At 38.3% G+C, this 122,849-nt stretch overlaps 5 protein-coding genes across 5 annotated transcripts; 1 reads left to right on the forward strand and 4 right to left on the reverse strand.

The window, feature by feature from the left end:
- Nucleotides 1-9,190: 9,190 nt before the first annotated feature.
- On the reverse strand, nucleotides 9,191-14,028 carry foxa3 (forkhead box A3). Its single transcript, XM_048982299.1, has 2 exons — nucleotides 13,548-14,028; nucleotides 9,191-12,485 (listed from the first exon to the last, which is right to left on the reverse strand). The coding sequence occupies exons 1-2, from the start codon at nucleotides 13,617-13,619 to the stop codon at nucleotides 11,247-11,249; spliced, it is 1,311 nt and encodes a 436-aa protein (XP_048838256.1). The 5' UTR covers nucleotides 13,620-14,028; the 3' UTR covers nucleotides 9,191-11,246.
- Nucleotides 14,029-19,495: 5,467 nt separating this feature from the next.
- irf2bp1 (interferon regulatory factor 2 binding protein 1) lies at nucleotides 19,496-25,268 on the reverse strand. The gene is made up of 2 exons (XM_048980995.1): nucleotides 22,647-25,268; nucleotides 19,496-21,878 (listed from the first exon to the last, which is right to left on the reverse strand). Exon 1 carries the CDS (start codon nucleotides 24,544-24,546, stop codon nucleotides 22,654-22,656), a length of 1,893 nt encoding a protein of 630 aa, XP_048836952.1. The 5' UTR covers nucleotides 24,547-25,268; the 3' UTR covers nucleotides 19,496-21,878; nucleotides 22,647-22,653.
- An 8,066-nt stretch (nucleotides 25,269-33,334) lies between these two features.
- On the forward strand, nucleotides 33,335-83,571 carry nova2 (NOVA alternative splicing regulator 2). Its single transcript, XM_048980769.1, has 4 exons — nucleotides 33,335-34,218; nucleotides 42,678-42,821; nucleotides 55,830-55,996; nucleotides 68,714-83,571. The coding sequence occupies exons 1-4, from the start codon at nucleotides 34,056-34,058 to the stop codon at nucleotides 69,734-69,736; spliced, it is 1,497 nt and encodes a 498-aa protein (XP_048836726.1). The 5' UTR covers nucleotides 33,335-34,055; the 3' UTR covers nucleotides 69,737-83,571.
- A 4,818-nt stretch (nucleotides 83,572-88,389) lies between these two features.
- Nucleotides 88,390-90,693, reverse strand: polr1g (RNA polymerase I subunit G). The gene is made up of 3 exons (XM_048981992.1): nucleotides 90,403-90,693; nucleotides 90,066-90,201; nucleotides 88,390-89,096 (listed from the first exon to the last, which is right to left on the reverse strand). The coding sequence occupies exons 1-3, from the start codon at nucleotides 90,482-90,484 to the stop codon at nucleotides 88,499-88,501; spliced, it is 816 nt and encodes a 271-aa protein (XP_048837949.1). The 5' UTR covers nucleotides 90,485-90,693; the 3' UTR covers nucleotides 88,390-88,498.
- A 3,616-nt stretch (nucleotides 90,694-94,309) lies between these two features.
- Nucleotides 94,310-112,898, reverse strand: gpr4 (G protein-coupled receptor 4). The gene is made up of 3 exons (XM_048982448.1): nucleotides 112,884-112,898; nucleotides 111,886-111,966; nucleotides 94,310-96,082 (listed from the first exon to the last, which is right to left on the reverse strand). Exon 3 carries the CDS (start codon nucleotides 95,556-95,558, stop codon nucleotides 94,467-94,469), a length of 1,092 nt encoding a protein of 363 aa, XP_048838405.1. The 5' UTR covers nucleotides 95,559-96,082; nucleotides 111,886-111,966; nucleotides 112,884-112,898; the 3' UTR covers nucleotides 94,310-94,466.
- Between the last annotated feature and the right edge of the window lie 9,951 nt (nucleotides 112,899-122,849).

A 122,849-nucleotide genomic window follows, 5' to 3' on the forward strand; every position in this document is an offset into this window, starting at 1 on the left:
AAGTTACCGGCTTTTGCGGCTAAACTATAGTGTTGCACAAACTGTTTTGAGAAATGCTAGTCTTGGGAATGTTAAGTATGTTTTATGAAACGTGCCAAAGCAACTGAGAAAAACTGTAATGTCTAAAGACATGGGAAAAGAGAGTTTGAGGCCTGCTTCATGCTAAGGGCCAAAGAATTTCAGCCAAGCTGCTCTGTGATGGAGTAAAAGCTATAGTTTCATTTCCTTTTTAAAAATCTTGGTATGCTATGCTATGCTATTAGCACTACTGCTAAGTGTGTATCTCCGCAAGCATTCCTGTCGCTAACACATTAGCCCGTATATAATTAAAAGACAAATAAATCCAGCTTCATTTGCTCTCGCGCTACTTCATTCTTTCTTGACACAGCTATAGCAGAACAGCAATGGAGATCTTATCTGGACAAAAAAAAAAAACTGCAAACTCGCAAAGTCACAATACTGGCATGTCCAACATATTTACTTCATCGTTTCATACCTCTTACCTTAAGAAGAAGAAATGTGTGCGTGAACATATAATAAAAATATACATTATGCCTTTGCTTATGGTTATACACTTACTTCCTGGTTACAATACCTTTAAATGTTTTATTTGATTTCCTACGACACAGTGCCGTTTGCATATATGAGAAACATATATAGAGAGAAAACATACAATTAAAAAAATTTATATGAAATTTGTGTGTTGTGTGTTCCTTCTGACAAATAGTTTTGAATCTGTAGTACACACCCGCTTACACCTTATTCAATAGATAGCTAGTTTTATTTATGGATTTGCCTCTTCTCAGGAATTGCCGTTCAGGTTGCTCAAAGTGCCCGCCCTTTGGTGACTCACATCAAGATCAGAAACCTCTTGACTCGACCCCCTTCCAAATCCCCTCGGTACTGTTACCTACCCACATTTAGCAAACAGGGCAAGCAAACAACTGGAAGTGCCTCAGATAAGCCCTTTTTTGGAGCGCTCCATTCGCCCAGCCCCTTTAGCTCCACTCTGCGACCCGGCTGTGAGCAAACACACCACACGCTGAACAAAGGAGATGAGTAATTGGACGGAAATGTCAGCTTTTCATCATGGCTGCCTAGGCACAGCGTTATCCATTAACCAGAAGAGTCACTGGCTGCGTCAACGAGGTTGCCGCTGTAGCCATAGGAAACATTTCGCAAAGAATTATGAATTTCAAAATCAAAAGTTGTGTATTATTTGATATTGCTATTCTGTAATACCCCTGATTGCAAAGGGGACATTTACACTTATATGTATAGGTATAGTATATAAGCAGTATAAGGAGAATATATATATATATATATATATAATGTGTGAGTGTGCAAATGAAACAAAGAGCAAAGTGTTCGCTGTGTTATTTCTAAAGGCAAGCAAGATAAACACCACACAGTATTGAATTAATAAAGGCCAAAAGGGGGGGTGAAAATTATGTAGCGTGGCTTAGAGCAGAGGTGGAGCCCTGTGAATAAGCTATCTAATTTACACACTGGATGTTTTGATGGAAACTGTCCTCAGATGTTGCTGCTCGACCTGCGCTGTGAATGTTTTCCTTTTGCCTGGCACATACTTTGACGACCTACCCTGTACTTTAAAGAAGCCGGCGATGCTTTTATCAAACGTATTTGATCACTAATAAAAATAGCTATTTTTTTTCCCCATTGAGAGTTTTCTGAGGCTTTGCACTGAAGTTGCTCTTGCAGATGTTAGTTTTACTGTAGTATAATGACAATGCACATTGTTCATTTATGGATCGTAAGGATAGTTACATTTTATTCAGCTTGATGGGGATTCAAGGCTTAGTATGTTCTGTCTTGTCTATCCAGGTCTAACACTGGTTTCATTTTCCATGATGTCATTATTTTTACTTAATTACATTTATTGAATGCAAACCTATAAAAAGGTTCAAAAACGTCAGACATCTCCGATGGTGTGCAGCCCAATTGTTGAGTTACTGGCCTCATCGATCATCAGCAGAAATTAAAGTTAAATATATGTCCTGCCTGTCGTCCTTCTTAAATGACGTTTTCACGTCCCCTGTGTTCACACTAACCCACTGTCTGTTCCAGCTGGGGTCTAAACTCATTCCTCCCCCACTGTGGTTGCTGAGAAGAACGAGGGTAAAAGTGTACCTACACACACGCAGCACCGCTCTGATATTCTCAGAGATTACTCTGCGTGTGTTTGTACTTTCTTGCGGTCCCTCACAATTCATGACAAATGTCTGAACAGGGCAGTGCTATCCTGGCAAACTTCACCGTATTTCAGTTAAACTGAGCTCTCAGAAGGCTGCATAAGCTTTTCAAGGTTAAAACTATTTATTTAAATTATTATTAATAAGTTAATAGTTATGAAAAGTTTCTCAGGGGTACTGATACACTGATTTCTTTTATTACGTAAAGCTGTGTGAGAGCAACCAAGAAAAATATGGTGTTTGGAAAAATAAAAGTCTGAGCTAATATTAAAAGAAATATAAGAAAATATAATATATATATTCAGCTATTTGTACAGGAATTAATGATCATTTTTACATTAGCTACTTGGAATAAACACATATAAAATAATTTGGAAAAAGGGACATTATTTTTACTTATTAAATTTGAACTTTAAGTTATTAACTGTTGGGATTTTTAAACCTTTTTCTATTATTTTGAAAAGATAGGAAAAGAAGTTGTTAGTCAGCAGAGACTGAAAATCCTCACAGGTTTATGGAAAAAGACATCTTACTTGTCTCCAGGATACCAGTCAGCAAACAGTTATACAAACAGATCTAGGTCTCCTACCATTTCTATGGGAGCTTTTTATGAAAACAATATTAGACTGTTTATTATATAAGACTGTATTTATTAATATTTTATGGTAGATGAAAAATTCAAATGAAACAACCTCTCAGTAAAGTGTAATTTTACTTGAATTTAAACAATATCTGTGTCTTTCATTAAAAGCAAAAATAAATCTTTAGCATTTTACCCTTGACAAGTTTTGTACGTTTGCCAAACTTTCTTTGACACTAAACCCATGTGATTTGAATAAATGCTAATTTGTTTACACAAAGTAATCAAGGCCCCGTCATAACCTATCTATCTATCTATCTATCTATCTATCTATCTATCTATCTATCTATCTATCTATCTATCTAATTTTACCATGACAGCCCCACCACCTATGAAATGTTCAGCATTGAAAGGAAGGTGTTCTAAATTTATACCAGTAAAAGCTGGCTTTGTACATGAATGGCTTGAGAGAGAGTAAATGTGAGAGGCAGACAAGCTCTCCCTGCGGCCTAGCAGCTAGGAAGGAGCCAGGGGCCGGATTTTTGCTGGTATGAAAGGACTGATTGTCTGGGGTCCTGTGGAACTAGGAAAGTTACCCTAGTGCTGGTTTTACCCTATCTGCCAGGAACGTACATAGTGAACCAAGAAGGAAAAAGTAAAACCTTACCTTGTTATGACAGATAGCTTTCAAAAATGACTTTTAGGTGTGTATAAATACCTGTAGTAAAACATGCAGATGTGGACTGGAAATGACTGTATTCATACCAATATTAAAACTCTCAGACTGTTTATTTGGTTTTCTGAAGCAGCGAGTCAGAGGAAGAAAGAGAGAGAAGGTATTTTAGGACCAGACATTCCTCCGCATTAAAAATAAGGCTCCATTGAGGTTGTCCTTAAAGATGCATAGAATGGTTACCATGTTCACCGCCACTAAATAGCTCTGCAAAGGTAAATAATAACACCTGAAAAAGGAAGTGGATGAATTTCTGTGCTCCTCTAGCTGCAGGCTTAAAGCAAATCAAGAAATCAAATGAAGGATGCAGGATACAGGTTTGCCGCATAGCTATACTGTCAACAAATTTGATATCCCTGGAAATAGTTGTTTTTAAATGTACAGGCAAAAAAGAAGGAGAATTAACAAACAAATTATTTTAGTTGGGCATGTCTTAGCATTAAAAAAAAACTTGCAACGTACTTTTATCTTTACATGCTTTGTGTTTACATATTGTCTGTGACGTTTGTTTTCTGCCAGACTTCATTAAGATGTCAAAGTCAGTCACACCCATATAAAAGTACAATGAAGATCCCAGTTGGAGACATATTTTTTATGGACTTTGTTCTGACACAAAGAAGGATTGAGAGGGGACTGGTACAACTGCAGCCCTTGAGTACTGAAAACGGATAAAATATGTGAAAATCATGTCTGGGTAGAACGAATTAGAGAGCAATCTATTCTCCAGCCTTGTTGGGGTGTGAGAAAGCATTGTCTGGCTAAAACAAAACGAGCAGCGAACAATAAAGCCAAAGATAATGCTGTGCATTGGCAACACGTGTGTAAATGAAAGTCAAGGATCCGCAAGGCGTTCGATTCTCTCAGTAGTGCGACTGCTCTATGCTCTTTCCTTCTTTCTCGCACATGGGTGTTGCGTTAAATTCCAGTAACCGGATGAACGCCGCATGTTCTGCCAGCAGTCCCATCTGGGTAGCCGCCACTGTTAATTGACATTAACGAGAAGGACTCGTAATTGCAGGGGCATAAAAATGAAATCGGGTATGAACCGCTTCTTGGCTGTGGCCCCTGAGCGTGGTAGAGGGCCTAAGACCATGGGGAATGCAGAGCCATGTCACAAAAAAACGTAAAGCTTATGAATAATAAGGCATAAATTAAGTAAGGAATAATTGACGACGGGCCGTTGAATTATTAGAAAATAATGCACACCCGAGGTGGTAATGCGGCCACGACGCGAAGCGGAGTGGCCGTTACACCTCGGGTGTGCATTATTTTCTAATAATTCAACGGTCCGGAGTCAATTATTCCGCTTATACTACGGTTGCCACACCTCAAGACATCGATCAGATTATATATTTCAAGGGATTCGTCCGGTTTTTCTACTTAAATCGCTATTGTGAGTAGGATTATTTCTTCCGCATCTCATCCAACGACACTTTTGCTAGTTCCAAAACGTCATTTTAAAGCTGGCAATGGAGGCTTGAGCCGTTGATAGCAGACTAATGCAGTTAATAATGAAGTTATTAGAAAGAGAGCGAGAGAGACACACAGGGAAAGAGAAACAGGGAGAGAGAGCTTTTATGAATTAGGCTACCTCTGTGTGTCCCTCAACAGTGTTCTGAAGCACCGTCTCTAGACTGTAAGTCTGCTTTAAGATGCAGCGCTGTTATTACCTCGCTAGTGAGAAATGTCATGTGTAGCCTTTAAGTTGGTACACTAGGCTAACTAATACTGCTGCAGCCCAGTTTCATATTCACCGTAAATATTAAAATTTACTTTCGGAAAATCGTCTGTCATGTTGTTGTTATTGTTAGTCCTGTGTGCTGTATAGGTACTGTATGCTAATTTCCGTTATTACAGTTAACTATGCGAAGTGATATGGAACTGTAATGCGGTCAAGAGAGCTGCCCGGAACTACGTTCGCCGTGCGGTTATCTGAAAATAATTGCACACCTCAGAACGTTCGTCAGCCAATCAGATTCAAGCATTCAACGGTCCCGTAGTATAAGCATGAATTAAAAGTAATGTTACAGTAAAAGTGTAATCTATTTTTATACTTTCACACATTGCTTTGTATTCCAGATACACTTTAAGATGCGTGACATAACTGTTTTATGTATGAGTTGATGTCATAGCTGTGTGAGGGCTGTTATTGGTTAACATTTAATTACACTTGGCTTCTATTTAAATTTGCTTAGCTAGAAATTGATTGAAAAAATTAATCATTTTTTCCATTTCGGTTTTTCAGTATCCTATCTAGGACAAGACGAGAGTTCATCTGATGGAAATTCTATGTGGTGATGTAATGCACTTACAGGTAGGAAGTAATTTATGTTCTTGACACTAAAACCCAGATATATAGGTGATAAGTTTCCGTGAAATTTAAATGGGTGTGGAATAGTCCCAAAGTCCAACCTTGTATGTAATGGGACTTGACAGATGAGCTGTTACTTAAGTTAAATTACCAAGTAATTATTTAACGACATAAAAAGGAGCAGAAGTAATTCTTGGACAAAATCGAAGACCCTCTCAGAGGCACTACGGTTTTTCTCGATTGCTTTGGAGCGTTTCTCAAATGACAATATTTGTAAAACAACAAGTGTAATCCCCATATCATAATGTCACTTCTGCAGAGCAGAACATCATTTCTCATTGCTTCACACAAATTTCCAAATGTTTTAGTTCATGTACGCACGTGGTTTTGTATAATTGTCATCATTTGACACAGTTTTCAGTTGATTTACTGTAGTTGGACAAAAGAGATTGTGTAGTTTCCCACTGTAATAATATATCAGCCAAAACCATGAATATAAGTGATTATTATACAAGTCACTGCAGAACAGCTCACTAAATTTTCTAAATGTTTCAAAAATGTATTCCATAATTTGCAGGAATAGAGCACTGTTGTGTTTTTTGTTCCCACAGTACATGTTTTTGTTGCCATTTTGCTGTTTTTGTGTTGTGTTGTTACCATGTAACATTTTAGAAAGTGTCATTCAGACTGGTTCAGCTCAGGAGCAGACGTACACTGACATTTTGACAATATATTTAAGCATTTTGATTCTCATGGTTACAGTTTCTCTCGATTTAATGAAACATACTTAACAGTCTCATGACTCTAAGGGCATGTCTCAAAGCACTTTATGCATATAGCACAACGCTATCATACAACTGCAAAAGGCCGACACTCACCCAAAACAATTTTTGTGTCATAAGCAAATAATTCTATCAATGAATTAGTCAGTGCCACCAAAATGATGGGTAGCTTTGACACATTTCATGAAATATATTTAATATTCTCACAATGGCAACAAAAGAACAGCAAATTGGCAACAAAATTATGTGCTGTGGGAAAACACAACAATGCCGTATCGCAATTAATGAAAGATACTTTTGAGTCGTTTTCAAAGTTTAGCGACCCGTTTTGCATGTGGCGGCTTACACGATGATTACTTAAATATATAGTTTTGGTTGTACTGTATAACTCTACAATGGGAAGCTACATAATTCATTTTGACCTAAAGCAACCGAAAATTGTGCCAAATTATGACAATTGTGCAAGAACATTTGCATTCATGTACTAAAACATTTGGAAATTTGCGTAAAACAATGACGAATGACATTCTGCTGTGCACAACTGACATTATGGTGCAAAAACTTGTTTTGCAGATGTTAGTTGTCATTTGAGAAAGGCTCCAAAGCAATTAAGTAAACTGTAGGACATGTCTTTGGTAACCATATTAATATATGAAGATACAATGTTCAGCCTCAGCTAAATTTGCCTCGATTATAAATAATTTCCTGGGTTATTCCTTTGCCATTTATCATATTCCTACCTCATTTATTCTGTTTTATTTGGATGTTTTACGAGTTTACCAGAAAATGTTTTCCTTTTGAATGTGTAGTTCAAATGTTCTGTCCACTGCTTTTGATTTTGAGCTCCTAAACATTTTACAGCAGCCACTACATTCAATATACCACCAGTATGGGGACATTGTATGGGGGATTGTTGATACTATCGCCTCTGTAACTTGTACGTTTGCTAACACACCAATTAAAGTCAGATACATCAATGGTGTTTCACTAGAAAATTTAATCGTCTTCATTCTTTTCTGTGTTTCTTTTCAGTTCAATTTTATCAGGAGTCACCAAACAACACCCACAGCCCAAAGAGCAAAGTCCAAAATGTTATCTGTCTAACAGTCTCATATGTTCGGCAGACTTTTACGCTGCACGGCTTGTTAATCATTGTTTACGCCAGCATAAAAAAACTAAAACAGGCAAATATAAAACGTAACACTGAATTTATTTAATAGAACCGGCTTATTTACTTTTCTCAATTTACAGGGCATTTAAATTTATATGTTATAAATGAGCACCATCAATAGAGTATTAGTTAAATATCATAGATATAAATACAATCTATTTATTTATCCAAACAGTGAAATTACACCTTATAAAATTGGTTCAGCTCATTTTTCTATTGCTCAGTTTGTGTTAATGCCTTTCCTATGTTGACAAATAAATGAACGATACAATATTATAAGAATAGGACTTCCATATCTCAGTTACATTGTAACACAGGCAATGGTCAATTTTTTATTTAATTTTACACTATTATTTTGTTCAACTTTTCAAGACTTGAACAGCAGGTCCATAAGATATATAGGGTCAGCTTTTAAAATTCTTTAAAACAGTTAAACACTCTTAAACTCGTTATATTTCATTTTAAATACCATAGATAAACATAACTTCCCGTTTTTTTCTATTTATTTGCCAATGACAATTTAAAGTAAAGAGATGGAGAACTGTTGCATTATACATTTAAGTTAGGGGCTAGAGACATGCTGTGGTTATCCCACTAACCAGCTAGATATCCCAAACTAAACTGTTTCTCTTCTCAGTTTGATAGACAACTATATGTTGAGGTGTCTTTTGAGTATAGCAGATTAAAAGTCTGTTTTCACAAAGCTGGATGAACACACCAAGATAACATTCACTATTCATTTTCTGATTCGATTCAATAATTATCTAAATTAATATTTACAATCTGAGATTTCAGCTATTTTTGGCTCATTCTTTGTGGGATCAAAAAAACAACAATGAACAAATTGCATAAACTGTAACAATTTTCTGGGAAAATATGTCTTTTTTAGGCTTTTTTTGGGTAAGTAGGGCCATGTATGCCATTGTGAAGCTATGTGAAGATATGGCCGATCTTATCAGCTTAAATGTATTAACTTCCAGCTTACATTTCTTAAGTCTAACTCAAAGGTGTCATTTCTTTGGCTTCCTGGGGTCTGAGTAACCATTGTTTCACTAGTGAAAAGAAACTATACATTTTCTGTAAAGCCAAAATTATTCAATGCGATTTATATCATTCATGTAGATGGATCTGACATGGTGGCTCAGTGGGACATGCTGTTGACTCAAACCTCAGGTATCATAGGTACGATCTCCCACTGAGCTGCATGTGTGTGGAGTTTGCATGCCCCCCCCCCCCCACCCCCCAAAAAATGCGATTAGATGAACTGGTGCCTCTGAATTGTCTATACTATGTAAATTTGTACCCTGCCATGAACTAGCACCAATCAAGTACCAATATTAAAATGAGCACAATTAGAATTTCATTATTCTCAGCTCTTTTTAAAGACAGGCAAGAAGATGTTTTTCAATTTAAATTATTTAATGAATTTAGCGCAACAATTTTAAAAACCACAAAACACAAAACAGAAATGGTCTAGAAGAAACTGTTTAAAACATTAAACCTCATTTTAACATATATGTACATCGAAAATGCTTTTTCAAATCTTAGTATACTTTAATTCAGTCCCAGAAAATGTAATGTGTACATTTGGCGTTTTAACATGTTTTTTTTTTCCCCACACATGCTCAAATTAAGGTTCTTTACTTTTTATTGTCTTCATAAGGTAAAAGAGTCAAAAGAAAACCTTCGAGAGAATTCTAGGTATCTGTGAGCCCAGCTCATATGACACGGGTCATATAAACCAAGCACACATCACACAGCCGCCGTGACGTAGCCCGTGAAATTGCGCAATAGCAAATGTATGAATAGCATGTGATTTCACACCAAGTGTTTAGCTGTCAAGATACACTTTCTATCTGATTAAGCATTCCCACATCTAATTAAGCATTCTCACATCACACCAGTGCTAGACAAAGTTAGCATGGGATATGGTGTCCTTTGCAAGTTTATGAAAGGAAGACAAGATGACTTTTGTTAGAAAACTGTTTATCAGCCAGTAATTCAAAACCCAGCCTCACCGATACCATTAAAAATTCTAAAACAACAGTATATCCAACAATTTTTTAAAATCTATTTTCTTCGCAGAATAAGATCAAACTAAAAATAGTGTGGAAATACGGATAATAAAACACTTCTAAGTTCAGAAAATATGGTACATACACATTATTTTAATCCATTTGAATAAACATATAGGAATAATAATAGTGATAAATAATAACAACCGTAAAAATGACCTGAATTTGTATTGTTTTTATTACTAATATGATTCATTTATATTTATTTTTATGTTCATGTTTATGATAAATTATTTAACATCTATCAGTCTGTTTTCATGGCAACTATGGAAATCAAGTCATACATATAAGGGACATACAAGTTACGGTTGAGTTTTTCTTTTCATGGTGGGGTAATTGGAATGTTAATTGATGATTATATCCATCAAAACTCAGAAACTTGTCTTATGGTCTTTGTTAATATATAAAGATCCGGAACATGAACAAAGGAACAAACCTGAAACAAGATTTGCTACAGTAGTGTCGTTACATTTTAAATAAATTGTTTCATTGTTACACGCATTTCCTCAAAAGTCCATGATTTTGTCTTTGATCATAAAAGAGAAAATTCCCTATAAAAAAATAATAAAAGAAAAACAGCAATTGCTAGAAGCAAAGGTAAAAACAGCACTAAAAAAATAAAAACATTTTATACCATAAAGCCAGTGAAAAGTACACAGTGAAAACAACATGCTATTGAAACTGGAATGGAGCATTACACTGTAACACACTGCAGGGATCTTATTCAGCTACAGTTGAAAAAAGCAGTAACATGAATCTCATGAGTTTTCCACAACCTCAGAAATTATTTTATTCCATTTTTATGATTAAATGCAGCTCTGTACAAGATATATTAATTTCTTCTTCTTAAATAAATGCAGCTCTTTAAATCTACTGACAATATTTACAGTTCTGTGTGCATGAGCCTAAGAAGAGCTTTTTATGTTCTTTTGTTCTTTATTCTGTAAAATAACTCCCAGGTAACAGTTAAGTAACAAAGGTGCATATTTACTATGATAACCCTGCACGCACTTTTAAAAACCTACCTCTTTGGTAATCTAGAGCAGTGTTTCCCAATCTGGTCCTCGGGGGTCCAGGGTGATCCATGTTTTTGCTCCCTCCGAGCTACCTGCCGGGCAGTGCGCATTTTTGCTCCCTCCCAGCTTCCCAGAGCAAAAACGTAGCACCGTCTGACATGACTGTGTTCCCGAGGACCGGATTGGGAAACATTCATCTTGGGCTCATTTTATATCCATTATCTTTAACCTGGCTTTTAACTATCCAGTGGAGGTTACCAATCTTGTTTGTATCTCCAACTTTGCATGTTTTATATAGGCTGAATAGTGTGACCCAATAGCGTAACTGTTAGAGTATTAGAAGGGTGAGTTCAAAGGGCGACATTCTATGAAGCATTTAAAACTGACCTGCTATACAAAGTTTGATAGTAGGTTCCTGAGTCAATGGCAGAGGGCCCATTGCTGTCATAGATCTGCTTAGCAGCCACTGGTGAGGATGTGCTGTAGGCATTGTAAGTCATCATTTGGTCTTGGTAGGACTTCATGTCCATCTTCTGCTCATTGGACATTAAGTTGGTGATTGAAAAAGGGTGGTTAAAGTTATAGTGTGGGTCCATGGACTTTAGGGGGTCATTTTGGGGGTCCATATGTTGCATGACACTTGAGAGGAGGGGGCTACCACTTACAGTCTGGGAGTGGAGGTGGGTTGTAGTGGACACCGAGGACAGGGTTGAAGAGATATTAGGTGTTCCCTGAACGAGAGACTGGGCACACTCCAACTGCACTAATCCTTGAGGTTGCTGCTCTTCAGAAGATGATCCCGGATGGGAGCTGTTTGAATGGCCAGAGTCTGCCCCTTCTGGGCCTGGGGCAAGATTAGATTCATTCTGGAGGTTTTCTTTATGCCCTGCTTTGCTTCCCTCTTGGGATTTCCCAGAACACTTTTTTCCAGCCTTGTCTTCAATCTTGAAACGCTTCTGGCGCCGCAGGTAACATCCGTTTTCAAACATGTTGCCTGAGTTCGGGTGCAGAGCCCAGTATGACCCCTTGCCAGGCTTATCGGGGGAGCGAGCCACTTTGACAAAGCAGTCATTGAAGGACAGCGAGTGGCGAATTGAGTTCTGCCATCTCTGCTGGTTCTCTCGGTAATAGGGGAACAGATCCATTATCCACTGATAGATCTCATTGAGGGTGAGCATCTTGCTGTTGGACTGCTGTATGGCCATGGTGATGAGTGAGATGTAGGAATAAGGTGGTTTGGCATGTGTTAGCGAACGGCGGTAAGTCTTTGGCATTTCCTTAGCCCTGTTTAATGTAGCTGGTGAAGTATAGTTCAGCTGTCCCATGGATTGGCCGATGTTTTGGTAAGTGGAAAGGGAACTGAGGGCTGGTGCAGGAGAGTTCATCTGTGTAAGGGTGCCAGAGCTGAGGGAAGAGGAGGCTGGGGGCAAGTTCATGTGGCTGCTGCCTGCACCAATGGGGGCAAGGGGGCTGGTGGAGAAGCTACCTGTGGCATAACCTATATTCATGGCAGCAGGGGACCCAGCGGAATTTAGATTAATGTAACTATTGATGGCGTTCATAGTCCCCAGACTGGAATTCATTGTACTAGGTGAAGGGTACATCTGAGGAGATAAATGGAAAAACAACTTTAATTTTTTTTTGCCCCACTTTTTCACAACTATATAAACCTTCAGCTGTATTGCAAAATAAATACAGTGACAAGTCTAACCAGAAACCCTACTTAAACACCGGGAGTTGTAACTGAAATACGAGTTTTTTTTTGTTTTTTTTTTTACATTAAATCGCACTTTAAAAACTGAAAAATGTACAGAACAACAAGGAGTATACTAGCATTAATAACACGACTCAAGCGAAATAAAAACAATAAATTAACAAAACGCGTTCAAAATTGAAGTAGAAATAATTAATATGTAACTGATTTATGAATGCATACATTGTTCAACAAATCAACAAGTCCTGGCTGTTTTCAAAGGTAAAATGTTTCTCTGTCGAATTCTGTGAAAGGGCCACTCATAAGATGTGTGAAGCAAATCAGTGTCTTAATTTTTCATTATTCGGCTCCTATAGGCCTAATAAATAAACGGGTATTTCAAATTTGAAACATAGAATTAACAGAATTTAAAGCGACAGCCAGCTTGAACATTTTATATCAGAGGATTTGAGATAACAGTCGGGTTAGTTGTGAAGCAGTAAAATTAACTTCTGTTTATTTAACTACGTACTTCCAAAATAGTTCCATTGAAATTATATAATACGATTATAGACCGATAATACAAAATGCCATTGCTTATTTCTCTTAACCTCCCATTCTTTAATTTTATTATATGTAACATTGTAAATCAGATTTAAACTGGGTTCTGTATGGTAAAATCAATATGGCACGAACATTCACCTTCGTTTACAGTCATTATTAAAAAACAACGTTTCGATTAAATGTGCCGATATCTGAAAATAAACTTAACAAAATGACTACATTTTCCACAAAACAAACTACAAGACGTGTACTTGTAAAAGGTAATTAAGTTTGAAACAAAATCGTATTTTTTTTCATGTATCAACTGCGATTCGAAATAAAAAAGAAAAAAAATCATGTTTAACTATCCAAGTAATTGAAGTATTACCCTAATATTGATACAAAAGTCATTTATACAATTACGACTCACCTCGTTCGCCTCGCTGTAGAAGGAATTCCAATCTGGTATTTCATGAGACTCCATCTTCACTGAACTCAACATCCCAAAAAGAGCGTCCTTTTGGGGTGTGCGGGTGGGAGTTACACAGATTTAATAGAATTATGTCTCAAAGTCGCTTAATTTATTTGAACGCTCAGTAACCGTGGTAAAACAAGATTCCATTAACCGTGCATTTCAGGAAGATCCGGGTCTCAGGAGAGTGGTCAATATCCACAGCTAGAAAAAAGTTGTGTAGGCGCAAAATTTAAGTTTCAGTAGACGTGTCTGTAAAATTCGATTTGCTCACTTTCGATAATAAGAGAAAAAACATTTGTTCCTTGAAAATTCAGTAACTATGGCAGAATACTGAAGGATAATACTTTTCTATCAAATTAAATCCTCAAATGGTCATGTATATCCTGCAGTTGGGTTACAGCCCCGAATCCGGTGTCATTCACTCAGTCACTTAGCCAAGTATAATAAAGGTCTGACGTCCAATCTTTAAACGCAGGTAAAGGGCCCGCCCCGATGTGCTATTTGAATATCCCGGGACAAGAAAAAAAAAAGTTTATTACTCTCTTGATTATTTTGCCACCTGGTGTTCTGTAGGCCTAAATATACATAGTAGCCTGCATATTTAATTTGTCTCTTATTTTTTATAATTTCTATTTCGCGTATTTCTCTTACGTGTAGCAATTATTATTTACTATTTAAAAACAGACACCATTTTACCATATCGCAGCCAAAAAAAACACAATACCTTAGATAGAACTTGTCTAGCATATATCTACGGTAAGGCGAAATCATTTGGCAAAAATTAATGTAGGTTAATCCGACTTGTATCGCACGAATTTTTATTGTTTTTTCTTTATTCCGCAAAATATCCCTCACATTTATTTTGATTGTAAAAAAATAAACACACAGCCGACTATGCCATATATTTTAAGGCAAGTGTCTGGGATGAAATCAAATGCAGGTATAAGATGAAATGAAACTTCGATTCAGGCGATGTGATCCCGTTTATAAACGCACTGGCACCTTCTGCTCGAATGAAGCCATTTCTTTGCCGGGAGTATCTTACACTTCATACCAGCGGGTTGTCTGATGGGTGCATTGAGGTGTCATGAAGTAAACTTGTTAATTCCCGCAGGCTATCACTTTGCTCGATGTACAAAGAGAACAACGATCAATTTCCACAATACAGTCAAGAGCTTCTCCACGTTAATGCTATTATGTACACCCTATTTTCCCTGCAGAAGGTGAAATTATGATAAATTAGATCTTTAAAAGTATTCAAATAACATATATTAAATCATTTATTTTTGTTGTCTAGACCTTTATAGTTGTTTTGTTCTATAGGCCTAGATATAGTCAACAAAATATTCACAATTTAGCCCTACATAAAAACTTAATTGCAGCCTATCACAAGTATAGCAATTGTATGGAAAGAGCTCATGTTCTCGTTTTTATTAGTAAAACACGCTGTTTTTGTGTTTAGTTTAATAGTCACTTCCTGCGTGCAATATGGAATTCTGTTTAATCGAGAACACGGTGCATATAGAGCGTGGATTGTTGTTGACTAAAATCGATACAGAATAATAAAAACACTAAAGAGTCGTTTCATTCCAGTAATTTTGTTTTATTCTTAGGTCTGCATGTGGAAGGACAGGAAACTAATTGAAAAACCCACTTCCCATAGCTAACTTGCATGGAAGTGCCATTTCTTTTTAGAATATACATCAGTTCATCCACGGTAGACAGTGAAATCTGAATGTCAATGCATTTCCTAATTGCCATTGAAAAGAGATGTAATAGATAGGCATGCAGATGGTCAATGGGATTAGCTGGAAACAGCTGACGACATTATGTTTTAACGTTAAAATCGCGTTCGTTTAAATATAAAAGTAATGAAAAGGGGAGTTCGAGTTAAAGGGTTGAACGATAATAAACAGGCATAGCATTTAAAAGTAAATTCGTTTTGTAATGTATTTCCGATGTTAAATGAAAATATAAAAGTTTGATTCTTTTGTGACGAATACACAGAATAGGTCCGAGACGTAGGCTATGTTATCAACGCTGACTATTAGTATTATAATGGTTACAACTTATATTGTATGTTTGGCCGTTAAAATGCAAATTGGCGTCTGAGATGCTTAAGATAGGGCAACTCAGATAGTTCATTAACACCTCAATAATTAGTTAACAATAGATTTAATGAGCTAACAGAACTAAGGAGGAAGCCAGAGATTTGAATCTATTATAACTTGATTAACTTAGGAAATAACTTGCAACTCGTAAACTTCGTTGCCATTGTTAATTTTAATGTAATCTGCAAAGTAAAATACATTTTAATATATTCCACATTTCAATTTCCTCACGGAAGTAAATGGCTACAGATCCTTAAATACAACTACTCCATCTACTGGTCAATGTAAGCACTGCACACTGGGAAGGTGTTCGGCGAGAGTCAACGAAAACACTTTAAAAATAGATTTTCGGCAGTTAATATAGTCAGATGAGTCACATGACACATTCCTATACATTGCTTGTATCATTGGCTATCGACTATGGGGCGACGGTGGGGAGGGCCGGGTACCCTCCAATATTTAATCATTCACTCCCTCACCCCCAGTAAACAGACCTTAGTATTTAAATTTAAATTAAATTAGCTGTGTCTCATCCCCCAATTATCAAACTCTATCTTATAAATTACCTCAGTATTTCTGTCTTTCCAGTGTTTCCACTGGTTTTAATCCATTAATTGACAGTTGAATTCAATGCAGGGAAGGGCTGGGGAGGACCCTGGCCAGGCTGAAAACGCCAGTTTGCCTCCTGGCTTGTTTTTGGACTGTAGGAGGAAACGCGTACATTATGGGGAGAACATGCAAACCCCACCCATGAATGGTAAGCACGATGCAAACCCCCGGCACTACGCGTGTGAGGTGACTGGGCTACAGTAAGCCACCATTAGGATCTTGAATAAAGCACAATGAATTTTACTTAGCATAACGGATAGTTCAATATTATACGATGACGGCATACAAACTAGAATTATATTCTTATATATAGGTATTTTATCTGGATACAGCGAATAAATTTGCAGACATTAGTATTAAACGTAACATAATTAATCAATTCAGATGAACAAAAATGGGCTTGTGATTGAATCATTACCCCATTTACAAAATTGAGTCATTCGGGATTTTAAATTTTATAATTAAGGTTTTAATTTGTAAATGCTTTTACAATTTTATAAACTGCATTTGCTCATCCTAAAGTGTTCTCAGAAGTTGATGTGTACTGCATCCTTTAGTGCACAACCTCAAAATCTTAGTAACAGCTGCATTTTCTCAACAGATCAAAAGTCACTTTCTCATCAAAGTTCATTTTCACTTGTGCATAAATACCTGACTAACACTATTGATCTCAGTATTTTAAAAATCCTGGCTACGGCTGTTTCAATTGTACCCCCAACACCAACAATTACATACAGGCCTGTGGCCACAATAACCCATAACCTACAAAGAATGACATCAAAAATGATTAACAGTCACTGTGAAGTTGAATGCATGCAAGGTCACCAGCATTAGGGACATCTGCACCCACGCAGCATTCTGTCGAGATGGAAAAAAGGGAATGATCCCACTCGATGGGCAGATTGTACATGCAGTACTGCAAAGGTGACACTGCAGTTACTCGCTCTTTATGGAGTAGTTATCTGGGCAAAGGTGAGGCATGCAAAAGGGCTTTTCAGTACAGCTGTAAGTGAAAGTGAACTGTCAGAAAGCTAATGTTCCAATTTATTGTATCTTAATGTAGGAGAAAATTATACAGTCCTTTGATGGGTTAATTTTATGACATTTGATACACGCTATGACTATTTTTGAGGTACCTGGATGAGCAAAGAAGAAATTTCCATCCATCCATCCAGTTTCCAAGCTGCTTATCCTAATGGGTCGCGGGGGGTCCGGAGCCTATCCCGGAAGCAATGAGTACGAGGCAGGGAACAACCCAGGATGGGGGGCCAGCCCATCGCAGGGCACACTCACACACCATTCACTCACACATGCACTCCTATGGGCAATTTAGTGACTTCAATTAGTCTCAGCATGTTTTTGGACTGTGGGGGGAAACCGGAGTACCTGGAGGAAACCCCACGACGACATGGGGAGAACATGCAAACTCCGCACACTTGTGACCCAGGCCGAGACTTGAACCCGGGTCCCAGAGGTGTGAGGCAACAGTGCTAACCACTGCACCACCATGCCACCCCCGAAGAAGAAATTTATAAATTAATAAAATATATCTTTATCTTGCTTCTGTTTCAGATACATTTTCGTAACTTGATAGTGAAACCGGTAACTGCAGTTTAAAGTCATGCTTCTTTTGACAGAGCATTCAGGTTTAACTTAACATGCAGCTGCATGTTCGACCTCAGAATAAACTGTTTAAACTTGTTTTAAACTGGGCTAAACTAACTGAGCGATTGTCTCAGTGTGTACAGGCGAGGAGCTGCAGATAACCTTAGTCTGAAAAAAGCTGTTTCGTGCAAATTGCTGAACTATAAAATTAAAGAAAAGGGCACTTGATGAATGAGGGATAGACGTCAGCGCAGCTTGGCAGCGTCAGGGAGTGTGTTTGTGCAGACCATGACGGCAATGCAGTCTGGATGATAATGCAATTTACAGTAATGCAAGCTGATGCATTTTGCATTGGCAATTCACGTTACGGTGTACAACAGCTATAAATAAGATAACAGAAGAACAGATTGTCCCAAAGAATGTTATATTAATTGCTTCAGTCACTATGATTTTTTATATCATGTGTTGGGTGTACTTAAGTGTGTTTTAGGATTTTTAGGAACACATTGTTTACAAGCATCTGATCTTTCTTCTGCGCTTGCATAGTATGTTTTTGTGTTGAGTCTTTATCGACGTTTGTTCCCAACAATGGGTTGGCAACCTGGCCTTGGTTATTCCCTGCCTTGCTCCTGTAGCTTGTAGGGTTAGCTTTGGACTTCCGTGATCCTGAATAGGATCAAAATTTCAGTTGATTCATTCAAAAATCTTAAAATTGTAAGTTGTTAGTTGCACAAGTCTGGAATTTATGGCTGGTCTGTTGGAAAAGACTTGTAGCGAAGTACGACACACAAAGACTGTAAGGAGCGCAAAACCTGGACCCATGAAAACAATGGGAAGAGTATTATGATTTGATGAGTCTTCCTTCACACTTCTATATCTTGATGGGTATAGACTGGGCTGGCACACCCTACAGGCAACAGGCAATCGTCTAGGTTGCCATTGGATTAGGGGGCGCAAAAGAGCAAAAAACAAATCAGAAGAAATACCTCCGCTTGCATTCCATGAGATTAGTTATTTGCACTAGTTTTAATATTTCACAACTTTCCTTTACGCAACAAACCTGCAGTAGCTAGTTAACAGTCAGATACCCTGTGCTAATTAAATGTTTTTAACATAAACGAATTGACAAAATTTGTTCTCTGCTGCTCTGGGGTGGTGGATTCATTATAATGTTGCCCAGGGCCCCACAACATCCAGGGTCCAATCAGCAGAATCAAATATTAATGAATTAGTATGGGATCTTCTGGATTAAGTCCTTTACGTAGGTTAGGAGTTTCCATTATTTTTATCCACTTGTGAGTATTTATGCATGTATATATGTTGTATGTATGCATATCATTCAGGGGTGGGCAGTCCACAAAGGGCCGGTGTGTATGCAGATTTCTGGGATAACCATTAGGTCAGCTGTTCAAACCCAGGTGTGAGGACTCTTCAGCCAATCAGTACCATAATTAGTAATCTAATTAGGGAATTGCAGGGAAAAACAGCACACACAGCAGCCCTTCTGGATAAGATTGCCCACCCCTGATTGTGCTTAAGGCAACTGTATTACATAATTAAAAGCCATATAAACTTCAATTGTACTTGGAAAAAAATTTATGTGCAGGAATATATAAGAATCCCCAAAAGTTTTGACAATTACATGTATAAATACACTGTATGACTTACACTTATATACTGTAATACAGGCTATTGCTGCTGTCTAACCAAAATATCCACGAGCTTCCAAACAGCTCTAAACTGAAATTAAGAATACCATAAGAAAATCTTTGTAACATATAGTATCTAACTTTTGAGTATTTTTCACATTCCAAAGTAAATGATACTAAGCCTGATGATGCACATTTACAATAATCTTGCTTCTTGCAAATAAGTCGGACCGATTGTAAAGACATTCAGTATTTGCTTACAAAGGATATGACCAGACAACAGCTTTAAGAGCCATAATAACCTTGACTACGTTAGAGATTAAAGCAACAAGCGCCTATGCCCGTTTCCCAGAATTGAATCACATCAGAAACATGATTGCTTGAACAAATGGATACTTTTTAAGTAGTAATATTCAAACAAAGTCATTTGAGTAATTCAGGCACAGGCATGATTAGATTAACACAACAGACAACCAACATAAACGAAAATGGCCCTGTCGTTTGTCTTGCATACATAAAATGGCATAACTGTTGGCAAGTTTTTTCATGTATCCCTAGATTCTGCTCACAGTATGAAAATTTAAAGAAATGCTATAATACAGTAGCAACCACAATAAAACCACTTGCTTTGCCTAATTATCTCAGCAATGATTAATCTGTGATTGGTATGGTACTTTCAGTAAGGGCACATTATTGGAATATATGAGAAACAATCAAACATTTTACTTTGCATCAATGGGAAATCTTGCTGATAACCAGGCTCTCCATAATAATAAGATCTTGTTTATATTTTATATATCTATTTTTGAGGAAAAAAAATTTCTTGTTGAATACAAAATATTGCAAAAGCAGACAACCAACTACATTTAAATGCAATGTGTTCTAGTAAAAACTCATTTCAAACAGGAAACTCTTATGCTTTTATACAAGTTAAAAACAGAAGAGTCATAAAGGTCTAACTACAGAGTTAAGCTACAGAAAATATTTTGACAGCTTTATCTCCAAGTCGGCGCCAATAAAACCAAACAGCTTCTGATTTATAATTACTGATCTAGAGATTTTTTGCATGACTTTTAAAAAATGTTTTCACCCTGATTGGTAAATCAACCAGTGCCATAGTATTTCCCATGGAGAAAAAGACACGTTTTTCTCCTACAAATCGTTGTCCTACAAACAAAATCACTCATTTTCATAAAGATCTACTGTTTATCTGGATATTTTCATCATGTACCTTATAAGTTTTAAGGACCTAATGCATTTTAGATGTTATGCATTTTTTAAAAACAAGCAGTAACAGATGAGGAAAACAGGCAGAACGAAAAGAAATCTTCATTTTAACTGTTATTGTGATTCAAAAATTCTTACAATCCATGCACAAATCATTTGCCTCTTCCCCCCCCACCAATAAAACGAGCCATACTCTGTGGTTATGAATAAAGCAAAACACCGCATGTAACTATACCAGAATATTTTTCAGTGACATTTATAATGCCAAGGTTAAGTAATAAAGCTTCTTATATTTCTGTCTTGTTCAGGATACAAACTTTACTGGCATATTAACTTCCCCGTTATTCTCAAAATACAAAACGCCACATGCCACGAAATACAGAATACAGTATTACAAAGCCTGCACTTTTCTGCATGAAGCCATCTTTGGTTTTCTATACTCGTTTACTTTGTGGTACATGAAGTATCGTACATATATATATAAAAAAAAAACTAGAAATTGCACATATATATTACATTTTAAAGAGAATTTATACATGTATGTGCATAGTAAAAATACAGATGTATATTACACATGCTAGATAAGAATCACTGTTTGGAAAACTAAATTATTAAGAGTACTGACTTTTTTCCAGGACTATCAAAATAATGAATGTTGGCGGTTTCTTTAATTACAAAGAAAGACTGATAACATACACTATGAACAATGGTAGAGTGAAAATGAAACACAGGCTATTTTCAAGGGGATCGTTAACAATTATTTTCTTTCTTTTATACTTTTAATGGTTCTGAAAAACACACTCAAAATTCAGCCATAAAATAACTGGGAAGGGCTACAGCTTGAAAGAAGAAAATGGGGCAAAGAGGGGGGGCCTAGGAAAATATGGAAGGAGGGTGTCTGTCTGTGACCATCGACCTCCGACACTTATATGATGGTTCTGGTGGTTTCAGGCCGTGAAACCCAAGCTGAGAAGGTGGTGGAATAATGGCTGTGGAGAAATGGATTTGCATCTCTGAAGTATCGTGTCGGTGTCTCTGCCAGCGGGAGAACGAGGAGAGCAATAATTTCCCAAGGTCGGTATCTCCTGTTCAAGGAATATATAGAAAGATTAATTTTAACTATTACAGAAATTACATCCACTTGACTTCTACAATGTTTTAGTACCATATAAATTTGAGAATATCTTAATACTTTACATTCAATCATCCACTCGTCCATCAACTAACAAATCCTTTATCTAGGGTTAGGGTTACAAGGGGGCCTAGAACCTACATCAGGCATCACAGGGCACAAGGTAGGGGAAGATCTCTCTCTGTCTCTCACACACACACACACAAAGAAAAAAATTAGATGCCAATTTGCCTAACTGTATGTCTTTAGGTTACAGATGAAATCCAGGCTACCTCGAAAAAATAAAAAACTGTGCTACAGGCACGCGTCACTCACAACAAACAGGGGTGGGATCTTAACACCCAACCCAAGGGGTAAAATCCTTCACAAAATAAATCTGAATGTGTCTGCCACTTTTTGTGTACATGAAGTGCAGGTGTGGATAATCCAGGTCAAGAAAGTGAAAGTCCAGACCACGATTTTGTTTCAACCAACCAGCTGGGTATAAAGAGTCACAGTCACAGTGTGCTCAGCTGGTTTGGTTGAAACAATCTTGGTCTGGACTTTCACTTTCTTGACCTGAAGAATCCACCTGATTAAATGCATAAAATACAAGCATCAGCACTAAACTTGAAAAAACAAAAAGTATAACGGTGTCCCATCCCAAAAATAGGTGCAGTTTATACTATTAGTCCTACTAATACTCGATATTTTAACATGTTTCAACTTTTAAGAGTCTTACCGATCAGTTAGGTGTCACGTTCCTTTTTCACTTTCACATCACCTGCCAGGATGGTGGAGATCTCAGCCTGCATAAAGGCCCAAGGCACATTGGAGCCCACAAGTGGGCACTTCTCTCCACTGGGGCAGTAAACCTCACTTCCGGCACTTTGACTACGTATGAAGTTCCGCGTACACGGGAAGCAGAACTTGTGATTCGTCACAGAGGGACACTGGACAAAATGGGTGTCTTCCAGCCGCTCGTGACAAATGGTGCAGCACAGCAAGGTGCTTGTGACGCCCACAGATGACTCGGCAGTAAGGGTGCCAGGCTCGGTTCCAGAGGCAAGGGATAAGGCCACACCAGTGCTTGATGAAGTTCCACTGCCGTGAGGTTCTCCATTCCGAGTAGCAAGTCGGCGTTGCTGCCCAGCAGATATAGCTGTGGATGGACTGCCACTATTATGCTGAGCCCCTACAGAGTGGGCCAAACTGCCAACGCTGCTACTCCCTGGCCCATCTTTGGGCGAAAGGCCGGCTGTGCCCAGATTATCAGCCACACTCATGAGTGCAGAGATTGGAGAAGGATCACTGTGGGGAGCTGAACTGTCCTGAAGGGACGGAAGCCCGGCAACAATCATACTGGTTCCAGGTAAATGCGTAGCCATGCCTGGGTAAATTCCTCCAACTGATGTTCCAGGTGGCCACTGCTGTCGCATATGCTCCTCACTCACTCCTCCCTTTTCACCGCCACCTTCCGGTTCAGGAGATGCCTTTCGCCGGCGCACACGGGATGGGGCTGAGCGACCCATGTTACATAGAGCAGTGGGAAGCATGGAGTGGTTGGCATCCAGGTAGGGCTGAGGGAGTGTGTCAGACCCAGGGGCATCCTTGAAAGCCCGTATTCCATCTGGTAGCAGTTCAGATAGAAGACGCCAATCGCCAGTACCATGCCGCTTCTCATATTCCACATACTTGTACCCCGAGTTGATTACTTTGTTTCCGCTGTCTTTCTGGCTGTCATAAAACATCTGTTTGACAAGACTGAGCAAGCTGGAGAAAACATTGCCCGAACCACAAGGGTACTCGATAAAGACTTTCAACTCAAACTCCAGATTCAGCTTGGCATCAAAGGCAAAGATCCGCCCAGTGAGGCTGTGGTCTTTCTTAAAGCGCACATTAAAAGGAGAGCAGCTGGTGAGAGCCATCAGGGAGTCTCGCACAGCTTTCGGACGCCCTGCCCAGTCATCAGCTCGGTTACGTACACTTTCGGAAAGCTCAGCGAGCGCCTCGGCATTTCTTTGCTTCTCTTTCAGTTCCTTCTCGAAATCGGGACTTATAAAGGAGGCCATACTCATTCCCACACTCACAGCCTGACGCTTGCTTATATCATGCAGGATAGGAGAAGCAATACCAAGAGTCCCTCCAGGTCGAGGGTTAAGAGCTGATGCAGCTGCCAAGAAAGCATGAGGCGTCCCCACTATGCCCTGTGCCATTAAATTAGGAGGTACGGTTCCCACCATAGCCCTCCTGGCATTAGGACTTTGCCTGCTTACTTCAGGAGGGCCGACATCCTCAGGCCTGGAAAGACCATTTGGGAGTCTTGGGGGGACCCCGTACTCTCCTCTTCCTCTCTCAAAGCGCTCACTAGACTGCCTGCCACCCTCCATAGGTCCATCTTTCCCAGCTGCACTGTGTTTGCTCGGCTGAGGGCCCGGAGACCTGCATTCCTGCATTGCATGTGTTCTTTTCAGCTGCCTAGCAGTTTCAATGAGAAATTCAATTCTATCTGCCCCTTCATAATTTACACATCCTCGGCACACAGTCTCACTGAAGTCCCATATCATGGCCCAGGGCATCTTTGGCAGATCACAAAGGTAACACCATTGCCGCCTGGATGATGCCTGTGAAGCTGATGACATTATTAGGGCCTCCCTCTCGTTTTCTTTGAATTACTTCTGTTTTCCGGGTTCCCTGTCCTGTACTGTCTCCGTTAATTACCGTATTTCCAGCGTCTCCTTCGTCTTCCTCGCTGAATAGATCCCTGTAGTTTCTGAAGTACCTTCTTTACTTGAAGTTTTTCACCCTGTTGTCGCTCGTGTCTTCGGGTAAGTGGAAGCACTTCTCCTGGAAGACGCTGGAAACTTACACAACTCTGCGCTATTGCTTCCTGGGAGATGTAGTTCTACGTATTACGCAGTGTTCGAAACCAAAGACGAGAAGGGATTGTTCTAAAGTTTAATCGTTAATGCCGTTATATTTTATCATTTAACTGCTGTTAAATGCTGTTTTACTGTGTACTCGCACTCATGAAGACAAGGACTACTGCTTTTAAAATGTATTTATGGTTTTTAAAATTTACTGTTCAGAATCGAAAATAGTAACAGGCGTATTTACTTGCTCATATTTCCGACATCCACCTTATTTGCCAGTAATAATGTTGAAATTAACAAAAGGAATTCTTATAAAGCTAGATAATTAACTCACCACGCTACAGCTTATTGTCACGAATCAGACCAGTAATAAGCTGAGTTATCTGACAACTTCAGTTTTTATTAAAGTTTAATGACGATGTCAGTTTTAACGTTATTACTACAATTTTGTTGAATGATTTCAGCACTGTTTTTTCGGTCCTTACCTTCATGTTTGGGGAAAGTTAACTTCAACTCCCATAGTTCACCGGGAAAAAAACATCTCACGCCACTGCTTCTCCCGCCTCGTTATTCGGTTGCGCAAAGTCTAGGAACATTCTTCGCTACAATTCGGCACAGTTACGCGTAATTCGTGGGTCCCCAGCAGAATTAAACCGACATTTGAATTCAAAGTCTGATTCACATTTTCTTATTTTTGCAAATATTGAACACTGTAGTGTCCTGAATATGCCGGTGACTAAATGAATGTATTTTACATTTACTTGTATAGGAGGCATTTGTCAAAAGCGAGGACAGGTGAAGATCAAAGAGCAGAGTCAGCCAGAGGTCCTGGAGTAACTGAAGAGTAAATTTCCAAAACTTGCAGCGTGCATTTTTGATGTGTTTGAGATCGCCAATGACCTAAAGCCATATGCTTCCTCATCATATATGTTACAGTACTGGGAACTGAAACTCACTCAGTCCTCATGAAATCCAGCTTAATACTTTAATTTCCAAAAAAAGTACACAGAAATGGTATTTACTTACGATATAATAACTGCACAAAATTAGTTAAAAAAAAAGATGGCGGATGAAGAATGTGTTGAATTTAGTGAAAATGTTTCTGAGTCAAGAAAAAGGAAAAGACAACCAGAGAAATGGAAAAAGAATATAAATAAAAGTGCAAAATATAAAAAAGAAGGGAAGCAGCCTAAAATTTCATGTGAACACACTGGAGTCAGATTTGCAAAAGGACAAAAGATTGTTTGTCAGGCCAGCCAGCTAACAACAAAAGATGTCCAGCGTAAGTATATATTAAGGTCTAACATTTTGTCGACGTACTCTCCTGTCAAGCCTGACATATATAACGCTGATGCGAAAGATACTTACATTTTTGTTGGTTTGGAAAGAACATTAAATATCCTTATTATCGGTACTTTTCTTTGATTCCACTGTTTTATGTCCAGTAAGGACAGGTCGTCTGTATACCGATGTGCTGAATGACAGTACTAATATGGTATAAAATTTCACATATTTTAGTAGGAATGAATGCTTTTGCATTAACCATTTAAGTCGGTTTTTTTTTAATCTTATTACTGCTTTAATATTGCTTTTTAAAATAGTTTAGACACTTTCATATATATTGTAACTTTCATATATATTGTAACTTGTAGAGTTCTTCAATCAACTTTATGAAAGTGGTAAAGCTGATCAAGATGCATTCTTGCTTCTGCATCTGTCATCAAGCGTCCCGAAACGTCAAAGAACACGTGCCGACTGTGGCAGAAAAAGACCAATACAGACGAAGTATTTTATTAGAAAAGCAGACAGTGGTTCACCAATACGTGTATGTTCTGCTGCATTCTTATCAATAGCATGTGTTTCACGATTTCGACTGAACAGACTTGCCAAACATGCTATCAGTCATGGAGGAGCTCCTAAAGAGAAACGTGGAGGAAAGAAAATCAATGAAACTGATGAAACAGGAGTTCTACCAACAATCAACGAAGTTAAAGCTGCGAAAAAGAAAGATGTTGAAAAGCTGATGTCTTACTTTGCCGTCTCCAAAAAAGCCAAACATTCCTACAAGGATGGTTTGTCAGCAAACAGCAATAGTTCCGATGACTTGGAAGCAGACATCAATGATGATAAAGAAACATTTTTCTAGTTTGATATAATATTGCAGCCATTTCAATCAATACCTCTTTTTTCAAGCATTTATACTTTGTCATATTTTACCATCCTGCAAATGCCAGAGACATTGATATTTAATGAGTAAATGATAAAAAGTTCAGATGACTTAAGCAGTTACACACACACACATCGTTACTGTTTTTTTTCTGCCCACCACCACCACCCCCACCACCCCCACCCCCCTCTTCGGAGGACAACTTTATTTTAAATTAAAGTGTAAAGACATTCAATTCCAGGGTGGCCACTCCGAACTCACCCACCCTACTACTGTGATTATGCAAAAAATAAATATAAATATATAAAATATAGATAAATAATAAAAAGAACACCAATCATGTATGTGTGTAACTCTGCTTAAGTCATCGTTACATCATTACTGTGAGTTTTGGAAATTTGCTGTTCAGTTGAAGTTAAGGGTCTTGCTGAAAAGCCTGACTGGCATCACTCGACCAGCCCGTGGGAATTGAGCTTGTGGGCAGAGAGGCACAGAGCCACACACACTTGACATAGGCATTCTCCTGAGATTTTCACATACTACAGTGTGGGGTTCACAGGGAATGGTGGGAAGATAAAAAAATTACAATCCAAAAAAGGGCCACCATGTTAAGTCAGATGAAAACGGCCAAACTTGTATGACGTGTCCACTTTCCAGTGGTTCTGGAGAAGAAAATGGTCTGTCTCCACACTTTCCGACTATAGTATTGTCTTAATAAATTCCACCATTACATACATATGGTACATACTTAATGTATTTATGTAGCGGTTTTTGTTTTTAGTATACGGAATCAACCGTTTCAAAATCAATCTTAAGAGTAATGTTACAAGATTTACCACCAGATGGCGATAATTCACATTCATGAACACTTCTGGGTGTTCATATTACCTTCCCCAGCCAGTTTTGCTTTAGGAATTCTCAACGACAAATGTTACCGTACAGTGCACTATAAAATACCCATAATGCACAGTGTACAGACGACGTACCCTAGGATACTCCTATATACCACAATGCAATGCTAACATGACGTCTACTGTCAACTGACCTCTCGCAATGCAAACAAGATGGCGCGAGAGGGTAGCTATGAAAATGTGAACACATTTTTTGAAATCTTAAAATGGGACTGGTAATACCGATCTCTGCAAAGACTGAACGACAATAATTAATAGTAATACAATAATCCATTTAGCTTCATAACGCCGCGGGTAAAATTTTATAATAATTTAAAATTAATTATAGACTTACACATCCATCTCCTTTATTCCGTTTATGTTATCGATATATTTTATTTGCAAATGTCAGCTTTCAGAGGTTGCTAGGAGACCAACACAGATCGTCTTGGAATTTAGTCTCTGAAAATGTCGACTTGTTTCACTTATTCCCTGCATCGTTACCTGTAGACTTTTAGTAAGTGAATAAACCATTTCGAATACATCCTTGGGTTATATGGCAAGTAAAGAGCAGACGCAATTCACACAGTGTATCCAACAGCAGACCCCTGCACAGACATTTTGGGGGCAGTAACTCACGCCAAAATGCCAACCCCCTCCTCCCTGGTGCTAAATAGCTGCCCCAAGCTCTAGGCCTATTACAAAGTATCTTTTTGTTAATCAAATTTCACACGTATTATTGCTGTTTCCATGCAGTGAAAGGGCGAAAATAATGTTGCTGTCTGCAAACTGGATGCAAAGCATCAGTTATGTTAGCCCTAGGTTCTGTTTTTGAAGAGACATATGGATTTTGATTGTAATTGAAAGCTTTCAGATTCAAATTAAAATTGTCATTGTCAGACACCACCAACACATAATGGTTTGGTTTCAGGTTATACGGTGTGGTTTTATGAATGGACGAGAGAAATTAAAAAACGTTAATGACAAATCAGTTGACATTTGTCTAAGGTACAGAAATTGGTGGTAATCATATGGGTAACAAAAAATGTATTGTGCTTTTGAAAAATTCAATTTCGTTCAGTAGTATCAGGGAAGGCAAATGCAAAACACTATTATTTTGGATTTCTTAGAAGCATAGAATATAAACACTATATTTGTATTATTTCTATTTTTGTGCAAGAAAATGAAGAAAACAAAAGAAGCATATTCAGAGATGAAATTGGTGAAACTTACTCAAATAATATGGGACAAAGCTTCCTTTTTTATTTTATCCCAGAAAGTTCTATATAATTTTATTCAGTCTTTGACTCTGCTATTTATTCAATCATTTAAAATCAATATCAGACCATACATATGGATGAGTAAAATGCACCAGATGTTCCACAATCTGTGAAGTTTCTTCTGTCCAGTTTATTAGCAGCATGACCAACGATCCTCCTGAAAATAGAGGGGGCAGCTGGAGGTGCCGAGTAACAATGTAAAATTTAAAAAAGTGCATAATTACTTGCAAATAGGGATCATCTAGTCTCCATATATATTATTCTTGTTTTTGGTTTCACTTGGGTCAAAGTATTTAATAAATACATATTTTGTAAGCAGCATTTATATGTAGAAAATAAAAATAACAATTCCCGTGAGTCTTTTTTTTTGCAAGTCACACCTGACACTTCAGAAACGGTCCCCTTCTCTTGTGTAGATCGTGACCCTGCTTCCCTTCCCCCGCTGTCTCATTACCCAGCAGAGATGCAGTAATGTGGACACAAAGGCTGTTGTTTGTGCGGGATACATACACTGGGCCTGTCTACTATAACATTCCCAACCCCTTAAACATTTTCAGCGCAATTCAATACGTTTCCTAATAGAAGTTCCGCAATGGAGGTTAAGTACATGATGATTTAATTTTATTAATTGTGAGAAGCGGGATATTTTGTTTTACAGCTTCCCCTAAAAAAGAAATATACACATTTTTTTCTCTTTTCTTGTCAGGAGGCGATCGCTTGAATAGAAGACAAACATTGTTGTGGATGGCTTCTGTTGTGTTAATTTTATGTTGTGTTGGGCTATGTAGTCTGTATATCTTCCATGACCACTGTCAATTTTGCATCCTTAAAGCACAGCACACCATTGAACATGGATACATGCCACAAAAAAACCAAGATGCACCTACGTCAGACACTATGTCTTGCTTTGATTGCCCTCTTATCCCATTACCTTTCTTCTCATCTGCTTCCCTACTCTATTCTCCCTCCTGTTTTGTCTTGTTTACTGGCCCGTCACTTTTAAGCAAGGGCTGGTGCTGGGTCTTATCTCCTTTGGTAATGTCTGCCCAACTGGAGGGTGACACAGTGCATTTGAGCAAAGCCAGTGTCTGAAAGGGTGGTACAGAAACTGTGAGGTGGGTCGTTCTTGGAGAGTTTGCGCTTTTATTGGGATACCTGGCGCTAAATCTTGAATGTTCTGCGGCCCTGATTCTGAAGATTGCGATTTGGCTTTGGTTGCCTTCAGTTGTGTTCCAGTTTGGAATACATGCATTTTGTAAATAGTACCTTGGCGTATCTGGTTTTCTTTCCAGCTCAGGTTACACCGACGGTGATATTCAAGATATTTATTTAAACAAATGATACTTGCTGGTTTCCTTAGATATCAGCTCGATCAGAGGATATAACAATTAATTCATTTAAACTGCATTATATTTGGCTGGGTGGAAACCTACATGTGTAAATGGGGTGGAAATTGAACACACAACTCTGGAGACACGGGTCTTCCATGCCGTCTTTCAGTTCACGCCTGTCAGTACACTCCTTTTATCTTGTAAGTTCATTGCTTATTGTGAGGGGGTTACCCATATTTCGGAAAGTCTTTTGTAAGACAGTTTCTTCATCATGTTGTGGTTGGATCCATGTGATCTAACAGATGATTGTATATTAAATTCCTCATTTACCCAGCCATGATTTTTTTTTTCTTGGAATTCCAGGACCTCGTCCTTATCGTTTTCTATTCCTGACACCTGACAAATGATCCTATTTATTATGGAACTGAAATTCATCACTCACATCGAGGCGTAAATGTTTTACTAATCCATGTCTGTGTTTGAAACAGTAATACAGTAAAGAGACACATACGCAGCACCATCTGGTCCAGTCACCTTCTTCACGTCTCCAGTATGAAGGGATGCTGAAGCAGGTCCCAGGCAGCAAAGGGCATAGCGGAGGGGAACACTACCGTACCGACGGGGTGGCAGAATATCACAGCAAACTTCATTATTGTACTTACCAGGGGTGTAACGGTACACAAAAGTGACGGTTCAGTACGTTTTTGGTGTAGCGGGTGTAAAAGAAACAAAACATAAATTGCTTCTTTTTTCCTTTATTAAACAGTGATTTACTGAACAAAGTATCACTGTCTTTCATAAATAGAAAGTCATACTACTGCAGCATACATATGAAAATTAACATTTACTTAAATGTAAATCAAAATATTCTCGCAAGTAAATAAAAATCAATATCCAATAAGGTGCCCATTTAAAAAAAAAAAAATACTGTACCTGATCTGCACTGTATTCAAATTAGCATATTTTTGGTTTGTTTCAGAGAACCCTGGTTCCGTATTTGGGCTTTGCATGTTCTCCCTGTGTCGCTATGGGGTTCCTCCTGATACTCCAGTTTCCCCCCCACAGCCCAAAAACAGGTTTCATGTGTAAGTGACTGGTGTAGGAGAGTGCCCGGTGATGGGTTGATACCCCATGCTGGTTTATTCCCAGCTTCGCGCCTGCAGCTTCCTGGATCTCAATGGCCCTGAGTAGGACAAGCAGTTTAGAAAATGGAAAGATGGATGAATGTTACACGGGTTTTAAAAGCATTTTGTCGGGCCTCATAGCTCCATATTCTCTATTCAACTGGAAGAAGATAACTGTGGACTCAGGATTGGTATCATAAACATCAACAACCTTCAATATGCTGATGACACGACACTTACAGTGGAAAAGTAAAAAGATCTTAAGACCCTTAAATAACTGCTAAAGAACAGAGTGAAACAATTGGACTAAGTTCAGATGTGAAAACAGAAGCTTAATTATAAAGAAAAAATGGATAACAGTGGCTGATGCTGCCTGCCTATGACCATGGCAACGGATGCTAACCATACTGTTGACAGTGAAGAAATAGAGACACAACGATTAACAACAAATAATCCAGCAATCAAGATCTAAATCAGAAACTGGTATTTGGCATGAAGACCAAGACAGAAGGCAGAACATTCTGGAGAAATGCAGTCTATATGGTTGCCAGGAGTAAGTTTTAATTTAATAATAATTTAATATTTAATATTCAGGAAATAAGTTATTCTATAATTATTGTTACATCTGGCCCGGTATCCAATTCGCTATTTACCTGCCACAGGCATGCTCTCCCCTCCCAGCCAAATGACTTCAACACATAATCATCCACACCTGCTCTCAATATATTTAACTTATGCCTGATGAATGTCTTGTTGCTGAGTTTTGAGATTTAGTATCTGTTCTCTAGTTCTATGGTATAACTCATTGTCTTGCATCATGGTTCCTAATTGCCCAACCTTGTTTAGTACCTCAAGCTTTAAATACCGATCGTAACACGAGTTACTTTCAGCCGCTACGAACCTCGCAGAGAGCAACCCAAGTCAGCACTGAGTAGGCTATGTGGAGGCGCGGACCGGTCGACAGAAAACCGGGTGTATGCAGTTTAGGGAGTCCTGCCTGGGACACATACTGAATCCAAAGTTAAAACGTTGTTTTTTTTTTTTATACCGGCGTATTGTGTCACACAGACAAAGAACTATACATATGTATATGCTAACGTAAGTAGAATTCCAAAAATCCCCATGAAAAACCATGAAAATTAAAGAGTGTGATCAGCATCAAATTTCTGATTGTGGGATATATGCGTGGTGTATGTTTGGCCTTCCCATATATTACGTGGATAATACTGCACAAGTATCTGGCATAGAACTCCAGTATTTGGTTTAAGTATGTTAAGACTTACATAATTTTATAATAGGGCACTGGGGTGTAACAGGGTGCCCAGCTCACGTGTTTAACGTCAGCTCCATTTGGCAGATCATAAGTAAAATGCGTACAGCGGTAATAAAATAGCCGTTTATACATTCAGACAAGCAATACGAACGGTGCCATCTGAACATCTACATCGCCCGTGTATGAAAATCGTTTTCCTGGAAGCTTTTCTTCTCACAGCCCCAGCCACCGGAAATCTATGGGATGAGGCAGCACGTTAGTCAGGGGCAGATGTACGGAAAGTTAGTGTTACGTACTAAGAGACGTTCCGCAGCGACCAGTGATTGAGTCAGTCATCCTCCTCTTATGTCACGTGAAAATCGAAATTTATACATGCCTTGTTGAAAAAATAGCAAACGTTACCCAATAGATTTCGGGCAGGGGCGGCTCGGGTTTCGACACTGACAAGGATGTGTTCCGATGCCATGACGTCACTAATGCCCTGCGCTGACAGTCAGTCAGTCCAGAGATGCTCTGAGCACAAGACTGCGGCATCTTTCACTGAACGGTTCTCCGGCATATAGCATCTCTTTATTGATATTTCATCCATCCTCTGCATTAACCCCCCATCTAAAACCCTTTCTCTTCAACCCAATAAGTATCTTGATGCGAGAACCGAAGACCGGCTAGAGAATACTTTTTTGATTTTTCTCATCAATTTCTTTTCATTTCCCAGGGTTCTTTGTTTTCCTCACATCTGACATATTGCCTTTTTTGTTTTCCATTTTTGTAGCATTTCTTTCTACGAGAAGACCGTGAACGTTCACAGAGCTTGAAACGGATACGTGAGATAAAATTACCAAGAAAAACTACAGAACGTAACGACATAGGTATTATTAATATTATCATCATCATTATTATTATTATTAGTTCTACTTGGAACTGCACATTAACTGAGTGGAGAGCAAGAGGGAAGGCATTCGTTGGATTTTTTTAATACAGACGTGACGTTTTTTTTTTCCTACCCAGCATCAAGCTTTCCTTGAATAAGGCATCAACAAACACACAACGTATAATTCTGCTGTTTGGCAAGAGGGGATAAAGCGTGCGAAGCCCTTCATTGAACACAACGTCAACTTCGAATTGCTACGCCATTCTAATTGTTTAACAGTTTGCTTTTTCGCGTTCGCCTTCGAATCACTTCAACGAATAACCCAGTTTGATTGAAGATATTATGAAAATGATGGCAGGTGGGGCAGTTCAACAGAACGGGATTTTCTCGAATCCTCACCATCACAATCAACAGCCGCACATGGAGTCCGATCCCCCAGATTCGCGCAAAAGACCGCTGGAGACCCCGACAGAAGCCAGCAGCACAAAACGCACAAACACCGGAGGTAAGAAGGAAACTGGAGGCTTAGAGGTCAGTTATAAGGGACCAGTAAGAAAGTGAGCAAAGCTGCATTGTTACAACTGAACGAAAATCAATATATATTCCTGTATATTTTGCGCTGTCTTTAATTGTCTTTTGTCTTTCTTGCGTGATTGCTGATATTAGTGGCGGCATGTCTGCACTCTCGTTCTTTGACTGACGATATTTCATGGTAATGTCATGTACTGTCGTTTATATGGTACATTTAATGAAAACACAGAATTAATCCACAGACAACAATGTGATACATGCAATTTTACCTTGCTGGAGCATTTTACGTGATAAAACTGAATTATGCTAATAAAAACTAAAAAAAAGGTGAGCTAGGTAGCTGGGATTTGCAACACTTATATCAACAATGGTAACCATGCCTTTCTAGACCCTTTGTCGTAACGCTTCAGTAATCACTCGGTCCTAAACAAATATTCATATAAATGTATCATTTTATTTTTCACACCTAGTGTGTAACGTGCTTGAATATTGCAGAAATTAATGAACCTTGTTTATATAATATTAATTCAAACTATATAGAAAATGGCATTCCGGTTTATATTGTTTTTGTAAAAGAATCTGATAATGTATACTTCTGAAAATTATTATTTTAAGTGCAACAAACAATTAGCCAATAGACTATAAAACAACTGAGTCTGTCATTCATGGTAGGGGACAGTGTACATGCAAACTGAAAGTATACGCGTCTGCACTTTATTTCTGATATATAAAAATAAAAATGGAAAGTTACATATTTCTATTCCATCCCATAAAGCCTCCAGGCCTTTTAATTGTTGCCCAACAAAGGGTGTTAACACATGATTCGGAATGATACTGATACTTTAAAAAACTTAACACATAGAAATAAGGGAAAAAGAAAATAACTTCAAATTTAATAAATCACTTTAAAACTCTCCTTTTGAAATATCAGAGGTACAAATTCTAAAAAAAACAGCAGGCTGTCTAATTTTTTTTTGTAGTGAAAATCCTTTCACCAAAATAACGTGCTTGTAATACTTATTTTACATAATTCCGTAAATTTCAAAATGTAATTATACAGAACACAACTCCAATTCTAATGATATACTTTATTGTGAAATTAGTAGGCAGAAATCTGAATTAGTTAAGTATGAAATTCAATAAAGACCATTTTAGAACATGGGTGGCATTGTTTTTCCAAGGGAAGTTTGACTGTTGCTATTGCAGTTATAATAATTTGGAACGTAAAATGGTTCCCTATAGTAAACATTACTTTTAGGTCCATAGAAGCATACTCACTCCTTACACTCACCAAATCTGATAACGGGAAAATGAGGCTCTAATTTCTATAAATTGTTATGGGGTTCTATGTCAATGGGATGCATTTATTCCATTTTCATCATTTTGTTCACTAAATCCAATTTCCCTTTTGATAAAGGAGTCGGTAATCCCAGATGAGTGATTCCGCTTATTTTGAAGTTCTAGTCGATCATGACAGCTCCTGCAATAGAGACCCACCGAAGCTCCTCTTAAATGAACAATTCCATTATAGTTACTGATATATATATATAAAACAGCTTTTCTGTGTTATAACAGCATTCTTATTTGAATAGCCCCCACCCTGCCTCGACTATGCTTATAGTGTTGTCTTGGAATCTCTAGGTGTACTTTGCTAATTTTGATAATGGAAGAACTGGCATGCATGTGCTTAGCTTCTGGAAGATGATGAGAAAGGGAGGTAGATGCCCTTGCTGAATGACGTGAGGGGACTGTGAAAATGCCAGGTGACTATAAACTGGAATGATACAGACAAGTGCATATTGGTTTCTGCTATAGAGGGGTTGTGTTTATCTCGTCCACTTGTACCTTATGTTGCGACAGAATTTTGATCACACGACCAATAATATTATTGCACATTTTACTACTACATCGCTTTCCTTCACAAATACGCTGTATTTGCATAAGAACTTTCGTCAGATTTTCAGGCAATAAAAAAGCTATGAATGTGGAATATTGTCTACATACAGACAGAAATATATCCACCTATAGTCCTAAATATATTTTCTTCCAGAACCTCTAAAATTAGCTCAAAGCGAGATGATACCCTTTTCGCTGCCACCCTCACTCCCTCAGCCCTCACAGTTTGACATGTCTTCACTGTTATTTAAATCTCCTTCTGCATTCTTTGACTTAAAAATGCTTTTTTTCCGGCTCCATTGTTTATACGTACTTTTTGTTCGCCACTAACCACCATATCTCCACCTCCCCGTCCATCATCCGCCGCCATTGATGAGTACAGAAGCCGCATTCGCCGCATCCCATCGATCCGCGATGCTCGCTTGAACATAAAGGGGGCGCTGCTTCGGGTTTTTTTTTCTTTTCCTTTTTTTTTTTTTAAACACTGCGTCAAATAAAAAAAAAATGTATTGTTTGGTGTGAGAGGCGGGGTAAGATGGCAGAAGGGAGAGGTTTTATTGGATATCCGAGGTGTCTGTCCTCACATTGCGGTAGATTGGAAGAGAACGTTCGATGAATATGCATGAGAGCATTGAAAAGAGCATTGCAGTAAGGTACGTTACACTGCGAACGGTCACGATTCCAACAATACATGCCACCATTTCGAAAACTCGTATGTTCGACATTTAGGGAACATTCAGCTCCGGCAAAACACAACCAGATTACGGCTTGCTGTAAGGTGAATAATGGGTGTCTTTATGGCCTGTCATGTCGGATTCATTTTTTTTCCCTTCAGATTTGTCCCTCATTTTTTCTTATTTTCTTTTGACACAATCAGGGACACTTTTACATGCGAAAAGATATTATTTGAAAGCTGGGGCCAAAGGAGGGCAAACACATAGACAACTGTAACTTCAGCTTTTATAACCTAGATTAGCTCAAGTTCTCTAGATTTTCTGCCACCAGCAAGGCAGTTAAAGCCAGCACCAGATATTTATTCCAGAAACTGAGACCCAACGTGAGCTACAATTCCAGGCTATGGCAGTGGTTACCTCAGTGTTACACATAATAAATCACTATTATTACAGTCATTTTTAATCTGTGAACAACAAAGACACAAACAGCTGCCAGGTCATTCTACTCCTAAGAATAAAAACATGTTCAACAGTGTATAGCATTATGCTACAAGAACTTTTTTGTCGTTATAATTTTTTCTTCCTAAACAAAACCTGTCCTATATTTTTCTTTTTTTGGCTAACTGGTATAAAACATTGAATTGGTGATAACTTAAGAAAGATAACAAAATGATTACAAGAAATGGGATAATAATAAACAAGAAAATATTGCAATATATAAATTATCAAGATATTTTTAACTATGCTTATTAATGTATCATTTTATTGTATTCCTTTAGTTTTCTGATTTTCCCATTATTGGTCAGGGAAAATTAAACGGAGGGATGCTAATGGAGGGTAAATGAGTAGGCACAATGCAATAATTGATCTTATGTTCAGACATCCCTACAATTGAAATGCAATTGATTAGCGGTGGATTTCACAGAATTGATTAAATTTTGACATCCGCGTGCAGATTTACGAGGGCCATGTGAAAAGCAGAAAAACTTAAATTAGCCCCAGAGTCTTCCAGACAGTTATTTTAAAGGAACTTTGAAGTGTGTCATTGTCTACTCTCGGTTACCATAAGCATGGCCACTTTAACAATGAATAAGTAATCAACGTCTGAGAATCGTAAGAAAAACAAACAACATAGCTATTTCTTATATGGTAGGTGGACAAAAATAAAAAAAATAATGTTTTTTAAAAAAAAGAACAAGGAGAAGAAAAATTGGAAATATAGCATGTTTGGGCTGTTTATTAAAATTAATAAGGATTTTATAAGAAAAGATAAGTAAAGGTAAATAGGCACTCATTAGCTTTGTTTCACACTGGTGGTTTTGGGGGCAGCCAAGAAGCATGTTTTTTCAATAACCACTTAGTCACCATGTTACGTAGAGCAAGGGACCCCCAGCAGCTGGTCATGATTAAAGGGGGGCACCTTAGTTACATAAAATGTCACTCACTGGGTAAATAAGCACTCTCCTGAATTAACTAAGACTGGACGTTAACTCCCACAATATTTGTTTTGATTTTTAAGGAACTGGCATCATTTTTATTTCATGAAAAATTTACAAATGACAATAAATATATTAATTGTGTTATTAATATATTTACAGTATAACATAAAATATATAGTTTTTTTTTCAAATATTATAAATATTATGTGAACAATTAGTACAAATGATCTTCGTAAAAAAACACCTGTGTTTCACCAGAACTATTGCTTCTTATTCATCAGTCTGAAATAATGATGAGAAAAATGATAAATGCATAAAGGAAGATATTTGATGTCATTTCAGTGCAGATTCAAACCACAAGGTTCAACCTACAGGTTCCAAAGACAAGAGCTTAGCCACTGAACCAGCCCAAACCTTAATGTATAAATGTGGTTTTGAGCTTTTTCTATCATAATTGTATATTACACAATATTTTTCATGTTGCCAAATTTGTTGCACACAGTGAAAATTAATGCATAATGGTGGTATTTTGCCCTCAAAGGTTTTGGGAATCACTTTCACTCCTTTGAATAGTAAGAGGGAAATGCAATGTTAACATGTTGTAGACTTTTGTGCTATGAGTGGGTTAGGCTTGCTAATAACCCAGCATCATTTAAGACCCAGTAACTTGGCTAAGCAATATGTAGAAGATAAGGAAGCTAACATAGACACAAAGCTTCCAATTGAAATGCATTTCATCGTAGTTTTTTCTTTGACACTTGGTTCATTGGTTTTGCTTATATTTTTCTATTTATTTGTTATTTTGGACAAAGAAAATAGCCAAACTTGTGTTGACTTGTCAGTTTCTTCCTTTTGAAGTGAGAATTGTCCAGGAAAGTGATCTTGATTATTGTCATCCTGATTTTCGATTGTTTTTTATATATGTAGTGCAATTGACTCGACTCTTTGCATTTTATTATGCTAGGCTAGACTTGATTTAGCTCTGGAATACTCTAAACAGAATTATAACCAGTATCATTATCTTTATAGTACTCTCAAGTATGGAGAGATTTCTGACTTTGGATATGCAGTTGAGGTTTTGTGCCATGGATTTCCAGCATTTGTTTACAATTCAAGCATTCCCATTGCCATTGGAGTACGTTTCTGTATTGCAAATTGCGTGCTTACATAAATGGAGCGTCCCATTCTTGAAAATTATATTTAACTGACCTGGTAGGGCTGTTTTCTGAAGACAGGCCATTTTTAATATTTTATTTGCCTAAGGAATGGTAAACGAAAGTATTATATATATTTACTTGAACTCGAACAAAGATTCATCATTTGTCAAACTTATGGGAGAAATATATGTAACATGCTTAGCTTTGTGATGTCAAAGAAAAACGAGATTCTGATCCACAACTGTATATGTACAGTAGAAGAAATTTGATGTAGTTCTATTTTGTAAGCATTGTTGACTTTTGGCTCCAAAATTAATAATTTGGAAACTTTAAATGTTATACACTGAACCTTTGTTACAGAATAGGAGCCAAAAAGATACCCACATATCTGCATTGTTCATATAGTCTTAGTATATGTGGACAAGATGGCCTGCTATGGAATGCAAATACAAGAACAGGAACAGTGGGATATCTCATCTGCCACGTTTCTAGGCTGTCAGTGACCTGTATGCAGTTGTTAAATAGAGCAGCCAGGACATTTTTGCACCAATGGCTCTGCTACTTAATCATCTGGTGTTTCTATGAGCATCCAGGGACATGTCCAGTGCAGGCACTGAGTACAGTGATTCCTTTTACTAATCTTGAAATCTTACGCTTTCATTGTTCTGTGAAAACAATGCAAAATTTTAATATTTTAAAGGTATTCTAGTACAGCGTGATTGAGAGTACGGGTTGAATATCTTTAATAAAAATGACTATCCTTAATAACAAAGCCAAATTTACACTCCTTATAAGTGTGTCACACATAGATTACTCTACATTATTGCCTGCATGGTATTATTAATCAACACATCTTATTTTAGGTTAACTTTGCAAGGAATGTGAAGGTTATGGCTCCATTTCTAATACTTTATCATGAGTGACACATGTTTGACGTGGCATGTTGGCACAAATGAACTACAAATTATTTGAGGGAAAATATTTTTGAACAATTATGACAAAGACATGCCTATGGTTGCCATTGTAGGCGTGCATTATTATATTACAATTGCAAGTTTTGAAAGAAATATCTGTCAGGTTTATGTTATTGTGCTCTGGGACATATTGCTGCTCTCAGAAATTGGTAGTTTAAAGACGGTAGTTTGTCCTTGGTGTGTTATTGCATTAGAGATTGTGCTCCCTTGTGTACGCACATTCAGCTATATGCTTCCTAGAATGGGCTATGGATCATGGCAACTGTAATTGGATGTGGTGTTACTGAAAATTGATGGAAATTGATATATCAGAATATTTGTGAATACATCGTGTAATGGGAACAGATAAAATTAACTCCATCCAAACTAAAATGAGGCCAGTCTTGCCTTTATTTAGAATCTAGGTCACTGCAAAACAGATTCTGGTTCAAGGGTGAACTGGAATACTCTGAAGAATTGGTTACAAGATCGATTTGAACGTTCTCGAATGTTTTTCATAATTAAAAGATCCAAAAATGATAAGTTGGTTTTGTAGATTTGCGCGCAAATTTTTTATGCAGTTTTCTGTGTATCTAAATGAAATAATTTCACATATGACTTAAATAGTGAGCTGGACTTTTAAATAAATATTGCTATATATTTACATTAAAAGTAACAGCTCTACACTTTAATTGTTTCTAATCTTTAGCTACCCCTCAATCCTTGGTAATATGGAAAAATAAATGATCTGAAGTTGGGGCCCCGAACTATTTTCCATCATCAACGGAAATCCAGTGTCCACTAAATCATGGTATAAATTAATAATGTGGTATTATATAATTCACAGTTAAAGGCCTTAATTCACATTCCAGAAACAAAACCTGCAAATGTCTGTTGCTAACATTCATTGCAATAGTAAAGTACCAATCATATGTCTTGGTCCCGCCTCCTCTAGTTGCTTAGATCCACCTCCTGTACAATCTGATTGGTTAGCTCCCAGAGCCAATCATAGTTCCTTCTGCCCTCATAACGTTTTTATGTAAGTAAAACTCCCACAAGCTAACTCAAAAGGTTGTTCCAAGCTGTACACAACACAGTCAGAGGCCATAAACTCATCCTGTTACCATGCACAGCCCAGTTTGAAGCCACCACGCATCCAGATGGCTACGAAAGGACCCAGTTGGATAGTGCAGGCGACCCAGGGGATATCAGAGATACGTCCAATGCATAACAGAGCTTGTCCAAAAGTCATCTACAATAACGTGAAAGACTAAAAACAGCAAGAGAGATGAGAAAGAGAGAGAGATTTGTATGGATTTAGACCGGTTTTATGTGTTGTTTACATACGTTTATAGTGATTCATAGTGATCTGAGTAGCCTATATTTATTATTAGCAATTTGAAAAGTAATTCTAATTTGGACCAACAGTTATTTTAGTGCTGATTCATGAAACTTGCAAAATAGTGAATCTTCTTATTTTATCTGCATTTCAAAATCTCCATTTTTAGGTGCCTGATATACAAATTAATCAGGACATGTCTGGATGTATTTCAGTGCTTTACTTGCACTGACATAGTAACTCATTTGGAACAATCTTTTGAATTATTTAACCTTCCATATGCTGTAGCATGGAAACACAACAACTCAAATGCAGTGGCAAATGAGAGAGTTTATATTATAAAATTTCAAAGAAACTAAAGTAGCTGCAATGATGTCTCGTTAAAAGGACACTAACAGCAGCAAAAAGTGACAATAGGCAAGTTAAAAACACCAAAAAGTGAAAGCTACTAAAATTGTCACCAATGTCCACTGTTAGCAATATCTTTTTGTCGTTAATTTTTAATAATATTTTTTACCAAAAGTTTTGATAAAAGATTTATCTTTCAGTTAATTGCATTAACCCGATACAATGTAAAACATAACTGACATGTAGGTAATATACATAGATAACCGAGGTATACAGTGTTGGGGAGTCATCACAGAAACTATGTTCTGTTTGCCTTGTTAAGTAGAAGTTACAAATTAAGCTGGAGTTCAAGTTGCTTTTGTTTCTCAGTTCTAGAAACACTTTTATATTTTGTATTACATTTTCATATGAAAATATAATGCGAAGAAAATATTGAAAAGACAAAAACAAGCACAATTATTAATTTCCAAGGGAATTTTCACCAGCAGAAACAGATTCTCCAGGACTGAATTTGGACCTGCCTGATTTATAAGTAGTCTAGCCCTGAAAGAACCCATCCAGGAAGATGCTCTCTGTTGGTGTGTGTAGAGTGTGCCTCTGTTTATGTTCTTCACTTTTGTCTTACAGAGGAAGGCGAGTACTTCTTGAAAGTGTTGATCCCAAGCTACGCGGCAGGCTCCATCATTGGCAAAGGGGGTCAGACCATTGTCCAGCTGCAGAAAGAGACAGGGGCCACTATCAAACTGTCCAAATCCAAAGATTTCTACCCAGGTAAGCACCTCATGCAGAATTGCTTTGCATCTGGGGAGTCACATGTTACATTCTCAGTATCTAGTTAAGATTCCACTCTGGAATACAGGCAGTTCCCAGGTTACGAATAAGATACGTTCCCTCAGTCTGTCTTTAAGTTGAGTTTGTTGGCAAGTCAAAAAATAATAATACAATAATAATAAAAGTAACTACATACTGTTCTGTACCTTGAGTCGACGAACCACTGAAGCCACAAAATGTTTTCATGAGCGTCACAAAGTAGCTATTATGAACCATTGTATTTAACCCAAGTTTTTAATATAATAGGCTTTATGACTGGCCGATCGTAAGTACGAGTTTTCTGTAAAAGTGAGATGTTCTTAACCCGGGGACTGCTAGTAGATGAAAAAAGGTCTTGATTCTAACTTGACTTTTTTTTTTGGCTTAGTTAATATTTCTGTGTGAAATGCATGTTGGGAGATTTAAACATTACCATGGAATACTATAATTGCACACTACTATACGTACAATAATACCGTTTACTTGCCGCCCTGACTAGCAGCTCTCTGTTCAGATGTTGCTCTTAAACCGTTGTATTGCTTTTAGCTCTGCCGCATTCAGTGCATGTCACGGTTGGATAGAAGGGATTCCAATACAGGCTAATGCTCTTTCTCTGTTTCCTTAACACCCCGTCTCCCTATTGGGAAGCCAAGGCCTTAGCTATAGCAGATGCCAGATGCGGGGCTGTCCCTCTTTCATCAAAGCTGGCAGCCGCGAGCAGCTGGTGCTGAGAAGCAGCTAGTTGATATGCAAAGAGGAAAAGAAAGGGGGTGATGGCTATGGGGAAACTTTTGTTCTATGTGAGAAAAGAGGGGCGGGGGGGGGGGGGGGGGGGGTGCTGTTTGCATGGGGGTGGGGGGATGCGGACTGCTTCCTTCTGAGAGTAGAAATGCTAATAAGAGCTGGTTCTTCCGGGGTGTCAAGTCAAAGAGTGCACCTGCTGAATACCCCGGGAAAGGAGCGCGGGGGTGTCGATTGTTAGGCGGCCAAAGGGGATTTGGGGATGGGCTGTTGGGAAATGTGCATCGCGAAGGCAGAAATGGCGCAGGGATTATGCTTATTCATAGAATACCAGCATTAAAGTCTGACATAATCTAACTGATGATTAAGTGTTAGTGAAGGATAAACAAATATAAACAATATTAAGACTTTTATCCAAGTGTTGTCAAGTTCTGATATTTTAGATCAGTCTGTTTTCCCTTTGCCATGGAAAAAAAGAGAAAACAATGCTGATATTTGCTTTCTACAAAGTCTGCTTTTTGTGTTTTACTTGCTCAGGTTCTCGCGGCATACATTCCATTTGAAATACTGTTCTTCACACAAAGAAGAGAACCCTGAGTTTTGCACTTCATTTATTCTGACTGTCATGCTCCTGCACCCCACAGTTTCCTGACCCTTTGACTAAAGCGTAGCAGAATATTAAAGCTTTATTTTAATCCTCTGCCTTTTGATTGCTTTTTCATTATGTAATACCCTGCCAGCTCCCTTGCATTATAGACATCACCTATTTTCTCTGTGTTTAAGCCTCTTATCGCATAAGCCTTTTTACTGAAAGATAAAAAACCTGCATGCTACATATAGCCCAAACTGGTGTTCTGTTTGTCATATACCTTAAGAGATGTCCCCGCTTATATGCGAAATGGTTATCTGTGGATTGGTGGTTTATTGTTTTCCTTAAGAGAAGTGGAAATTAAGTACTTAACTATTACTGGTAATTATATAAGTGGTATGTTCAAAATACCGTGAGTGTTTTTTAAATGGGAGTTATCTAACAAAGTACAGGTCTGTTTCACATTTTCAGGTTTATGTATGTAACATTATTACTAGAATCTAGTCAGCGACCTATTGGATTTGCCCCAGCAGTTGTTATGGATGCTGTTAGAGCCATGAAGAGAAAATGAAGGGTGAACAAGCGCATCATTGTGCATAAGACCAGTAATGTTGTGTTTATTGATTTTAAGTCCCGGCATTAAGTCTAAACTCTGGAACAAGAATATGGAGAAAATCCAGCTGACAGACAATATTGCAAATAATTGCTGTGATATTGCTCATTTTTATGTGCACTGCTAGTGATGAGCATGAGTTACTGGAATAGCTTAATTAGGTAAAATATATTGAACAGGATTTTTAGTTTACAGCTCAATGTTCCATTTGGACCATAGGCGTTAGCAAAATGTTGCTAAGGCATCATGTATTGCTTTAGTTGACAACAACACACATTAGATCATACCTTCATACTGTTTGCATGTACAATACCACTTGGGTCAGTTAATAACCCTTATACCTTATACCTTGGCTTCACTTGCAGTTCTGAATGGTAACATGTTTCTTCTGGCAGTACATCGTCTCATTAGCTAGAGCCTCACACCTCCAGAGCTGGGGGTTTCAGGTCCAGCCCTGGCTCTCTGTGTGTAGGGATCTCATTAGGGAGGTTCCCCCTGAGTTTGCATGGATTTCCCTCCCACAGTCCAAAAATATGCACTTATATGGTGGAGTGGCAGACATTACAGGATGTCCCCCTGCTTCATTTCCTGTTTTCTGGGATTGGCTCGAGTTTTGCCACAACCCTGTACTTGGTAAGTGGTTTCTAAGGAAAGAACAAATTCTGCATGGGGACAAACTTCCCCTTTTGGCCACTGCAAAAGTACATTTTAAAAATCTCCTGAAAACTAGAAAAAGGAGAAAGGGACTAAGAAACTAAATGATGGTGCATAGGTATTATTATAATAAATCACCTATATTTTCTTAAAATAACAAATCTCAAATTTTTTCAGTATTCTGAGGCATTGATGATGACACCATTCTCTAGGATTAGATAGGGAATGGAAATAAAAAGAGGTTCCCTTGATCCCAGTAGCTTTTGTTCTGTTTTCATATGTGACGTCAGTATAAACAAACAGCTGCCCCAACAGCCACTGGCTCATGTCTTCAGATGGTTGAATAATTCCTCTCCCTGTGTGCCAGTCAGTGCCTGTGCAATCCCATTGTGCCGAAGCCAATGCATACAGGCAGTACTGTTATAATCACTCAAAGATAGTAGTTACAAGGATGATTTTATTATCCTGCCTTATAATCCACCAGCACTAGAGGATCCCCTCAGTCGATCGGTTATAATAGTTGAAAAGGTCCAGTGATTCAGTCTGTAATTATTATCAGCCATCTGAAAACTGGAGTCTCCCTCCATATAGCAATGCACTGTAACCCACGTCGTTTTTATTAATTGGTTTTTGTGTATTTCCATAATTATGTATGGCCCTTTAAATGAATGAACACTGAACGTGAACAGCGTAAATGACAAATTTTCTTTCTATTGCAGCACATGCTTTTTATAACGGTAACTTATAGGGTTCATTTTTTCGTGCTTCATTTTGTTATTCTAGTCGCTTACGGTTAGATACGAGTTTTTTCTCGATTTCTTTGGATACAAAGCAACGTTATCGAGAGAATGGTGGGATTTTCTTGATGCTGCCGTGCATCACTTTATAGCTCTCTAGTATCTGCTGAATCGGAGGAGTGAGAAAGGGGAGTGCATAAGGTAATAGGTGAGATTACAGAGACAAAGGCAAACTATGTCTTACTGTCAGCGTCAGATATATGACGCATAGATCCATGCACTGAAGTGAAATGTCCCTCTCATTGGTCATAGTACGGTATGAGAAGTAATGGGATATGAATACTGGCATATAATATAGATACGACATTTAAAACTTGGACATATAGACAGAAAAAGAGATACAGCTAATCACCTGATTGCATTATAATTATACAATGTCATTGTTAAGAGAATATTGGGACATTTTAAAAGAATTTTTCTTTTTCAGTACAGCTACCAGTGACTATATATACCATTTTTGCAGCCCATAACCCAGTATTTTTCCTGTGGGAATATTTGTGCACATATTCACGATGTGAGTGACTTCACAAGTCCACGTTTATCCACTTCCAAGATTAGGTGATACTATTATAGGCTAAGCCTGCACTGTAGAATTGAGGTTTTATTCAGTGAAAAATGCAATGAATTGCCTATAGTCTTTAGACTGTTCTAAAAGTAGGTTATAAATAACTTTTTATAGGGCATATTTTAAATATTCAGTCAAGTAAATGGATATTGATTGGAGGAACGAGCCAGTGGTGCATCACATGATGGAAAAAAGTAATTTTCCATTAATTAATTATAAATTAATTATAATATCGTACCGTATACCTTGGGTGTTTGTATTGTGTTTGTGTCTGTAAGTATGTGAGTGTCTGTCTGTGTTTACAGTTCTCAAGTTATTCATTATTGTTTTCCTGTGTTTTTTTGAGCCCTAAACTCGCCTAAATTCTCGACTTTGATTTTATCCTTGTCATATATGTAAGGAATTCGTTTTCTCCCTGTGATTGTGTGATTTTATTTCGGGGACTCTTGGTTGCTTCATCCACAGAAATGCTGTTGACGTGTAACAGTTACCCCTTGAGAAGCAGCTATGAAGGGGAATTAATCTATGAGCCTTTTCGTGGGCTGACATAGTGAGTAGGGGTTTAATTCTTGTGGGTCAGTATTCCATAAGATTCTGATGGTGTTAGGATCAAATATTGGTAGAAAATGCTAACATTTGGCTGTAAGATGTCATTATTTTACAGATAACTAAGTAATTCATATAAAAAAAGATTTAATAAGCAAAAATATTTGTCAAGTGGCTGTTCTGTTTACATGACTTTGCTTGCTTATTTGTTTTAGTCAGCAGAGCGAAAAATTCCTTTATTGCTGTGGACCTTTGTTGTCCAAACAGTTTATGAGACAGAACAATTTATATTTTAATACATTTCAGTGTCATTCCTTGACTCATCATTGACCTGTTTTAAGCATTTTTTTTAAAAAAACAATTTCAATTCTAGTAATCAAAAGATGCCATTGTCAACGCAGATTGTTCATCCCCTGCATGGCCTGAGGCCACAGCCAAAGTCCAGGCAAATATCTTAGGTGAAAAAGAAAACAATGTTATCTCAGAATCCTCCATTCTGTATTATAGAAGGGAAAATGAATTAATTAAATGACTCGGGGGCTGCAGTGAAAAGGAAAACTTAGGGTTTTATGCGCAGTGCTGCCTTTTAACAAGCAGTCTGGGGGTGTGTGTCCATTAAAAATGATTCCATTCAGCACCTGTGATTTGTGGTTTGACTGGCACTCTTACCTTCTGGGTCCCATCTGAACCATTCCTCAAGTAGACCGTGCACCTGCCCCCAACCCCTATGACCCCCTTTTCGCTCCATTATCTCTAATCGCCGCTGAAAAGCCCTCCTGCTCTGATGATTCATTTCAGTGACAGCCCACAAAGACATCAGCTTCCCAAATGGCTATTTCCATACAGGACTGTGCTCTTGGTTTAATTGCACCAGATTGGGGGTCTCTAATTATATGTGTCCAGGCCAATAGGTGATTGGAGAGGGGCAAACAAAGCAACAGAGTAAAATCAGGGAAAAGTCCAGCCAGAGATTCCTTTTTTGTCTATTTTTTTGTAGATATAAATGACTGGGTGAGACCAGTTCTATGGATAGTATTGGAACCCTAATGTCTTGCGGTAATATGTCTGGCATTCTATTAAAAACTACGCGGTGTTTATTTGTATTTATTGTGTTTTTTATGTATGAATCTTCTTACATATTTCACTATTCACATTGTTCAAATGCTTTCTCGGTAAGGTATAGAAGAATGGCAAAGCCTTTCCGCTGTTACACACAATGGAGATAATTAATGTTTTCTGTCTCAGCCTCTGCAGCTGCATTAAACAGCCCTCACATGCCCAGCATGATCAGTGAAAATGGGAGATTATCCCCTTTAGAGTCGGGAAGGTTTCTTCCTTCGGTCTAGAGGCACCACTGACAGGACTCCTGCTTCTCCATCCTGTCTTTATCTCAAGCTACAATGAAACTTTAGAAGCTGGGGGTCAGCGGAGGCTTTCCAAGCTCCTTCGCCACAATTGGGGCTTTCATGCCCAACCCCCACTTCAAGCAGGTGCAGGGGGCTAATGTGGAACCCCAAGGTTCTCAGTAGCATTTCACATTGCCACCCTGGCTGACGGGCTCACAGAACTGACTGCCAAATCGGCTGAAAGCTGAATTTTGCCCTGAAAACAAGACTATCTTGGAAGATCTTGGCCTAAAAGCTAAGCATTGCATTATGTGCATAATTAATTTGCTCAAGGGACGTCTTTATCTAGGGCAGCTTACATTTTAATGTACAAACTGTCTCACTTCTCCAGGTGTGGTTTTACTGGACCAATAAAAACAGACAACAGACTTCTGTATCAAGATCAAAGACTCAACAGCAGATCTGAACCCATGGGCACACATAAGTTACTATAGATGCTGAATATCTCTGAAAGGCTTGTATTCCTTATGACTCTGATTATTACTGTAGTAATTCACATGGATTGAACAGTTCTTCATTGTCATACAAGTGGAGTTAGTCTCTGCCGCTAGGAGAGCTTACCATTCAGCATCGCTGAAAATCATGGCCCCCTATTACACGGTTATTTCTAATCAAAATCATGTGGTGAGAAATATGGATATCGGTACGGCATGGGCAAGATAGTTGATATTGTATGAATCCCCCAGGTTGAATGTTTTGAAACTCATTAAGGGGCATCAGTCATCTCTTGCCAGATGAACTTTAGGCAGTTTAGCGATACCTGACATCACACATGGTCTGCAAGGACAGCAAGCAGCAGATGTCTCATCCAGTTAACAAAAGCAGTTGGCTCTCATGGATTCTGACCTAACAGCTGGCCTGGTGCTGCTGCACCTAAGTGGTTTAAAATCCATGGCTATGAAAAAAAATAAAAATCACTGCCATTTCAGAGCAATGATTGCATATATGTTATGTTTAACGGGTGCAGGCAGGGTAACACTTGACCCCAACAAAATTAACCTCTCAACCCTCAAACTTTAAAAAATGAAATACCGGTATAGGATCAAAGAGAGCCAAGTTAGTCTTCCTATCTAAATGGGGACCATCCATTCATTTCTATGGACAAAACCCTAATCCCAATCACAACACCCTTAACCTCTACCCAGACCTAACCTTAACCATAAGTAACCACAGGTCATTAACCATGTGTCTTCTTATCTGACCAGGAAATTCAGCAGTATCTACTGCTTGCTACCCTTATACCACAATGATCTAGGGCATCACTAAATCACTAAACTGCCTTATATGCATCTGTGAAAAAGTTTGATGTACCTTAAAGTATTTTTTTTGTTCAAACTTTTCACACTGGGAGGTTTTACATAATATCAGCTACAATCCCCATTTGTTGACACTCAATAAAAGAAAAATGTCCAATATCTTAAATGCTGCTTGACATAAACTTTTGTTATGAAACCAATAAATCTGCAACATTTTTACTGCATTTAACAAGTGTCACATGACTTTCTGCGAGTTCTTTATATACAGAGGGCTGTTCAACATCACCATTAAGAAACAGTATCAGCTTCTACTTATCCAGTCTTCTTCCATTATATTTATGGTCCTCATGCTCAGAATATGAACGCTGAGTTGGAATGATTAGCCCCAACTAACAGAGGTGGACATTTCAGGTCCAGAAAGTAAAAATCCAAACCAGGATTTTGTTTCAACCAACCAATTGAGTATCTGTGACTGTTATGCTTCATGCCCAACTGGTTGGTTGAAACAAAATCCTGGTTTGGATTTTTATTTTCTGGACCTGAAATGTCTGCCTCTGCCTACCAGTTTCAAAGGTAGCTTATTGGATTCACAAACCTCTATTTGCATTTTATCAGACAATTCAGTTTCTTGGCTTCTTTCTTCATGGCAGTGGCTAAAGGAGTGACCTGGCGTATTACGTGGACTCAGGAGGCACACAACTCTTTCATTGATCTTCATAAGTCATTTACAAACGTTCTGATATGACCGTACAGTTCCCAGTTTAGTAGGGGTGAATGCATTAGAGGTAGGTCTTAGGGGTGTCTCCTCATGAAGGATGTGTCCTTCTGCGAAGCTACATTCCTGTGTTTTATATAGCTTCTGCTTAACCCTGCAGAATGTAACTTCAATGAGGGAAATGTGTAAATAGCATAACTAGCTTTGCAGAAACGGGGGCAATGACCAGAGGGAGCAGTGTACCCTTTAATGATTCTACCCAGCTATAAAAAGTTAAAACACCTGACAAAATCCAAGCCTCTTTGAATGGGTCATTATGGATTCAGTATAGAAGAAAAGGTCATCGTACCATTGACAAATGTCATGAATACAGTAAGTAAAGCAAATAGGAAAAGACAGTCTCCCTCACACATATCCGTGCATAACCATCGTGTGTCCCCCAAAATGCCTGTTTTTCGTGAAAAACCTTCCATCTGAATATGGCAGTGGTTCTCTAAACAGATTTGAAATGCTCGGCATCAAACTGTTTCCTCTGTCTAAATCAAGTAACCGCGAGAGACTGGGACTGTTTATGGGAGACACGAGCCTTTGGGTCCTGTGTTGAAAATGAGCTTCACTGTACATTGGACCATTTCCTATTGTGTTGTGAATCAGTCTTGCGGCATATCATCTGGCCATAAATGTCATTGTTTATATTTCTTTGTTTAAGCCAGTCGTCAGCACTATAGCCGTTCTAGCAATTCTGATTTTGTAATAATTGATGGGGCTTATTTGACTTGGAGGACCATTGTCCATTTTAATCACCATATTCTATTGGGAGCACTTATGTAGAAGGTCAAGAACTCACACACGTACAGCCACTTCTGTTTTTTCAGCTCAGTTCATTGCTTAGTCTTATTGTTTCTAAGGGTTTAAATCCAAGCATTGTTTCCTTTGAATACTGTTTTTTCTCTCTGAGTGAAGAAGACCCTGGACCTCATTTTGGCTCTGCAGAAGTTCTCACTTGTTTGATGCAAAGTCCAGTATTCTACAGCGAGGCTGGAACGATAGAGAGGCAATAATTATCTGCGGGAACCAGATACATAGCAATCAATAGATATTCTGTGGCCTTCATCTTGCATTACAGTACAAACTCATTGTTTTCGGCGTATTTCAGTGGAAGTCATTGAGTTGTAACTGTGAAATATTAGTAACATATTTATAGCAAAATGTAAAAAAAATAGCATTTGATGTTATCAAATCATATAATTAATTAAATCAAAGTAATCATGCTTAATATTTCATATTCATAAATGTGACTGGTCCCCACGACCCAGAAGGGTGGTTTGGACAATGGATGGATGGATGGAAATCTAACTAGTAGCATAAATATAATTATACATATGGAAATTTATAAATATTTAACTGTTACAGAAGCCTACATTAAAATGTGTGACATATATATTAAATACAGTTTAAATGATAAAGATGAGATAAAAATTATGTAGAATTTGTATAAAGTTTTTGTGCAATGTCAGTTTCTGCCAATATGTTCTTTTGATATTTATTGCAAATACATGCATTAATCTGCATTACATAAGCTTGCAATGCAGTAAGATATGTGTGTGCATGCATGAAAGTATGCGTTATATCCATCCATCCATCCATCCATCCATCCATCATCCATCCATCTGTTTTCTATACCCGTATAGTGAAAAAATTGTTAAAAATTATTTGCTTAGAAAAAACACATTAGAATAACTGCAAATGAACTGTAAGACAACAAACAGTAACAGTAATTCCTTCTGTTCTCCAAACACTGGTGTTTGTTGGACAGCTAGAAGAATGCTGTTCCCAGACCTCTCTTTGCGGGCACCCCAGCCATTCCATGCATTTGCTAAATTTCAGCACCAGTTCGCTTAATCAGCTAATGAACTTGAGGTATTGATTAGCCAAACATACTACGCCATTGGGTGAGGTTTTGAGATGGGTACCACGCATTACTGTGGGTGAAAAACACCTTGTTAATGAGAGGTCAAAGGGGAACGGCCAGACCCGATGAGTAACAGGAAGGTCGCAAGTAGAAAACAAAAGCATGGAACAACAATGGCACGCAGAATGGCTTCTCGGTGCCTAAAGTGGGTTATACTTACGTCCTAATAAAGTGTCCGCGGAGTGTTGTGTGTATGTATTTATGTCGCAGGCTGCCCTTCCTGTTAGTTATTTGAATGTGCAGAACATAGAAATCCCTGCATGCAGTTAGCGGTGGCTGTGTGATCGATCACTTTTCTGAAATTAGGTCTCATGGCGGCTGAGGCATGAAGTGGAAAACCGGAGATGAGGCCTTTAAAGCCGAAAGGCCTATTTTTGTTTTTACTGCAAGTGCTTACGGCAGCGTCGGGGGGGGGGGGGGGGGGGGTTATATGTGGGCACAGAAAGCAGTTAGCTGCTGCAGCTGAGCTTGGGCTGAAGTAGGGGCGGAGAGACATTGAGTGATGATAAAGCCCAGGGTTGCTGAAAGTGACATCATTGAAGAGGAATTCATTTTTTCGTAGGTCTAATATTATGATTTTCGAAATTCTACACAGTAATTTATTTGTAATCCACTCACTGTGAATGTAATGATGTAGCAAACTAAAAGTGAAAGATTTTGTCAGCAAAGAAAACAAAAAAAGATTTCACATGGAAATCATTCCCAATTTTTCCAGTCCCAGGACTACCTCTACCCCCCACCCCCGCCGACCCCATTCATGATTACATAAGCATATGCAAGTCATTGGCATCTCCTCTTATATTGCATCTAATGGCAATGTAACAACACATTACCTCACCAACAGCTGCCCCACAATCTCATGTGGAGGGGGTAGGGGTGAGGTGCCAGTTGCCATGGAGACTAAGAACTTGTCATTCGCTCTGAATAAACTGTCTCCCTTTGTTGGGTTCCGCGTCCTTTAAGCCCCTCAGAACTCTTTCATTATCAGCACTCTACGCTGAAACAATAAGTGGGACTCCCAGAGGAACCATCAGTTTATAAATTGCAATCAAGTGACTGCATTGGGCGGACTGGAAAATATAAGTCAAAAAGGAAAAGGGCGAGGTCTTCATTCTCAAAGTTGGAGCCTGGAAACATCTGTAATGCCTTCAACGGTTTGGCCTTGTGTTTCAGCATACTGTTAAAGTTTGATGGTACTAAAGAAACCAGAATGGAAAGCATTACATCGAAGGTAAAGGGAACTGTAGCTTTCCTCTTCTAAAATTGCTGGTATTACAGCGGAAGAAACTTTGCCTGAGCAATTGGCATCTTTTATTTAGTCCGCATTTTACCAGCTATTGCATAGCAATTTCCTGCTTTTGCAGACTTTGATTTGTTAATATTACCATTTTTGGTTTTCGGCTTTCCATGGAATAAGACAAAGGCAGAAAATAAAATCATAAAATAAAGAATCACAAATAAAGCTCCAGAAAGTTATAGCAGAAGGAAAAATGATTGGTTCAGAGAGATAACCAATTAGATTGTAGCAGAGGTGGGTCCAAGAAACTAGAGGAGGCGGGGCCAAGACAGCTAATTGGCTGTTCCTGCTTCCTCTAGTTGCTTGGACCCACCTTCGCTACAATCTAATTGGTTATCTCTCTGAACGAAACTCCCACAGGCACAAATAAAGTAGTACCAAAAACAATCTACAATGAAACATTTAAAGAAAAGTTCACATTCTTGGGAACACAAATAGTGCCCTTTCTGCGTATGACTTCTCTTGCTAAGAGCAATTATGTTATTATAAACAGCTTATGCAATTACAATGATTTTTAAAATAAAATAATCTTATGGGACAGTTTTATTTCATATATTGCTTAAGTGGAAAACATGACATTTGACCTGGATGTTCTGTAGCAGGTTTTTTCAGCTTGTGGGCTGTTTGTGCAAATTCAGTTTCATGTAACCTTGATTATTTTGAGAACTAACTGAGGTATTTTTTTCCTAATCATTTGGTGGTCTTTGCCTTTTCAGGCTGAGGTAAGGTCCAATATAAAGACCTTTGAGTCAGTTTTTAATCTGGGAATAACTCAAGATTTACACTGTATACGTAGGTAGAGAAATATTCAAAAATAACCACACAAACACAATTGAAAAATTTAACACCACATTAATGGAGTGTGGCGAACAGTGGACAGGATGGGGTAGGATCGTCTCCACTGACCTCGCACAAACCTTTCACCTATGGTCACCTCTGAGCCGAATGCAATAACAATCTCTACTCAATTAATTCACAGCCTGATTTGTTCCTCCCCGATCACCCATGGGAGACCACCTGTCACAGCCTGGTGAAAGCTTCTGTACAAATGTGGATCCAGAGTTTTCTCGGTTTAGCTTTATTAATATTACTGCATGACTGCATGGCTAAGACCCAGCTGACCTAAGTTAAAACAAGAGGAAAGGGGAGGGTGGGGGGTGCCGGAAACCCAGCTGTATGCTGGCGATAAGGACTGAACCGCATTCAAATTTCACTTTCCCCCACTCCCCATTATTTAGCCATTGTGAAGCCTCCCTGTTGTCTGTAAAGACCAAAGGCTGTCATGTTTATCTTCATTCTCAGAATGTATTTTGTACACAGTACATGCTGTGTAAGAGGGCTTTATTAGTCTTAGTGAGAAACCTTGCGGATTCAAAATCATATCAAAACTTTTTAAATGATCAGTCATTTACCACAGTGATTGAGAATATGCCCGTGTAATCCACAGATTCTACGTCCCATAGTCTTGGTGTTGTCAGACACACATCATTGATGTTACTACTGAGGCACAGCTCATCTTCAGCCGCAGTCTGACCAAATGTCATAGCAAGTTTTCATTATGTCAGAAGTTTCTTTGAAATAGTTAATAATACTGACCTGTTCCTTTTAGTTTCAGATTTGAGATTTTTTTTTAAAAACTCTGGCATACCTCTGTGTTTTTTTTAATTGAGTTTGACTTTCACATGGTAAAAGCATGAAGTTATATTGCTGTAATGAAAATATAATGGTTGAAAAAAGTCCATAGGAACTTCAGTATGAAATACGGATATGAATATTGCACATGGGTTAATATGCTCTCTATGCGCTTCTTGCTTGCAGGAACAACAGAGCGAGTGTGTCTTATTCAAGGGACAGTAGAGGCGCTGAATGGAGTCCACAATTTCATTGCCGAGAAAGTGCGTGAGATGCCCCAAAGTGCCCAGAAAACAGAGCCAGTGGGCATTTTGCAGCCCCAAACCACTGTCAACCCAGACCGCATCAAACAAGTGAGTCTGACCTCGGCCTTCCAGCCACCCTCTGGCTGCCCTTAAACAAGCCGTAACAATGTTTTAATCCAATTCTGCTGTGTTTGTCCTGTCTTATTCGTATGATATCCAAAGTGAAAATTTTAAACCACTTGATTCTGATTTTGAAATTGTATTTATTCTACACAGCAGCTTCAGTAATTGTTCTAAAATTGTTCTAAAACTCACGAACAGACCCTTTCACTCTAAAAACTGATACAGCTGCATAAAAACTATTGGGAGTAATAAGACATTATTCAGACATACAGCAAAGGTTCAGTACAGAGTAAATAGAATTATCCAATTATACATGTGGACTCATTTATCACCATCTGAAGTAAATCTATTGGGTTGCAGGAATCATTGGTATATTGGTGTTATACATTTTGCTGACTTCAGTATAGCTCAGTGAGACCATTAATTGATTGCAGTGCAATCTCTTTAAGTGGTTATCATTGCTGGCCAGTTTATGGCTATGCGTCATTGATTGGCCAGGCCTGCATTGTTGAGTTCTGCAGCTTTCCTGCTTATTAATTAGCCAATTTCACGATTACATTATGGTGTAAATAATCAGTTGCGTTCTAGCATCCACTGTAGGTTAATAACGCAAAAAAGCAAGACAACCCCGATGGCACCGACATTTTCAGACGTGTTTAAAGACACCACAGAAGTTAGCACAATTAGTGAAAATTCATTCGGCTTTTTTGTTCAATAAGGAGTGGGCCATTAAAATAGCAGCGATCGTGAGTGGCATACCAAGCCAGGACTGCATCCCATGAATCACTACCACAAAATCAATAAAGCATAAAGCCTGCTCAAATTAGACCGGAGGAATGAAATAATTGAACCTGAAAAAATGACTCATATGAAGCAGAAGTCTGTAGATAAAACCAACATGAATATTACCGTAAGAAATTTTGCGATGGCGAAAACTTAGGTACTTATTTGGAATCCAGAGAAGGATACACCTGCTTTATTTACTGTTTGCTTATTTGATGTTTTATTGGTACTATGTGATTACTGCTTGGATGTGACACTGGAAAGGATGCATCTTTAAAATTCCGTTGCTGTTGAAACAACAATGACAATAAAGCATCTGAATCTGAATCTGAGATTTAACAAATGTGCCTGGAATCGACCTCAATTCAAGCTGATGTTCTGACCTGAGTTCTATATCGTATCCTGGGAGGTGGTTGCAATGCTGTACAGTTATTTCAAGGGTGGTGGTGGTGCTGGGGAGTCCCTGAGGATAAAATTTAGCTGGGGGGTATTAAGCAGAGGAAATGAATGCGTGGTCCGGATGAAACTGCGTTTCATTCCAATGCCCGCTAGTTGAGCACAATCTCTATTTAGATAAGAAATGGTTGAGGAAATGATAAGTTGTAATCGCATGGATTTTTGGAGAACAGTAGAATATTAACTATTCGATGCATGTATGGCAACGCTGCACTGCACAACATCTTTAGTGAAACATGCCCAGATTTAGCAGATGCTGTGGAATTAGCTGGTGGCAGGCAGGCAGGCAGGAGGCTGTTGTTATGTTTGCAGTCCACCAAAGCAGGGTTCCTCTTGTCTAAAGTTTATTTTTGTATAAGTAGCTAATGGTTCACTGCACAGTGTATGTGGGGCTTTTTTTTGTTGGGGGGGGGGTTATTGTTAACCAAACAGCAATATATTGATACTGATAATCAGTGGGTGGCTGTAACCCTGTATCTTATCCACTTGTGCAGGTCAGAGGTGTGTTATTCTCTAATTGTATGGGATACAGGGATTTCTATTCCAAAACAGCGTTTTTGTATAATTTATTCCGCTAATAATTATTATGTTTTCTCTGTAACACCAACAGATTTACAGATTGGTGTGGCCAGCCAAGTTTTATCAAATGCATAAAGTATTTGGAAAACTTGTAAAAGCTATTTTATATTGGACTTTTTAACGCCGTCGATGGATATAGCACTAGATTCACCACTGACTTAAGAATTGTCCACTCAGGAAGCCCTATTCTTTTGTTTAGCTTTTCGAGGTCCACCCTTTGCCACTTCCTCGAGTAGGCTTTGCTTTCCTGTAACCTTTTCCCCTCAGACAAACCACCTGTTTCCCAGTTCCTGTTTTTGCCACAGTCACAAAGGAAGAGATCTGGATGTGCTTCAATCGGCAATCATGCAAAGAAGAAAAGTTCATTTTCTTTTCTGCATCCCAAAAACAATACAAGTCTAAGCTTGTATCATCGATGCAATTTTTCAAAGAAATACCGGCGGGCACCGTAACATAACTTTAATAAGTAACGGTGTTTTTACGTTTTTCTACTTTTAATGCATATGAACTTGCTGGTTAGATTCTTCTATATCATATATGTTGCATGTAATGTTAATTTTGATGCACAGTCATTGGACTCAGCTGATAGGTGTTGAAACTGTAATAATCATATACAAAACAGAAATAATATATGGTAGAAAATTAACAGATGTAGTGCTATTTAGCATGCATAGTGTTAATGAGAATTACATAAGCGAGATCTGTTCCTCTTTGATGACATTTTTGGTAACAATCGTTGTGCAATATTGAGTACTGTAGTAGTTACAGGATGTCTTAGTGAGTCGCACTGTAACCTCACAGCCCTAGACAGGGGGGCCAGTAAATCCTTTGGGCCCCATGAAAGCAGATCACATTGGGTCTCCAACCCAGACCAATCCAATTATGTTTTTCCAAATATTTTAGGGCCCATTAGGAGCCCTCAGAATCATCCTAACCCCCTCCCCTTCTGCCGCTGGGTTTGTGTTTTTATTATTAAACATCAGAATACCACACCGGGCCAGTAAAATGTTGGCTTAAGTTCCTTCTGAAAAGTTCTGGTCACTGCAATCCTATATATATATACCCCTCCCTACCCTAGTTACTACTGCTTATTTTCACAGATGTTTCATTTAAATAAATCAGGTTGTATGTGATATAATTTTGTTATTTGAGTGAAACAAATTGAATGGATGAGTGTGAAGTGTTACCTCAAAAAACTACAGTGTGAAGTATTAAAATATTAAGCACTCCTATACTATGAATCCAGTTATTGGTTAATGTAGGTAAAATATGCTGTATGATGAAAGCATAGTATTTTGTGAACAACGTTCATAAAAGGACATATAATACAAGTTATTTATTTGACCATTTATTTTAAGTGGGTGGTTTAAAAAAGTTTAAATGTTGGAATGTTACGTGCTCACAGTTTCTGTTAGCTCTGTAATTTTTTTTTAAGAGCAATAATCACGATGAGTGCTGGTGTATTACAGCACAAAGCAGTATGGAGAAGAGAGCTGAGTGTGCAATTCACCACCTCTTAACCGCTGAAACAATTTGTCACTGAGGATACGCACCACTGCCCCCTTTCCTCCTTATTTCCTGAAAGGTCTGCTGTATCCTGCAGGCTGTTACTTGAATTCTTTGAAAACTTATGTGGTTGCTCTTGGATTAGTGAGCGAAGAGCACAAAAAGGCCATCCTTACACATGCCGAGCGGTGTAATGTCAGGCCGTCGGAACCTAGACAAAGTGCCGCCATCATTGCTCGTTTGCACTCTCACTTAGGAGCTTCCTGCCAGAGTGTCAATTCACTACCAGATTCTTTTTCAAAAATAGCGGCCAAGAGCTTCATGAGTAAGTAGACCAGTGTGTAGCTAATTTGTGTGACTTAGCGGTTCATTTTTAATTTGAGCATACAGTAATAGGACAAACTAATCAGGGATCAAAATTCTAATAACCCAACAGCCAGGAAGTGATTGCTGATACCCTTGCTGGTGATCTTATTCATCTTTCTGCGATTGGCATGTGACTAAATTTGATTCTTGAAACTAACAGGCCAGTCCTCCCTCTCATTACTGCCTTTATATATCTCAAACACAGCCTGATAGCACATTTTCCTTGATGTCAGTTGTGAAAAATGTTATTGGTAGCAGTCAGCAACAGCGCTGTGTTATAACGAATATCTATTCACGAGACTAGTGCTCAGAAGATATCCTCTTGTAGACATCTATTCAACTGTGTTCCATTGAATCCATCTATAGTTAAGCATTTTTTTTCTAGAACCTGCAACTCATTTTATTGTCATTGTAAGCTCCAATAAGGTCCATATGGTTGTCAACTGTAGAGTGATGCTCTCCTTGTTCATATTTGTCGCCTTTGATTTTGCTGTCCGAAACACCAAAAGATAGCATAAGCTAATTCCCAGCATTTAAGCGTCAGCCTTTCCTTGATTTTTTTGTGTGTTCAGTCATTCAGCAACCGCGTTGACCTTATGTGCTGAGTTTGTGAGTAAATTATTAAAGGCTAGCATTGTTCGGCAAGTCGATGCAGCACTAAAGCTTGCTAATGATCTGATTGCAAAGAAGTGTGGAGACCTATGTAGGGAGGTGAATAAAGCAGTAATACCTAATAACTTGATACCTGCCCCAAAATGATGTGGAGCAGTCACCTCTGACTGCATTATTTTCCTCTATGCAAAACCCTCTAGTCTTTCAGTTCCTTATCTACATTCATGCCTACATAGGTTGACATTCCTGATCTTCCGACAACCAACTTATGGGGGATCTCTCCTAGAAAGAATATCGTATGGCCTGGTGGTCTTTGAAGGACATATGCTTAGCATGGAAAATAAGCGCCCTTTGGGAATTCTGCGATTCAAGCAGTGTTATGACAACCTATTACGGTAGCCGGGGATGGACAGTGTTATAAAATCCTTGGTCGGAGGCTGCTTAGCACCACTAGTGTGTCCTCTATGGTTTGTACTCCAGATAGCTTGAAGTGGAGCACAGGTTTCTATGAGCCCAGTAGTCATTATCTTGGATAGTCTCTTTGCTGAATGGAGGTAATATTGTCCGATTTAGATGGATTTCTATGACTGTCAGAATAGTTCCAGGGTTGAGAGGCTGAATCAGACTCTAAAAACAGCCTCGGACTGACTTAAGTGAATAACATTGAGTTCCTCTTCTGCTGCTGTGCCTTCTGCTTCACCACAGGACCCCAAATCAAGCCGTAACTGACTGTTCCCCAGCATCCCTCATGCTAGACTAAAGGCTACATCTATCCCCCAGTGAGCTCAGACCTTACATTGGTCTAGCATTTCATATACATGCCATCCATCCATCAGTCATTGGATGAAGCAGTGTTTCTATTAGTCTGGGAAAGTGAAGAAACCCACAGTTGCCTGTGACTAAATCCACGTCAGCTCACCGAATCGCGATCATGAGTTTGTTACAGCTTGTGAAAGGGCTCAGTCACCCTGCATTTGGTCATTAAGGATTACAATATTCTAGCACTGTTAGGGATTTCCTGTATTTTCTTTCATATTTCAGTTTACAAGGATATCAAAACCAGATCCGTTTCTTGCCAAATTAGGCAAGCGCTGGTGTGATATTTATGAAAACTAAGTCTGTGTCCCCAAGCATGTTGATGCCATTTTCACCTGAAGATGTAAAACTATCTCTTTTAAGCAGAAAGCACCAATTAACAGAGACTTCATACTTATAACTTTGAAATAAGGGAAATCTTTTATTTTCCACATTAGAAAAGGAAACATGAAAGTCTTTAACGTGATGTGCTAAAACGTCCTCCAAGGCTGTTACACCCTCTGTCTTCTATCCTTCAAAATGTGTAATGAGTTTGCATGCAAAAATCCAAAAATTTTAGACTGGCCATTAATACCTCCTTGTCAAGCAGTGAAACATTGGCATCTTTGCTGCTTTAAAGAAAAAATGTTAGAATTCAGTTCTGTTGACTGTAAAATTAAAAAAAGATTAAATGAAATAATGAGGCACCCTAAGCCTGCTGTCTTGACACTCTGCCTGCCAGCTTAGTGAGAAATGTTGTCCATTGCTTAGTAATGGATTTTCTGCAAATACTGAATGGCTCAGTTCTATCAAGCATTTTGCAAGAGTCAGTCAAAACAGTTATTAAGTTTTTAAGCCCCTCCCGAAAAAGAGCCTTGAACAAAGAGTCTTGATACCTTCATATTAATTAATTATAGACCTATTTATAGACCCTTTCCCCCCATCATAATTATTCAGAAAGTTGTTTTGGTAGCATTTAACTTATAGGTACCTTCACAATGCATTATAATGCATTCATAAAGTATTATAAACATAGATATAACTATTTATAAAAAGGCAGAACACATATCCATGTTGCATATCCATTATGCATTATGACTGCCTTATGAAGCTCTCATCTGTAATACACTATAGATGCCTTCATAATGTATTATAATGGTCAGTATAAGCCATTTTATATATAGTTATAGCCATGTTAATAATACTTTATGAATGCATTATAATGCACTATAATGGCATCTATAATGCGTCATCCATGAGTGTTTTAAGTAAAGTGCTACCATTGTTTGTTATCTGTGCAACAACTTTCTAAATGTAAATAAGTATTTATACAACTTTAAGTTCTGTTTCCAGCTGCATGATAGGCTAGCACTGAGGCAGCTCTTAGAAAGGTACTATTAGAGATGGATAGTGAAAAATATCCAAAGCAAGATTTTGTTTCAATCCATTCATTGAGCATGAAGAGTCCCAGTCACAGAGTACTCAGTTGGTTGGTTGAAACAAAATCTTGGTCTGGATTTTTACTTTCTGGACCTGAACTCTCCGCCTCGTGGGGTAATATGTGACATTAGTCAAAATACTGATTTTGGGAATATATTGGTTTTATATATATATATATATATATATATATATATATATATATATATATATATATATATATATATATATAGCAAAAAACTGAGAAGGGTTATCTGGAACATTCCTCAGTTGGTTTATACTGCATTTAGAAGGTTATTTTATTGCCATTGACAATTGGGAATCTGAAAAGACCATCATAAGACACATTTCCAAATTGTAATTGCTCCTTCTAAGCCAAATCTTGCTAAACAACAAGACTGTTTCACATACTGTAGCTATGCCAATAGAATAGACACTCGGATGTGTCAACATTTTTTTAAAGACAAGACAAAAATAATTCTGTTTGGCAACACTGACGTTATTACTCTCTAAATGCTAAAAACCAAGTAAGAAATCTTGGTGCTGTAATTTAGGGGTTCCCATCCAGTCTGTGGTCAGTATTCCACCAGAGGTTTGCAGATGGGTTGGTTAATTTCTGGAAATGAACTATATATCTTAATTTTTAAACAACCCCTCATATTTGCATGTTATTTTTGCATTGGACAGAAAAGGAAATGGTTAAACTTGTGAGATCTCTGATCATTCTGCCCGGGCACAACCCCACCCCCCACCATTTGACCAGTCTGTGAAATTTTTGCATGCATAAATACATCTGCGGAAGTCAAAAGGTTAGAAACCATAAGTGTAATGGATTAATGGATTCAGATCTTATGTTTAGCAAAAAACATTAGGATTATAACCTAATTAGCCTTTTTTCAGCTTATGAGCTTAAAAAGTTATGTTAAAAAGGGTGGACTAGTGCACTGGTCTGTTCTCTGGCCAACCTACTTCATGTCCAGCAGGGTGGACTAGTGCACTGGTCTGTTCTCTAGCCAACCTACTTCATGTCCAGCAGGGTGGATTAGTGCACTGGTCTGTTCTCTGGCCAACCTACTTCATGTCCAGCAGGGTGGACTAGTGCAGTGGTCTGTTCTCTGGCCAACCTACTTCATGTCCAGCAGGGTGGACTAGTGCACTGGTCTGTTCTCTGGCCAACCTACTTCATGTCCAGCAGGGTGGACTAGTGCACTGGTCTGTTCTCTGGCCAACCTACTTCATGTCCAGCAGGGTGGACTAGTGCACTGGTCTGTTCTCTGGCCAACCTAGTTCATGTCCAGCAGGGTGGACTAGTGCACTGGTCTGTTCTCTGGCCAACCTACTTCATGTCCAGCAGGGTGGACTAGTGCACTGGTCTGTTCTCTGGCCAACCTACTTCATGTCCAGCAGGGTGGACTAGTGCACTGGTCTGTTCTCTGGCCAACCTACTTCATGTCCAGCAGGGTGGACTAGTGCACTGGTCTGTTCTCTGGCCAACCTACTTCATGTCCAGCAGGGTGGACTAGTGCACTGGTCTGTTCTCTGGCCAACCTACTTCATGTCCAGCAGGGTGGACTAGTGCACTGGTCTGTTCTCTGGCCATCCTAGAAAGACAATCAGACAGCTGAATCTCATTCATTATGCTGCTGCTGGAATTCTAATAAGGAAACTGAGAACAGAGCACATTTTATTTGATTAGGTGCTGTTCAAAACCATTTAATACATTAGTATGATTAAAACACTGCTAGAATGAAATCTACAATTTGTCAGAAGAGGGGGGGAAGTGTGTCAATTATGATAGATTTGTGAATCTGCCGTCTTTGTGTTGTGTTCATGTCTACCTCTGTCTTAGTCCAGAAAATAGCATTATTTGATGTAACTTGCACTGGTGTGCTCTAAACCAGGGGTAGGCAACCCTGATCCCAGAGTGGCCGTATCCTGCAGCTTTTTAGTCACAGCCTTAAAAGATTTTTCTAAAATTCTTAACAGCATTGATGTAAAACAAAAGTTTTCATGCAGTCAGAAGAGTGTTTGGGGTTAGAGTTTAATTCTCTGCAGAAGTCATAAAATATTATTTATATTTAAAGTATGGCTCAAAACAAAATCATTCTCGCCATATATGTGATATTTAGATTTTTGGACAACAGTCATATAAGTCATAACATAAAAATCCCTTTGGGTCATTTTGATTTTACAGAGTGTAATCCTTAAGTTTTTCATGAATTTTGGGAAGAATTCTGTAAATGAGTAAATAAAAATAAAAGTCTACAGATATAAAGTAGAATAGAAATTACCCACTGACTGAAAAACGTTTAAGTGACATTATAGTAAGACGCATGTCTGCATGAAAAGTAATTATTATTATTTATTCATTATTTGAAGTATTTCACTCCTTCTCCTGAAAGGATATCAGTTAGAGTGGGAGGAATTCTAAAGCCATTCTTTAAGGACTCTACCAACTGGGCCATTCCAAAAGTAGCGCATTGTTCTATATAAAGAGTTAGGGCCAACCAATGCTACTGCCTGTGCAAAATGAAAGGTTAGGGATCCGTACGATTGAGGCCGCTGTGTATGGGCGTTCTCTTTCTCTCTGTGAACGTCCAGAAGATAATGAAATCAAGCATTACCAGCAAAAATTCAAACAGAACGGATCCTACGTGACAGAAGCCGTTCTTGTGCTTCTTTAACTGTGGCCGTTAACAACCTACTACTAGCAAACAGTGTTCGCCCCAGTGGGATTGCAGTTAGGCCGTCTCCAAGCATATTCCAGTGTCATCAAGGTATTCTGCAACTAGATTGTTACTTCGATCATTTTGCAGTTAACTGAATAATTGAAACCTGCATGGATGGTTTCTGTGGATTTATTACTCACCGTACTTGTTAAAGGGTTTGCGTTTAAGGTTTTGGGTTTTGTATGTCAAGTTGTTGTTACTGGTATACACGATAAAGTGCCAGAAATTGCCTGTCTGCCTTACAGTTGAAATCTTCTCAGCTGTTCATATAAATGAACGTACGGTACTTTGCAGCTTCTAAGTCATCATGAGAATTTTTAAAAAATCAGGACATGCAAATACACTGCCAAGGTATTCTCCTGACAATTAAAGAATAAAAAGAAGAATTTTGTTTGTTTTGTTTTAACAAGAAATGAGAGGAATTGTAGGGGACTTCCACTAGTTGAAAAGAAAACAGAATTTTCTTTGCAGAATACCCCAGAAATTAGGTAATCATAATTATAACAGGCGTGTTCTGTTACACAACTAGTTATTAAAGCCGAAGGTACCCAGTGGGTGATTTCTGTTCTACTTCGTATCTGTAGACTTTTTTGACATCTATTGTAAATAATTCATCCTGTTATTATCAATTGACTTTGCAGTTATCGCCATCAAATTGGACCACTTGGGCTTAAATGTGTCAGTTCTCAGTTCATAAAATGATTTTTTTAATTATAAATTTCTGTTTTCTGTGAATTTATATTTATATTGTATGGCATTATAGTATTGGTTATTGAACAAAAACAATGTAAAACAAGACTGAACATTGAAAAAACTCTTTTTGGAAATGATTGTTTGCAACCAAGGCATTTTTGAATTTTTTTAAATATGATAATTTGCTGTTTATTGACAGGCAAGCAGTTTTTTTTTTTTTTACAAACATGCTACATACAAGTTGGTGAGTAAAGAAATTAATACCCACAATCAGTTTACATAGCTGATTAAATGAAAACATTAATACAATTGAGTATGAATGGGAGGACTGTCACTTCAGTTATAACTAAAAACTGATATTAAATCCTACAGAAAACACAAAGGCTGTGCTTTAAAATTTAGCTTCTTTGGGGTTCATTTTTCCAACACATTATTGTTACTTAGTTATTTGGATTCCGGTGACTTAATATTACATTGATGGCGGTGGTATGATTATCTGGAGTTGGGAGCACATTTACTCAATTCTTCTGCATCTTAGTCCCAATAATTATGAGAGACTGAGTTATGTTCTCTCTCACCTCTAGTAAACACACCCAGCTGTGATGTCTGGCTTGACACCTGCCTCGTTACCTCCCTCCCAATAAACCCCTAATTTATTTCTCCCCTCCCTGTCACGTGATTCTGTTCACTGTCGGACCCTGGCCAAATCTTACAGACCTGCTTCCACCAAAAACAACAATTGCTATACCCAGTGATAATGCATAAACTATTACGAATATCCTATATAACATCTATTCTTTTTTCTTAAAACTGACTTGTACTCTAACACAGAGTGTCTGACATTCCCCCCCTCGCCATTTACACCCACACCCCCTCTTGAATTACCTGTCTAAGATGACTGATGACACATCAGCATTTTTTCTTTTTTTCGGGTGGGGGTGGGGTCTTTGACTCAGATGCATTCAGCAGAATTACTATGTATTAGTCAATGCAGCTTTTTCTGCACCACCAGGGAGTGTAAATTTAATCAGCATCTGTAGCCAGAAGTACTCTTCTTGCTGCAAAAATTTCAGCTGTAACTCAGGATTGCATCAGAATGAAATGAGTCCTGCTGGCATAGACAAGAACACAATATCCGCATGACAATTAAAAAAAAACGTAGGATAAAAAAGAGATAACTGTAGCATCACTGCAGTCATTTGTTGTGACACTACAACCTTGTCCTTGTCACATTTAACATATTCAAACTACAAACCATGAGAATCTAAAAGAGCCCTTATTATAGGCCATTTGTGTTGTCTCTACCTAAGAATATTCTAAGTAACATAAATGACGCAGACAACAGGATTAATACATGATTCTGTTCTGCATTATACCTTTGGGATTTTCACCTATATCTTAAAACAAAAAGTCAAGTTTATGAAAAAAATTTCCTGCTATGTTTAATTCTATGCATTATTTTGTGGCTCTTTCGTGATTGGCTGTAGAATTCTACCAAGACAGAATCAGAGCTCTCCATTGGTTCCACAGTACTACAAAAAAAAAAAAAAAAAAGCTTTCTCTCCTGCATTACCCATTTTTAATAGTCTTTAGCATATTTTACTTTTATGCGTAGCATCACAAAACACGTAAGGTCATGACAAAAACATAACGAAATAGCAGAACATTGGAGTTGTAGCAAGTTCATTTTCATTTCAGGGTTAAGAAAGGTAACCATTACTGGTTCCCAGGGAATAGTGTAGAATGCACACAGATAGATGCATATAGAAACATGCAGGTGCCTTTGGACTTCATCTAAGTTGCGAGATTGGAGGGCATATCATGAAAGCTATTCAGTCTGCAGCCCTCTGCTCTCAGCCAGCTTTGTTATTCCTGCCTGCATTTCCTTTGTCAGCTGATTTTAGGAGCAGCTTTGTCCTTTTTTCCATTGACCATTTTACTATTTTACCTATATTTCCACCGTGACAGCAATTGTAAAAGGAGTTTAAAAACTGTACTAAATGCTTTATTTTGTGATTAGTGGCTGTGTCTCTTCCTTACCACCAGCATTTTAAAATGGAAAACGGGGGGATTGTGTTAATGGGTGTGTGTGTGTGTGTGTGAGAGAGAGAGAGAGAGAGAGAGAGAGAATGTCTGTATTAAGAGTAAGAGCTGAGGTGTTGTGCATTTGTATGTAAGGCAGTGGGGGTTGCCATACATTTTCATTCACCCCTCTTGAAAGCTGGAGCTAGGTTTCCATGGCAACTTTGACCCCTGGGAGTGGATGCTTCTAAATGAGGCCCGTTGTACCCAATTATTCGGTTTTTACTTCATTTCGTTTCCTTCTTTTTCTTCTCCCTAACGTTTTTGAAAAAATAAAAATACTTGTTTGTGACTGCACTCGTTTACCTTTTCTCCTCGTTTCATCTTAAATTATGAAACATTTTCTATTTGACTGTTTTTTTTTTTTTTAATATTCAAGCTATTTGACGGGAGTAGGAAACAGACAGTACTAAATAAGGAATGCACATTAATTTAGTTTTCAAGTAAGGTGTTTCAAGGACAAAGAAAAGGTCAAATATTCACATAAGCTATATAGGAAATGCGGAAATACAGGGCATTTTCAAGAAGGTTATTAAGAAAGGTTCACACTAAACCCAAAATATATCTTGATTGATGCAATAGGATTAGTAATAATATAAAACCTAAAGAATTTATCATTCATTAACATCAGCTAAACCTTCTTCTCTCTCTCTGTCGATTGCAGGCCAAGCTGATTGTGCCCAACAGCACTGCGGGGCTCATCATCGGAAAGGGAGGGGCTACGGTTAAAGCCGTGATGGAGCAATCAGGCGCCTGGGTCCAGCTCTCCCAAAAACCAGAGGGCATCAACCTGCAGGAACGTGTGGTGACTATCAGTGGGGAGCCAGAGCAGAATCGCAAAGCAGTGGAAATCATTGTGCAAAAGATTCAAGAGGACCCCCAAAGCAGCAGCTGTCTCAACATTAGCTACTCTAATATTTCTGGCCCGGTTGCCAACTCCAATCCTACCGGTTCACCATATGCCAACTCGGCGGAGGTAATGCCCGCGGCCGCAGCAGCCGCGGCTGCTACTGCCTCGAGCCTTCTTGGCCAAGCCAGCTTGGCTGGTGTTGGACCCTTTCCCACCACCATGTCCAGCTTCTCAGGTAATGACCTCCTGGCCATTACATCTGCTCTTAATACATTGGCCAGTTATGGATATAACACCAACTCTTTGGGCCTGGGGCTCAACCCGGCCGCTGCTTCTGGGGTCTTAGCTGCCGTGGCGGCTAGTGCTAATCCTGCTGCAGCTGCCGCCGCTAACCTCTTGGCCTCCTATGCTAGTGATGCCTCTACCAGTGCCGGCCACCCCGCCACCACCTTGGGTGGCTTTACGCTAGGATCCCTTGCGGCTGCCACGGGGGCCACCAATGGGTATCTGAGTGCCGCCTCGCCGCTGGTCGCTAGCTCCCTCCTGGCTACCGAGAAGCTAGCTGAAGGAGCTAAGGACGTGGTGGAAATTGCCGTCCCTGAGAACCTGGTTGGTGCCATCCTGGGTAAGGGTGGGAAGACACTTGTGGAGTACCAGGAGCTAACAGGAGCCCGAATCCAAATTTCCAAAAAGGGCGAGTTCATCCCCGGCACCCGGAACCGTAAAGTCACTATCACTGGCTCACCTGCTGCCACACAGGCCGCTCAGTATCTCATCAGCCAGCGGATCACATACGAGCAGGGCGTGCGAGCCACTAATCCACAGAAGGTGGGCTAAAGGGAGAGTGGAGGAAAAGCAGTAAGGTGGGCCCAGGGGGGTTAGGGTAAAGAAAGAGGAAGGAAATCAAGAAAGCAGAAAGGAACCATTTTTTCCAGTATTTAAACAAAGGATAAGGCAAAACAAACCTACCTACAAGAAGGATATAACTGTCCAAGAAAAACCAAGAAAATGTGTAAAATGTAAATATGATTTTATTACTCAAATCCTGATCTTTGGGATATTTTTTTAGTTGTTTTTTTTCTTCCACTGGATGACGGGAAAACTATCATCACTCAATTCAAACACGCACCATCACTTTCGTAGCTCACGGGTTTTTTTTTTCCAATTTTGCCTTTAGGCTTAGTCCTCCCCTCCCATGTCCCCGCCCTCTTTGAGGGTTTTGAGCCTGCAGACAAATGCCTGAGATCTAAGGGGCAATCCCACTAGTCAGTGATCACCCTCGTGCATCTCGCCCACCTGCCCTCAGCTTACGAAGAAGGAGGTGCGATGTAGAAATGCTAATGGCTCAGACGAAAAGTCCTTTTAGCTACGTCTTCAGGATTCTGATTTAAATAGGCATATCCAGCTCTTATTGTTTGCATAACAAAAATCTGATTCATTGAAGACACTACGACATGCACACACACACACACACACGTTTCTAGTGGATTCGGAATCCTGCCTCTAGTACTAGAGCACGTAGATTTTCGTGGCATTTTCTCAACAGGGTCCGAATTCTGGTTTTACTACTATTTTTGCTATCATAATTATTATTGTCATTTCCATCATCATTATTTATTAATATAATTTCATTCATTAAGATTGTGGTATTTTAATTTTTTAATCTGAGAAATCAGGTTGACATGAATGTAAATGCTATATTTTTAATTTAGTTTCTTTTTTAATTATTTAAGTGGATTTAATAGTCTGTTAAACAGTGTAATATATGTCTAATTTAAAACCCAGTGGGAAGTGCATTTTCAGCACCATCAGTTAATGAAGGATCAAAGTGTTAGATCAGATATCCAGTTTGAAATGACTTGTATTCAGCAACAGGCATGCATACACACAACACACAAACTGAGTTGTTTAAGTTTAAAATTCTGTTTCGGTGCTATGATGACAAATCAAACATATCTACGCTTAAACCTGAAATGAAACCACTTTGGATTCTCCGTACTCCCCATTTTATCTGTAAACTGAAAGTTTGTAAGACAGGTTGAAGGAGATCAAATGAACTTTAGTTCTAACTCAAACTTTAGTGCTGCCTTCATATACCTGAGCACATGGAGTGCACAATACTGGTGTTACAAACCCTTAAATTATCCTGAAATTATATACCCCACTTCCAGTTTATCTAAATTCAATTACCTCTGAGCTTAATTGCTCTTTGCCCAAACTACATTCAAGATACAGTATGAATGCAGCCCTACTGTGTGTGACAGCAAAAGGCACTGAAAGCTAGAGGGCGTGGCACTTAGCACACTAGAGCTGTTTTTCCCAATCTGGTCCTTGGGGACCTGCAGACACTCCATGTTTTTGCTTCCTCCGAGCTTTGCATAAAGAGGGAGCAAAAACATGGTCTGACTGTGGGTCCCTGAGGACCGGGATGGAAAACACTGTACTAGAGGTATTATGGTAGTTACTTCTTGTGAGAACTTCGCCTTTTCTTGAAGTATAGAAGGGTCCATGCAACTTGCCAGTTCCTATATACCAATATTTATGCATTATATTGATTAAACTAATTAGGTCTTAAATTAACATGCAACAATTACCTGTAATTCATTCAGATGTCAGTTCAAAAAAGCCGTCAATGTATATATATATTTTTTTTTACTCTGGCAAATGGCAAGGACCCGCCTATAAGTTTATCTTTGCAAATAAGTACTGCCCTGCTAAGCGTTTGCTGCTAAAGATGTTTTCACAATCAAAGTACACTGAATTTCTTCTTAATGCACTGTGAAGTATGGGTGCCATTCTTTGGAGCCAGGAGATGAGGGTTATATGCTGTAGGATATTGTTCATAGCTTATCTGTGTATACGTTCATCCAGGGAATGGAAATTTAGTCATGATTTAATGGGAAAACATATCTGAAAAGCTTCACTGTGTAGTAAATCTGTAGCTCTCTATTCTTATACCAAGTTGAAACAGTGAGAAAAATTCCATAAAGCGCTTTGCTCTGATATATGTGCTACTACATTAGTATTCCATTAAGTTTTCTTTAACGTGAGCTAAAAGCCAAGAAAAAAGGGCATTAGCATGAAATGTTGATTTCACTCTTTCACCCTACCTTCAAAATTTAATCCGATCCGGTATTTTATTGACCTTCTTTAAAGTTTCAAGAGTTTCATTTGGAGCTTCAAATCATAATCTTAGAATTAAGCACAGAAATCAAGAAATACTCAACAAATTAGCAACTATGGAAGACTAAATGGAAGAGATGGAGCCAGAGAGGCTGTAAAATAGACAGAACTCTACTTCTGCTCTTACTGTATGAACGAAAACATTGACGGGAACAACATATCGTCCTGGTGTGAATTTCCTCTAAAACTATTGACACTTTTTTGTAAATTCACATTATATATGAAGCATTAGCTTGTTTGAGGCTTTATTTATTGGCCTAAGGGCTAAGATGTAACATTATATCGTCGATTCGATAGATAAAAATATCATTAATTAAAACAGCATTTTAAAATCGTAGACTCATATTTAAATTGCCAATAATAATAACATATTTCAACAGCTTGGTAAGGAGGCTTCTCCACTGCAATCCAGAGCCATCCACGTCCCTCAACCCCGCATCTTAACACACTGCATTTTTACATGTCAGTCAAACGACATCCCTCCAGTTGCTCCTCACATCTCTTCATGAACAGACTTTGCTGATGTTGAAGTGCATGTTGCTTGCCCCCATAAGGCCAAAGCTTTACTGTGCCGTAGGTGCCAGTGTAGAAGGTACACAGAACCTGGACAGCTCCTTTCCCAAACTTAACTGTTATGAAAACAATTTGCTGGTAATATCCAGTGGTATAGTAGGTGTGACCAAGGTAGCTTCCTGCGGTGATTCTTAAATGTAACTGTACTCCAGGCCTGGTTAAGTGCATTTCACATGTTAAGATGATCGAAAGCTTGATAAATAAGTATAAATCAGACCACAAACTATTGACACTTTCATTTATCATATAAACTCCGATCAGCTTAGTGGACCTGCATTAGTGCCTGGATTCTAAAGAAAATATAGAAACCTAATTTGGGTTAAAAAGATAATATATGGGAGAGTTTTTTGACAACCACATGAAATTTGTCACTATACTCTGTCCTACTGAAAGTCAAACCATGTGGAATTACAAGTATGAGTGAATAGGCTGTTGGTTTAACCGGTTTGTTAACCTGACTGCTCAGATATGCTGCGAAGTAATTTCTAGTAAACATCAGAAAGTACTCTACTCATCCTTAAAAGCCAATATCTTCCATTGGAAATCTTGCCCAAACTCTGGGTTACAGATTTTTTTAAAATATGCATTGAGGTCGTTACATATGTTGCACTAATATTCTACACATCAAAACGTTTGGATATTTTGCAGTCACACTATCTTTTCTGGAATCAGGGGAAGTCATAACTTTTAATAGAATACAGTAGACCAGTCAATAAATGTCTGAGGTGGTTTTTGAGAGAATAATGCAAATGTCATTATTCTTTACAACGTTCATCCCAGAATTAGAGGAAGTAATGCTGCTTGTGTTCTTAACATAGTTTAAATGGGAAACTGAGGTTCGGTTACCCAAGCTAAACATACTTTTTATCTGACATAATTTAGCTCCTTTTTTAACTAAGCCCACAAAACGCATCGAGTATTTACATTTTCAAGCAGGCATAGGTAAAGGAGGGGAAACGCGTTATGAAAAGAAAACTGTATATAGACTTAACTACAACTGTGACAACTTAATGTGAACAATATGAAATAGGAAACTTGGAGAAGATGCCAGCAAAGCTAGTGAACTAATAGCATCCTTGTTATGTCATAATAGAGGTAACCCTTGATAAAGGGGCAAAAGATTTTTTTTTATTTTGTAATTTAGGTAGAAATACAAAAATGTGAGTACTGGAAGCAATATACGTAGCATGTTGTTCTGTCTTGTCTTTTTACTCTGTCTGTTGTAGGAGCTATTTGGATTTACCTAGATGTTGAATAGGTTTACATACGTACTATTTCCTAAGTTGTGAAACTGCTGCTATTTAATTTGTGACGTGTACTAAAACTCAAAATAAACACCTGGTTCGTCAGCAGGATGTTGAAGTTGCAAGAGACTAAAATAATGTGTAATAAATACTGATTACTAATAAGATAATGTTAACAAAATATAAACTCGTGCCAACGTAGATCTTCACAGCTTCTTAAATGTAAATGTGTGATTTAAACATTAGACAAAATTAAGTTACTTTTATAGAAACAACTAAATATGAAAAGTGCCAAACAAACCATATTTATGATTTATATAAAAGTAGTGTTGCATTTATAAAAAAAATGAAAAAAATTGAAAAATATAGCTTAAAATTGACAAAAAATATATGTTTTAGTGTCGTTTAGTTGAGAGATTTCTTTCCCCTTAACTAACATAAGAGCTAAAGATTGCAAACTAAGGGAATTAATTAGCAAAATGAAAGATTCAAACTGTCTCCTTGATTAGTTTTGGATTCAGCTGTTGTTCAAAAAGGTTTAGTTGGATCAGCATAGCTAAGACTGAATAAGTTATTAGTTTTCTTTACACAGTCTTTTAAACTTATAAAAATGTATTTTGTGAAGCTAGATGTTAACCTTTTTGCACGTCAGTATTGCATGATATCGAATAATGCGTGGAAAAAAAATCTAAGTAACAAAAATAATAAAAATAGGAGGTATGTGTTGCTCATTTTAAATACATATCTTTGCATGTCAACAAAGATATAGCACTTTTATTTGTTACATTCTTAAATTATTATTTTCTTATACCAAGTTTGTCAGACACATTCAACTAAACCGGATTTTTTTTTTCTTACAAAGCTATCACAAAATGTAGGGTCTAGTTATTTAAGCATACTGAAAGTAGTGTTTAAATCATTCAAATTTAAATTTGATCGTTCACTGGTTGCTTTGCTATTTTAAAATGTCGTGTGTGATCTAATTGCTGTTTTGTTTTGGTTCTCCTATAGCTGTTTACTAAACTAAAGATAATGTGGGTTTGAAAGTATACTTTTAAACCACTGAAACCCAGTTTTAATTAATGAATGTAGTCAATTTTACATAAACTTGTAAAGAGTCATGGTCAAAAGCATGTTATCGTTTTTGGATATGATTTCAAGGCGTGTGTGTCGTGTTCTGTGTGAACAGCCATAGATTGACTCTGGCCCTGTTCACTTTCAGAGTGTGTTTCTTTACCATTTCTAATTCACCCTGAACATGACCCTCTTTTACATAAATACGCACTTTAAAGTTCAGCAAGTCATACCTTTATCGTAAATACCCCGTCTCCTGTTAGCGAATTTTAAGAAGAGTTTTACAGCTGGTGCTCAGCTCGCTCAATTTTCTCACTCCTTTTGGACCTTTGGTTAATGCTGCAGAGGCATGTATGTGATTTGTTTTTCCATCTAATAATTTCTTTCTCATTATTCATTCACAGACATTTCAAAATTCTGTTTAGCCGCTTCCTTTTTAGAATGATCAGCACTGCATTCCATTTGAACAAACCATTTTATTCCTGTAATTAGTTTGTTGCTGTTTATGTTATGTAAGTATTATCATGGTTCTGTAGTTCAGATTTCTCATGTAACTTGCTTCAGAGGTGAAAAGGGATTGAGAAATCAAGCCATCTTTTAAAAAAACAATGACAATGCATGAGTATATGTAATTACAAAATATGGAATAACAGAGTTTATAATTTGTAGTTAAGAATTTGTTTTTCAAAGGATTTACATTTGTAAATTTAATTTTGCAATGTGGTTTATATGAAATATAACAGCAACAGACTTGTCCTTTAGGGGGCTATATATGAAAAAAGTGCCAAATTAATGATTAAAAGATCACATTTCTACATTTAATGACGCTTAGGCATAAGAATTCATAAAACTGCATGACAGCACTTCAATCAGTTTGCAGTCTATTACCAGTAATAAGTGAAAATAAAGTAGGAAAAGCAGACAGCCGAAACAGATGGGGAGGTGGGGTTTACGTATTTTCCTTACATTTTACGATAGATTGTTGTGTTTTCATTTTTTATTGGGTATCATCTGGTCTGCATGCCTTTGAGAGGCAAGATTCATGCTGTTATTGTATAAAGAGGGGGCTGGACTTCGTATTTGGAGTAAGAAAAAAACACAAACCAAAAGCTTACTTACCACTAATGTAGCTATTGGTTGTCTGTGTTTCTAGAAAGCTTTACTTTTCCACGCCCCTTCGCTTGATGTTTTAAGATCCAGTTGTTGAGCTTGATCCCTCAAAACACCAGCAATGTTAGATAGAATTTGTTATATATCATTTTCAGGCTTCTGTTTTTGTTTACACTATGCTATCTAACCTAGACCAATTATAACAAAATGCCATCCATATGTATCTTGTTTACTCTCCCTTTTCCCTGCACTTCCACTGCCCCCACTTTCACCCACTACCCCCACTTTTGCCCCGACTTCTCCACCAACCCCTACTTCCTCCCAGATTTCTGAGTGCCAAAAAAAAAAAAAAACCATTCCAAACTTTTTTGAGTTTTCCTGTATGTCGGACATTCATCGGACGCACTCATGAAGCCAGCATGTTCCTTCATAACATGATGTCAGTCATGATGCCTCAACATTATACAAAAGAAAGATCAAAAGCAGACCTGGATTAACACGTTAAAGGCTGGCTACCTCTCATAAACTTCTTTTCCTAATTCTGTTCCATCTCCTCAGCCTCCAGGACATCCTTGATAGTGTGCCATTGTGCTCAGGGCACTTGTCACTCTCCTCACCCTGAGTCTCCATTTTATTTCAAGGGGAAAACAAAAAACAATTTTTCTTTATTATTAAAAGGTGTGAGGAGTAGAAAACGCCAGATGCGCAGCCATCTTCTGTCTTCTGAACTTTGAACTTTCACCCTCATGAACTTTATTGACCTTCTTCCTCCCTTCTATGTTCATCAAACTGTTTGGATTTTAAATCCCCATTCCATCACCTCTTTGAGACTGTGCAATTTTAGTTTGATTTGATTGGATTTTTTTTGTTTCTTGTCATTTGGACTATTCTCAGAGATAAGAAAATAAAAAAAAGAAAACAAAAATACAGAAAACAAAAAACCCAAACAAATGTTTTCCACACCTTCATTTTTTTCCTCATTGTAAATATTTTTTGTCCTGATTTTGTTCAGCTGTAAAGAGAAGCGTGTTCAACAGAATGTGGCCGGCAGCATAAAATCAGCTTTGTGGAATTTTGACATGCAAAGGGATTCGTCTCCATTCCTCACTCAATTCTTATTGAATCTTCTCCTGGTAGTTAATTAGCAATTGTTACGTGGTGTATATCTGTAAAACATGTTTCACATAAATGAATGCAGGTTTCCTGAGAACTGAGAAAGGGACAATATGACTAAAGCAGTCACTGTTTACAAATGCTACTGCTATCTTTTTGAATAGAGCTACAGTGAGATACAAGGTGTATTAGGCATTACATCATCTCGATAGGTGGAATGTTTGGAAATGAGTGGTTTTAAATGACACATTTATGTTTACATGGTTGTATGCTTTCAATTTATAGATAGCTTGTAGAACAAACCATATTATTACACTGTGTAGTTGGTTTGTGGCATTCAGTGACAGTAATCAGATATTTCCCAATTAAATGATTATAGCTCCTACCTTTTGTGCAATATAGAAATGAGAGTTCATACATTCTTTATACACTTTACTGTTTGATAACTAAATGAACTTTTGTAAGGCTGAAAGCGTTAAAAGTGCCAAAAATGACGTATTGCTCTCTCCTGGAGGTAGTCAGTTTTGCATTTATGACCCTATAGCAGGTAAAAATAACTTGGGTAATTATAATTTAGCCTCCACAAACAAATGGTCGTTTATGCTGCCGGCCGTATTTCTTTAACACTTCATGAGCTATTTATTTTAATCTAACTATTAATAAGTGACGACAACAGCAACAACAAGTACTACTACTACAAAAAAGGGAATGACTGGAAAGGTGAATCATTGTTTTGTTTTTAGTAAATTAGTGGTTTCTTTTAACACCATTCATTAACTGACTAAATGAGTAATGGATATTTAATGTAATTGTACCATTGTGTTTGTAAAAAAAAAAAAAAATAGTGAGTTGTGTGTTCTTGACTTGTGGATTATCAGTGAAGTCGGCATTTTAGTGGTAATATACATTAAATCGTTTTTTAAGGATTATTATTTTCCGACAATAAGAGTCATTATAAATGTTCATTTTAGCATCACCTGTCTTCTGTTGTCTTATTCTCCACCCTCCTACGACACTCAGTCCCATCTAAGTAACACATTGCAAGTCCGTGCCTGAAACCATGTGCTCAGTCTGGGGACGGGGGCCATATCGAGTGAATGAGTGCGTGTATGAAAATGCTGCAAGGGGCCCAAGTGGATAGGTTTTATGTCCAAGCTAAAAGCTGTTGGGTTCCATTGATAAATGGAACCTGCTGATATTAGCTAAAAGTCATTGTCTGATTTTAGTCTTATCTATTGTCCATAACCACACTATCACCAAATCCCTCCCTTCTTCCTTGAGACATCCCCAGTCACAACCGCTACACCATGTAACATTCTCCATCGTTAACACATTTGACTACACCAACATTCCTGTATATTCATGCCTCAAGGAGCTGATCGCATGCCAACCTGCCTGCTTCCCTCATGAAACGCAACCATTCTCTTCTACTCCTGTGGCCAGGCTCAAACAATACGAATGAGAGTTAAAAGGCAGAAAAGGATTCTCAGGGTGTCTAATCAATCTACCTTATCCTGTGCTAAGCAGCCTCTTACTACGCTTGTCCGAATATGTCTTTAGGATCCCAAAGACAAACTACATGTACATGTATGGTACTGCTTACAGTTTATTGAAAGAACTATATAAACCTAGCTAAAGAAACAAGTTGCAAAATATGAGACCAATGCTGTTCAATGAATGTTTAGGGGTAAATTATTTAATTATTTGCCTACATTTATGATTTTACATTATATGGAATTTATAAATGAAGCATTTGTAACACTGCATGATGTTACTTTCTTTGCAAAAAAAAAAAAAAAAAACAAAATATTTTTGAATGTTAATGGTTACTTAATAGTTGATAATAAATATATTGGTGTCGGTGTTTACATTACCTCCAGTGAGAAAATGAAAACAAATTCTGAGATGGCCAAAAGTGTTCACAGAATTATTCATATTCATTGAATTTAAAAAAAGGAATATAAAATTAGTGAAATCTGTTCATCTTCATTAGGACAATAAATATTGTTTTAATATTCATCTAAATTAGGATAATAGAAATCACTGTAGAGTGTGAAATATTGAATGTAATGGATATGAAAGGTAAGTTAAGGAAAACATCGCTATATTAACTTAACAGTTTGCCTTTATAATGGATCAAAACTATAAATTAATATAACCCAGACATGCCAGACTGTTCATTAATATAGAAATAAAGCATTGCAGGAAATAGGATCGAGTAATGTGTGGCATTTTAACTGCTTGTGCTTCAGATCCTACTAATCCACAGAATCATCCCCGTCGAAAGCAGATTTAAAAATGGGAAATGTAGGTCGATGGGTTGAATGTCTCTGTGCCCTGACTGAGAGCTCAATCCAAACAAATAAATCCACATCAGTTGTCTATAAGTAACCCTTAGCAATAATTATAATTTATCATACACTTAAATGTGTCTAAAACTCATTTTAATACTATTTTTTTAACCAACTGATTCATATATTGGCTGAGTGGCATGCAAATGACTACATGCAACACATATTTTAAAAAGTCCATGTCACAATATCCAGGCGAGGAGTGTCTGTACAAGATACACAATAGGTCACTTTGTCCGGGGGTTCAGGGTGAGAGTGAGTTTGGCAGATTTTATCACAGATAAATTTAGTCAGACATGTTTATAGCAATCACATGCATACATTCAACACTAACCGTCACTCTCAGAGAAAATTATCGGACTAATATTTATAATTGAGTTTACAAAAAAATGTCAACTTAGGTATGCTTTTGATTAGCAAGATCTGCAGTTTTTTGTCACCAAATGACAATGTCAATTTCTTGAAATTTTATGAAGGTTACTTTAAAGAATTGCTTTAAAATGGAAGATCGGCTGTTTGGAAAGGTAAGTTTTTACTGCTGAAAGCGATGATTTTTGGAGCAGTACACAAATAACTACACCAGCTGATTTTTTTCAAAAAAATTTTTTTCTACATTTTACATATATGAATGCCCCTTTTACATATATGAATGCCCCTTGGTGATCAGCGTAGAATTTTAAGGGAAACCATTGTGATTTATTTACCAAGGTTATACAGTGCTCATATGGCTTCATGGGCCTATTTTGTTGATGCTCAAAGTTCCATATTAATGACAGTGCTGTGACAGGAGTGTGTCAATAGGCAGTAGTAAAGCTTTTAAAATGACTGACTAAAAAACTCAGTTCAGGATTCAGCATTTATCTTAAAATTATTTCCAGCTATGTGATCCTGCCTTATTTTATTTTGATATTCTGAAGTGTATCAAAATTTTGCAGGACTGTTTACCTTGGTATGCTGTGTAATGTACTTTGGTCTGGAAACAAATTTCACATCAAAGGACAAGTATTTAGGAAATGTGGTTAAATTCAGAATGGAGCGCAGCCAAATGGCATAATGTAGCGAATTTCTTCCAATACCTTTTACTTCACAATCTATGCAAAGAACCACTTAAACGTATATATTATGGCGATAGTCCGAATAGATTATTTGAAACTATCCAGATATGTGAACCTCAATAACTGTCCTGTGTTTTAATTTTCATCGGTACTATGATTGTAATGTTTAGACTTGAAAATCAATATTTGTTTTGCATTCTCTTTGGAGAATTGCTAGATGAAAAATATTTTTGGCTACTTTATCCTTAAAAAAATAACAAAATAATTGTCTAATTGGTTGAAAGAAAAGGCTACCAATGGACTCGTAATAGTAGTAATAAATTCATTTAGTTGAAAAAGGGTACATAGATTATATACTATATTACTCAAGCTGCAGGAGAAAAAAAAACTGCAGGTTTACAAAAATTGTATTTAGCAATATGTGGCAATTTAATAATGATTTTTTAAAAATTCATTTATATGTAGCTGGAGATAAGTGAATTTTACAATGACTATCCAAACAACATAGCATGTATTACTGATATTGTCAAATGAAGGTACACAATTTTGATAGAAGGTACTGAACCAAAAGATTTGCATCAGATGGGGCTGTGAAAATATTACGCAACGTAACTTCAGTGGGGGGTGGCAGTGAAGATGGAATGAACAAAAAAGTTGGAGGCAAATATAAAGAAGATGGACTTTTCAGACTTTTAATTGGGGCATTGGGAAAACACAAGAAAGCCAGATGTGTATCACGTCCTGAAAAGGGGTATAACTGGATTCAGGGTTGGACATCAGGACTGTTTCCTAGATGGGAAAACAATTCAGTCTTTTATCGTCTTTGGGACTTGGAAACAGGGGAATGCAACAAATGTGCTCTTCATCTCAATTCATCTTTACCGAAGGTGAGGTAATGGAATTCAGTCTTACATAATGACACAGTCAAGTGAATGAATGTACTCCCTCAGTCTACGCAACCTTACTTTCGTTGCTCATTGTTCACTTGTCTCTTGTCTGAGATTCTGCTTAGACACCATAACTATATCTGGCTAGATAATGAAAATCGGTAATGCTGCGTATGTCCACTGTCTGTTCTTGGATGAAGGCACAGCGAAAACTTGAGTCACAGGTGATGCGTGCATCTTTAACCATCTGCTTTTTCATACCTAATGGTATCTCTGAATGTAGAAAAACATTAAGCATTTTTGTCACCATAAGATAATGTTCTACTTATTTTGCATACAACAAACCTATTTCATTTGCAAGCAGTTTAGGAGTCTGATTTGAGGACAGCTAAAAAAAAAAGTGCTGCTAACAATAGAATTCACGAATTTTCCTCAAAACCAACCTGCAAATAATATTACATATTTTTCTTACACTGAAATGAGAGCATTAATCAAGAACTACTTTGGTACTGAGAAAGGAGGCTGCATAGTCCCCCCAAGCATGCTTCGAATATCCATTCCCACAGAGGGTAAAATGGAGAGATTTTATTAAAAGGGGGGAGGATTTTGTACAAACTTTTAAATTTGCTTGTTATTAATTGAATATTTTAACAACAAAACAGACCAGCGTATAGCAATTTTAACAGATTCGTTTTGTTCATACATTGCTAGAAAGATATTTCTTAACTAAAAAATGACAGTTGCTGTGTTCAGTTTTTCCTTCAGATACTGCTGCATTTCATTCAACGCCTACAATGCATTGCACGTTTCTGATCATCAATGGATGGAATCTAAAATTTTTCCAATTCCAAACAGGAAGGGGTCCCTTTCACCTTAATCCTGACTTAATTCATTTTCTTGTAATTTTATTTGTAGTGCTGGCAGAAAGCTGGCTTGTTCAAATAGAAAACGTTTGCAGGCTGCAAATTTCAGCTTCTGTTTGCACATGTAATCATTATAGTTCCTTAAAAAGGTCATTTAAAGCAAATTGCATTATCATTAATTGCTTTACAGCATTTAAATATATATATATATAATTTTTAATTTACTGTAAGTAAACAATATTGTTATAGGTCATAAAATGGTCCTTAAATGTCCTTTTATTAAAGGATTTTTCTTTACTGAAGTGCTACTTCAATAACCAGTTTGTTTTTGATTTACTACTTGTCTATATACCTGGTCTCTTGTCTACATATCTGTACTTTATAAACAATCTAAAAACTGAAATAGTCCATCTTGGACTAGGCTACGTAATTATTTTGAAATACTCTGTTAATATCAACCAGTAGTTCTAGAACTAAAAAGAAACAAACAAACAAAAAGATCCTGAACCAATAGTCCTTTTTATTATTTATTGTTTGAAAAGATCCATTTGCATAATTCCAATTGTTGGAAATGAATAAAGAACGCAGTTATATATAATGAAACAAATTCAGCTAAATAGTGTTTAAAAGTACATTAAATGCATTTAAAAGCAATTTCACTGGATAAATGGAATAAAAATTGGATGGACATAAATGGCAAATGTATATGGGTCAAAACAGAATGTTATGTTGAGCAGGTCAAATTATTTATCTATTTATTTGGTTGTTTTACTTTTATTTTTAAGTTGTTTTTAAGCTGCACAATTCAGCAAAATTCTGAACAATGATTGTACGAGTTTTTATGCATTCGTGTTTGTCGCTGTTTTTGCATTAGTGTAATTTTTGCGTGAATTACTATTGTTTGTTTTAAATACGTTTCATTAACAGCATTCTTAAGTTTCTTCAAATATATCAGCATAACAAACATCATCTATATTTCTTTCTTTGAATACAGCATAGGAAAAATGATTAAAGATAATAATAAAAGTATAGATACAATATAAAATAAATATAACTGAAATTGCAATGCAAAAGCTGTGATTTTAAACACTGTAGGTGATACAGTGATTTCTTTATCAATTTTATGGTACATAAGATGTGTTCTGCAATCTTGCAGCTGGTTTTTTGTTGTTGAACCTATGTTTTAATAAACTCATTTTTTACTGTCTAAAATCATAAACAGAGCTTGTATTATTCCACTTGCAATTTAGATGAGAATTGTCATAAAAAAACTGTTTGTGAATTAAACAAGAGAAGGACACTTTGTGTCGGGTTCCTGATACCGTTTTTCCTGCTATTGTGTGTTTTTTGTTTTTTTTTTAATTCTCAGTGTGATGGCCTGGAGTGGCAAAATCATCTGTTTTGCAATTAATTGTTTATGCAAGACTAAGTAATCGTCTGTGAGGTGAAGGAATGGCACAGGGAACTGGTGCAGCAGACAGGTTCTTTTTACAGTATTCTCATGGGAAATATGTTTTGGTTGTGGCTAATTAAAACACAACGCGTGATTCTAATTTGTTACAGAGACACAACTGTATCCAATCAATGTTTGGCACTGAAATGGGTGAAACAGTGATCTGGTAATACCCAGAGCTCTATAAAGTATGTCAATTCTAGGTAATCTAAATCTTTACCCAGGTGGAATGACAAAAATGAAATTATATGGTGACATTTCATTTATATATACATATATATTAGTTATACAAGCAGGAATCAAGTTTTTCATTTTTAGATTAAATGTTAGCAAGCTGACAAGACACATACAATATGTATATATTTAAATGTATGTTATTTCCAATGGGGCGGCATGGTGGTGCAGTGGTTAGCACTGTTGCCTCACACCTCTGGGACCCGGGTTCGAGTCTCCGCCTGGGTCACATGTGTGTGGAGTTTGCATGCTCTCCCCATGTCGTCGTGGGGTTTCCTCCGGGTACTCCGGTTTCCCCCCACAGTCCAAAAACATGCTGAGGCTAATTGGAGTTGCTAAATTGCCCATAGATGTGCATGTGTGAGTGAATGGTGTGTGAGTGTGCCCTGCGATGGGCTGGCCCCCCATCCTGGATTGTTCCCTGCCTCGTACCCATTGCTTCCAGGATAGGCTCCGGAACCCCCACAACCCAGTAGGATAAGCGGTTTGGAAAATGGATGGATGGATGACTATAATGTAGGTTTATGATGATTTTGATATGTGAATTTTCAAACACATAATTCCAGTGAGCTTTGCACTCAAATCACAGATAAATCGGGAACAAAAACTTCTAAAATATTTAATGTCTCAAAAATCACAACTGCATGTGCCAAAACGTGGACACACTACACTGGCAAAGTGGAACGGTTTTAAGGTCGATGTCAGGTACAGACATTATCAGGACAATCGCTAAACAACACAAAAGTACGGCATCAAAAATGACAACGGATCTGAGTCGGCACTTCCGTGACCCAGAAAGCGTTTGCATCCAAGGCCGATGCACAAAGACATTTGATCCTAAGCAAAAGACACAGGGTGTCGCTGCCCACAATGTCTGCTGCCAGCTGTTAAACATGGTGGGGATCTGTAACGGTGTGGGAAGCAATCTCATGGGACACATTAGGCACTCTGATTGCTCTATATAATCACACCAGGTGCACCCTATTGTGCAGGCGCTGCCCCCTCATGGCGAGTTTGTATGCCGAGACCATAATGCTTCCATACTTACTGCTGAACGATTTAAAGATTGGTTTCATGAACACCAGGATAGAGTGAAAAGCTTATCATGGCTGACCAAATCACAGAATCTAATCATCATTGAACCTTTATGGGAAGCTCTAAAGTGCAAAATAGATTTCCACCTCCTCTATCCATAAAAGTACTTGAGGTACAGGACTCCAGGTTTCCCAGCAGAACTTTGCCAAGAGCATCACCCTGGTTCTGCTGGCCTGCACAGTGCTTCCTGGGGTCATCTCTTCCACAGGTAAACAACACACACACACACCCGGCCTTCCACATGACATAACTGAAAAGGGGGACTCATCAGACCAATCTGGCGATGGATAGGGGTCAGGGGTCATGCATCAATGAGCCTTGGGAGCCTAAGTCCCCGTCACTAGTTCACCCATTGAGCTTCTTTGGACCACTTCTGGTAGACTGTTGTAGATTTGGTGGTTAGAGCATCTGAAAAACAACCACCTTTCATGGATTGTACAGTGTTTAGATTATGGCGCAAACAAAAGACCTCCACTCAGCAGCATTTTCATGAGCAAAATCGCCTTGGTAATGAGAGAGATCAGAAGACAACGGCCAGACTCGATAGAGCTAACAGGATGGCCACAAATGCAAAAATAATATCTCAGCACAACAGCAGCGTGCAGAAAGCTTCCTGAAATGTAAAACAAGTGTATCCTACAAACAGTTCAAGAGGCAGAAATTACTCACACCCAGTATCTGTACACACATATGCTCACGTACGCGATTATATGTGTGGAACTGGCCGACGACTGAAAATTAGTGTCATGTTACAGAAGAGTTTTAAAATTAAAATTAATTCACTTTTGCATAAAGCTTTATCAAAAAATCCTTCATTTACAGTACTGTTATATCTTCTGAGAACATCTATAAACAATCCATACAATTTATATTTATTTAACCCATTTTTTATAAGGCTTTATACAGTTACAGTACAAGTTGTTTGCTGGGAAAATGGCCAGGATTGACTGCAGTTGGTTAGGAGCAGCCGTGGTCATTTGACTAGCGTGTGAAATAAAGGCATGTGGATAAAGACCTGAGAAGCTGAAAGGCGCAGCTTTGATTTTCCAATAAGAGCCTAGCCGTTACCCATACGATGATTCACTGAGCCATTGTTCTGTATGTCATTTAAATATATATTTCAGACAAGCATGCATAGTTGTCTGGGTATCAAGATATATTACAGTGCCGCAGTTGAGTACAATGTGTCCAGTTTATTGGACAGGATCGGGCCTGTAAGCACTGAATTGATGCAAATGAAAAATATTTGGAGCAGCCTAATAAATTTGAGTCAATTTCGCCTACCCTTGCTCCCTTCTCTGCAGCGATCCTTTACCCTGCAGAATTGGGCTCCTTTTGACCTGCACTCCAGTTATAAGTAGGAAGGCGTTTCCATGGTTACCAATTTGCGCCAAACCTGGAAACTGAGCAAGACGAAATGAAGCATTTCCACAATCTAATAAGACAAATTTGTGGTTTGAGGTGAGCGTCCAGATTAATTTCTGCGTTTTGCTGTTACGCCGGACGTGGCAGAATTTCCATAAAAGGAAACTTTTCTAGATCCTCCATTGTATGACCTCTACAATGGAGGAGGGAAAAAAAAAGGTTTAAACAGATGGTGGTTACTGATGCAGTGAGTGACAAGCAATGTAGTTCTTGAGAGATTCAGTGCATTCCCATCATGGGTAGCATTTCCCATTCACAGGTTATAATTGTTATTGGGTTGTATGAGTATAGTGCCACTAAAATGGCAAAAAATGCTAAATACTGTTAGCTGTTTGCTATTTTTTTTTTACTTGGTTTTTGACCCTATTCCTGATAGCTCCCCTAACAAAGAAAGAATCTGTTGCTATGTGCACTACCCAAGAACCAAGCCAGACATTTGTTAAGCAGTCTTCACAGTAGCCAGTCTCCCTAGTAACCTTATTGCTATTTTCTCATTCTGCTTTTAACTGTATTCATCTCAGACGAGAAGAAAAACCATAAATGTTTTTATAATGTGCCCAGTGTTGATCAGGAAAGACATTTTGTCATAACTGAAAGGAAATATTTTCGTTTTTTTAATATATTTGGAATATTATCAGTTCAAGAAAATAACGCATCATGGACATAATCTGTGATTATGCTATAGCTCCTGGAATAAACCACACACTATTTAAACACTCAAGCAACTATGCTTTACGATACTTATTTACGATGGTCGCTAGAGACATGCTGGGCATTTACCGATTTTGTAGGAATACCAAAATTATTGTAGCTTTCTTTAGCTATCGAATAATCTAATCTAATATCTAATGGCTATCATGGCTACTCACATGGAAACCAGAGGTCTTTAAGCAGAATAGAAATGGAACATGGATTGTCCGCAAATTACATGTCAATTTGTAATCGATATGATTCAGCATAACAACTGAAGCAGTAGCTTATTATTTATTGCAGATGTTTCTATATATTTTTTTTAATATAATTTTGCTCACTTTTTTAAACGACACCAGTTTTGTTTGTTAGCTTACAGTACTGCCTAAACACTGTAACTATTTAACCAGGCACAACTTATCTTTCCTATCAATGACCTTGATTGTTTAAACCATTTCAATTATATGGATGTCATAACTATTTTTAGTTATATGTTTAAAGGTCACTAGACCTATCCAACGAGAATTTTGAAACAGGTTCTGAGAAAAAAAATCCCTATTTTAAACAGTAGCAATTTTCCTTTCTTTGGAGGTAATTTTAAGTATGGAATACATCCTCTAATGCAGAGATTTTTAAAAAAATGGCTGCGAAAATAGCTATACAATATCGCCATCTACTGTCATATGTTGTGTACTGCACTTCGCTAAACGGTAGAGCCAAGCTAAAACTAATATTATGAGCATGGCACTTCACTATCTTTGCAAATGAAATCAGCATTTTAAAACTATGTGCTAATGAATATTTTTTTTTAAAAAAACCATTCTTCAAAAAAGCACATTGTAGATTCTGTCAGGAAAGATCATTTTTCAAATAAAAAAAAAGGTACATTTTAAAAGTTACACGCTCTTCAGTATTAACGCTGATTAATACTTCTGTGTAGAACCCACACCACTGGTACGGTGGGGCGTTGTACCTCGTGCAGCTGCCTAGCATGCATCTCCCCAGAAATGTAACTACAGGAGTTAGGCTGCGGCTACAGCTAAGGGTATGCGGCTACTGACGGCGTACATTCTACACAGTACAAATCAGCTTTTATAGACCAATGCGACCACCAGTACAAATACAACATAGAATCAGATGAAATATTCACCACAGTTTTTAATTTTCATTCAATGCATTTTACATAAAATTACATTTTCTATATATATGAACTGCTTGACATGTTTTAAGTATCAGACATTTCTGTACGTTATGCATATTCTTCAGACTCAGTTTTTATTTCGGGTTCTTCCTTTATGCTCAGCCTCTCTTTCTTTTTCTCCTTTTCTTTACCCTTTTTCCCCTTTTTCTTTCTTATTGCCTCACAGGACAAATTCTGGTGCACATCCATTTCACCTTCTTCCTCCTCCATTTTGATATTTGTCTTAATCTTTTTCTTGTTTTTTCTATTCTCCGTCTCCTCCGGGTCCTTCTTTGCCCTCTTGCTGGATGATTTACCATGAGAAGTGTTGGCCTTGTGTCTTTTTGTGGCCGGGGTTGGAGGACTTGCCCACCCAAAGGGAGTGAAGCGTTGCTTCAAACCCTCAGGTATTCTAGGTGCTGGAGATGCTGGGAGAGGCATAATCATTTGGTTACTGAGAATATCCCCACTGTCCTCACATATGTTGATAAGTCCAGAAATAGCTGGTCCACAGACAATGCCATCTTGCGTGCCACTAGCTGAAAGGAGGTGCATTGACTTTGTACAAAGAGTATTGCTTAGAATTCTGTAGGTGTCCATCTTCTGACTCTCAGTTCGTGCCTGGAGAGACTTCGAGCCCCTCAGAGGAATCTTCAAATTGGAGAAACTTTAAAAGATAAAAAAATAAAATATATAAATAAATGAAAAGAAACACACCTTCAGAGCTCACTTTATTAAAATAAAATAAATCCATTCTAAGACATATTTTACAACAAACATGCACGTGATACATAAATAAAATGTATAAATAAGATTTAAAAGAAAACGTAACTGTACTACAATGTTTGATCATTTACAAACCAGTGCAACCATATGTGATTATGGGGTGTAAAATGTGTCTTTGGTGCATTTGCAACAACAGCAACCGAAGTGACAAAGCAGGAAATCCTTCGGATATTAAATCTTAGTTTGCTTAACCAACACAAACAGCTATGAGCTTATACTTTTTGGACAAGTTAAGTGCTTTTGTTTGATGGGGTTGTTTTTTGGATGCACATAGTTGTGAACAAAAGTATCTAGTTATGAAACACGTCTCCAATTATCATTCCATCACCATTTTTCAATGTACAATTCTTGGGGGTACAGCATCCCTCTTTATAAAATGAAAAATACCATCAACGACAGGGTAATGTATGAATCATTGTTGTCACACTGGATACAATGTGAAGCTGACACAATGGAGATGAATTCCTCAACACTGTTCTTATGACTGCAGTATTCAACTGAGGTAGCAGAAAAGTCAACACATATGAATTATAATTAATTTGTATTAAGACTAAACTCTTCAAAGAGTTGCATACATGACTATGACGCATTTCGTTCCCTATACTTTACTTATACCGACTTATTTAGGATTCATAGGATTACCTTGATTTGTCTTTCTGGAAACTATGAATCAATTAAAATTCGTTTTTAAAAAGCGAAATACGAAACTTATCATTAAAAGCATTGCTGTGATGTGTTCATTTTCATATTACGAATTTCTAGTGTCCAGTTTGCTATTATGTTTAGTGAAGTTGTCACACTTGTGATCTGTCCTTTTTTGTGCAGTAGTTATTGCCGTATTCAGTCTTACCTGTTCGGACTGAAACTGGATGGGGCTTTGATGAGCCATAATTCTGTACAGTTGTCTTTAAGATTGTCTAGTCCAATGTTAGCACATGGCTGGTAGGTACAGGACATGAAATCGCCGGGGCAACGGTATTTGGTACCTAAAACAAAAACAGTAAGTCAGAAAATTACCACGTACCTTTGTACACCATAAATACGCCAGGTGGGTGAGATAAATTTTCTAGGCGTCTACCAAACTATCACCCACAGATTACATGTCTTCTGCAACTTTACTAATACTGCTGGTAGTGGTAAATACTAAAACCAATAACAATACTAAACGATAATCCACTTTAACTTACTTTGCTTTTTCTCTGTCTCAGTCGTTTCAGAATCCGACTCTGCTCCACTGGAAGACGACACATCTTTCAAATTTACTGACATATTTTACATAACAAATACCGTATGTACAAACGCTCCTTTTACAAAAATACTGCAACGATGCCTCTTTTAGTTTTTTACCATTACTCTGGTTATAACCACGTGTTCCTATGATTCACTTATTGCGTTTACTGCCACCTACTGTACAGGAGGGTAGAGTAAAAAACGACCCTAATAATAACTGACCCGATCTGCTCTTGGCCGCGCTTGCGCACCATTTCACGCATGCGTACATCATATCACATTTGTCATGGCTATAGCCCTAGTGCGCATGCGAAGACCAGGTAGCGACATCAGTGACGAAAGGACAGTGATATTTGCTTATGAAATAATACAGGTTCCAAAAAAATACAGTTTCCGCGTACGGATGCTCTTCGTACACGGGCCGGAAGAGAAGCTGTAAACAAAGGTTTTAAAATGGTGGCTGAGATGGTTAATGAAAAGATTAATAAAATAAAAAAATCTATTTCTGTTTAGTAATTATATTACGTTAAACTTTAGTAACATAACATATAGGTGGGAAATAATTGTCCAACTTCACCGATACCTATTTCGGTAGTAACATACTGTATATCGCTTCCATAAATGGATAACTCATTATAATGAGACAACCATTTGCAACCATTTTGTACAATGTAATAAAACTGGAAAAATTCGTAAATGTATAACTGATAATCTAATAGCAGTTTACTAATGATATCCAGTAATTGTTAAGCACATGAACATTATCTATTCGTTTACTTTAAGAATGAATTATTATTTACTGTGAAAAACAAATCTAAATTATTTAGGATTTAAACTTAAGTGTTTCAATTAAAAACAAGAGTTTAATTAAATGGTAGGAAAGTCCCACCTTTTATTTTAATATTGAAAACTGTGTTCCTCAAAATAGCTTGTGCATAAGAATATACATATCTTTTCAAATGTAGATAGCATATTTCCAGTGTTTGCAGTTGCGAAACCTGTAGGGTACAAACAAATGAATGAAAGTTAAAAATGAAAGGAGATGCAGTTTTCAGTAAGATGCCAGCTATGAGTCAGTGGCTCAGACATGTATGTCTTTGAAGTCTGAGGAATGATCCAAACAGCACGTTTGGCAGGGGCCAGATATTTATATGTATATCGTCTCCAGAGGTCACTAGAGATACTTTGCTTGAAAGGAATCTGTTTAAATGGACAACTGGAAGTCTTTGGGAATTAAAAAAAACACAAAGCTTTCAGCATTTTTCCCATTCCAGTGTCATCACGGCATATACACGCATTAGTATAAACTAAGTACAATTTGTATCAATTAGTATAAACAGGATTTCATTACATTCAAATAATAATAATGAAAACTGCCAAAAGTTTTCACCACAACCAAACATAAATATACAGGCATGGGAGTAGCTAGAAATGCTATGCACCCAGACAAAATGTCACCTTGACCCCCATGCCTGCCCAAACGTAAATGATAACATTTTATGATTTTATGTATTCGAAGGCCCCTGTAAAGTGCTGGACCCTCTGAACCTGCCAGGCCATTCACGCCCTTACTGAGTCCCTGTATGGAGGACATAAAGATGATATCTAAGGGACTATTTTATGGGAGAATCAATGACATAAATTTTACTTTCCTGTTCCTAATGATTTGTTGTATCAGTATTGTTTTGTTTGTTTGGAATTCTGTGGGAAAATCTAAACCCGAACATATACAATGTCAATAGTGCTCCTTGTGTTGAGAGTTCACCGAAATAATTAAACACCACGCCATATTTAAGATAAACTGTATACTCAGTAACACAAGCACAAAAGCCAAAAGACAAGCATACCAATCAGCCAAGAAGGAAGAAAACGAGACGATGAGTTAAATGTTCTGTCATGACATGAAAATGCATTTATTAATAAGCTTCAGTAGTAAATACAAAAGAACGGTCTAATTCCATGTTACCTCACCAAGAATGATATATTATGGATCCTAATTTTGCCATTCCAGACTGTATTACAGTTATAAATGCAATCTGTGTAATTGTAACCTCAAATTAATCCAGTAATCGAGGTCACATGCATAGTTCAGATTGAGATACATTGAAATAAGTTTCTTTGATTAAAATGTATGTATGAACCAACACAACAAATATATTTATTAATATTCTCTGTGTTCTTACTTGTGTAATGTGATGTGGAATTAAAATTTCACACCAGCTATTTTGTATCATGACCCACAACTACATAAAGAAACTAATGGTCCATGTCCATGTTCCGTATATTGAGCCACTTCTGGTGTGTGCTGACAAACGTCTTCTACTGTGTTGTTATATAAAACTGTCAGTTGTTTATGGAAGGGCAGGTCTTGAGGGTCCACTTACAGTCTTACAGGGTTAAAGTGTATGTGATGCACAAAAATAGTACATCTATCATTATAAATGGTAAATCTTTTGATCTTATATAAATGACAACAAAAACAGATAAGACATTTAACATTAAGTAAAGGTCAAGATGTAAAGCATTCGAGAGCTTAATGTTTCAAGAGGTTCGGGAATTTCAAAAGTGGAAATAAATGAATAAATCTCAAATAACCTGCTTTTAGATCAGATTTTCATGAATAATGAATAAAAAAATTTTTGGAGATTTGAGTTTAAGATGTAATCTGCCTTAATTATTTAGCTCAGTAATGTCTTGCCACAATTTCTCCTTCCCTCGAGATCATCTTATAGGTCTTTATCGATAACATAAGATGATTATTTTTGTTCTATTGAATGTCGTTTTAAAGCTGGTGGAAACTGCTTAGGGATGCAGGACATTTCAAAAGTTGAATTTTTCACACAGACGTCAGTCTTTTGCAGTATGATTTAGTTGTGTAATTACTTTTCTTTTTTTTAAATAGATTAGATTAACTTTCCCAGGTATAAGCTAGCAGAGAACTGTAATCAAAGCTCCTTCCGGCTGGGTAGACATTTGTACTTGTATCATGATGCGTTCTACATTAGTTTAGTTTATGGAATTTTTATTTTCCTCTGACAAACTTATGTTTCCATGTTGCCATGTTGAAACTTTTTGTCATACATTAACTTTGCAAGCTGGTACAGGAATATAAAACAGAGAAATATGTACTTATATAGGCAATTTCTTAAACCTGAGAATATTTATACTGTTTACATATTTTCAAATACTTAAACAAGTGACGTACATTATTGCAAAAAAAAAAAAAAAAAACTGCATTTGTCAGTGTGATACCCGGCTCGTACGCTCCTCGTGTGTGCCACGCCCCTGATTACCCACGTGTGATTCCCTGATAGTCTCCATCTGTGTTCGCTTATTTTGGTTGGTCTTGTCTTATTTAAGTCCTGGTCTTACCTGTTTGCCTGGTCCGTCATTGTGGATTTGTTGTTGATCCCTGTACGATGCTCCCTAACCCTCGCTTCCTTAATAAAACCCCGTTGTTCCCCGTACCTGGCTTCCCTTGCCTGTTTCCGGCACGATCGCCGCTACCTGTATTCCCTGATCGTGACAGTCAGTTGTTTTACTGATACAGCCAGTTTCTATGTTGGATATAATTTTTCTGTATTTCATCAACATTGTGTGCCCTTGATTAGAATGTATATCCTTTAGTCAACTTTATAAGTGAGGATGCATATGGAAATATAGTGCTTCTTGAAAAATATATGGTTCATGTAGATAAAACTAAGACTTTGTCAGACGACCAGCTTGAGAATGACGTGGTCTGACCTAGACAGCATGTAATACACCATCATGCAATCAGAGGAACAGGTAAATTGCTGAATTTCCAGCAGAATGTCAAGTTATTTTCTTACTAGAAAATGTGGCAAATAACATTAATAATACAAGTCAGACTTTTTCTCAGATTTATTCTCCCTACAATGGAAGGGGTTAAACTTAATAAAATACACATTTTAATTTACCCTGTTAAGCACAGTTTTCACAGTACTAGCTTGAGAGAACGTACATTTAAACAATGTCAAATTAAATTAACATTTCACGCTATTCATTTCTTAACACTCAGAATTGTCATCTGAAGGCATTCCTCTCTAAGGGCCACAATCTCCGTCTTACAGGTGCTGGCATTGACTCCTGTGTAGAAGTTGGGTTTCTTGAGGGAAAGTGGTGTATCCACAGTGATAGAGCCAGTTGTTAGTATATCATGTGCTGAGACCCGATTAAACATGCTCATCATAGTGACCAGTGCCCGTGTAACATTGCTGCGAGCTCCCTCATTGACAAAGCAGTACAGTATAGGGTCGGCAACACAATTGAGGCTGGTAAGTGCCAATGAAATATGGTATATAGTGAAAATGTTCTCTTCAAAGTGGCAGTCACATGGATGACTAAGGAAAACTATACTACGGGAGAGCAAGAGTATGTGATATGGTGCAAAGCAAAAGAGCACAATCATGATTAGACTAAGGGCCAGTCGCTTGATTTTGGCCTTCTCCTGCTTTTCTGTAGATATGTTTCCTCGTACAGCGTGAAGGATGCGTTGATAAGAGAAGATCATGAGACCCCAAGGGAACAGAAAGCCAAGGAAAATGCGGTAAAGATTCATTCCAGCCACCCAGTCCTGCATAGGATACTTCTCAAAACAAAACGTATGATTGAAGCGATCTTTGAAGAGCTCGTCATGGAAGAGAGGAGCTGAATTGGCGACGATCTCAATCACCCATACCATCACGCTAACTAGCACTGCTGTTTTTATTGAACGGATCCTCACAAACTTTAATGGGTAGGCTACGGCTAAATAGCGGTCCATCGAGATACAGCAGAGGAAGGCTATGCTAATATAGATGTTAGTGTAGAAAATAAAACCAAAAAGCTTGCAGGACACCTGTCCATGGATCCAATTGTCAAGATGAAGAAAGTAGTCAACCCACAAGGGCAGTGTAGCGATGTAGAGGAGATCAGCCACAGAGAGGTTCATCAGGTAGATTCCCAGCTCATTCTTCTGTCGGACCTGCATGTAGGCAGCCCAAAGTGCCAAGCAGTTTGTGGGCAGCCCAAGCACGATCACGATTATGTACAACGTAGGCTGAAAAAGATGATCGATCCTTGAGTCCACATTGCAGAAAGAGATGTTGCACATTGTCTGATCGATTATGCTTACTGGTCTTGAATTTCCTCTTGTTCTAAGCCCTTTCCTGTCAATTCAAGTTTTGACAGATGTCATCAATAGAGACATGTGTATGCACCAGATGTAAAGGTGTTCTAAATCGGTCGATTATCACTGTACATAATTTCCAGAGAAAACTAAATTTACAGTACATTGATTTAGTTGAGGACTATCACAAATAAATCTGCAAACAAAAGGTTAGGAAACCTTTTACATATGATATAAGATTCATAGTGAATTCCGTGTTTCTCAGCTGTCCTTCATAGCCGGTTTTAACAATTTTTTAAGCAAAGGAAATCCCTCATAAAATAGGCCTTTATCACAAAATTTCATCACAGGACAGCAGGGCACTGGGCATAGCCGTTGAGAAGTTTTCAGTTTCCTTGGTTTGGAGTCAAGGTCATGATAGTCCTAAATGCCTCTGTGACTTGAGTTGGTGGAGTTATGTTGTAGAAGCCAACAGCAATACTTCTTTGTCTCCTTCTTCATTAGTCCATCTGGAAGGGGGAAAAAAAAGCCCAGGGTGCGTTTTAGTTGTGCGTGCATGATAACAGACAGGGTGAAACACTCCCAAGAGACAAACAGAGCAGAGCAGTATGTGATATTTTCCCATGTACTCGACTGCAGATACTTCCATATATGGACATACTAAAGATGAGCAGTATTTAGAATTCTGATTGGCCTTTCCACTCCTTACAGGTTTCACAGTTACTTTGGTTTGGAATATACTCTAATTCCAGAAATCTTGCTGCAGATGCACACACAGTGAAAAACAGAAGCAGTAACACTTTACTTGAGGGGGCACAAATGATGCAGTATTATGATATTACTTATGTAGTAATTAACCACGAACTAAGTCTTAGTTACCTACTGATATCATGTTTGATCATCAATGAATCGTAATGCCACTTTTATTTCAAGCAATTACTATATTTGTTACTATATCTGTTAATTCTGTAAACCTTTGAACTACTGAAGGAACAAATCATGAATAACGCGTGAATTACTGATCTCAAGTTTGTTTATCGTTATTGAATGAAGTTTAAAACGTACAAAACGTGGATTTTGTGAATCACGAATCAGGGTAAATAAACAATTCTTTATCTTGTATATTCTCTTATATATACAAATCCACACATGTATAAGAAAAACACCAGAAAAAAGTAAAGCTTGCTAATGCATGATGGAAATACTCATTTAACATGAAAGAAATTGAAAAATCAATTTCACCATTGATATAAAAATAGAATGATCACAAAGCACGAGAATTCCCTGTGCTTACATCATTTGAGTTATACTCTTAATTTCACATAAATCTGCTAACCTTTTCCAGGCAATTTTGGCATGTCTTAAATAGAGCATTATCATCCCAGTGATACATTAAATAATGTGGTTCAGTGGTATTACATCCCTAGGATAACCCTGCCTTGTGCTATTTATACTTCCTTGTTACATAAAAGCATTGTGGGGGTTTTGTTTCACTTTTTCTCCCAGGTACGTGATCAAGGATCATGTACACTGAAAGTAACATAAAGCTGTATGGAATCAAGCGTTGAAGGCTAGCATCTATCACTCATGAATAGACACCCCAATCTCACACTTTAATTAAGGCTTAACATCCATGTTTAAGTTTGTCGAGAAAGAGCCAAGAAATCATTACAAACGCAGAGAACCTTGATTATCTGTTGTTCCCAAGCCGTCTGCTGATTGTCATTCCCTTTGCGTTTTGTAGGGCCAGTAGCTGCAGGGCGTCTCAGACCTCACTAAAGAAGACTGGCAGGGAGGTCCAATCCCACACGATCAGGACATTCTGGACTGGAGAGCAAAGCTCCGGTCACTAGGCGTGTTCTCACAGGATTATTTTCTCCATGCCCAGGAGCATCGACGAAAAAATAACAGCTGTATTTCATGCTGAAACCTCATCAAACAAAGTGTGGAAATCCAATGCATAGGACATGCGCTTTGGAAAAGCTGGTGGATAGGATCTGCGCATCTCGCTTTTAATTTCCATGGGCTGCTGACACATTCCGACAACATTAGGGAATAAGTCAAATAATAACAGCCTTTTGTCACTCTATCCAGTTTGCTCCCATTATACACTCCTAGAGGAAGAACCAGACCCTTTTTTCCCCAACAGCTGATGGGCTGCATGTCGCACCCAGGTGCTGCTTAAGCTATGGCATATCTGGAGAATATAATTTAAGCAGAGGGGGGAGTGTCCAGCATTTCACATCAGTCAAAGCTATCTGCTAAATACAGCATTAATGAAAAAGAAAAAAGAATGTCTAGTGATTACGTGAATCGTTCTCACCCTCCACTTCCACCTCCTGGGACGGCACTTTGCCCTCTTTTAAAAAAATTCCCACTTCAGTGACTCTACTGCATGAGGAACACCAAGCCCCGGAGTACCCATATTAATCTGACTCCCAGGTGGTCCACCAACCAGAGTGGGGCCTTCCTTAGCTGGGACGAGGGAGGGATGGAGCCAGCAGGGAATGACTGGGTTCTGGAGGTGGGGGAGGGGTAGGTGGGGTTGGAGCTAAGGTTTGTTTCATTAATAAATACTTAAACTAAAATGATAACGAAAGCATTTAATTGAAAAAAATTTAAACCAAATTTACAGCGTGAGACACTAAAACTAAACTGAAATTAAAACAAGCAGTTTCAAAACTAACTGAAATGAAAATTAGTGATTTCTCTTTAAGGGTCTGTTTTTGAGTTCAGAAGACTGTCTATTTGCTGTCAGCCGATATTGGCCTACCAGATGCCCCTCCCCTAAGAAATTGATGGTCGACACATCAAATTGGCAAAATTCTTTATGTCCCCACAAGATTCGAAGAGATTAGATTAATTAGGTTAGGTGGGTAGCAGTGGCTTAATGGTTAGGGAAGTGCACTTGTAATTGAAAGATTGCTAGTTCAAAATCCCTGACCAGCAAGACACCACTGAGGTACCCTGAGCAAGGCACTGCTCCCCGGACGCTGAATTAGCTGCTATGTCGCATATGGGTTAAATGCAGAGAACACATTCAGTTGCTGTGTGCTGCAGTGTGTCAACAATGACCACTGATCTCCAAATTAAAATAGCAAACTAAACATGGACATACAGCAAACTGGACACAAATGGAGAAGCACAGTGGAATCATTTCCAGTATGATGCAAACTCCAGTAAGAGGAAGCGTGTCGTACATGTAAGAAGTCAAGGTTGCGGTGCGTAGCTTAAGGGAAGCTGACACCACAAATACATTTAGGAAAAGGTCAAAGAAGTGCAAGAAATAAATATTTTATGGATATACTCTTGGGTTTACAATGTTTATTAAAGCATTGTCATTATTCATGAAGCATATATGTGCCGTATATTTTGATTTCTTTTCAAAAACCGAAATTATGAAGCTCAGAAAAAATATCACCTGAAATAAAAATGGTCAATAACTCATAAAACTAAAGTGAATCTAAATGGCAACAGGAGAGAAAACTGAAAAAATAGTAATGTAATAAAAAGCTAATTTTATCAATGGAACTAAATTTATTTGATTGCCCATGACAAAATATGTGCTGCATTCGCTTTCAACAGCCCGTGTGTCCCGATAACTTAGACGTCATATCAGTTCTCAGATTTAGGAGTCAGTCTAATTTCTCCGATGTTTTGTTTTACTTTATTGTAAACCCGGACGACATGGGGAGAACATGCAAACTCCACACACATGTGACCCAGGGGGAGACTCGAACCCGGGTCCCAGAGGTGTGAGGCAACAGTGCTAACCACTGCAGCACCCTACCCACCCAAATATGTAATCTTCAAATATGTTTAAATATAAGTAGTGTCATCTCGTAAAAGCTACGGCCTTTAGAACAAAAACTTTTTTTTTTGTCTAAGGGCTGTTTTGCATAAATGCTTTCAAAGGAAACAGCAAACTGGCACGGATTTGAACTGTAAGTGGAACTAAAACCAAAATGCCATTTTGTCTATTTTGCACTTGACATTTGTCAAAATAATTTTTCAGATGTTCTGACATCCTGATTTTGTTTCTTTTCACATCATATTGAAACCTTCCAAGGAAGGTTAGTTAGAAATTGGATAATACTTATATTATTGTCACGCCTCCCGGGCGTGGTTAATGGAGAAGCAGCCAGTTAGGCTCCGCAAGGGAGCGCTATATAAACGGAGAGTGCGCCATTCTTAATCGCGAAGTATTTGCCTATGAGACATAGCGATGCTTGTCTTGTGCTCTCCCCTGATTCCTTGCCTGGTCCGTCTGCCTTCTTTCCCCAGACGCATTCCCGCTGCTTAGTCTCCCGTCCAGCCTGCCCCTTCACTTCGCGTCTCCCCTTCCTTGTGTCTCCGTGTCCCGTGCCTGTTTGTAGGACTGACCACCCCGGCTACCGACCCCAGCTATCGCCCACGACCACGTCTTACGTCTCGCCCCTTTAAACCATCCAGCTTGGTCGATCTAATAAAGATCGTTCTAACCCGCAATTCTGGGTCCGTGTTTCCCTTTGGGGGGGGGGGGGGGGGGGTCACCTGACAATTATATTAATAATAATTAATATTACAATTAATAATATTGATAATATTAGTAATAACATATCAGTTTAAGGTCTGATCTTTATTAATAAACTGTTTCTAATCATTTGTTAATATATTAGTACATTTTAAAATAACTTACAATCCATTATTTTCTGTACCTGCTTGTCATATACGGGGTCTTGGGGGTCTGGAGCCAGTTCCGGAAGCTACAGTCATAAGGCAGGAAGCAACACAGAACATCGCAGAATAACACACAGTGCGCCAACCCACTGCAGTCACTGATAATCAAATTTTGAAAGCTTTCGAGATATCTTATTCCTCTCTCACAAAGGACTTACTAGAAAACTTGTAAATCACTTGCAACCAAAAAGACAATGCATTAGTAAGTGTACTCACTATTTTTCTATTCATTGTTTATTCCTGAGCAGTACAGGTCTACTCCTTAGCTACTAATTAATGATAACCAATCCTATCATTTGGTAATTTACCAGAAGCAGATGCCTTAATGCAGGTTCTCTCCAAAATCATACTACATTATACAAACTTGCTAATATGAAATATATACTTCTGTACATTCTACATTTGTTATACGGCAATGTTGACACTTACAATCCTCTTATTGACCTTGTATTGGTAATGAAAGCGTATGCAAGCACTCTTGCTTCATACCTATAAGGGTGGGGCTGAGTGGCACCTCACCTCTGTGTACCTAGATTAATTGGTGTCTCTGCATGGGTGTATTTGCCTAGTGGTGGGCTGGCGTCCCATGCAGGGCGTGTGCCTGATTTGTGCCCTGTGCAGCCTGGAATAGGCTTCAGGCCTCTCCATCACTCTGACCACTATAAATGGTTAGGAGATGGATGGTTGTGTACTTCATCCCATTTAGGGTGATCCCTGGCTTCTGCCCTGTGCTGTGTAGGATAGGTGCCAGACTCACCACAGCCCTGTACTGCTTAAGCAGTTAGGAAATACAGGTCTTTGGTTTAAACTCGAATTTATTAATAAAATAATCAACATGCTTCTTTTTCGTACCAGTGTACAGCCCCCGGGTTAACAATGTCCGACATACAGACTGAAACAAATCATACCTTTAACATCACCTGAGTGAATCCAGCGTGCCTTGGAATCAGCCTTAGATATGATCAAAATTTCATAAATACCAATTATTATTTGCATTTTACACATCTCTGTGTAGGTTAACATGCATATGGCATTGTTTTCATAACAAACAGCATTCAGTGGTTACACCCCCCCGTGTGACTGTATAAAAATGATAGTATACATTATCAGGAACTAAATATGGCCAGGAAGAGGTAAAACAATGGAGCTATTTATTTGCCTTACTAAATGGGCCATTTGTACCACCACATATTCTACTCAGGGGTATACAGTACGGGAACATTAACAACATGAAACAGTCATTTGGCTGAATTATTTTGCAGTCTGATGCATGGTTCCAGTAATGTCTAGTCCTGCATGATTCATAGTTCTGTTTCTCTTCACTGATCTTGTTTGAGGTCTTAGTTTGGATTTCGTAGGTTTGTGTCCCTGTTTTGACATTGATACCTTCACTCAGAATATTAGTGAGTATATTGTAGTATTAGTGAAGTGAAATATAATGTATTGCTAAATACACGTTTACATGCTTTAATGCAGTTACTTAGCTGGGTACAACTTCAGTTTGATTAAAATAATAAAACGCGCAGAAAGACGACAAACACGCATGTTGATGCACAATATATAAAAAGTTTTACTTCATAGTTGATTTAGAGCTAATGTTGATTTTAGTCAGAAAAACTGTGATGTCCAAGTGTTCTGACACGAGACAATTTTCAGACGCCAATAAACTATATTACAATGGCTATCGGTCTCATTTCTGAGACGCACAACTGAGACGATAAATGGATTCTGGAAATCTCAGTGTGCGAGTAGAATAGGCCTAGCCAAAACAAAGAGAACAAACAGGCCCTGCTCATACTAAACCCCCTACTACACAGTAAACAAGGGCATTATTAAGTTGGGTACAAATTCCATCCAGACAAAAGCGAGGGAGCTGCAGCTAACCTGGAACACAGCGTCCGTGAGTGTTTGTTTGATCAGCTGCCATTAGTGGATTATCCATCCACCCGCACATAAATTATGCTGGTTTTTTCCAGGTAATGTTATGCCGCTTACTGTGTAAAATACAAGCTCAGGAAATTCTTGTTTTTTTATGTCATTCTGTTGCATGCTTTTATGAGGCATTTTAAGTTTTAAACCAAGAAGTCATACAGCGGGTGTAACTTCATAGACGTTATCATTAATTATTTCAGGTTCCTTGGCATACTACCCTCCTGCATGTAGGGAGACATATTGATCATTGTACTTCTTAAACAGGATGATACAAACATTTCATATAATCTTTTTACATAATATAAATCTTTCAACATGCGTATTAATCATTAAGCACACATCTAACTAAAACAATACTGAAACATGCATGTCAAAAATGATCATAAGTAACGACTGTTTATTGTGAATGCATTGATTTCCTTCCATGGGACTTGCAGGTTTACAGTCAGCCTGATGCCTGGAAGCACACGGTATGACAAAGGACAGCTTGAACAGACTGTCAGTCCATCACAAGGAAAATTACAGATGTTATTTTGGACGTCTGAGGCAGTGCAGCCCCCTGAGTCACCTCATACATTTTTACTAACAGAATAAAAACCTACTGTAAAATAAGCACCCAGTATTACATGGAATAAAGACATAATAAATGCTTTAAATTGCATTCATTCCATGTATAAAGTATTTCATTTGGCTTAAATTAGTGGATTGTCATACCAGTTTCAGTGGGCCGTGGAGTGTACGTTTAAAAAAATTAATAAAAAAAAACCCTCCCAAGTTTGCAATATGCATCCATCCCCTTTCTGTAGCCCGCTTGTCCTGTTCAGGATTACGGGGGGTCCTTAGCCTATCCTGGAAGCTACAGGTGCAAGGCAGGGAACAGCCCAGGATGGGGCGCCAGCCAATCGCAGGGTACACTCACACATGCACACCTATGGGCAATTTGCTAACTTCAATTCACCTCAGCATGTTTTTGGACTGGGGGGGGGGGGGGACCCGGAGTACCTGGAGGAAACCCCACAATGACATGGGGAAACTATGCAAACTGCACAGACGTGAAGCCATGGGGGAAACCCAAACCCAGGTCACTAAGGTGTGAGACAACAGGGCTAGCCACTCTACCGCCATGCCGCGCCCAACTGGCAAGTTGTATTGTAAATCTGGGTCATCACTGACTAGCCGAATAATAATCTGGATCCTGTGGCTAAACCAGCTGAGAACCAGTTGAGATAAACAATATGATACGAGTAACACTGTCACCTCCCACCTCCAGGCTTAAGGGATTTCCCCTTTTCTGTGTGTGTGGAGTGCGCATTCTCCCTTTGCTTGTGTGGGTTTCCTACCACAATAAATAAAAAAGCCTAGACACTGGGAATTCTGAAACACTCATAGTATGTGTGTACCCCCCCCCCCCCCACCTTGTAACCTGTGCTTCCTGGAAAAGGCTCCAACCCCTCACTGGAAAAGCAGCTGGAAGATAATGGATCTTGTTGCTTGTCGTCAGTTTAATTCCCACGTATATGTGTGGCTACCAGAATGTGAAAACATTTTTATTAATAAACTGAACTCAAAAGGAACCAAGGAACAAAAAAGGAACAAAAAAGGAACAAAAAAGGACCATAAGGGATCAAAAAAGCGGGAAAAAACTAAGAAAGTTGCACAAGGAGCCTAAGGTGAACAAAAGGCAAAACTGATTCTAACGCTTCTGGGGAACAGGCAGGAAACAAAGGCAAGAACACACACAGAAACTAGAAGCAAAAGCAGACAGCAAAGCCAGCAACTTTTTAATCCACTTTTTAGTATTCAGTGGTGACAATGCATGACTTGTTCATTGGTTTAGAAACATTGATTATTGATACTTTAAGTATTTTTTTTGTCGTAAATTTTTATTTGTTCTACCTTATTTTTCATCTGCCGCCACTCGATTTTTTTTTTATTTACACAGTAAAAACTTTAAGATATTTTTCAGGAAAGCTCTTCATTTTGGTGGATAGTTGTAAATTTATCCGTCCATTTATTTTCATCCATCCATCCATCCATCCATATTCTGTACCCACCTGTCCTAGTTAGGGTCTTGGGGGTCTGGAGCTGAACCCAGAAGCTACAGGTGCAAGTCGGGGATTAACCCAGGATGAGGTGCCGACCCATCACACTGACATTTAAATGATTATTTAAAAAATATTACGCATCAAATTACGAATAGCAATTGAATTGCTTTTCTAACAATCGATCAGGAAGCTCTTGTTTCTGCTGCTAAAGAGTTAACTTTTTGTTTGTAATAAGGTAAATCTAATTGTGGAATCTCTGAGCACATGATTCTTTTTATACAAAATGCCAGTTAAACCATGCAGCTTATATCAACCTTACAGATGTTTTTTAGTCTTTCAATATTTTAAATATGAACTCTCGCTAAAAGCAAGAGAGGATTTGAACTCATGTGTTCAATTCATTCATGTTTGGTTTCAACACTGGTAAACAGGGACCAAATCAGCCTGGAACCCCCCCCGGCCCCCCTAAACACACGGTACTCCCTCAATCTTGATAGGGACATGTCCCTACAATCCATATCCAATTGTACGCCCTTGATTCACTCATTCATGCAGGCTTCGGTTAAGTGATTAGCCTCTTTCAGAATGGCGAAACGAGATGTCGTTCCCTCTGGAATACGATTCGCGCTTGCATGACTGAGCATGACAACACGATAAGAAAAGTACATTGTTGCTTTGCGAGCGTGTTTGCCGAACTAAATGTAAACCTATTTGAAGAGTTCACATCTAGCAATCGGTTAACTTTTAGCACCTTATATTTCTCAGTTTTATTTATCTATTTATAATTTTTGTCTATATTTCTCAGTGCATTTCTGATCATATAATTCTTTCATCAATTGCCTTCATCATAAGAATTCTTTCCATGAATATTAATGCACATTAACATGTACAACATATGCATAAAAATCAAGTATTCCAAGCACAGAATGTTCATTTAACAAGTTATACATGATATAATTAGCTGTGGTTTATTTTATCTGAAAATGTATGTCTGCCTTTAATTAGAACGAACCATTTTAATAGCACCACTGTTAACACATACTCCAATGGTATCTAAAATAAACTAGGGTTTCGGATAAGAATGTCACACAGGAACCTGAACCTTGAATCCTGAACAATTCTTGAGGCAGCCAGCTAACTATCCGCAAACTAAGGTGTGCTTCACCAGACCGGCGACATTTTTATATCAATTGAAATAGTTATTTTTAAGTACAGTATTTCAATGTAGTTTCTCTTAAAAATAAAATCAAATTGTTTCTTATCCTGTGTAACTTCTTAAAATTCTTTGTGATTGTTGTAACCATTTTCTTTTACAGGACTGAGCTAAAAAAAAAAAACAAATGGTAAATATCAGTAATTTGCTGCAACAAATAGAAAGATCCATCTTAGGAATATTAAATAAATCTTCTCAAAAATTATGCCAAACACGTGCAAACGTCTAGAGGTAACAACATGAACAGCAGATTTTTCTCATTCTTTTATCGTTATTATTACAACAGTATACCACGTTCTTGTCAAAGAACATTATTGGTGTTACTACAAATGAGGCTAAGTATAGATCACCTTGTGAAAAGAAAAAAGCAAGAAGGTTCTTCGCAGTGTATAGGTTTCATATGTCATCCACTAAATATATGCTACACTGAACTGTATCCATAAATCATATTTCTCTACCTAAACCTGTCTCAGAAGCAGATTATCAGGTAAACGAGTTTCAAGAAAACACAGCTCTTCCTCTGTTATTTGGCAGTAACCAAACCACTTGCCCGGCTATTAACCTTGCTTATCTAACGTCTCCAAGCTGCCAATTATCTTACTCAGCACCTTTGACTAAGTGTCTGGGTTGATATGTGAATCAGCGGCCATGTTTACTGTGTGGCCCAGGACTTCACGGGCACAGAGCAACACAAAGAAAAAGTTCAAAAACGTAAAGAAATTATTTCCATAACGTTGAGGTGACTGCCTTCGATATGAGAAATTATGGTTCCTTTCACACATCCCCAGAAGCAAACAGTTTTAACTGCAAACAAAAACATTAACTCCTTCTAGGATTCACATACATGTGACATACAGTACTGTGCAACAAGTCTTGGGCAGTCAAACAAAATTATGTTTAAATGATCTTCCTGTTGGTTTAGAACTATAATATTATGTCTCTCAAAGCACAGTAATTTCAAACCTCTCCTAAAGTCACCCTGGTATTTGTAGCAACCATCCAACACACCTATGTATTTTTTGACTTGATCCCACCTCATATGGCGAATAAATATGGACTTTTAAACGAATTTATTTGATCAATTAAGTGAGCAGGTAGTTAAATGCAGAATATGGATGAGGTACCACAGAGGAGAGGTTTGGCAACTGAATCTGTGTTCTTGATCAACTTTTTGAAGAACAGAAGAAATTCTAATTCATTTTTACTGTTGCTCTTATTTTGCATATGTTATCATATTAAATTGTGATTTTGCTGAACATATACACACTTTCTACCCAGATAAATAGCTTTAAACATTTTCGTTGGCAGCCTGCGACTAATGCACTGTCCTGTATTTCTACTTATGCTATTAGGAATATAACATTTCAGGGAAATTTGTCACTATTACGAGAAAAAAAAAAAATCGCTGATGTCTCAGGTAGCAAAGATTATTTTCTGCTTCTCTCTGCATTTGCACTACAATTGGATTAACTGCCATATTCAGAATCTCACATTTCTCTGCAGCTGATGCATTCAGATACAACTGAAGTATTCTCAGCCCGGGGAGCTACAACACTTGTAAGTGTCATAACCTGAGATAAAGCTCTTGCAAATTAAGTGAAACATCTATATAAAAAAATCTGTATTATTACAATAACCTTAATTCAAGACAGTAAAACTCTTTACATACTGCAGAGAAGCAAAAATCAAAGTAATTACCTGTTGAACAAATGCAATTAAAAAGTAAATACAGTATAACTGTACTGAGATACTGAGACTGCACTCCTTAGTCAGCATTGTTTATTTCTTGTAGAACCACGAGTGAGTGAGACTGCTACAGTTGGCCTTATTTAAACGGAGGGATGAATGCAAAGATATTCATTAAGTTTTCAAACCAATGCAGCACCTCAGATCAGTTCATGATATTGTGACCCCGGTTCTCCAAATGCACGGTATGTCCTGCTATACGGAACTCCGCAAGAATTCTGACAATTAAGTGCTGCATTGTGCTTCTTTAGCGAGGGAAGCGCTAGTTGAAATAAACTTGCAATGTCAATAAAGAGTTTAAAGGCACATCCCCTCCACACGAGTATCCTCTAATCAGCAGAGTTAGCAATTACAGTAATTAGGAACATGACTAAATTTAGCACCAATATTTCAAAACTCTTCATAAGATGGGGTGGCGATTGATAAACACGGGAATATTTATTACAAGTGGATTCTGCTGGTAGTTATACTTTGAGTCTGTAAGCCAAACATAACGATCTTACAATTAGCTACACATTTACAATGATGCTATGTCTCAGCATAGCACGTGAAATTGTGCAGTGAATTCTACGATCATTGTAAAGCAATACTAACATTTAGCTAAGACGGATAAGCAAGAAGTCACTTCTCACAAAACGTCAAAATGCAAGTCACTTAACCCACAAAAAATAGATGAATTATCAGTATTCCAACATCAATTGCTACTGAAAGGTGCTGTGGCATTCATTTATGTTAATAGATAAATACAGTCTGATTAAACCACGGAGATCTGCTGAAGTGAGACACCCTCTGACCAACGACTCTCAGCAGGACCTCTGTTAAGGCTCATATTTATAGGAAAGGGCTAGGAAAGGGTTGGGCGGCCGTCAATCCAGTCAAATGGACTGTGAACAGATGGAACTCATTACTGCCGCCACTCTCTCTAAAAGCGAGTATGTTGCAAAGATCATAATGAACAATGAGCGAAGCATAACCGAGGACATGCCAGTATCTCCTGCACAAGTCGACATGTGTGTTCATGGGTCTATGATAAGAATCATTGTTCACTGAAGGATACTGCAAGGTGAACCACTGCTCTCCAAAAAACACTGCCAGGGCCGGGACACCCCGGCCATTCATCGATAGAACATTAATGACAAATTTCATCCATCATCTACCCATTTTCTGTACCCACTTATCCTATACAAGGTCTCGGGGGTCCAGAGTCTATACTGGAAGCTATTCCATCAGATGATCCTATAGGAGTTTGTAAGGGTAAGCAGGTATGGTGGCTCAGACCTCCAGCGCTGGTGGTTTGAAATCTCCTCTGGGTGTCCAGTTTGCATGGTTTGCTCAGGTGTCCATTCAACACTCTGTTTTCCTCAAAGACATGCAGTTAGGTGACAAAATCTCTAGCTAGCCCAGTGTGTGTGGTCCTTGTGGTGCACTAGTAGCCCCTCCGACCCTGTTTCTATAACACTGTTTTATGCCTGGTCTGCTATTTTTCTGCTATTTTCCCCTTCCTATATGTCTCCTGATTGTACCATATAGAAATTATTCCTCAGTCAGAGGTACAGCCACCCTGCCAGTCTATCATTTATGACATGAAAAATAAACCAATAAAAATGAGACATATTTAGATGTGACCTATTACACATTAATAGTGCATGTGAACAGTACTGCACATGGGTGGACTGTCAGTCTATTTCTGAGTAAACTTGCACACACAAGCAACCCCTTTCGAAATGCCAGTTCTCCTAACTGCTTGAACTGTGTGTGTGTGTGTGGGGGGGGGGTGGTGGAATGAAAGAAAAACACAAGTGACTCAGGGAGTACATGAAAACACCACACCCTCAAATTCTGGAGGCACGAGACAACAGTGTTGCTCAGATTGTCAGATATGATGGACAAAAATAACAAGAAAATCAATATTTCAGCAAACTAAAAGTATGTACATTTACTGCAAATAATTGAAAGCAAATAAAAATACTGCACAATCCGTATTATATTTTCTGCGTGGGTGTAAACTCATTCTTCAGAAAGGAAATAGCATCCTTACTATTTTATAGTTACCTCTGACAACGGTATCCTGATCTGGCATAGCAGGATTTGAGTTTCAAAAACTTTAGAAACTGGTCATTAATAATATCAACTGTAATAGCACAATATTTAATGGTATAATGCTGGGGTAACATCTTTTTCCAGTATGTTGTTAGTGTGTTAGTGGGAACCAAGGGATAGTTTTGGAGCACACTGAAAAATTCAGATATACCTCGGCACGCTACCTGTGGACATTTCAGGTTCCCCCTCTCACTTTATATTCTCACTGTTTATACAGACTCTTTCACGTCAGTGGGAAAAGAGCATTTCATTTTAAGTCTGTAAAATATTATCCCCTTGGGCGTCACCCACTCCCAAAACGTTCTTTACGTTTACAACAGCATTTTCCATAGCTTTTAGTTTGTCTTACTTTTATGGTTTTATTATATACTAGAGATTTTATCATCATCTAATACCAAAGCTTTTTCCACTAGTAACAGATCTAAACTTGCTGCCTGTATCATTTTTGTTTTTTTTACACTGATCTCAATCTCACGAAGTAGGCTGATGATCCTTCCCATCTCAATTTGCCCTATGTCTCTGTGAAAGGGCTGCTTGATGAGGTGTGAGTGGTTGTTCATGGGGCTATGAAAAGACACTGTCAGAAAGGGACAGTGCCTAGGCTCCCGAGGCATTTTCTAATAATCCGGAGTTAGGAGCAGTAATTCAATAAGTTCATTTTACTCGGTGATGCATGCAGACTTGTTTGGATGACACATGATATAATGCACTTCCATACTTCTGCTTTTCTCAGGTATGGAGGGCTTATTTGGTATAACTGGTCCAGGACGAACTGTTTGCATATATGAGCACAGTGGCCATACAACACTGACTGGAGGAGAATACACTGGGCGTCAGTGTTTGCCAAACAGTAGGATTAAAATACACTTCATGTGAGTTATACAGGAATTACTATTTATTTGTCCTGACAAACTGATATTAATTGAAAAGTTCCAGCCTCCCTCTTCAACCTCAGTTCCTTCATGCAAAAACTAAATAATTTTCCAACATTTATCTTGGAAATCATGAAGGACATGAAAAACGAGCATTTATAACAATCACAAAACGTGTCGCATGAAAAACTGGTAACGAGTGCCTGGCGACATGCGCTAAGCAGCCCCACGGCGCATGCTCATCTCATTCTCCCATCTTCCCAGTCTGCACCAGTATGCATCACAAAGAACAAGCTCACACTCAGTATGGAAAACCTACAGGCACCCATTCCGCTAAGTGCACGAGTGAAGGACGCTGTACCTCCCAAAATATGAGCAACTCAGTACTGAACCTAATTTCATGCACCGTAATAAACATTTCAGCACATGGTAACAAAGAATAAAAATTCACTGTTAAGTTTAACATTCTGATACATGTGGGAACCTTACTTGATTCAGTTCAAAGTTAGCTCAAAATACATTGTCAATTAGTCCTGTGGTCAATACTGATGCAATTTGCACAAACCTTTTTTAATATGGACACATCAATACTTCTGTAGATAGAATTATAAACCTTTCCACAACACAAACCATTAAACACCATTGCCAAAATTCGTAAGTGGCAGTAGGTAACACTTTACTTGAGGCACAAATAATGCAGCAGTACACTCTTGATTAATGCACTAAGTAACCAGAAACTAAATGTTCGTTACGTGATGATTCCATGTTTGTTCATCATTAATCAGTCTTAATGGTTCATGTATTTCAAGCAGTTACTATTTTTGTTCGTGATTTGTACTTGAGTAGTACCAGAGTTACTAAGTAACTTGTGCCCCCTCGTGTAAAGAGTTACCTGGCAGGATAAAAGACTTGGCTACCAGTTCCAAATAAGCCACAACAAATACTTCAGGGCAGCTCTATTCCTTTTTAAGAAATTCTTCCAAAAAATGGGAAACTTAAAAGAAAAAGAAATACATGAAGCAAAAGCACTTCTGCTCATTCAGATCTGCTGTAACAAACAACAGCAAATAAATCAACATGTTTTATCCATCTATGTTCAAAGTACTTATTCTGGTCGGAGATGGGAGGCTAAAATCCAGGCCAGAAAGCACTGAACACAAGGGAGGGGTAGACCCTGGATGGGGGGTCAGTTTGTTATTAAACAAAAACAAGAATATCCAATAAACAACCCAACAACAAGCATAACATTTATTTATTTAATATTTAGATTAAAAGATCTTGCATTGTACATGTGAACAGGGCATCCCCCCCCCCATTTTCACATCTGAAACAGTACATGAGATAACGTACACTGCCTTTTAAAGAGGCAAATTCTTTTACAGAAGACTAACGAAATGTGAGGAAACCTGAGAAGCCTGAGAAGTTACCGAGCTACAGTACTATTCATTCTAATCTGCCGAAGATGCACACATATGATCCGAGATTCACAAGGCTGCATGATCGCGCCACGTTATCATTCTCGTTCCATGTGTCACGATCTAAATACCATCTCACAATCTCTGATAGTGTATTCTCAAAGAACTCAATCAGAAAGGTTTGCAGAACTACCAGTTATACCTTTAAAAAAAAAACAGGTGATTTCGATTAAGCGAGGATAATTCAAGAAAACTTACTTTACTACTTACTTTTAAGGCTTTCGCTCCCCTGTGCACATATAGTAGGTGATCCGATGGCTAAACGGGCTGCTCCCAAAGCACAGACTTCCCCTGAACAGTGCAAAAACATCTCAGGCGACGAATCTAGACGGCAGGAGCTCCAATCCCCACCCTCAAGCATGGGCTAGAAACATTGTCACACATGCACACGAGGGGATGGGGGTGCCGCTGCATTAATAAATACGTAAAAAGTAACATCACTATAAAAATACTACCAGAATAAAGGAACTCGCGGGGATTTTTCATTGATATTATGCAACGTCCAAGAAAGCTTTTGCTTTGATCGCATTATTTGCTTCTTTTATTTTCTGTGTATTCTCTTTTGAATTCCTTACAAATCATGTAAACTACAACAGTTTACTTTGGCTGTTGTTTTGAAATAAAATAAACAAGCTAGTTAAGGAAAAGATGTTTGCTAGGAAATAACATAGCCGATGCCAAACCTGCCTAAACATTTGCTGTCACCTCTATTACAAATTTTGTTTGTTGTTAGAGAGTACTACACCTGCTAGATCGATAACCTAATTCCACAATAAAAAGGTACGCGACTGCCAAACCTTACAATAGTTGATGGCGGTTTTGATGTATGTTGTAACTTAAAATAATTCGAAATATTGTGTTAAACAGCAAATGTAAATACTTTAAGTGCACTTAAGTATTTATACTTTTCGCAGTATCACAGAGTTAAACCAACAGCTAACATCTACCACCTAAAGCATAAAAAAAGTGATTTGCATATTCGCATATATGCAAATCACGTTTTTTGATCTTTGTTTTGTGCTTTAAGAGGTAGATGTTAGCTCTCAGTCCTATATTATACACGCTTGGTTGCTGGGTACCTGCTGGACATCATTAAAATAGTTAGTGATATTTTACAGGCGAGAAACTAGCAATTTATTTCAAAGGTTCGAGTACGCAGTTTCACCTAACAAAACAGACACAGTATGATAGGCACACATTCCACTCACACCGCACGTAAGGACAGCAGCTACTGAGACCCGCCGTTTCTGACGCGCTTTTAAGGAGAGAAGCGCTTTATGGCCCCGCCCACTCACATTCTATTGGCTGCGGTTCGTCTGGTCTGACCCGAGCAACAACATTAGTGTGCAGAACCACAGCTAAGCCTGCTCTGTAGGGGAATCGACCGTTTAACGAGTAAATGTGAGGAAAGCTTTTGTGATGCCACCCACCACGGCCATCACGGTTTTCAGCTGATGCTTTCAGCTGAAATAGACAAGGCAAAAAAATATCCATCCATTTATTGATTTCACACTGCACTATATCTGTCTGTATATAATGTATCTTTATAATTATGGGGTTTTGGAGTGTTGACTGAATGTTTTTTTTAGTGGCTGCTTTGGAAGTAGCATTATTAAAACCTAAAATGCACACTGATTTTGTGAGCTTACGATACTGGCTACACACTGATTTGAAATGTCTTGCTTTGTTTCCTGTATATATTTATGTTCCGTGTACAATTATTATAAAAGAAGAGGTTTGTTTTTTTTTTAATCTTCTCACAGCTTGATAGCTACTGTGCAGAGTAACAAGTGCCACTTCTTAAAGATAGAATCCAGACTTATTGTGCCTGAGCATATCCAGATTCAGCCGGCTTAAATACGGATCTAAAACGCACTGAAAATGAGTAACTCAGCACCCTGCCCTAATAAGGTTATACTGCTTAAAACCTTATTTTCCAATGCCAGAGTTGACTCACCCAAAAAAATGTTTACTTTGCCACATAGTTACACACCCTAAACAAATTTAAATATATGTAACGAAATGTGCTTTTTCCAAGTGCTTTGCAACCATATACTGTATAAGCAGTTGCACGATGAATGGATGGTTAGAGGTGTGTACCACCTACGTGTGCCAACTTGAGTATTATTTACAATGTACGACAAATCTATACTAATAACATCTAACTAAATGATCCCTTTTAAAGCCACTTGTCTTCAAATGACCCGATTATGTATATCAGGGTTCCCCAATTCCGGTCCTGGAGAGCCAGTTTGCAACAAAGTTTGCATGTTTCCTTACTCAGACACACCTATCAAACCTGGTAATTAGCCGGGTAAGATGTGTTTCAGCAGGGAAATCTGCAAACTGTGTTGGATTCTGGCCTCCAGGACTGAAATTAGGGAGCCCTGATGTATACTGTCACCTCCAGTCCACAATGTAGCTCACCAATTACCTGCCATAGGGCAGGTTGTCCCCGATGACCATGCCCACCTCCAGATGGCTGTAGTCTGTACGTGCGGATGGGTAAATGGATGGATGCCTCAATAAATAGACTAAGCACTTAGTGAAAAATAACAGTGTAGGACTTCATGGCATTGCAGTTACGTTTGACCATTTGTTTACGCATTCACTGAAAATGGGCCAAACCCAAAGCCGCAAAACATTAAGCTTTTTATGGTCTCAATAGCAAACAGCCAGAAGGTATTTTTAAAAATTTTGCACAACCGGACATGTGTTACTTTGAATTTTATATCAAACATTTAAATCTCTTCATGATTTTATCTTTGCGGAAACTAAGTGAATTTCTCTGTTTCCAGCTTTTTTTCTCCAAAAGTTCACTGCAGCAGTGAGCAGTGAGGAGCAAACAGTGGCAAAGGTCTCATGAGAACTGAAAATAATGCCTGGATTTGGAACCAAGATCCAAATTTGAATAGCCCTGCCCAATACAGTTAATGACATGCCGACAGGCCATCATGGTAAAAATCCATGTCAAACTGTCCTTCTTTTTATCTAGTTTTACAGCAGACTACAATGCCTAGAGATCAGTGCTAGAAGTTTTTGTTCATGTCTTGAAACTCGTGTGATAAATATTTGTGGTGGCTGCTACGTGTGTTTTTGTGGTTGAGACCTCACATTCTGAGGAATTTTAGCTTGTACAAAGATAGAGTGGAAAAACCAGCAATATAAAAAGCAATTACACTGAACAAAAATATAAACGCAACACTCTTGTTTCTGCTCCCATTTTTCATGAGATGGACTTAAAGATCTACAATTCATTCCAGATACACAATATTACCATTTCTCTCAAACATTTCTCACAAATCAGTCTAAATGTGTGATAGTGAGCACTTCTGCTTTGCTGAGATAATCCATCCCACCTCACAGGTGTGCCACATCAAGATGCTGATCTGACATCATGGGTAGTGCACAGGTGTACCTTATACTGCCCACAATAAAAGGCCACCCTGGAATGTGCAGTTTTTTGCTTTATTGGGGGTCTGGGAACCGGTCAGTATCTGGTGTGACCACCATTTGCCTCATGCAATGCAACACATCTTCTTCGCATAGAGTTTATCAGATTGTCAATTGTGGCCTGTGGAATGTTGGTCCACTCCTCTTCAATGGCTGTGCGAAGTTGTTGGATATTAGTGGGAACTGGTACACGCTGTCGTATACGCCGGTCAAGCACATCCCAAACATGCTCAACGGGTGACATGTCCGGTGAGTATGCTGGCCATGCAAGAACTGGGACATTTTCAGCTTCCAAGAACTGTGTACAGATCCTTGCAACATGGGGCTGTGCATTATCTGTCTGAGTGGCTGGTCTCAGACGATCTTGGAGGTGAACCTGCTGGATGTGGAGGTCCTGGGCTGGTGTGGTTACACGTGGTCTGCGGTTGTGAGGCCGGTTGGATGTACTGCCATATTCTCTGAAACGCCTTTGGAGACGGCTTATGGTTGAGAAATGAACATTCAATGCACGAGCAACAGATCTGGTTGACATTCCTGCTGTCCGCATGCCAATTGCACGCTCCCTCAATGCTTGTGGCATCTGTGGCATTTTGCTGTGAGACAAAACTGCACATTCCAGGGTGGCCTTTTATTGTGGGCAGTATAAGGTACACCTGTGCACTACCCATGATGTCAGATCAGCATCTTGATGTGGCACACCTGTGAGGTGGGATGGATTATCTCAGCAAAGCAGAAGTGCTCACTATCACACATTTAGACTGATTTGTGAGAAATGTTTGAGAGAAATGGTAATATTGTGTATCTGGAATGAATTGTAGATCTTTAAGTCCATCTCATGAAAAATGGGAGCAAAAACAAAAGTGTTGCGTTTATATTTTTGTTCAGTGTAATATGTAAGTAATACATTCAAAGGAACCACATAGGAGATTAATGTGCTAGCGTAGATAAAATTCACACATGAAATATCCATCCATCCTAACCACTTAATCCCAACTGGGGTCGTGAGGGGGACTGGAGCCTATCCTGGGAACTAGGGGTGGAGGTGGGAACCAACACACTGCAGGGTGCACACACTCACAGGGCCAATTCAGATCTTCCAAGCAACCTGCCCTGCATTCTTTTGGACTATGGAAAGAAACTAGAGCCCCCAGTAGAAACCCATGTGAGCACAGGGAGTGCGTGCAAACTCCACACAGAAAGGACGTATCCAGGGATCAAACCCGCTGCACAGCAGCAGTACCACCCCACATAAAATATCTGAATGGGAAATTGATTAAATGTTAGAGCAGGTAGGAAGTTGTAAGTTTTACATAAGTAAAAACAAAGATACACTTAAGGCAAACAATTAAGAATGATTTGAAGAAAAGTTCAGGTTGGTAAGCTCCAGTAAGAAAGTGGTCAAAAACATTTAAGAAATAATAATAAATATTTCTATATTCCTAGAAATTCTATGTGAGATTATTTTTTTGTATTGTCAAGTTGTAACGGGACATACTGTATGGGTCTGCTTTTACACTGCAATTTTCTATGTCACAAATGTGACATCCCATAATGTGTAAAAAATGTGTATTTGTCTTTCCTACTCATACCAGCTCAGGAGTCTTTGGAACTAAAAATCACCCTTCTGACACTCTGTGATAATTATACAATTGACAAGAGATTTAAATATGAACTGGAGACTGGCGTTGGTGTCTCCATCCTGTTTGTATGTGTGGAGTTTGCATGCTCTCCTCAGGTTGGGGGTTTTTCCTCTAGGTCAGCGTTTCTCAAACTACCGTGATTATGTTCCTGTTGGTCTGCGGAGCCTGGCTTCGCAACCAAACAAAAGTCAGTCTGATCAGGTCAGGTATAATAATAATAATAATAATAATAATAATAATAATAATAATAATAATACCGATAATATCAACAATAATAATAGTAACACTATCTATCTATGCGGATACGCATCCGCGGGGTGGAGGGGGGGTTGGGGGCTGTCGTTTATGCAGGGCCCTGCAGCCCCAAAGCCTGACATGACTGGTCCCCAGGACAAATAAGTTTGAGAAACCCTGCTCTAGGTTTTCCGGCCCCCCCCCCCCCACAGTCCAATAACATGCTGAGGTGAATTAGGAGTTAGGGAACCATCCGTAGATGTGAATGCATGGGAGATGCTGTGTGCGCCTTGGGATCCGGTTGGCACCCCGTCGTTAGGCTCCAGAACCCTGCAGCTCTTCATAGGACAAGCAGGTATGGAAAATGAATGAATGGACAGTGGATTTCAGCAACTTTTGCAAAACTGCAATAATAGGATATTTACGACACCAACTCTCCCAGTGGGATTTAGCATATTCAGTCCAAATGAAGTTTTAGTTTTTGCATTCTACAGACCATAATACTATATGAATCTACACCTTAGCTAATGTATATAAATCGTGCCAATTTTGTGTGATTTTATATTATCTATATATACTGCTATCTATATATACTATTATATATATTGGCATTATTCTCCTCCTCTCTCCTCATGTTATTCTGTTTCTTTTCTTCTCTCTGTTTGCTCCTGTCTCCCGACCTGTCTACCCCCTACTGTGATGTTTGTGTATATGTGGTCGGGTTGATGGCCAGTTTTTTCACTGGTACTCGTGACTAGTGACATGGTGTATTGCAACAGCAATAAAGGGTTTCATCAAATCCAATCAAATCAAGTGCAACGCATAACAGCAGAGTATTTAGCTAGCTACCCAACATTCACTAAGTCTGGCTGGTTGCTTGACTGACTGATTGAAGGAATTTAGTTTGTTTCCCTTTACTGGGAAATGAGAGTAGCACCATTGTTAGAAGGAATGCTCATTTACAAGGCTCATATTCGGCTTCAAGCTGCGTCTCCCTTATTTCCTGAAAAGCCATTGTGAAGGAATATTAAACGCATTTTCTCTAGAGAGTATTTCTCTAGAATTGCCTTCCCCCCCAAATATTTGACATGCTCCTATGCCCATGCTGACAAAAATATACTTTAAAGGACTAGTATCATCATTGACACTTTTCCCCCATTACATCACTGCCTTAATGTAAACACCTCCATCTGGGCTCCTGGTTATAATGGAAAAACAAATAACTCAGCCTGATTTAGACTCTGTGCTTTCATTCTGCCTCATTCCTATGACAATGGTGTACAAAAAATAGTTATATGAAATAGTTTCTGGGAAGATCCATTAACAATTGAAGGGATTGTGGTTGTTATGAGCGTGAAGTTCTTTTTACAGCTAAATATTAGCTTTTGTTTTTCAATAGATGGAGATGCTGCGGGGACAGAAATAGACACATTGTGCCAATGGCTCTAATGGGCAGAAGGCCTTTGAAACCCGTCCTATAACAAACGAGTGCAGAAAATCTAAAAAATACCAGTGAATGTTTTGTCGATTCAACCGAAATCTACTGAGGAAGTGTTTTAGTGTTTTCATATAAACTGACTTTTTTTATATCGTAAGAGGAAAAAGGGAAAAGGAAAAGAGGAATATTTTTAAAAATACCCGTGTATGAGGCCTGAAACTGAGAAGTACTATCCATCCATTCATCCATCCATTCATCCATCCATTTTCCAAACCGCTTATCCTACTGGGTCGCGGGGGGTCCGGATCCTATCCCGGAAGCAATGGGCACAAGGCAGGGAACAACCCAGGATGGGGGGACTGAGAAGTACTAATCACACACTAATCACACACTGGGGATTACTACACTAAGAGTAATTAACACGGAACCAAAAAACAAATAGGACCAGAAGTGACTAGATACATGCAGGGCAAACCTAAGACCAGAAAAGCAAAATAAAACATAACAAACATGGGGTAAACAGAAAGCCAATAAATACTAATTACAGATGAGGCTAGTCTCAAATCCATGCCTCAAATCCATGACCAGAGGGCTAACAGTCTTTATGCTACACAGTGAACCCACTGAACTACACAACAGTCCCATAATCTGCAAAAACACTCTAAGTTCACTCTAAAGGCCCAAAATCCCTAGCAGTGCTCCTGTACACCATCCGCCATCTGTGTAGGGTACAAAGTTTCACAGATCATTTTCACCCCATAGGGATGACTTTTCCATCCATCCCATCTGGCTCTCTACAGACACATGCAGCTCTGGAAAAAAATTAGAGACCACTGTATTTTTTAGAAATCTGCATTTTCAAATGCTGGTTTAGTCCTGGTTCTGCTGGCAGAGGGCTGCACTATGATGCAGGCACAAAGTTTCTAGGATAGCAGGATGCAAGAACAAGGTTAAGCAGGAGACACTGGCAATAGCCAAAAACCAGCCAAGTAGAGGGAAGAAGCAATTTCCTAATGCCAGAGATGACTGTCAGCTTATCCAGCAGTGCCTCATAAATCATTGGATGACCTTGAGTGACCTTCAGAAAGAATGGGAAGCAAGTGCTGTGAAGTGTAACAGGCTCCTAGAAGCAGGACTGAAATCACATAAAGCAAGGAAGACGCATCATCAATGAGAAGCAGGGAAGGCTGGAGTTTGAGCAAAAATGTATATTTTACTCAGGCATATACAGATGCTCCTCTTGTTATAAATGGTGCAGGGCACGGTCCGGGGAAGCAGGCGAAGGACATAAAAACTGGGGTAAAAAGAGATTTAATAGGGAGATGAAGAGGCATACGGAACAGAAAGGCATAACAATACAATGACTGAACTAAGGAAACATACTCTGACGTGGACTTAAATACACAGAACTAATGAAGACAATTCGAAACAGCTACGTTCTGAACAGCCGTTCGTAATTTGAAATGTCGTTATTCAACATCATTTTAAAGGCATACACAAGTACAAAGAACTGTGATTTTTTTCCACAGCTGTATACTGGCCAGAGCAAGCCCAGGTATAGAGTTGCCCAAAGTCCAGCTACGCCAGATCAACTGGGCTTAATGGCTTTGTTCAGGGGCCTGACAGAGGCATCATTCTGTCGGCAACCTTATGATCACAGGCATTAACCTGCAGATCCAGCAAGTCCTAATCCACAGAGTCACCCATAACATGGAAGCACACCTGGTTTTTATCATAAGTGCCCCGGCTGTCTAATGAGTTTCCAGTCGCATCAACAGCTAGATAAAAAAATGTAACCAATTTACTCTACATATTCGAACCCATGCAGTGATTCATTGTAAGTCACAGAGGGAGGTGGAAGGGCAAGTCACACAGGGAATCTGGATGAGATTCTAGTCTTTTGAGAGGTACACTCACGACGGTCTAGCATTAAACATCAGCCCTGGACTTTTGCCCAAACAGGCACACCAGACTAACACACCTATGACAAATTCTGCCATCTGGGGTGTCTGTTGGGTGTCTCATGGTACATTTTACCAGCTCACGAACCCAACGGCACACTGGGAAAATACCCGTTATGCCATATAGCCAGTCCTGGCCCACCCACACATGACTATGCACTCTGGGCATTTCAGAGTGCTAATTTGTCTAAGTGCATGTTTTTAGACTGAAGGAGGAAATTGGAGTATCTGAGGGAAACTTGAGCGCCATAGACAAAATGTGCAAGTCCACATAGAGTGCAGGGGTGGGATTTGAATCCCTAACCCCATACGTGTGAGTGCTACTCACAGTGCCACCATGCTTATTATATTGAGTATTTTCCAAGTATTCGCATCAATTACAAAAGCAGGTTTCAGCCAGAACCCATTACTTCAAGAGACATTGCTGAATTGAGATGAGAGCTCACCTTTACGTATAGGTATCCCATTACCTTAACCCTGCTGTTTCATCCAGAACAACTGCAATCTGAGATGAATAGCATTGTTTGGCGTAACAATGTCAGAATTGCTTGAGAAGTTCCCCCCACCTCGAAACTACATCCTTATTTATATTCAAAGTTCTTACTTGACAAAGAACTCATAAATCATCATGTGTTAATGTTCCTTCTTGTCTAATTTCAGACATGCAGTATGTGTAAGTGGTGAAATTGCAATGAGAAATTCTGTCCAACTGGTCTGTTCCAGTCTTCCACAGCTGCTAGCTGTTTTTGTCCTTCAAGACCCACCAGTACATCTTTCAAACAGGATGTGTGGTCACAAAAGGGTCAAAGGTCAAAGGAAACCATTTGTTAATTCTGAAAATTTCAGAATAAAATTTTGATATGATTATCGGGCACATTTATTTGGGAATCTAGAAGTCTAGCAATTTATTTAGGAATGTCCATTTCCAGAAACATTTTAAGATTACTTTTAATAATGCACTTTTAATAGGGGAAAAGAGTTTGTGATTTTTAAGCTCACTTTGTCTTATGGTTCCCAGAAATTGACAATTGAAGGCTTGAAAGACTAGAATTCCCACACTCCAGGGCCTTGAGGTACCATAGTTTCCTGTGTTCATTCCGGGCAACTCATCTGCATTGACATGCATTTCCTCTTAGAAGAATAAATGCAAAAATACCCCCGCAGCTAGTGTGCTGAACTGTTTTAAATGACTTCACTTTTTATGAATATATTCTAAGCAATAAATGCAATATTTGCATATATATTTGAATTTGTAGGTAAAGGTAAGCAAAGGAGGATATCAATGGAAAAAGCACACCCAAACTACACTCGTCTGGGTCCAACCACTATAGCTGAACACCGGTAAAGTCCAGTAATGGCAAGTAAAACATATTTAAATGGATTTTTTTTTGGCCTGTATGGTTTTTTTGTAACCTTTCCTTACACTTCCACTACATTCAGTCATGGAATTTAGCGACATTCATGAACTGGAATTAGCTGGCAAAATCTGAGCAGTGAACAGGACTTAGGGCTCAATGTCACAAGATAAACACGAAATCGAAGTCCAAAGTCAACAACGATTTAATTAGAAAACTAAAACACAGGACAAAATCCTAAACTGAGTCTAAAGGCTGGACACTAGAGTCAAATTCAAGAATCCAGACAGTACTACAAAGTCAGGGAACAGAAACTAGGATATAGTTACAATGCTACAGCTCAGCTTTGCAAACAATACAATCACGCCATGCCTCACAAGGCATGATGGAATTTATGAAACCTAGGCTGGAACTGGAGCCAGTCAACCTGACACTCGGTTTCATCGACATTTCTGTTGGAGCGTAAGGGTCAGTGGTAGGTTCAGCTTAGAGTCTTTCTGGGTTTGTGAGGCTGGATATAATCTGTTGGTGTTTTATTTCTAGGTTCTAGAGGGGGTTGTCAGCATCTTGTCATCGGCTTTCTGTGTCCTGTTTCGGGGTTCGCTGTTTCAATTAGGCCGCGTTTTGTGTCAGGTTTTATGGTTGGGCTGAGTCGGCTTCTTCTTGCTCGTCGGGTACCTGGAGTTCTGATTAGTTTGCTGTGCAACCAGCATCTTGTTGTTTGTGATCGTCTCGTTTTTATTTTCAGTCTCATTTCCTGGTTTCCGTTCCTGGTTTTCCCAGAACTCTGCCTCTGAATCTACTTCTCATATACCTTGATCTAGAGCCACCCATACAGTCTGCAGACCCAAGTCCACTAAACAGGTTAACAGGTTGAATTGCTTCAGGTTCTTCAGTTCAAATGACTGTCATATACTGTCCATAATCTAGTTAATAAGTTAACTGTTCCTTGAGGCCATGTCCACCACCAAACGATTTAAATATGTAATCATCCACATTTGCACTCGGTTTATTTAAGCTCTGCTTGGTTAAGGTATTATTACTTGGTCTCTCAGTGCTGCCTAAAATAATTTAGGCAAAAAAAAAATCATAT

This window comes from Brienomyrus brachyistius, chromosome 17 (assembly GCF_023856365.1).
Source record: "Brienomyrus brachyistius isolate T26 chromosome 17, BBRACH_0.4, whole genome shotgun sequence".
NCBI lineage: Eukaryota > Metazoa > Chordata > Actinopteri > Osteoglossiformes > Mormyridae > Brienomyrus > Brienomyrus brachyistius.

What these genes read in the sequence shown, in the direction of transcription:
- polr1g (XM_048981992.1), bottom strand. Translation starts at nt 90,484, where the DNA reads ATGTCAGTAAATTTGAAAGATGTGTCGTCTTCCAGTGGAGCAGAGTCG. An exon ending in TGAGACAGAGAAAAAGCAAA is followed by an intron (nt 90,202 to 90,402) that starts GTAAGTTAAAGT and finishes TTTTTGTTTTAG; the next exon opens with GTACCAAATACCGTTGCCCC. An exon ending in TCCAGTTTCAGTCCGAACAG is followed by an intron (nt 89,097 to 90,065) that starts GTAAGACTGAAT and finishes TATCTTTTAAAG; the next exon opens with TTTCTCCAATTTGAAGATTC.
- gpr4 (XM_048982448.1), bottom strand. Translation starts at nt 95,558, where the DNA reads ATGTGCAACATCTCTTTCTGCAATGTGGACTCAAGGATCGATCATCTT.
- nova2 (XM_048980769.1), top strand. Translation starts at nt 34,056, where the DNA reads ATGAAAATGATGGCAGGTGGGGCAGTTCAACAGAACGGGATTTTCTCG. An exon ending in ATCCAAAGATTTCTACCCAG is followed by an intron (nt 42,822 to 55,829) that starts GTAAGCACCTCA and finishes TCTTGCTTGCAG; the next exon opens with GAACAACAGAGCGAGTGTGT. An exon ending in ACCCAGACCGCATCAAACAA is followed by an intron (nt 55,997 to 68,713) that starts GTGAGTCTGACC and finishes TGTCGATTGCAG; the next exon opens with GCCAAGCTGATTGTGCCCAA.
- foxa3 (XM_048982299.1), bottom strand. Translation starts at nt 13,619, where the DNA reads ATGTTGAGTTCAGTGAAGATGGAGTCTCATGAAATACCAGATTGGAAT. An exon ending in TCTACAGCGAGGCGAACGAG is followed by an intron (nt 12,486 to 13,547) that starts GTGAGTCGTAAT and finishes TTATCTCCTCAG; the next exon opens with ATGTACCCTTCACCTAGTAC.
- irf2bp1 (XM_048980995.1), bottom strand. Translation starts at nt 24,546, where the DNA reads ATGTCATCAGCTTCACAGGCATCATCCAGGCGGCAATGGTGTTACCTT.